At 34.7% G+C, this 144,179-nt stretch overlaps 1 protein-coding gene across 1 annotated transcript; it reads left to right on the top strand.

The window, feature by feature from the left end:
• The first annotated feature begins 39,791 nt into the window (after window positions 1-39,791).
• LOC139875004 (uncharacterized mitochondrial protein AtMg01250-like) lies at window positions 39,792-40,103 on the top strand. The gene has a single exon (XM_071862391.1). The coding sequence runs from the start codon at window positions 39,792-39,794 to the stop codon at window positions 40,101-40,103; it is 312 nt and encodes a 103-aa protein (XP_071718492.1).
• The last annotated feature ends 104,076 nt before the right edge of the window (window positions 40,104-144,179 follow it).

Here is a 144,179-nt window from a genome sequence, read left to right as displayed (position 1 = left end):
ACATCGGCTTTCATACCCGGCCACCAAAAATGTTTCTTGAGATCCTTGTACATCTTCCCCGTTCCAGGATGTATTGAGTATCTGGTTTTATGAGCTTCTCTAAGTACCATTTCTCTCATATCTCCAAATCTTGGTACCCAAATCCTTTCAGCCCTATACCGGGTTCCGTCTTCCCGAATATTAAGATGCTTCTCCGATCCTTTAGGTATTTCATCCTTTAAATTTCCCTCTTTTAAAATTCCTTGTTGCGCCTCCTTTATTTGAGTAGTAATGTTATTATGAATCATTATATTCATAGATTTTACTCGAATGGGTTCTCTGTCCTTCCTGCTCAAGGCATCGGCTACCACATTTGCCTTCCCCGGGTGGTAACGAATCTCAAAGTCGTAATCATTCAACAATTCAATCCACCTACGCTGCCTCATATTCAGTTGTTTCTGATTAAATATGTGTTGAAGACTTTTGTGGTCGGTATATATAATACTTTTGACCCCATATAAGTAGTGCCTCCAAGTCTTTAATGCAAAAACAACCGCGCCTAATTCCAAATCATGCGTCGTATAATTTTGTTCGTGAATCTTCAATTGTCTAGACGCATAAGCAATCACCTTCGTTCGTTGCATTAATACACAACCGAGACCTTGCTTTGATGCATCACAATAAATCACAAAATCATCATTCCCTTCAGGCAATGACAATATAGGTGCCGTAGTTAGCTTTTTCTTCAATAACTGAAACGCTTTCTCTTGTTCATCATTCCATTCAAATTTCTTCCCTTTATGCGTTAATGCAGTCAAGGGTTTTGCTATTCTGGAAAAGTCTTGGATGAACCTTCTGTAGTAACCAGCTAGTCCTAAAAACTGGCGTATGTGTTTCGGAGTTTTCGGGGTTTCCCACTTTTCAACAGTTTCTATCTTTGCCGGATCCACCTTAATACCTTCTTTGTTCACTATGTGACCGAGGAATTGAACTTCTTCCAACCAAAATGCACACTTTGAAAACTTAGCGTACAATTCTTCCTTCCTCAATACTTCTAACACCTTTCTCAAATGTTCACCGTGTTCTTGGTCATTCTTTGAGTAAATAAGTATGTCATCAATGAAAACAATGACAAACTTGTCAAGGTATGGTCCACACACTCGGTTCATAAGGTCCATGAACACAGCTGGTGCATTAGTTAAACCAAACGGCATGACCATAAACTCGTAATGACCGTAACGTGTTCTGAAAGCAGTCTTTGGAATATCATCTTCTTTCACCCGCATTTGATGATACCCGGAACGTAAGTCAATCTTTGAATAAACAGACGAGCCTTGTAGTTGATCAAATAAGTCGTCGATTCTCGGTAGTGGGTAGCGGTTCTTGATGGTAAGTTTGTTCAACTCTCGGTAGTCGATACACAACCTGAATGTACCATCTTTCTTCTTAACAAACAAAACAGGAGCTCCCCACGGTGATGTGCTTGGTCGAATGAAACCACGCTCTAAAAGTTCTTGTAATTGGCTTTGCAGTTCTTTCATCTCGCTGGGTGCGAGTCTGTAAGGAGCACGAGCTATTGGTGCAGCTCCTGGTACAAGATCTATTTGAAATTCAACGGATCGCTGTGGGGGTAATCCCGGTAATTCTTTCGGAAATACATCGGGAAATTCTTTTGCAATGGGAACATCATTGATGTTCTTTTCTTCAGTTTGTACTTTCTCGACGTGTGCTAGAACAGCATAGCAACCTTTTCTTATTAGTTTTTGTGCCTTCAAATTACTAATAAGATGTAGCTTCGTGTTGCCCTTTTCTCCGTACACCATTAAGGGTTTTCCTTTTTCTCGTATAATGCGAATTGCATTTTTGTAACAAACGATCTCTGCTTTCACTTCTTTCAACCAGTCCATACCGATTATCACATCAAAACTCCCTAACTCTACTGGTATCAAATCAATCTTAAATGTTTCGCTAACCAGTTTAATTTCTCGATTCCGACATATATTATCTGCTGAAATTAATTTACCATTTGCTAATTCGAGTAAAAATTTACTATCCAAAGGCGTCAATGGACAACTTAATTTAGCACAAAAATCTCTACTCATATAGCTTCTATCCGCACCCGAATCAAATAAAACGTAAGCAGATTTATTGTCAATAAGAAACGTACCCGTAACAAGCTCCGGGTCTTCCTGTGCCTCTGCCGCATTAATATTGAAAACTCTTCCGCGGCCTTGTCCATTCGTGTTCTCCTGGTTCGGGCAATTTCTAATAATGTGGCCCGGTTTTCCACATTTATAACAAACTACATTGGCATAGCTTGCTCCGACACTACTTGCTCCGCCATTACTCGTTCCGACACCATTTGTTCCTTTTGTTCTATTAACCCCTGGTCCGTAGACCTCACACTTCGCCGCGCTATGACCATTTCTTTTACACTTGTTGCAAAATTTGGTGCAGAACCCCGAGTGATACTTTTCACACCTTTGGCATAGCTGTTTCTGATTGTTGTTGTTGTTGCGGTTATTATTGTTGTTGGGATGATTGTTGTAGTTGCTGTTGCTGTTGTTGTTGTTGTTGTTGTTGTTGTTGTTGTTGTTGTTGAGCCGTTTGTTGTAGTTGCGATTGATGTTGCGATTGTTGTTGTTGTTGTATTGGTGATTCTTATCACCATTTTCCTCCCACTTTCTTTTGACTTGCTTCACATTAGCCTCTTCAGCAGTCTGTTCTTTAATTCTTTCTTCAATCTGGTTCACTAGTTTGTGAGCCATTCTACATGCCTGTTGTATGGAGGCGGGCTCGTGTGAACTTATATCTTCTTGGATTCTTTCTGGTAATCCTTTCACAAACGCGTCGATCTTCTCTTCCTCATCTTCGAATGCTCCCGGACACAATAGGCACAATTCTGTGAATCGTCTTTCATACGTGGTAATATCAAATCCTTGGGTTCGTAACCCTCTAAGTTCTGTCTTGAGCTTATTGACCTCGGTTCTGGGACGGTACTTCTCGTTCATCAAGTGCTTGAATGCTGACCACGGTAGTGCGTACGCATCATCTTGTCCCACTTGCTCTAGATAGGTATTCCACCATGTTAACGCAGAACCTGTAAAGGTATGCGTAGCGTACTTCACTTTGTCCTCTTCAGTACACTTACTTATGGCAAACACCGATTCGACCTTCTCGGTCCACCGTTTCAATCCGATCGGTCCTTCGGTTCCATCAAATTCCAAAGGTTTGCAGGCAGTGAATTCTTTGTAGGTGCATCCTACACGATTTCCTGTACTGCCAGATCCAAGGTTATTGTTGGTATATAGCGCAGCCTGTACTGCGGCTATGTTTGATGCTAGAAAAGTACGGAATTCCTCTTCATTCATATTCACGGTGTGTCGAGTAGTCGGTGCCATTTCCTTCAAAATAGTTAAATGGAACAAGTTAATCATACAGAATATTAAGAGTAGTTAATAGTATTTCGTAGCATAATATGAACTCATTTATAAAAGCTTTTTCTTCATATTAGCGTTTTATAAGTTTAAATTCGGGTAGTACCTACCCGTTAAGTTCATACTTAGTAGCTAATATACAATTCAACTACTACAATTCTATATGAAAAACTGATTGTAATAATATTTCGCGTTCAAACTTTTACACAATATTTTACAAACTTACAATACCGCTTATTTTACATATAGCATGAAATATAGCACACAATAAATTTGATACAAGATGGTTGTGAAGATAATTCTAGCTAGTACACAAGTCGTTCAGCAAAGGCAATAAAGACACGTAATTCATACGTCCAGAAACAAGTCATGCATTCTGGTTTTACTAGGATTACTTCCCATCCTTGGTCTTGTGGAACATAACCGTTATGGCCGTTGATAAGACAGCGTGATGTAACGTCGTCAAAGGGACGAGGGTTACGTAATGACCAACAGTCTCGTAATAACCTAAAAACCTCATTTCTTACCCCAATTACCGACTCCGTCACTTGAGGGAACGTTTTGTTTAATAGTTGTAGCCCGATGTTCTTGTTCTCACTTTGGTGAGAAGCGAACATTACTAACCCGTAAGCATAACATGCTTCTTTATGTTGCATGTTAGCCGCTTTTTCTAAATCACGAAGTCCTATATTTGGATATACTGAGTCAAAATAATTTCTTAACCCGTTGCGTAAAATAGCATTTGGGTTCCCCGCAATATATGTGTCAAAGTAAACACATCGTAACTTATGGATTTCCCAATGTGATATCCCCCATCTTCCGAACGAAAGCCTTTTATAAACCAAATCATTCTTGGAACGTTCTTCGAATGTCTTACAAACTGATCTCGCCTTAAATAGTTGTGCCGAGGAATTCTGACCGACTCTAGACAAGATTTCATCAATCATGTCTCCGGGTAGGTCTCTTAAAATATTGGGTTGTCTATCCATTTTGTGTTTTTATACTGTAAAATAGACAAGAGTTAGATTCATAAAAAAAATACTTATTAATACAAGCAATTTTTACATATATCATAAAGCATAAGCACACTATATTACATATATTACACCACACGAATACAACTATCTTATTCCGACTCGCTTGTTTCTTCTTCTTTGGTTTTGGTTCGTTTTCCCAAGTTTCTAGGGATATATGATGTTCCCCTAATACGAGCCGTTATTTTCCACATTGGTTTAGAAAAACCTGGTGGTTTAGAGGTTCCCGGGTCATTGTTACAACTTAAGGACTTCGGGGGTTGACGATACATATAAAGTTCATCGGGGTTGGAATTAGATTTCTCTATTTTTATGCCCTTTCCCTTATTATTTTCTTTTGCCTTTTTAAATTCAGTTGGGGTAATTTCTATAACATCATCGGAATTCTCGTCGGAATCCGATTCATCGGAGAATTGGTAATCCTCCCAATATTTTGCTTCCTTAGCGGAAACACCATTGACCATAATTAACCTTGGTCGGTTGGTTGAGGATTTTCTTTTACTTAACCGTTTTATTATTTCCCCCACCGGTTCTATTTCTTCATCCGGTTCCGATTCTTCTTCCGATTCCGATTCTTCTTCTGGTTCCGACTCTTCTTCCGGTTCCTCTTCGGGAACTTGTGAATCAGTCCACGAATCATTCCAATTTACATTTGACTCTTCATTATTATTAGGTGAGTCAATGAGACTTGTTCTAGAGGTAGACATCTATCACATAATATCAAACGCGTTAAGAGATTAATATATCACATAATATTCACATGTTAAAAAATATATAGTTTCCAACAAAATTTGTTAAGCAATCATTTTTCAAGTAAACACGGTCGAAGTCCAGACTCACTAATGCATCCTAACAAACTAGATAAGACACACTAATGCAAAATTCTGGTTCTCTAAGACCATCGCTCGGATACCAACTGAAATGTCCCGTTCTTATTGATTAAAAACGTTCCATATTAATTGATTTCGTTGCGAGGTTTTGACCTCTATATGAGACATTTTTCAAAGACTGCATTCATTTTTAAACAAACCATAACCTTTATTTCATCAATAAAGGTTTAAAAAGCTTTACGTAGATTATCAAATAATGATAATCTAAAATATCCTGTTTACACACGACCATTACATAATGGTTTACAATACAAATATGTTACAAAAAAATAAGTTTCTTGAATGCAGTTTTTACACAATATCATACAAGCATGGACTCCAAATCTTGTCCTTATTTAAGTATGCAACAGCGGAAGCTCTTAATAATCACCTGAGAATAAACATGCTTAAAACGTCAACAAAAATGTTGGTGAGTTATAGGTTTAACCTATATATATCAAATCATAATAATAGACCACAAGATTTCATATTTCAATACACATCCCATACATAGAGATAAAAATCATTCATATGGTGAACACCTGGTAACCGACATTAACAAGATGCATATATAAGAATATCCCCATCATTCCGGGACACCCTTCGGATATGATATAAATTTCGAAGTACTAAAGCATCCGGTACTTTGGATGGGGTTTGTTAAGCCCAATAGATCTATCTTTAGGATTCGCGTCAATTAGGGTGTCTGTTCCCTAATTCTTAGATTACCAGACTTAATAACAAGGGGCATATTCGATTTCGATAATTCAACCATAGAATGTAGTTTCACGTACTTGTGTCTATTTTGTAAATCATTTATAAAACCTGCATGTATTCTCATCCCAAAAATATTAGATTTTAAAAGTGGGACTATAACTCACTTTCACAGATTTTTACTTCGTCGAGAAGTAAGACTTGGCCACTGTTGATTCACGAACCTATAACAATATATACATATATATTAAAGTATGTTCAAAATATATTTACAACACTTTTAATATATTTTGATGTTTTAAGTTTATTAAGTCAGCTGTCCTCGTTAGTAACCTACAACTAGTTGTCCACAGTTAGATGTACAGAAATAAATCAATAAATATTATCTTGAATCAATCCACGACCCAGTGTATACGTATCTCAGTATTGATCACAACTCAAACTATATATATTTTGGAATCAACCTCAACCCTGTATAGCTAACTCCAACATTCACATATAGAGTGTCTATGGTTGTTCCGAAATATATATAGATGTGTCGACATGATAGGTCGAAACATTGTATACGTGTCTATGGTATCTCAAGATTACATAATATACAATACAAGTTGATTAAGTTATGGTTGGAATAGATTTGTTACCAATTTTCACGTAGCTAAAATGAGAAAAATTATCCAATCTTGTTTTACCCATAACTTCTTCATTTTAAATCCGTTTTGAATGAATCAAATTGCTATGGTTTCATATTGAACTGTATTTTATGAATCTAAACAGAAAAAGTATAGGTTTATAGTCGGAAAAATAAGTTACAAGTCGTTTTTGTAAAGGTAGTCATTTCAGTCGAAAGAACGACGTCTAGATGACCATTTTAGAAAACATACTTCCACTTTGAGTTTAACCATAATTTTTGGATATAGTTTCATGTTCATAATAAAAATCATTTTCTCAGAATAACAACTTTTAAATCAAAGTTTATCATAGTTTTTAATTAACTAACCCAAAACAGCCCGCGGTGTTACTACGACGGCGTAAATCCGGTTTTACGGTGTTTTTCGTGTTTCCAGGTTTTAAATCATTAAGTTAGCATATCATATAGATATAGAACATGTGTTTAGTTAATTTTAAAAGTCAAGTTAGAAGGATTAACTTTTGTTTGCGAACAAGTTTAGAATTAACTAAACTATGTTCTAGTGATTACGAGTTTAAACCTTCGAATAAGATAGTTTTATATATATGAATCGAATGATGTTATGAACATCATTACTACCTCAAGTTTAGTATGTAAACCTACTGGAAGTGACAAGAAATGATCTAGCTTCAAAGGATCTTGGATGGCTTGAAAGTTCTTGAAGTAGGATCATGACACAAAAACAAGTTCAAGTAAGATTTTTGCTCGAATTAAGATAGTTTATAGTTATAGAAATTGAATCAAAGTTTGAATATGAATATTACCTTGAATAAGAAAGATAACCTACTGTATATAACAAAGGTTTCTTGATCTTAGATGATTACTTGGAATGGATTAGGAAGCTTGGAAGTAAATTAGTAAACTTGAAGGGATTTTTGAAGTATTCTTGAAGTGTTCTTCCTATGATGATTATAGCTTGATTCTTGAAGTGATTTTTGATGAAGATGATGATTAACTACTGGAAAAATACGTTCATAATAGTGTGGGTGTGTTGAGAGAGAATTAGAAAGAGATTTGGAAGTGAAATGGAGTGAATGATGAGTGTTAATTGGTGAGTGGTGAGTGGGGTTAAAAGGAGTTCTAGTTAGTTGACTAGCTCATGGTAGAAGTTAAAATTGATTAGTCATACATGACATAATCAAGAGTGGAATCCCATGCTAGTTCCTATTGGTATATACCCATAGTAAGTACGTTTTGAAGCTGTGTATAATACGGGTAAGAATACGACTAGAATTCTTGATGAAAGAAAAGAATGGGAAAGTAACTGTAACCATTTTCGTTAAGTATGAGTGTTTTGATATATGTCTTGAAGTCTTCCAAAAGTATTTTAATACATATAAATACACTACATGTATATATATTTTAACGGAGTCGTTAAGTCATCGTTAGTCGTTACATGTAAGTGTTGTTTTGAAACCTTTAAGTTAACGATCTCAATTAATGTTGTTAACCCATTGTTTATTATATCTAATGAGATGTTAAATTATTATATTATCATGATATTATGATATATTAATATATCTTAATATGATATATATATACATTTAAATGTCGTTACAACGATAATCGTTACATATATGTCTCGTTTCGAAATCCTTAAGTTAGTAGTCTTGTTTATATGTATATAACTCATTGTTAATATACTTATGGAGATACTTACTTATCATAATCTCATGTTAACCATATGTATATCCATATATATATCGTCAAGTCGTTTTTACAAGTTTTAACGTTCGTGAATCGCCGGTCAACTTGGGTGGTCAATTTTCTATATGAAACATATTTCAATTAATCAAGTCTTAACAAGTTTGATTGCTTAACATGTTGGAAACATTTAATCATGTAAATATCAATCTCAATTAATATATATAAACATGGAAAAGTTCGGGTCACTACACATGTAGTGTTTTAATATGTATTTATACACTTTTGAAAGACTTCAATACACTTATCAAAATACTTCTACTTAACAAAAATGCTTACAATTACATCCTCGTTCAGTTTCATCAACAATTCTACTCGTATGCACCCGTATTCGTACTCGTACAATACACAGCTTTTAGATGTATGTACTATTGGTATATACACTCCAATGATCAGCTCTTAGCAGCTCATGTGAGTCACCTAACACATGTGGGAACCATTATTTGGTAACTAGCATGAAATATCTCATAAGATTACAAAAATATGAGTAATCATTCATGACTTATTTACATGAAAACAAAATTACATATCCTTTATATCTAATCCATACACCAACGACCAAAAACACCTACAAACACTTTCATTCTTCAATTTTCTTCATCTAATTGATCTCTCTCAAGTTCTATCTTCAAGTTCTAAGTGTTCTTCATATATTCTACAAGTTCTAGTTACATAAAATCAAGAATACTTTCAAGTTTGCTAGCTCACTTCCAATCTTGTAAGGTGATCATTCAACCTCAAGAAATCTTTGTTTCTTACAGTAGGTTATCATTCTAATACAAGGTAATAATCATATTCAAACTTTGGTTCAATTTCTATAACTATAACAATCTTATTTCAAGTGATGATCTTACTTGAACTTGTTTTCGTGTCATGATTCTGCTTCAAGAACTTCGAGCCATCCAAGGATCCATTGAAGCTAGATCCATTTTTCTCTTTTCCAGTAGGTTTATCCAAGGAACTTAAGGTAGTAATGATGTTCATAACATCATTCGATTCATACATATAAAGCTATCTTATTCGAAGGTTTAAACTTGTAATCACAAGAACATAGTTTAGTTAATTTTAAATTTGTTCGCAAACAAAAGTTAATCCTTCTAACTTGACTTTTAAAATCAACTAAACACATGTTCTATATCTATATGATATGCTAACTTAATGATTTAAAACCTGGAAACACGAAAACCACCGTAAAACCGGATTTACGCCGTCGTAGTAACACCGCGGGCTGTTTTGGGTTAGTTAATTAAAAACTATGATAAACTTTGATTTAAAAGTTGTTATTTTGAGAAAATGATTTTTATTATGAACATGAAACTATATCCAAAAATTATGGTTAAACTCAAAGTGAAAGTATGTTTTCTAAAATGGTCATCTAGACGTCGTTCTTTCGACTGAAATGACTACCTTTACAAAAACAACTTGTAACTTATTTTTCTGACTATAAACCTATACTTTTTCTGTTTAGATTCATAAAATAGAGTTCAATATGAAACCATAGCAATTTGATTCACTCAAAACGGATTTAAAATGAAGAAGTTATGGGTAAAACAAGATTGGATAATTTTTCTCATTTTAGCTACGTGAAAATTGGTAACAAATCTATTCCAACCATAACTTAATCAACTTGTATTGTATATTATATAATCTTGAGATACCATAGACACGTATACAATGTTTCGACCTATCATGTCGACACATCTATATATATTTCGGAACAACCATAGACACTCTATATGTGAATGTTGGAGTTAGCTATACAGGGTTGAGGTTGATTCCAAAATATATATAGTTTGAGTTGTGATCAATACTGAGATATGTATACACTGGGTCGTGGATTGATTCAAGATAATATTTATCGATTTATTTCTGTACATCTAACTGTGGACAACTAGTTGTAGGTTACTAACGAGGACAGCTGACTTAATAAACTTAAAACATCAAAATATATTAAAAGTGTTGTAAATATATTTTGAACATACTTTGATATATATGTATATATTGTTATAGGTTCGTGAATCAACCAGTGGCCAAGTCTTACTTCTCGACGAATTAAAAATCTGTGAAAGTGAGTTATAGTCCCACTTTTAAAATCTAATATTTTTGGGATGAGAATACATGCAGGTTTTATAAATGAAATACAAAATAGACACAAGTACGTGAAACTACATTCTATGGTTGAATTATCAAAATCGAATATGCCCCTTTTTATTAAGTCTGGTAATCTAAGAATTAGGGAACAGACACCCTAATTGACGTGAATCCTAAAGATAGATCTATTGGGCTTAACAAACCCCATCCAAAGTACCGGATGCTTTAGTACTTCGAAATTTATATCATATCCGAAGGGTGTCCCGGAATGATGGGGATATTCTTATATATGCATCTTGTTAATGTCGGTTACCAGGTGTTCACCATATGAATGATTTTTATCTCTATGTATGGGATGTGTATTGAAATATGAAATCTTGTGGTCTATTGTTACGATTTGATATATATAGGTTAAACCTATAACTCACCAACATTTTTGTTGACGTTTTAAGCATATTTATTCTCAGGTGATTATTAAGAGCTTCCGCTGTCGCATACTTAAATAAGGACGAGATTTGGAGTCCATGCTTGTATGATATTATGTAAAAACTGCATTCAAGAAACTTATTTTGTTGTAACATATTTGTATTGTAAACCATTATGTAATGGTCGTGTGTAAACAGGATATTTTAGATTATCATTATTTGATAATCTACGTTAAGCTTTTTAAACCTTTATTGATGAAATAAAGGTTATGGTTTGTTTTAAAATGAATGCAGTCTTTGAAAAACGTCTCATATAGAGGTCAAAACCTCGCAACGAAATCAATTAATATGGAACGTTTTTAATCAATAAGAACGGGACATTTCATAATAAACATTTGTAACGGATAGATAAGCATGTAAGATGAAATAAACTTAAAGTAACAAGATAACTTCATTAAATTAAGGAAAGCGTTCACCATTTACAGATGAGATTCGGACCATTACAAGTGCTGACATCCTCTAGACCGCTCCTATTACAATCTTCAGCGTTCGCCTCCGGGTACTTAATTTCCCGCTCTGAGGTGAGAAGGCCTTGAAAGCTCTAGTGATAGAAAGTGTATTATAGTGAGAGAGTGAAGAGAGGTGTGTTGAAAATGGATGACAAAAAGCCTTTAAATAGAAGTGAAAATGGCCTGCAAATGGCTGGCAGGCCGTTTGGCAGGCAGTTTGGCAAGCCGTTTGCAAGGCCCGTTTGACCAGGTGGCCCGTTTGCTATGCTCGTTTGCCTTGGCCATGTGGCAGCCCATTTACCATTATGGCAGGCCGTTTGGCCTGCCTGACTTGCTGATTTCACTGGGTCGTAACTTGGTTTCTTGTCTTTCACCGTTTTCGCTCTAGAATCTTCGTTTTAGCTTCGATTTTCTTGATTCTTCTTGCATTGTCTTCGTAATTTCTTTATCTATAAATTTAACCGAAAAAGCGATTATATTGACGATAAAGCTTGGAACTTTATGCTTTTGGGACTTAATATCGGGGGTATAAACGTGACTTTTTAGCCGATATCAGCACTCAATCCTTAACTCTCAGTTTAGGTTTGATCAGTTTGTATGGCTTCAAGTTTGAATAATATCTATTTAATATTTTATATGTTATGTTAAAAATACTAGGTGGAGATTTTAATGAGGTGCGAAACGAGGAAGAAAGAAGAAATTGTGTCTTTTACGATCATCGGGCTAGAATGTTCAATGAAATCATAAGTAAGAACGGTCTAATAGATGTGCTATTAGGGGGTAAGTGTTTCACTCAAATAAGTGACGATGGGTTAAAAGTTAGTAAGGGTGCGTTTGATAAAACTGAATGATTTAGTGCTGAATGATTCGGAATCTGAATGGTCCAGAGCCTCTGAATAAGGTTTGCTCTGAATGAAAACAAGCTGTTTGATAATTATTTAGAATGAACGATATGAACTAACTAAAACTACCTTATTAACGTGTGACATGAATAAAAAATTCAATATACTTGTTAGTTAGATGATCAGGATATGATTTGAGGAGCATAATATAGATAATTTAGGCTCTTAATGGTTAAGAGAGTGTTTCATCTCTGAATGGTTCAGAGCTGAATTCTGAACCATTCAGTACCATATGTCATTCAGAGGTCAGAAACAAATACACTGAATGTTGAATGGTTTCAGCATTCAGTGCTGAATCATTCCATTAAGAGGCAAACAAACGCACCCTAAGATTGATAGATTCTTTGTCTCTGAAAGTTTCTGTAATAATTGGAGCAATATTTCGGCTTGTGTATTGGAAAGGATGAATACTGATCATAGCCCTCCTATTTTAAAAGATTCAAATTTGGACTTTAGACCTAAACTAACTAGGATTTTCGATAACTGGTTGGAGGAAAAAGATGTGATGGAGGTGATTTCGTCATCTTGGAATGAAAGGGTATTCGGATTTAGACCGGATTGCACTTTTCGAGATAAATTAAAGAAAGTTAAAGAGTGCCCGAAGAAAAAATATGGGGTTAAAAATGGAATTTTAGATGAGGAAATAAGTAAATTACATGAAGAAGTATCAAAGTGGGAAAGTAAAGCTGATATGGGGGATCATGATGTCAATGAAACATGTATATGGTTAGAAGCGAGGAGGAGATGGATTCAAAAAGATAAGGAGAAGGCAGAAATGCTTAAACAAAAGGCGAGAGTCAAATGGGGTTGAGGGTGATGAAAAAGGGCAAGTACTTTCACGCTTTAATTAAAAGAAGAACTAATAAAAATAATTTGAGGGGGTTAAATATTAACGGGGCATGGTGTGAGAAACCAGATATAAAGGAAGAAGTGTCCAATTACTTCTCAAGTATTTTTGCGAAAAAGAATCAAAGGGAGGCGGTATTTGAGAATGTTCATTTTAAAAGGCTGTATGAAGCTGATGCCGAGAGTCTAGAAGTTCAGTTTTCATAATCCGAAATTATAAAAGCCATCAGAAGTTGTAGCGGATCGAAAGCCCCGAGAGCAGATGGGTTTAATCTCAAGTTTTATACTTTATGTTGGGATATTATCAAGAATGATTTGGTGAAAACTTTCCAATGGTTTGGGAAAAGGGTGAGATCTCAAGAGGATGCAATGCATCCTTCATGTCTGTAATTTCGAAAAAGAAGGACCCACTCACTCTTGCTGATTTTCGGTCGATTAGTCTACTTGGCAGCTTCTATAAAATTTTATCCAAAGTTCTTTCCATAAGGCTACGGAAGATGGTGGATAAAATAATTGGCGAAGAATAATGTGCGTACATAAAAGGCCGTCATATTCTCGATGGCATTCTAGTGGCAAATGAGTCACTTAATGACTTAATTGGGAATCGTAAGAAATGCTTTCTATTTAAAGCAGACTTTCAAAAAGCATTCGATAGCATCAATTGGGAGTATCTATTTGATATCTTGAAGGCAATGGGTTTTGGAAATAAATGGATAACTGATGGTGCGTGGATATACCAAACAGGAGTGACGCTTTTGGCTACTGATCTTTTTAACACATGTTTTAGCACATAGGAGCGCCGCTTTTGACCTTGTGAGCGGCGCTTTTGACCCTGGAACTTCATTTTCACTCCAAAACTTCACTAGGTTCATTTCCTTGACCCAAGGGTTGATTCCTTAGCATAAATATGAACTTTTAGACCACTTTTGTTTCGAGACGACTAAACACCACAAACCGCTCACTAATCATCACAACCCGTATCGAAATGCCACGAAAATAGGAAAGATATTGCGAAGATAAATATGTATATTTTGAGCAATATCAAATCTCCTACACTTGAACATTGCTTGTCCTCAAGCAATATAGGATCAAGCACTCTAAACTCAACCATCAATACCCAAACTAGTAGTCTCAAGCTCAAATGCAATAAAGATCAAACCAAACTTGCATTTCAAATAAATAAGACCAAAATGCAAAGTATTACCTCAAAGCACTTGCCCTTCTTTAAATCATCACTTGAACTTGAGACTTGGGAAAAGTCTTCAATCAACAATCAAAAACGATCTTCAATCTTCTCAAACTCAAACCTTCGAGCAATAACATCATCAACTTCAAACAATCTCTTCAACTAGAACATCATCAAGTCTTCAATCCTCAAACACTAACATAATCACATTTCAAGCCTAAGTCTACCCGAATCAATCATGTGCCCGGTCAAAGTCAACTTCATCTATGGGAAGGTCATCAAACAACAATCACAAAATATCAAATCTTCACAAACTCGATCTAGACCTCCTTAACCTTGACCAAATATGTAGGATTCTGGGAAAGCCATAAACTCATCAAACAAATCAATCTCAATCTAGTATCAACCTACTCAAACAAGCTCAAAGTGTACTCAAAAATATGTAAAATGCATCCCGAAATGAACAAGGGCCATGTACCACTAATCATGAAATAATTCATCGTGCAAAGAATATGCTTCCCAAAAAGAATGCTCACCTCATCAAACCGCGTTGGCTATCCCTCTTTCACCTCCATGCCCCCAAAACGCCTATTTTTTGTCAATTCCAAGAATGATCGTCAATTCCATATATAAACCGTTAATTCCAAGTATAGGGTTAAGGTGGGTGTGCCAAAGGTAAGGGACTGGATACCCCACCTTTATTTGGTTACCCGGGCACGGGGTAACCGGCAGTCATCAAGCTTTCTATCACAACTCTATGGTTTCTCTCATAGTATTGCGAAAGCATTGACGGAGGTTCGTGGAATTAGAGCTCCACGTGGCTAAATAAGAGAGTCCGACAATTCCAAGTTTTTTGAAGCATTAGGAGGACTTTAACCTCCTTTCAAGTGGTTGAGCTTGACTTGGGAGACTTTACTCCCAAGCTTGGAACAAAAACTTTGACTTGAAAGACTTTACTTTCAAGTTTGGTACACGAGAATACTTGGACGACTTTACTTCCAAGTGTTGTTCTACTTCCCACATAACAAGCTTTTATGCTTATTTTAATAAAAGGTAGGAAGTAGTTACTACCTTTTCGTTAATTGCATGCGCAAGGGTGCCATAGCTTTTGGCTATGGGTTGTGTTGTCTAGCAATACTAGCACGAAGCCATTGCTCCTAAAAAGGATAGCACTTTGTGAAGCTCAAGGCTCCTCTTCCTACGGCACTTAGCATAGCTAAATGTAAAATGGTGTAGATTAGGAAGTCTCCTACACCAAGTGAATTAACCATTCAAGTTTATTTTTGAGACATAAGAAGGTGGACTTTAACCACCGAATTTTTGAAACCGGGAGGACTTTACTTCCCCCACACTTGAACGGAACTTTAACCATTCAAGTTGAAACTTGGAACCAAAAATGAATGGAACTTTAACCATTCAAAACAAGGTAAGTTATGGCTTAATTTGACCAAAATTTTTCACTTAATTCAACAAGTTACTTGGGAAAATTTTAAAATTTTTTTGAAAATTTTATAAAAATAAGTCCACGAGAATTTATCTCTCCCCCCACACTTGAGATCATGTAATGCCCTCATTACATGAATCGAAATAACTTATAAATTCGAGAGGACAAAATGAAAAGTGGAAGAGAAATAGGGATACCCGAGAACAAAAGCCATTTCCACAAGTGATTATCAAATTGCATGAAGTTATCTTATCAAAACCGCATCGCCATACTTCCTTTAGCTTTGATTTTGATTAACGAGTCTTTATCTTGACTCGTCCCCGTCTTCTTAACATTCCTTATCGGGGTAGTTCTCCCCCACACTTTATCGGACGACATGTGAAATCGGTGGAAAAAGTTCCACGAATCAAGAGAGTGAGTCAATCATTAACCCCTCGGGTGACGTATAAGAAGAGAATAATCTTCTTCATTTGCATGAAGAAGATTGAACCAACCCAAGAGTCAACAATTGACTCTCTCCCAAATACGGTTTTGAACACGAGGTTCGCTTTCTTAATCGGCTCACACAAACACGAATCATCAACCTCGGGTTGCAAAACCTCCTTAAAATCGTCAATATCATACCTGAGAGGATTGTTATACACTTTGAAAGTTTCGGGTATGATATTCTCAACCTCATCTCCTTCATCATTATCATCTTCACTATCGTCATCACTATCATACTTTCCATAACCAAGTGGATTATCATGGATTGTAAAAGTGTTGGGTTTTGGCAAAGTTTCACTCACTTCATCATCATCATCACTCTCACTAACTTCTTCATTATACTCCTTAGCATCATCTTCACCTTCATCATTATCCTTATCATCATCTTCATCACTAACATCTTCATCAACCCCAAGTGGATTATCAAAGACTTTAAAAACATTGGGCGTTGATAAAGCTTCAATCAATTCGTCATCTTCCTCATCACTTTCATCATCTTCATCGAATTCATCATCCTCACTATCTTCATCCTCTTCATCCTCATCTTCATCATTGGTTATCAAAGATTCGGGTACTTGTGCAATCTTTACTACTTTGGTCCTGGCATAAAAGCTTACATCATCATCATCATCATCATCATCATCATCATAAAAAACCCAATTTCTTAACTGAGAAGTAGAGACTACGTGTGAGGTGGGTGGTGAAATGGTAGGGGATACAAAATCTTCAACAAAAGGGAGCATGGAACACACGGTTTTCTCTAAGCTTTGAAATGAAGCGTGTTGAATTTCTAACATTTCTCTCAAATCTCTTGTTTCATGAATTAGAGCCTCCATACGATTAAGGTGGGTTCTCACAACGTTTAAGAATAATTCTAATAAATTCGGATCGATCTCCTCTTGTTGTTGATCTTGGAATTGATGTTGAGAAGAATCCAATGCCGAGTCATCCCCCTCATAACAATAGTCCATTGGTTGACTTATTAAGTCAAAATTGGAAATATGACCATTATTACAAGATTGATCAATGGGGGCGAAATCATTCATGTAACTATCATCATAACCCCCGTCATGATAATATCCATCATAAGTACCACAATAACCATCCGGCTCACCATTAGCTTGACCCAAATCCATATACCCATTATCATTCATACCCATGTAACCATCATTCATACCCAAATAATCACCATTGTTGCCCAAATAACCATTATCATCATTATAACCCAAATAACCACCATGCATATCCATGTGACTTGAGTCTTCCATCAATTGTTGATCATAATTCGCGATTTTTGACATCAAGTAGTCACACAAAGCATCATACTCCGCCATCTAGCTTGATCACTGTAACGACCCGGAAATTTCCGACCAAATTTAAACTATAATCTTTATAGAATTCCGACACGATAAGCAAAAATCTATAATGTTGAGTCAAGAAAGTTTGAAATCTCTATATCCGGATAGTCAGATACCCTTTGACCATGCTTGACGATTCACGAACAACTATTTGAAAATAGATAAATATATATGTAGATATATATATGATTATGTATATAAATATTACTTGAAAATTTATAAAGTTATATTAAATTTATTTGTTTAAAAATATATAGTATATTTGTGTTAGTAATTAAACTTTCTATTTTAAAACTATTCATATATAGAAAGAGAATATATTAAAAATAAATAATTTCGAGCATATCTAGTAAACGTCAGTAACACTCGGTTGACGTTTTGAAATTCTTAATATAGATATAGTACATGTTCATGAAAGATTAAAATAAAAGATGGAGTGGAAATTGATTACGAAGATTTTAGGTTTGATAAAAATATTTTTACCTCTTTAAGTTTAGATATTAGTACTCCGTACATATAAATTGGAACAGAAAATACATAATTATCGACTCTTTTTGATCAGGTTTCAAACAATTAATGAGTGGAATAATTAAATATATGTAATCTAAAAATTTGGGATTTTTAGGAACACTTTTTATTCCGTAACTGTTTAGCAATGGACACGTTATAGTCGTTCGGAAAAAAAAAAAACTGTCGGCAGCATAGTTTTCGATGGCTTTCCTGTTTACAATTTTAATCTTCCATGTGAGTAAAGAATTTTTATTTTATTATTATTATTATTAATTAATTATTATTAATGTTTGTGTCTTTTTTTTCACAACCAAAGTTACGGTATAATATATATATATATTTATACAACTCATATAATGATCACCATAACCATTCTTCTTATTTGTAAACTACCATTGCCATTTCCACCATTCACAAACCATCCACTGCCATATGAATGATCAATCACCAAACACCCTCGTCACCCTTATTTCCTTTTCATTTACGTTTCGAACAATCTATAGTCGTCTTCTTATTAGAACAAGAACACCCAACAACCCAGTTCTTCATATATTTTTCTCTGATCATGTTACCAATCCATCAACCACCACACTAATTTTATTCATTTTATTTCATTTCGGGTCTAATATTCCTCTTCCGGCATGAACAAAGATAACTAACCATTATCATACCCACACTTTCTGTCTTGGGTTTTTGCAAACGATACAAACCATCATCACTATCAAGCTATACAAACCTGCTGCTTCTACTTCAAGCTTTCTATTATCTCGAATATCCGTAGCCACCATCAACAACTATCTCACTCCCTCTCTTCTCTTTCTCTACAACTAGTGTTATTTTGCATCTGCTACAATTCCTATGTCTTTCTTATTTTCCCTGCATAGGATCACCAAAACAACACGATCACAGTTCCATTATTAATACTATACCGCTTGTCTCTGCTGCTACGAGGGTGTCTCCTGTTTTCGTTCATCAACCAACACTATATATAGCTCTTATATTTTTTTTTTCATTAAACATCTTACCACATCCACCAACACCGACAAACACCAAGAACACCCAAGAAAATTTCTGCTGTAGCAGTTTTTCCGTTCAATAATATGGCTGCCGTGCTTTTGCTAAACAGCGACTGAGATGATGTACGAGTGTGATATTAATAATGATAAGGGTGACATGATTATGATAAGGGTGAAATGATTAAAATGAATACATGTGGAAGATGACACACTGATGATGTAATAGATGATGGCATTCGAAAAACTAACAGACCAAACAAACATGTCTACCTTGGTATCGGGCCTTGATTAAATTATTTTGTGTTGTGGGCTGTGTTGATATGCTGTTGGGTCTAAATTCCCATGTTATGAATATGGTTGGGCTTTGATATTGTTGTTGGGCCGAATTAAAACAGAAACAAAAACGGTTTAAATATAGTTCGGGTATCACATATTCAGAAAGAAAACAAACAGTTCAATGGTTAGGTGTCTTTATGTGGAACGAGTGGTCACGGGTTCGAGTCCCGTCTCTGACATATTTTTTTTTTAGATAGCTTATTCTCTAAGGTATACCTTACTACTAATATCACAATTATTATTATTATCATTATTATTGTTAATATGATTAGCATTAATAAGTGTTGTTATTGTTACGAGTTAATACCATTTATTATCACTTTTACAAAAATTATTATTATTATTATTATTATTATTATTATTATTATTATTATTATTATTATTATTATTATTATTATTATTATTATTATTATTATTATTATTATTATTATTGTTATTAAAATTATTAACATACAACATTTCTATTATTTTATTTTTAGTAATATCATTATTATTAAAAGTATTATCATTTTTATTATTATCATTATTGTTAATATTATTAGTATTATTATTTTGAGAATCATAATTATAATTATTATCATTATTATAAAAAAATACAATTTTTTTTTTTTACATTACTTTATCAAATAATTTTTTTTAGTTATATAACATTATAGTTAATACATATAACAAAGCTATATTAACATTTTAATTATAAATACTAATTATTTATCTAAAGTATATAACATAAAAATATTTAAATTAGTTAAATATATAATTTACTAAAATAACAATGATATCACTAATAATATGTAAGTTTGTTCGAATACGATTACGTGTATTAATGAATATACAAATAATATAGGTTCGTGAATCCGAGGCCAACCTTATACTTGATCAATGATGTTATATGTATTTTTACTACAAAATACATTAGGTGAGTATATAGTCCCTTTTAACTCTAAATATTTTTGGGCTGAGAATACATGCGCTGTTTTTATAAATGATTTACGTTATGGACACAAGTGATCAAAAATAAATTTTTCGTTGAGTTGTACCATTGCATATTCTTTATACTTGGTAGCTAATAGTTACGTGAGGAGCGTAAACGCGAATCCTGTTGATAGATCTATCGGGCCTGACAACCCCAACCGGGCTGGACGACCAGCTTTTAACGGTTGCACAGTACTTCGTTTCGTTACTACACTTGGTACGGTGTAGGGTTTATTTAAGAATATGCTGCTGTGATTTAAATGTTAAGTATGGTTACCAAGTGCTCAACGAATTTTCATACACCAGGAGTGTATTATGTATAAACATGAAATCTTGTGGTCCATAGTTATAACTGATAATGCTAAAAACGAACATATATTTCATAGCATTATTCCTCAAGAAAGACAAGCTTTTAGTTGCAATTGTTCTATTTACAAGTGATATTCGTTTAAATAATAAAAGGTGAAGACAAAAGACAGATTCGACGATTTGAAGACGCAAACAACCAAAAAGCTCAAAAGAACAAAAGACAATCAAAAAGGTTCCAATTATTGATAAGAAACGTCTCGAAATCACAAGAGTACAAGATTCAAAACGCAAAGTACAAGATATTAAATTGTACGCAAGGACGTTCAAAAAACCGGAACCGGGACCAGAGTCAACTCTTAACGCTCGACGCAACGGACTAAAAATTACAAGTTAACTATGTACATAAATATAATATAATATATAATTAATTATATTAATTATATATATATTATATATATATATTATTAAAACCGTCGGCAGCCAGAAACTCCAAGGGTGTGAAATGAAAATACCTCTCCGCGACTCGCGGAGTTTGAAGGGCTTTTTGCCGCGAGTCGCGGAGCCCCAAAATTCATTTCTGGCTATAAAATCAACCCGAATTCTGATCAAAATAATATCATATTTTCATCTCTCTCTCAATATATACGAGTAATATATATTTATATTTATAATTTATATTTTAATTTTAATTATAATTCTAATAATAAGGGTATGTTAGTGAATGTTGTAAGGGTGTAAGTCGAAATTCTGTCCGTGTAACGCTACGCTATTTTTAATCATTGTAAGTTATGTTCAACCTTTTTACATTAATGTCTCGTAGCTAAGTTATTATTATGCTTGTTTAAAACGAAGTAATCATGATGTTGGGCTAATTACTAAAATTGGGTAATTGGGCTTTGTACCATAATTGGGGTTTGGACAAAAGAACGACACTTGTGGAAACTAGACTATGGGCTATTAATGGGCTTTATATTTGTTTAACTAAATGAAAGTTTGTTAATGTTAATATAAAGATTTACAATTGGGCGTCCCTATAAATTACCATATACACTCGATCGGACACGATGGGCGGGGTATTTATATGTACGAATAATCGTTCATTTAACCGGACACGGGAATGGATTAATAGCCACTAGAATAATCAAAACAGGGGTGAAATTACATTCAAGGGTAATTGGTGTAATTGTTAACAAAGTAGTAAAACCTTGGTTTACACGCAGTCGATAACCTGGTGTATTCATTAAACAAAGTATTAAAACCTTGTTACAATTCGAATCCCCAATTAGTTGGAATATTTATCTTCGGGTATAATAATAATTTGACAAGGACACTTGCAATTTATATTTATGACTGATGGACTGTTATGGACAAAAACCAGACGGATATATTGAATAATCCAGGACAAAGGACAATTAACCCATGGGCATAAAACTAAAATCAACACGTCAAACATCATGATTACGGAAGTTTAAATAAGCATAATTCTTTTATTTCATATTTAATTTCCTTTATTTTATATTTAATTGCACTTCTAATTATCGCACTTTTATTTATTGTTATTTCATTTTATCGCACTTTTAATTATCGTACTTTTTAATTATCGCAATTTAATTTTTATCGCATTTTTATTATTCACAATTTCATTATCGTTATTTACTTTACGCTTTAATTTAAAGTCTTGTATTTATTTTATATTTTACATTAGGTTTTAACTGCGACTAAAGTTTTAAAATCGACAAACCGGTCATTAAACGGTAAAAACCCCCCTTTATAATAATAATATTACTTATATTTGTATTTTTATAAAAGTAAACTAATATAGCGTTGAGCTTTGCTTAAAGATCTCCCTGTGGAACGAACCGGACTTACTAAAAACTACACTACTGTACGATTAGGTACACTGCCTATAAGTGTTGTAGCAAGGTTTAAGTATATCCATTCTATAAATAAATAAATATCTTGTGTAAAATTGTATCGTATTTAATAGTGTTTTCTGCTAAAATTATAAACTATTTTATATACACCTCGCGAAACATCAAGTATTTTTGGCGCCGCTGCCGGGGACCTATCTTAAAAGCCGGAAGCGCAACGCTAATATAAAAAAAAAAAAAAAGATTTTTATTTACTTTTATTAAAAGTCGTTTTTGTAAAAATTACGTTTTAAAAATTCGAAAAATATAAAAAGAAAAACAAAAATATAAGTATTTTTAGGATTTTGTTAAATATTTAAGTTTTATAAGTTTCTTTATCTTTATTTTAATTTATAAAAATATAAATTTTATTAAAAATCGTTTATTTAAACTAAAAACAGAAAAAAGAAAAAAAAAAAAAAAAAAAAATAAATAAAGAAAACGCGTAAAAACAAAACCTGTCAACTGAATTCCTGAACCCCGCGACTCGCGGGGTTTTCCTCTTTATTCACTGCAACTCGCGGAGGCCTTCTGACACACGGACAAAAACCCTAAAACCGCATTAATCACGGGTTATTATTTATTATTATTATTTAAACATTATTATTATTATTATTATTATTAGTTTTAAGTTTTATTTTTATTTTATTTATGTATTTAGTTTAAATAAGTTTTTATTAAATTGTAAAATTAATAGTTTTATTAAATAAATAATATAAAAATAATATTTTTTATAAAAATTGTACTTTTTACAACTTTTTGTATATTTTTATATTTTGTACCTTTTTAATCGTTGTAGCATAATATTTGTATTTTTTAGCTCATAATTAATTTTAAACTTAGTTTTTGCTATAGTTATTTTTACTCCTAGATTTTTAGGCTTTGCCGTAGAATTCCTTAAGTGCTTTTTCTTTAGACTAAGATTTAGGTGTTTTAGAATTTTGCGACGCCTTTTTAAGTTTTAGTTTCTTTTTAAGTTATTTTCATTTGGGATTTAGTTTTTCTTGTAAGCTTTAATATTTTTAGACCTTTTACTATGTATCAATTATCATTCCAATTAGTAATTTCAATTTGTGATTATAATTTTAAGTTAGTTGTAGTAATAAGGTTAAATTAGTTAAGTATTTTTAAGTTTTGATAAGTTTCTTTTATTTTTCCGTCACCTTTTATTTTTCAACCATTTTTTTTCTTTTTCGACATTTTTCGACGCGCAATCTATTTCTTTCTTATTTCTCGCCATTCTAGTTTTTAGGACTTAGAATTTTTTTTCTACTTCTTCTCTAAATTTCTTAAAATTACGAAAATTTATTTTAAGTGGTTAAATTGATAGACATCAAAATTTTCTGGTTCGTAGTAATAGTTGGATTTGTACGTGGACCGGGTTATTGGAGCCAAACAGTCCTCAATTATATTGAGACCAAACGAATCCTGCCCCTCTGCTGCATCTTTTGGCTATTCGAAACGTGGGCAAAATCAGAAAAGTCTATTGATTGGATAACTTATTATAATTTTTCTTTCCTTTTAAAAACTAATAGGATATTCTGTGAATGCACCGAGCAAGACGTTCATCACCTTTTGTACGTTCACCACCTGTAACTCGATCAAGACATCGTTTAACAAATATAACCGCCGTTGATTTTTCTTTAGAATCGTCATCCAGTCGACCAAGTACTTCAGTCCAAATTTCCGATAATCCATTTTTTGAACCCGACCTCACAATTGAGAATCCAGAAAATATTCAGGAACGGTTCATAGATCCTGAACCATTAAACTTTCCTCCGGAACCAACAATCATTCAAACAGAGATTGTTGAGGAACGAACTATTAAATCAGAACCATCTAGTGATACCGAGTCAACAAATTCAATTATGGAGAATCTGGAACCTTTAAGTATGGAAGACCGAATGAGAGCTAAACGCACTGGCCAAGGTCACGCAATTACTCATCCAGACATTAATGCGCCAGATTATGAAATCAAAGGACAAATTTTACACATGGTGACTAATCAATGCCAATTTAGTGGTACGCCGAAGGAAGATCCAAATAAACATCTACGTACCTTTAATAGGATCTGCACACTATTTAAAATACGAGAAGTGGAGGATGAACAGATATATCTCATGTTATTTCCCTGGACTTTAAAGGGAGAAGCCAAAGATTGGTTGGAATCGTTACCTGAAGGGGCGATCGATACATGGGACGTTTTAATTGATAAATTTCTTAAACAATTCTTTCCTGCATCTAAAGCCGTAAGACTTCAAGCAGAAATTGTTACGTTCACACAGAAGCCAAATGAAACTCTATATGAGGCGTGGACAAGATATGGAAAATTGTTAAGAGGATGTCCGCAACATGGTTTAGACACCTGTCAAATAGTACAAATATTCTACCAAGGATGCGACATCACTACAAGAAAAGACATAGATATAGCAGCTGGTGGTTCTATTATGAAGAAAACCGAAACTGATGCTTACAAAATTATTGATAACACTGCTTCCCACTCACATGAGTGGCACCAAGAAAAAGATATCATTAGATCATCTAAAGCAGCTAGAGCCGATTCTAGCCATGACTTAGATTCCATTTCCGCAAAGATAGATGCTTTCGAGAGACGAATGGAAAAGATGACTAAGGATATTCACTCTATACGAATTAGTTGTGAGCAGTGTGGAGGACCACATTTGACAAAAGATTGTCTCAGTATTGAATTAACAATGGAACAAAGAGAGAATATTTCATACATAAACCAAAGGCCTGGAAATAATTATCAGAATAATTATCAACCGCCAAGACCGATTTACAATCAAAACCAGAATTATAACCGAAATATTCCATACAACAACCAACAAGGTCCTAGCAATCAACAAGTATCCAATAATACTTACAATCAGCAAAGACCAAATTTTCAAAACAAACCACCACAACAAACCGATGATAAAAAGCCAAATTTAGAAGATATGATGACGAAGCTAGTTGAAACTCAAACGCAGTTTTTCACATCTCAAAAACAAACCAATGAACAAAATGCTCAAGCATTTAGAAATCAACAAGCTTCTATTCAAAATCTAGAACAAGAAGTAAGTAACCTAGCAAGGTTAATAGGTGAAAGAAAACCGGGAAGTCTACCAAGCGATACAAATGCTAACCCCCGGAATGAAACAGCTAAAGCTATTACCACAAGAAGTGGTACAACACTTAAACCACCTGAAATACCAGTAACTTCTGATGAAACTATTCCTACTCCACAAGAACCACAACCTGATCAAGATAAGGAAAAAGAACCGGTAGTTGAAAAGGTTAATGAAGATAACACAGTTAAAGATAAACCTTATGTTAAACCATACCAACCACCACTTCCTTATCCGAGTAAAATGAAGAAAGAAAAACTTGAAGCCGAGCAATCCAAATTCCTGGATATGTTTAAACAGATAAATGTAAATCTTCCTTTCATTGATGTGATTTCAGGAATGCCAAGGTATGCTAAATTCTTGAAAGATCTAATCACGAATAGAAAGAAAATGGAAGAACTCTCGGCTGTTACTATGAATGCTAATTGTTCAGCAGTACTGTTGAATAAGATACCAGAAAAACTATCTGATCCAGGAAGTTTCACAATTCCATGTTTTCTGGGTAGTCTTAGTTCAATAGAAGCATTGGCAGACTTAGGTGCTAGTATAAATCTAATGCCGTATTCACTATACGCTAAACTAGACCTTGGAGAATTGAAACCAACCAGAATAAGCATACAACTAGCCGATAGATCAATAAAATATCCTAGAGGGATAATGGAGAACATGCTAGTTAAAGTTGGTACTTTAGTATTCCCAGTAGATTTTGTTGTTTTGGACATGGAAGAAGATTCTCAAGTTCCTCTCATATTAGGAAGACCATTCTTAAACACGGCTAAAGCAATGATAGACGTGTTCGGTAAGAAACTGACCCTAAGTATAGAGGATGAGAGTGTTACCTTTTCAGTTGATAGAGCAATGCAACAACCACAATCTGCAGATGATACATGTTATTATATTAAAACTATAGATGCACATGCAGAATTATTAGAAGAATTTCCAGAATTACAAGGAACAGGAGAATGTTCTTTAGGAGAAGGAAATGAACCAATTGATGAAGCTGAAATGTTAGCTACACTTATAGCTAATGGATATGAACCAACAACAGAAGAAATTCAAATGCTAAAAGAAGAAGACAGATATCGATATAAATCATCGATAGAAGAACCTCCGAAATTAGAGTTAAAGCCACTTCCAAACCATTTGGAATACGCTTATTTACATGGTGAATCTGAATTACCTGTAATAATATCGTCTTCTCTTACTGAAAATGAGAAATCACAACTCATTTCTGTGTTGAAAGCTCATAAACCAGCCATTGCATGGAAGATTCATGATATTAAAGGAATAAGTCCTTCGTATTGCACACATAAAATCCTTATGGAAGAAGGTCATAAAACGTATGTGCAACGCCAACGAAGACTAAATCCTAATATGCAAGATGTAGTTAAGAAAGAGATTATTAAACTGCTAGATGCAGGTTTGATATATCCAATTTCTGATAGTCCATGGGTAAGCCCAGTTCAATGCGTGCCTAAGAAGGGTGGCATGACTGTCATTACAAATGAGAAAAATGAGCTTATTCCTACTAGGACTGTAACAGGATGGCGTGTATGTATTGATTATAGAAAATTAAATGACGCCACCAGAAAAGATCACTTTCCCTTACCTTTCATAGATCAAATGTTGGAAAGATTAGCCGGAAATAGTTACTACTGTTTTCTAGATGGATTTTCCGGATATTTTCAAATTCCAATAGCACCCGAAGACCAAGAGAAAACCACATTCACGTGCCCTTATGGTACTTTTGCTTACAAACGCATGCCATTTGGACTTTGCAACGCCCCTGCAACCTTTCAAAGGTGTATGATGGCGATTTTTCATGACATGATAGAAGAATGCATGGAAGTATTCATGGATGACTTTTCAGTCTTCGGTGATACATTTAAATCATGTCTAGTTAATCTGGAACGAATGCTAATTAGATGCGAAAAATCAAATCTAGTACTTAATTGGGAGAAATGCCATTTCATGGTTAAAGAAGGCATCGTTCTTGGACATAAAATTTCAAAAGAAGGAATTGAAGTGGATAGAGCTAAAGTAGATGTAATTGCTAAACTTCCACATCCCACCAATGTTAGAGGAGTTAGGAGTTTTCTAGGGCATGCCGGTTTTTACCGACGTTTCATAAAAGATTTTTCTAAAATTGCCACTCCTATGAATAAACTCCTAGAAAAGGATGCGCCATTCATCTTTACAGATGAGTGTATCAAATCTTTTAATATTCTAAAAGAGAAACTCACTAATGCGCCGATCATGATAACACCAAATTGGAATCTACCATTTGAACTAATGTGCGATGCAAGTGATTTTGCAATGGGAGCCGTTTTAGGACAAAGGATTGAAAAACGATTTCAACCTATATATTATGCTAGTAAGACATTACAAGGAGCACAAACGAACTATACAACTACTGAAAAAGAACTCCTTGCTATTGTCTTTGCTTTTGACAAATTTCGATCATATCTCGTTCTAGCAAAAACGGTGGTCTATACCGACCATTCTGCTCTTAGATACCTATTTTCAAAACAAGATGCTAAACCAAGATTAATCCGTTGGATCTTACTCTTACAAGAGTTTGATATTGAAATCCGAGATAAAAAAGGAGCAGAAAATCTCGCCGCTGATCATCTTTCTCGTCTTGAAAATCCCGAATTAGAAGTTCTGAATGAATCGGCCATACAAGACAACTTTCCTGATGAATATCTATTGAAGATAGATTATAAAGAAATCCCATGGTTTGCAGACTATGCAAACTACTTAGTTTGTGGATTCCTTGAAAAAGGATTATCGTACCAAAGACGAAAGAAATTCTTCAGTGATATAAAACACTATTTCTGGGAAGATCCACATCTGTTTAAAAGTTGTCCCGATGGAATAATACGCCGATGTGTATTTGGAGATGAAGCTAGTAAAATTTTAAACCATTGTCACACAGGACCAACAGGAGGGCATTATGGGCCTCAACTAACAGCAAGAAAAGTTTATGAAGCTGGATTCTATTGGCCTACAATTTACAAAGACGCACACCTTCTTTGCAAATCCTGTGATGCATGTCAAAGGGCCGGAAGAATAAGTCAACGTGATGAAATGCCACAAAATGTAATCCAAGTATGTGAAGTATTTGACATTTGGGGTATTGACTTTATGGGTCCATTTCCAAAATCTCATAATAATCTATATATACTCGTAGCCATTGATTATGTATCTAAATGGGCGGAAGCACAAGCTCTCCCAACTAACGATGCACGAGTTGTAGTCAACTTTTTAAAACGTCTTTTTGCAAGGTTTGGAACACCGAAAGCTTTAATAAGTGATCGGGGTACTCATTTCTGTAATAATCAACTTGAGAAAGTTCTTAAAAGATATGGAGTAACTCATAATATCTCCACCGCATATCATCCACAAACAAGTGGACAAGTTGAAAATACCAACCGAGCTTTAAAACGTATTCTAGAGAAAACCGTAGGATCAAATCCGAAGGAATGGTCCATTAAATTGGAGGATGCACTCTGGGCTTTTAGAACAGCCTACAAAACTCCAATTGGAACCACACCTTTTAGACTTGTTTATGGAAAAGCATGTCATCTTCCAGTAGAAATTGAACACAAAGCATTTTGGGCTTTAAAGACATGTAATCTTGATTTACATGAAGCTGGACGTCTACGATTAAGTCAACTAAACGAATTAGAAGAATTAAGACATGAAGCATACGAAAATTCGTTAATCTATAAAGAAAGAACGAAGAAATGGCATGATAAAAGAATCAGAAGTTCAAAAGAATTCAAAGAAGGAGACAGAGTTCTTCTTTTCAATTCACGATTCAAGCTATTTCCTGGAAAATTGAAATCAAGATGGTCTGGACCATTCATAGTCAAAAGAGTTTTCCCATACGGAACGATAGAATTAATAAATTCAAATGGGATTGAATTTAAAGTTAATGGTCACAGAGTTAAACATTACATACATGGTCCGATGGAAGTCGACAACGAAGTTAATCACAATTTCGACACCACAGCTAACTAAGTGTGGGGAGAATCAAGTCTTTAAAGGATAATATGAATTTCTGTTAGAGTTAGATTGTCTGTTTTCGTGTAGTTCTCGAAAATGGAACACGTATGGTCTTTCCCTAGCAGACCCTAAAGAACTAGTCTTCTCCCCCCATTCTGAATTTTTATTTTTTTTAGGTTTTTACAAAATGAAGACTGCCTGTGAACTAAACCATGGTCTAATGCTACACGCTTTGATCGCTAAACGTAATAATGACATACTACCGAGTGAATTAGTATCAGTAATCAGAGAAAGAATGGACGGAGTTAGAAAAGGATCCAGATGCGAAGATAATAAGTTACAATTTGGTAAAGGAAAATCAAAATCCGCAGCGAAAAGAAGAGCACGACACCTAGAAAAATGTCACAAATGCGGAAAATGGTCACATGGAGGTAAATGTTCAAATAATCAAACCTATTCAAATACCGAATTTGTTACTTTATGCAGAGACGGACCGTTCATATGTTTAGAAGAAAAGACAATGAATGCTCGAGGTTACGCCTATGCAGCCATGGAAGACCAATTAAACCGACTATCTTATGAATATAATAGATCATATAACTAAGAAATCTATTTCACAGGTATGTCTGTACAGTTTTTATTTTTATTTTTATTTTTAACCTTTTGATAATAAACGCTAATTTGTTCGCTAAAAAGTATTAAATTGGTATTAAATAAAATTAGGTTTGGCGACCGAAATTATTGATATCGTTCAAAAATTTATTACATCACTGCGAAATTTAACGTTTATTCTTAAGGTATAAATATCTTTAATCAATCAACGCAAAATATTTCAAAAATTCGTCATGAGTTAAATTAGGTCTTGGAACCGAAATTACTTTACCGAAAAGAGGGGCGCATATTTTTGATAATATTTGATTGATTAAAGTGGGATAAAAAGACAAAAAGATTTTTTAATTTTATTTTTTACCATGTTTTTTTTAAAATTAATATTTAAATCTTAAATTAATATTGTAAACTTTGTAAAAACAATATATTTAAAATTATAAATATTTGAAAAATTAATATAAGTTTGGTATGAATTTATGAATTTTTAAATTAAGTTTGGTGTGAATTTTTAATTTTTAAAATATTAATTTTTAATTTTATGCATTTTAAATTTTGAGTTTGGTGTAAATTTTTAATTTTAATTTTGAATTTTATATTTAAGTTGTGTGAATTTAAAAACAAAAATTTACTTTATCTCATTAAGTTAAAAATATGATTTTTAAATTTCGTCGTAAGTTGAAGACTAGGTCTTTGAACCGAAATTGCTTTACCCGAGGGAGGGACGAGAACTTTTATTATCATTATTTTTAATCTTATTGATTTAAAGTATGCCAAAAACATTAAAAAACCCAAAAATCTTAGCTTTTAAAACAATCGCTACAAAAGACAAATTTTAAAATTTTGTCGGAGGACGGACTAGGACATCAATCCGAAACGACCTCGTCCTAAATAACAAGGGAAACAAAATTTTAAAAATTAATTTCTTAATTGTTTTATAAGTTAAAGATTATAAAAAAAAAAAAAAAAAAAAAAAAAAAAAAAAAAAAAAAAGTAACTCCGCGACTCGCGGAGTTTTGAGTGAAAACCTCCGCGACTCGCGGAGGGACAAAATTACAGAAAAAAAAATATAACCAGCTGCACGAACAGAATAACACACACACACATACTGCACTTCGAAAAAACCCGAAAAAACCCACAAAAATCATTCCAAAAACTCAATTTTTCACCGTTAATCTTCAAATTTTTCACTACAATCATGTTGAGAAGGATGATATCTAGGAACTACTCAAGAAAACAGGTACAATTACACCCCAAATCACCTTTAAATCCGAATTTTAGTGTGTTCTTGAGCATATTTTAATAATTTGAATTTTGTTAATTTTTAGTGTAATTAGTGTTAAATTGTTAGTATATTATGCATGTATAACCTAGATTGATGCTTGTTAACATGATTTGAAGCCAAAAACTTCAAAATCTTTAGAATCTAGGGTTTGTGTTCTTGAGCAATTTGGGGCTTTTTGATATAAACAGGTTATGGCCGATTTTTGTCATGAATTATTGCTAAATTGAGTAGTGTAACATGTCTAGGTAGTTAAATGATCCAAACTTTGAGCCTAAAACATGATTTTGAGAATTAAAGTGGACTTTTTCAAGTCCAAAATTCATGAACTTGATTTTTGAAAGATAATGCCATTTGAGACTTGTTTATTTGCTAGTAATGATTATTTTGACATGTTATTTGAGTTGAATGCTTATGAACTTGGCGAAAATTTTCGTATATGCTTATTTGAAAAAGTATAGATTTGATAAAAATGTGAAAATAAGTTTAAGTTTGATGTAAATTGATAATGTCATTGTAATTATTTTGATTGATGATTTTGCTGACACTAATGCATATTTGGATGCACAAAATTTGTGTTTGATGTGTTTTGCAGACTGAAAGGGGTGAATCTTCATCCCAAGCCCGCCACGCTCCTGCTGAGAACTTGGAACAACAGGAGGTAGATAACTACTACAAGCAGGATGTACCTCATCCAGTCATGACCTTTTCAGATATGCACTTGGAACAGTTGCACCCGAACTTGCGATTTGACAGACTTTGGATAGATTATCCAAAATATCAACGGGGTTTGCATACTCTTCATTCCAAGGTTGTTGAGGTACCAAGGGTCATAGAATGGGGACCCTTGGAAGCTGTAGAATTGGCCGGGCCAATTAGGGAATTACTGGTACAGAGGTATGGTAATTCTTCTTTTAATGACTGGATATGTTTATTCACCATACGCAGACCTGTATATAAAGTATGGTGTGAAGAGTTGTTATGTAGTATAGAGTTGAATGATCGGGTAGCCAGTTTAACCGATCGTTCTTTTGTTAGATTTTTGTTAGGCGGTTCGATGCGCCACATGTCTTTACTGGACATGGCTCAGGCTTTACGTATATATACGCCTGAGGAATTAGCGTCTGCCGATTGTAGAGGATTGATACTAAACGGTAGGAAAATAGATGAGAATTTTGATACACACGGTGTGTGGAGTCAAATGACAAGCCATCACCGTTTTAAAGGGGGAAACTACTCTTATTTGGATATAGATAGAGCCGAATTAAGAGTAATACATAGATTTTTAGCTAATTCGATTACACAAAGGGGTAAAAACAAAGAAAAGGTAAATGAACAAGATTTGTTTTACCATATGTGTATTCGAGACCCACACAGCGCTGTAAGTATACCATATTGTGTGGGTTATTATTTATCAGCTATGGTTCGAGGGATGCGTCCACATAGCATAATAGGAGGTGGTATTTTTATTACTTTGATTGGTGAATATCTCGGTGTGGATATAAGTCGGGGGGGATTATTAGTAGAAGAGCCGGAACCCCGCGACACTATAGGTTTAAATGTATACCATGGTGCGAAAGTGTTGAAGCGGCGAAATAACGCCGCAGTACGATACAATGGTAGACATCCACAGGTAGAGAGAAACCAGGAACAAGGTAATGTAGGAGGGGGGAACCAGATGCAAGAAATGCAAAGGTTTATAGCTTCTCAGGAATACGAAAATGCTAGACAGAGAGCATTTGAAGATTGGCAAGTTCATCAGAACCAGATCATAGCGCATTGCCAACATATAGGTAGAAACTATATTCCTACTCCGAAACCCGTCTTCCCTCCTTGGTCGATAGAGATGCAGCCACCATATCCTACGTATGACCCTGCCGAGGCATTCTATAGCACTTATGGTTATGCGTGGAACCCCTATTGGTACCAATATCATCCTTAGTTTTATTATTTTTTTTTTTTTTTTTTTTTTTATTATTTTGTAATTTGTAATTATTGATATATTTAATATTTTTGTTAATATTGTAATCATTTTTATAATTATCTAACTTTTATTCTTAGATTTTAATAATTTTTGAATGTGGGGTAATAAACCAAACTTCAAAAATATGTATATATGTTTGCAGTTTATCTTATGTACACAACAGGGTAAAACAACGCATTTTCAAAGACTGGCATTAAGTTCAGCAAAAGCAAGTAATTTTGACGACAATGATGCAAAATATATGTGAAATAACAAACAAGACGGGATGAACAAATGATGTGCACCATTTATCATTCAGCAAACAAACGCCAATATATTTGGAAACTTTGGTAAAAATTTAATCATTTTCACACAAATCACCCTCAATAATTTAAATTGTTACTGATTTCTTGCAAATGAGGGCATTGCAAGATCTTAAGTGTGGGAAGGGGTTAAATTCTTTCGGATTTTAAAATTTTTACATTAAACACTTGGTTACCATTAAAAATACTAGTAAAGCAGTAGTTGTATTAGAATCTAGTGCTCTCTGATAAAAAAGAACAGCCCTAGTCTTATATACTGACTACCCAATTCTAGTAAAATTTTTCAAAATTTTTAATTAAATGAATTCAAATCATGTTTATACATATTTATGAACGATAAAACTAGGTTTTAACACCGAAATTATTGTTACCTCGGAAAGGACATCAATTGAGAAACAAACTAAAATGTTAAAATTCATTTAAAATGGAATAGAGGACGATAAAAAGAAAAATAAAAAGCCAAGTGTGGGAAAATTTACCAAGTTATTTTAAACATATGCCACATATATTTGTAACAAATAACTGAAAATACTTTTGCTTTGAACTAAACTAAACTGTTTTACCCAATGAAAGAAAAGAAGAGATGGATCTACACGATGAATCAATTCCATCATTTGAAGGAAGTAAAGTCTTCCGAAAAAGACACGCGCTTCTTGATTTAGATCATGAAGTTGTCGTCCAGACCAGCTGTAGGTTGACGAAAAATCTAGAAAAGTCATCACTAAAATCAGCAGGAAATCCACGGACCTCAGCATCAAACAGGGTCGCCAAGTGGTCAGATTTATCCTAACCATGAGAAGGATTTATCTCGTACAATGGGGGGGCACCATGCAAATTAGCTTGATAAGACTAATGAATCAGATCCCCAGAAAGGATAATCTCCTTAAAGATTAAAAATCAGCTTTTAAGACTGATATCACTCAATCCTTGAGATTGACCTTAAAGATTGAGAATTACAAACTCATGGAATTCAATGATATCTAAACTCGAGCTTGAACGAGAAAATATTTTGATCAAAAATACAAACCGATTTGTTTTCTGAAAACCCTATTTTCAATGCGTTCATTACCATTGAACGTAAAATCCTAGGAATTCACCTGGAATTCATTAGGTCACCTGAACTAAATCGGGTGTCAACCGTAAGAACGGTGGTTGCATAACATGGTCAAAGACAGAACCTTGTGCCAGACCGAAAAATCATAGGATGAGCTTTACTATTGCTCCTACCAAGGATAGTAATTGCGTCCGACACGTTATAGACCATAATCAAAAGCATGTCACGAGACATTGCCTTAACAGTTGCTTGTTCAACGCTTTCCTTTACAACCGGACGGTAGTTTGCCGAAAGGTAATATACGGAACAAGTAAACTGGACGTGTTGCTTTCCAAATACAAGGTTAGCAAGTGGGTGACACAAAACCGCAAGTTTTGAGCTAAAATTTTCAAATCTGAAACCCACCAAACCCACAAAAATATTTTGCAAACACCGGTAAAGGGTTATTCCGGAAAATTTATCTAGGGTAAAAACTAGATTTAATTTTCAAAAGATCAAATGTTTTCATAAAGATCCAATTTCCTTAATGGATCTAAATTTTTATAGTCATGTGGGACTGTAAACCATATCGTTACTACCATTGTTTATACCGCCGTATAGAAATCACTGATGTACAAAGTGTGAAGAATAAAGAAGTGATTCTAGTATTTCAAGACAATATTGCTTGAGGACAAGCAACGCTCAAGTGTGGGAATATTTGATAATGCTAAAAACGAACATATATTTCATAGCATTATTCCTCAAGAAAGACAAGCTTTTAGTTGCAATTGTTCTATTTACAAGTGATATTCGTTTAAATAATAAAAGGTGAAGACAAAAGACAGATTCGACGATTTGAAGACGCAAACAACCAAAAAGCTCAAAAGAACAAAAGACAATCAAAAAGGTTCCAATTATTGATAAGAAACGTCTCGAAATCACAAGAGTACAAGATTCAAAACGCAAAGTACAAGATATTAAATTGTACGCAAGGACGTTCAAAAAACCGGAACCGGGACCAGAGTCAACTCTTAACGCTCGACGCAACGGACTAAAAATTACAAGTTAACTATGTATATAAATATAATATAATATATAATTAATTATATTAATTATATATATATTATATATATATATTATTAAAACCGTCGGCAGCCAGAAACTCCAAGGGTGTGAAATGAAAATACCTCTCCGCGACTCGCGGAGTTTGAAGGGCTTTTTGCCGCGAGTCGCGGAGCCCCAAAATTCATTTCTGGCTATAAAATCAACCCGAATTCTGATCAAAATAATATCATATTTTCATCTCTCTCTCAATATATACGAGTAATATATATTTATATTTATAATTTATATTTTAATTTTAATTATAATTCTAATAATAAGGGTATGTTAGTGAATGTTGTAAGGGTGTAAGTCGAAATTCTGTCCGTGTAACGCTACGCTATTTTTAATCATTGTAAGTTATGTTCAACCTTTTTACATTAATGTCTCGTAGCTAAGTTATTATTATGCTTGTTTAAAACGAAGTAATCATGATGTTGGGCTAATTACTAAAATTGGGTAATTGGGCTTTGTACCATAATTGGGGTTTGGACAAAAGAACGACACTTGTGGAAACTAGACTATGGGCTATTAATGGGCTTTATATTTGTTTAACTAAATGAAAGTTTGTTAATGTTAATATAAAGATTTACAATTGGGCGTCCCTATAAATTACCATATACACTCGATCGGACACGATGGGCGGGGTATTTATATGTACGAATAATCGTTCATTTAACCGGACACGGGAATGGATTAATAGCCACTAGAATAATCAAAACAGGGGTGAAATTACATTCAAGGGTAATTGGTGTAATTGTTAACAAAGTAGTAAAACCTTGGTTTACACGCAGTCGATAACCTGGTGTATTCATTAAACAAAGTATTAAAACCTTGTTACAATTCGAATCCCCAATTAGTTGGAATATTTATCTTCGGGTATAATAATAATTTGACAAGGACACTTGCAATTTATATTTATGACTGATGGACTGTTATGGACAAAAACCAGACGGACATATTGAATAATCCAGGACAAAGGACAATTAACCCATGGGCATAAAACTAAAATCAACACGTCAAACATCATGATTACGGAAGTTTAAATAAGCATAATTCTTTTATTTCATATTTAATTTCCTTTATTTTATATTTAATTGCACTTCTAATTATCGCACTTTTATTTATTGTTATTTCATTTTATCGCACTTTTAATTATCGTACTTTTTAATTATCGCAATTTAATTTTTATCGCATTTTTATTATTCACAATTTCATTATCGTTATTTACTTTACGCTTTAATTTAAAGTCTTGTATTTATTTTATATTTTACATTAGGTTTTAACTGCGACTAAAGTTTTAAAATCGACAAACCGGTCATTAAACGGTAAAAACCCCCCTTTATAATAATAATATTACTTATATTTGTATTTTTATAAAAGTAAACTAATATAGCGTTGAGCTTTGCTTAAAGATCTCCCTGTGGAACGAACCGGACTTACTAAAAACTACACTACTGTACGATTAGGTACACTGCCTATAAGTGTTGTAGCAAGGTTTAAGTATATCCATTCTATAAATAAATAAATATCTTGTGTAAAATTGTATCGTATTTAATAGTGTTTTCTGCTAAAATTATAAACTATTTTATATACACCTCGCGAAACATCAATAACACTGCTAGCATCAAACCTATATATCTCACCAACTTTATGTTGACATTTTAAAGCATGTTATTCTCAGGTACGAGTTAAGTCTTCCACTGTGCATTAGCTCATTTTAAGGACATTACTTGGAGTCGATCATCGCAATGGAACCAAATGTTGAAGACTTCGTCTGGATGGATAAGGAAGGGTCTTTACAATCACACCACAAACAAACAAATGTTTCTCCGAACACAAGCAAATATAAACAAAAAGTAACTTTTGCAAGAATGAAATTCTTATAAAAGGATCGAACAACTAAAAGTTTAAACCAATTACCCAACTTAGCTAACCGCTCCCCGGCAGCGGCGCCAAGAAAGTGTGATGGTGCGTGGATATACCAAACATAACTCTCTAAATTTATACAAGATGCAAATATTACAAAAAGCACGCACAATCTATCGAGCACTTAGAACCCGGTCATTATAGTACTTTAATGTAAGTATTCGTTTCAAGTTCATCCCAAGAGAGCGGTATGAGTTAGATAATTGAAACTACTAGTTGTCCTATGGTTTGTTTGATTGGGGGGTTTTGATTGATATTAACTAACAACTAAAACTTGCACAATTAAAAAAACTTAAACTTAACAAGTAAACTAGTAGCAAGAAACAAGTAGCAAAGTATTAAGACTTAAATCAAATTAACTAAGACGTGTTCACTTACCTAATCCTCTCTATGCTTGGATTGACCCGTTTTGCCCAAATTGCTATCGCACTAGTTGTTGAACTATTAAATGTTTAGCATCACTACTAAACCTCAAATCAAATAACACTCTGCGAATTCACATAAGCATTGTATCCTAAGATCGAGTTAATCATGATTTGGTCATTGAGATTGAGCTTGGGTTGAAATCACTTAAAACCCCCAACTATCGAAATCAGTTAAGATAATCGGCACTACTATATTGACTAAAGGCCAATTGAAAACCAACCTAGATCAAGAACACAATTACTTGCAATTCCTAATCTAGTTGTCTAGATCACCTAAGGTGTTGAAGCACACATTGATTCACTTCTCAAATCACTAAGAGAGCTACTCAACATATGTAATCAAAGTCAAGCCTAAAACAAACTCATAGCAATGGATCTTTAGCTAACACAACAACATATGATCATGTAATTCATTCAAACAACGTTATTCAATTGATTTGGGGAAAACACTAGCATTAGAGATTCATAGATAAGCAAACACAAGTGATTTAGCCAAACATAGCAAAGATTACACTAGCAATAATCATAAAAGCATCAATAAACATCATCTTGAGTGATTACAAGATAAGATTCAAAGATAAATGAAGGTAAACAAAGATTACAAGTAAAGATTCAAAGCTAAGTGTAGAAAAACAAAGATTACAACTAATTAGTGCAAAATGAGTAAAGTAAAGTGGAGATTACAACCCAAAATGGAGAAGAAACACTAAATTGGAGAATGGATGATGTAGATCTAGCATCTGGCTTAACTAATCTTTGACTTGAAACATGAAATTAGGCCTTTTTCTTGATGGAATCATGATTAGAACCCTTTTAGGGCTCCAAAATGGCCTAAGGAACCAGCTCTCCAACTCAAAAACCCCAAAATTGCTTTCATAGGTCGGCTGAATTTTTGGCTGAATCAGATGCTGGAGCGACGCTTTTGGGGTGCTAGAGCGACGCTTTTAAAATCAGGAGCGACGCTTTTGGCTACTGATCTTTTTAACACATGTTTTAGCACATAGGAGCGCCGCTTTTGACCTTGTGAGCGGCGCTTTTGACCCTGGAACTTCATTTTCACTCCAAAACTTCACTAGGTTCATTTCCTTGACCCAAGGGTTGATTCCTTAGCATAAATATGAACTTTTAGACCACTTTTGTTCCGAGACGACTAAACACCACAAACCGCTCACTAATCATCACAACCCGTATCGAAATGCCACGAAAGTAGGGAGATATTGCGAAGATAAATATGTATATTTTGAGCAATATCAATAACTTGGATTATGGCATGTCTTCATTCTAATTCGATTTCGGTTCTTGTAAATGGCTCCCCGACAAAAGAATTTCGAATGAGAAGGGGTGTAAGGCAAGGAGATCCTTTGTCGCCTTACCTATTTATAATTGTGGCTGAGGGTTTCAATATGTTAATGAAGCGGGCAATCGAAAGTTCGCTTTATAAGGGTCTTGTAATAGGAAAGGATAAGGTCAAGTTAACGCATCTTCAATATGCAGACGACACGGTCTTCTTCGAAGAGTGGAACAAAAGTAATTTAAGGAATTTGATTAAGTTACTTATCTGTTTTGAAGCAATGTAAGGTTTGAGAATTAATCTAAGTAAACTGGTATTCTGGGCACTGGAGTTAATGAGTCTGAATTAGCCAAAATGGCTTCATGGGTAGGACGTAAAGTTGAAAACTTCCCATTTTTATATCTTGGACTTCCCATAGGTGCAACAATGAGAAAAGTAAAAGATTGGGACCTAGCTATTGAAAAGTTCCGAAAGAGGTTATCTGATTGGAAAGCGCGTACGGTGTCATTTGGGGGTCGGTTAACACTTATACAATCGGTTTTGAGCAGTCTTCTACTTTACTACTTCTCACTTTTCCGTGCGCCTTCATGCATTGTGAAGAAACTTGAAGGTATGAGACGTAACTTCTTTTGGTGGGGTTCGAGCGAAACAAATAAAATGTCTTGGGAAAAATGGGATTTTATTGCCCTTCCTTATAACTTGGGCGAGTTAAATGTGGGTTCCTTAATAGCCAAAAACTTAGCTCTTTTAGGAAAGTGGCGGTGGAAATTTAGGAATTCTAGCAACATATTATGGGCCGTATTGTCAAAAGTGTTTTCGGGGCAGAAGGGGGTTTGGGTTCTGATCATTCGAGCTACAATGTAAAAGGAAATAATTCAACTTGGAAACAAATCTTAAAAGTGGGAAATGAAATAAATAAATTGGGTATTCCATTTTCTGAATCATTTTCGAAGAATATAGCAGACCGGAAACATACTTTATTTTGGGAAGAATGTTGGTGCGGTTCACAACCGCTTAAAGACAGGTACAATCGAATTTACAGGCTGGAGGTGGATAAAGGTGCTACAGTTTTCGACAGAGTAAAGAAACAAAATGACTAGTTAGTGTTTAGTTGGAGATGGTCTCGGCAGCTAACAGGAAGATTACGTGGTGAGTTAACGCAACTTGAGAATTCAATTTCAATACAAAATTTTGGCAATGGTACTAAGGATTCATGGAGATGGTCGTTAGCAAGCAATGGTAAGCTCACAACAAAAAAAGTTAACTTCGTTAATTGAAGAGAAAATGTTGGTATATGGGCAAAATTCATCATCGAATCCGGCTACAATTCGTAACTTTCTAATGCCTAAGAAGGTTGGTGTTTTTGTATGGAGATTGAGGAGGAAAAGATTACCGATTCGTGTGGAATTAGACAAACGAGGAATATATTTAGGTTCGGTAAGATGTCCGGTTTGCAATGAAGATGTGGAAACAATTGATCATTCTATCATCAAATGTACTCGAGCTTATGATGTATGGTTTAAGCCTTTAAGGTATTATCATGGTGGAATATAGGCAATCCAATTATTTCTGATGCTTCAGTTTTGTTCGAGGATAATAATTTACATTTTAGTTCGGACTATTATATGGCAGGCTATAGAATGTATTTGTGCATACGTTCTTTGGAAGCATTGAAATAAAGCATATTTCGGTAATGAAAAGGTGAGTAGTGTTGCGATATTAGCGAGTTGCAAGTTCTTAGTCATGTGTGGATTTCGAGTAGATTAAAGATGCATTTTTTGGATTGGCATCGTTGGTACAACAATTCGAAGTCTTTCGATTCGTGTCTACCGTTCAAAACTGGGATAGGCTAATAGTTGTTGCATAGCATTTCTTGTATATAGTGTGCGAGGTTATTTGACATTTTGTAGTAGGCTTAATTGTACATACTGTATCTATATTCTTGTTTTTGATAATAATTTTAGTTGTTGCCTTTAAAAAAATAGTTTGACACTTAGATGTCAGTTTTGATGGGTAACCACCACCTTGTAATGATCACAACAGAAGGTCTTGATGGAGCTCTGTAGGATTAATGTGCAAGGTACAACATATAATTATATGGCTAATTTCATTTGAGCCTTTGGAGTCACACATATATACACCTAAACGTCAAATGAAATATATATATATATATATATATATATATATATATATATATATATATATATATATATATATATATATATATATATATATGGGCAGAATCAATGGGGAAGTAACCAATCGGGAGGAAGCGGGGGAAGCAAAATTTTGTTTTTTTTTCGTTTTTTTTTTTTTGGAATTTTTTTTTCCGGCATCAAGATCACACGAAAATATGAACATTTAGAAAAGACACTTCGTGATGAATGTTATTATTTAGGCGGGAAAACGATCGACAAAAATAACATTCAAGATAATATTGTTCGTGAAGAATATGAACGTTTTTTTCATGTTTTGTGAAGTAAAATTTAGCCCGATTTAGAGTTTATTGTTTAGGGTTTGGTGTTTTGGGTTTATTCCATAAACCCAAAACACCAAACCCTAAACCCTAAACCCTAAACTCTAAACCGTTCATGTTAAAAACTCAATCTAAATCCTAAATCTAAACCCTAAACCCTAAATTTCTAAACCCTAATATCTAAACCCTATAAACCCTAATATCTAAACCCTAATATCTAAACCCCAATAGCTAAAACCTCAACATACGCTCGAAAAATACGATAATTTTCATATATTGCTTCTTCGAGCGTTTTTCCGCCAAAATAAAAACATTTATCACAAAGTGTCTCTACTAAATGTTCATATTTTCATCCCATCTATAATGTTCGTGAACAAAGTTTTTTCAAAAAACGAAAAAAAAAAGTTTTTGCTTCCCCCCGCTTCCCCCCGATTGGTTACTTCCCTCTTGATCCTACCCCTATATATATATATATATATATATATATATATATATATATATATATATATATATGGGCAGGATCAATGGGGAAGTAACCAATCGGGGGGAAGCAAATTTTTTTTTTTCGTTTTTTTTAAATTTTTTTTTCCGGCATCAAGATCGTACGAAAATATGAACATTTAGAAGAGACACTTCGTGATGAATGTTATTATTTAGGCGGGAAAATGATTGACAAAAATAACATTCAAGATAATATTGTTCGTGAAGAATATGAACGTTTTTTTTTCATGTTTTGTGAAGTAAAATTTAGCCCGATTTAGAGTTTAGGATTTAGGGTTTAGGGTTTAGGGTTTAGGGTTTGGTGTTTTTGGTTTATTCCATAAACCCAAAACACCAAACCCTAAACCCTAAACTCTAAACCGTTCGTGTTAAATCCTAAATCTAAACCCTAAATCTAAACCCTAAACCCTAAATTTCTAAACCCTAATATCTAAACCCTATAAACCCTAATATCTAAACCCTAATATCTAAACCCCAATAGCTAAAACCTCAAAATACGCTCGAAAAACACGATAATTGTTATAAATTACTTCTTCGAGCGTTTTCCCGTCAAAATAAAAACATTTATCACAAAGTGTCTCTATTAATGTTCATATTTTCATCTCATCTATAATGTTCGTGAACAAAGTTTTTTCAAAAAACGAAAAAAAAAAAAATTTGCTTCCCCCCGCTTCCCCCCGAATGGTTACTTCCCTCTTGATCCTACCACTATATATATATATATAATGGCAGGATCAAGAGGGAAGTAACAAATTGGGGGGAAGTGGAGGGAAGCAATCTGAGCCACAAGATCAGATCTGACCATATTTTAGGGTGGAGGGGTATATTTGTCACTTCATAAATTTAGGTTAAAGCTACGGAGTAGTTGTCTCGTCTCTTTCATACATTAATTTTTCAGTCATCTGTAACTTTTATCAATAATCCCAATTGATCTTCAGCTTCATCTATTTTTTTCAAAACATAACCTAATCACTCGCTGATACGACTCAAACCTCTACACAACCTTTCAATTCAGCTCGGCCGTTCAAATCATCTCCACCAAATCAACCATCGTACCCACCACATCCACCGCCACATCCACCGCCGTATAAAACCTGAATCAATTGCCGGTACTAATCGATGCTAATCGGCGTTGATTAAACTTTTGCTAATCGACATACATAATCTCAATCTCTCCGGTTTAGGTGGCGCTTTGTTTAATCGATCGTGTTCGTTCGTCATGTGATTGAGATCTTCATCGTTCGTGACGGAAATTGATAAATTAACGCATGATTTGGACTCAATTTGGCTTCAATTTGTTGTTTCTTCTTCAATTTGGTGCTTTGATTATTGGAGACGAAAGTCGTGGTATGTAGTTTATCAATTTGGCCTCAGTGTATTAACATGATATTTTTTAAATGCTAGATACATTCCTAGATGTTTAGTGTAATATTCTTCATTAATGACGTAGAGCTTAGTATTACATATTTGAAGGATTGAAATAATATGCTTTGAAACAATACTTCCATTCCTTTTTTAATCTGTCTTACACATATTTGTATGTACGATTGTTGAAATATGAAGTTGTGTTTTATAGTTTTAATTTGGTTTTTTGTTATAGGGCTTTGATTTGGAAATTATGTGATGACAAGTGTTCATAATTTATTGCAACTGAATGGTTGCTTTTATTTGATAAAGTTTGATTTGGGAATATGCGACTATATTTTGTTGTTTGTATAGTTTGTGTACAAGTAATAATGTTCAGTAATAATAATATCAACTTTCTAGGCATAAATTAGTAATATTCATTGATAAGAATACTATTGTTTGAAAAGAATATTAACTTTCTAGATAAACAATAGTAATATTTTTAGAAATGAATTTTATTCTTTAAAAAGTGATAACAATTTGGTGAATTGGCTAAGAGAATGTTATCAATGGTCATGTTCTTGATGTTAATTAAGTGATAGTCTCAATATGTGATTCATAAAATTACAATATTTGTTTGAAATAATATTATTCTTTTAAAACAATACTAATCATATACTATTTTTAACAACAACTTAAGTAATAAATATAGCAAATGAACGTATTGTTATATGTATATTAGATGTATGTATTGTTTTTGTATTCGTAGATTAACTAATTTAATCGAATATATTAATTATTATTTTGAGAGAATAGTATTGTTACATAAAATTGTGTGCTATAAAGTTAACAGAAAGTGATGGATATGGAGTAATAATTAATTTATTTTATTTTAATATTTTTAGGGCTGAAAAAGAAGAATAGAAAGAAGGTTGAATGCTGGTGAAATTTGAGTCATCAAGAAAGTGTAGATGTGTTTAGTTCAAAAAAATTTGTAGTTGGTTCAAATAAAAAAAAAAGTACGCAAATAAAAAGTTTGTGCAAAAATTAATACATTTCTTTGGTAAGAATCTATTCTTTAAAGAGATTCACTTTCAGGGAAAAGATTGATAATTGATAACAAACAATATAATAGGAAATTAATATCCTTGTCAAAGAATAGTATTCCTTAGAAACAATATATTTCACACTTACGTTTTTTTACCAATTGCAATAAAGGTGTAAATATTTTGCATCTTATGTTTTAATTAGTGTGTATCATTGTGAATAAAGTTAATATTCTTAACTAACAATATTATTTTCTAGACAAAACTTAGCAAAATTTTCTTTAATAAGATTATCATTTTAAAAGAATATCTACCTTTTAGGCAACAATTAGTAATAATTATCAGTAAAAATATTAGTCTTTAAAAATAATATCAGCTTTCTAAGCAAAAATCAGTAATATTCTTTGATAAGATAACTATTGTTTGAAAATAATATTAACTTTATAGGTAAACAACACTAATATTTTTAGAAATGAATTTTATTCTTTCTAAAGTAATAACAATCTGGGCAAATTTGGCTAAGAGAATATTATCTATATCCATGTTATTGTTGTTAATTAAGTGGCAGTCTCAATATGTGAAATATAAAAAATACAATATTGTTTGAAATAATATTATTCTTTTAAGACAATAGTAATTGTATACTATTTTTAACAACAAATTAAGTAACAAATACAACAAATGAATGTATCTCTATATGTATATTAGATATATGTTGTTTTAGTATTAATAAGTTAACTAATTTAATTGAATTTGTTAATTATTCTTTTGAAAGAATAGTATTCTTTCAAAAGAATAGTATTTTTTCAAAAGAATAGTATTCTTTCGAAACAATATTTAACATATACGGAGTATTGTTTTGTAACACTATAATAAGTAATAGATATAACAAATGAATGTAGTGTTATATGTGTATTAGGTGTATGTATTTTTTTTTTTTTTTTTTTGTTCATATATTAACTAAATTTGGTACCAATGTAAATAAAGTTGGTATCCTTAGGTAATATTATTTTCATCAAAAAATGTTAATTTTTTGGAACAAAAAATAGTGAACATTAATCATAAATAATGAGTATTCTTTCGAAAAAATAGTATTCTTTCGAAAGAATAGTATTCTTTTAAAACAATATTTAACATATACTTTGGATTTATGTGGTGGGGTGGTGGTGGTGGTTGGTGGTGATGGTTGGTATTGGTGGTGGGTGAATGGTAGTGGTGGTGGGTGATTATTGGTGGTGGTAGGTGGTGGGTGGTGGAGGTTATGGTGGTAGGTGGTGGTGGTTGTAGGTGGTTGGTGGTAGGTGGTGGTGGTTGTGGGTGGTTGTTGGTGGTTTTTGGCGGTGGTGGTAGGTGGTGGTGGTTGTAGGTGGTTGGTTGGTGGTGGTGGTGGGTGGTGGTAGGTAGTGGTTGGTGGTTGATGGTGGTGGGTGATGTTGGTTGGTGGTAGGGGTGGTGGTTGATGGTGGTGAATGGTGGTGGTTGATGGTGGTAGTGGGTGATGATGGTGTGTAGTGGTTGGTAGTGGTAGGTGGTGGTAAAGGTGGTTGGTTGAGGTGGTGGTGAGTGGTGGTGGTAGATAATGGTGGTTATTGGTGGTGGTGGTAGTTAGTGGCAGTGGTGAGTGGTGGTGGTAATGGTTGGGTGGTGGTGGTGAGTGGTGGTGGTTAGTGGTGGGGTGGTGAGTGGTGGTGGTAGTGGGTAGGTGATTGGTGGTGGTGGTGGTGGTGGTGGTGGTGGCGAAGGGTGGTGGTGGTTGGTGGTGGTGGTTGGTGGTAGTGGGTGGTGGTGATGGTTGGTGGTGGGAGGTGGTGGTGGTTAATGGTGGTGGTAGTAGGTGGTGGTAGGTGGTGGTTGGTGGTGGTGGTGGAGGTTCTGGTAGGTGGTGGTGGTTGTAGGTGGTTGGTGGTGCTGGTTGTGGGTGGTTGGTAGTGGTAGCTCGTTGGTGGTGGTAGTGGGTGGTGGTGGTGGTAGTGGGTGGTGGTGGTAGGTGGTGGTTAGTGGTGGTGGGTGGGTGGTGGTGCTGGTGGTTGATGGTGGTAGTGGGTGATGGTGGTGGTTGGTGGTGGTGGTTAGTAGTGGTGGTTGGTGGTGGTAGTGGTGGTTGGTGGAGGTGGTGGTGAGTGGTGGTGGTGGTTGGTGGTGGTAGGTGGGTGGGTAGTGGTTGGTGGTGGTAGGTGGGTGGGTAGGTGGTGGTGGTTGTAGTTGGTGGTGGGTGGTGGTGGTGGTTGGTGGTGGGTGGTGTTGGTGGTGGGTGGTGGTGGTGGTGGTGGGTGGTGGTGGTTGGTGTTGTGGTGAAGGGTGGTGGTGGTTAGTAGTTGGTGATAGGAGGTGATGGTGGTGGTTGATGGTGGTGGGTGGTGGCGTTAATCGGTGGTGGTGGTTGGTGGTGGTGGTGGTTGGTGGTGGTGGTGGATAGGTGGTGGTGATTGGTAGAGGTTGGTGGTTATGGTGGATAATGGTGGTGGTTGAAGGTGGTGGGTGGGTGGTGGTGGTTGGTGGTAGTGGGTGGGTGGGTGGTGGTTGACGGTGGTGGTTGGTGGTGAAGGGGGTGGTGGTTGGTGTTGTGGTGGTGGTGGTTGGTGTTGTGGTGGTGGTGGGTAGTGGTTAGTGGTTGGTGGTGGGAGGTGGTGGTTGGTGGTGGTGGGTGGTGGCGCTGGTTGATGGTGGTGGTTGATGGTGGTTGGTGGTGGTGGTTGGTGGTGGTTAGTGGTTGTGGTAGGTGATGGTTGGTGGTGGGTGGTGGGTGGTTGGTTGGTGATGGTGGTTGATGGTGGGTGGTGCGTGTTGATGGTGGTGGTTGTGGTTGGTGGTTGGTGGTGGTAGGTGGTGGATGGTGGTGGTGGTTGGTGGTGGTGGGTGGTTGTGGTGGTGGGTGGTAGTGTTGATTGATGGTGGTGGTGGTGGTGGGTGGGTAGTGGTTGTGAAGGTTGATGGTGGTGGTGAGTGGTGGTGGTGGTGGATAATGGTGGTGGTAGGTGGGTGGTGGTTGGTGGTGGTGGGTGAGTGGTGGTGGTTGGTGTTGTGGTGGTGGTGCTTGGTGGTGGTGGTTAGTGGTTGGTGGTGGGAGGTGGTGGTTGATGGTGGTGGGTGGCGGCGCTGGTTGGTGGTGGTGGTTGATGGTGATTGATGGTGGTTGATGGTAGTAGGTGGTGGGTGGTGGAGGTTGTGGTGGTAGGTGGTGGTGGTTGTAGGTGGTTGGTGGTAGGTGGTGGTGGTTGTGGGTGGTTGTTGGTGGTTTTTGGCGGTGGTGGTAGGTGGTGGTGGTTGTGGGTGGTTGGTTGGTGGTGGTGGTGGTGGGTGGTTGTAGGTAGTGGTTGGTGGTTGATGGTGGTGGGTGATGTTGGTTGGTGGTGGGGGTGGTGGTTGATGGTGGTGAATGGTGGTGGTTGGTGGTGGTAGTGGGTGATGATGGTGTGTGGTGGTTGGTAGTGGTAGGTGGTGGTAAAGGTGGTTGGTTGAGGTGGTGGTGGTAGATAATGGTGGTTATTGGTGGTGGTGGTAGTTAGTGGCGGTGGTGAGTGGTGGTGGTAATGGTTGGGTGGTGGTGGTTGGTGGTGGTGGTTAGTGGTGGGGTGGTGAGTGGTGGTGGTAGTGGGTAGGTGATTGGTGGTGGTGGTGGGTGGTGGTGGCGAAGGGTGGTGGTGGTTGGTGGTGGTGGTTGTAGTAGTGGGTGGTGGTGATGGTTGGTGGTGGGAGGTGGTGGTGGTTAATGGTGGTGGTAGTAGGTGGTGGTAGGTAGTGGTTGGTGGTGGTGGTGGAGGTTCTGGTAGGTGGTGGTGGTTGTAGGTGGTTGGTGGTGCTGGTTGTGGGTGGTTGGTAGTGGTAGCTCGTTGGTGGTGGTAGTGGGTGGTGGTGGTAGGTGGTGGTTGGTGGTGGTGGGTGGGTGGTGGTTGATGATGGTAGTGGGTGATGGTGGGGGTTGGTGTTGGTGGTTAGTAGTGGTGGTTGGTGGTGGTAGTGGTGGTTGGTGGAGGTGGTGGTGGTGGATAATGGTGGTGGTTGGTGGTGGTAAGTGGGTGGGTAGTGGTTGGTGGTGGTAGGTGGGTGGGTGGGTGGGTGGTGGTGGTTGTAGTTGGTGGTGGGTGGTGGTGGTGGTGGTTGGTGGTGGTGATGGTGAATAATGGTGGTGGTGGTTGATGTTGTGGTGAAGGGTGGTGGTGGTTAGTAGTTGGTGATAGGAGGTGATGGTGGTGGGTGGTGGCGTTAATCGATGGTGGTGGTTGGTGGTGGTGGTGGTGGATGGGTGGTGGTGATTGGTAGGGGTTGGTGGTTGTGGTGGATAATGGTGGTGGTTGAAGGTGGTGGGTGGGAGGTGGTGGTTGGTGGTAGTGGGTGGGTGGGTGGTGGTTATTGGTGGTGGTTGGTGGTGAAGGTGGGTGGTGGTTGGTGGTGTGGTGGTGGTGGTTGGTGTTGTGGTGGTGGTGGGTGGTGGTTAGTGGCTGGTGGTGGGAGGTGGTGGTTGATGGTGGTGGGTGGTGGCGCTGGTTAGTAGTGGTGGTTGATGGTGGTTGGTGGTGGTTAATGGTGGTGGTTGGTGGTGGTTAGTGGTTGTGGTAGGTGATGGTTTGTGGTGGGTGGTTGGTTGGTGATGGTGGTTGATGGTGGGTGGTGGGTGTTGATGGTGGTGGTTGTGGGTGATTGTGGTTGGTGGTGGTAGGTGGTGGATGGTGGTGGTGGGTGGTTGTGGTGGTGGGTGGTAGTGTTGATTGGTGGTGGTGGTGGTGGTGGGTGGGTGGTGGTTGTGAAGGTTGGTGGTGGTGGTGAGTGGTGGTGGTGGTGGATAATGGTGGTGGTGGGTGGGTGGTGGTTGGTGGTGGTGGGTGAATGGTAGTGGTTGGTGTTGTGGTGGTGGTGCTTGGTGTTGGTGGTTAGTGGTTGGTGGTGGGAGGTGGTGGTTGATGGTGGTGGGTGGCGGCGCTGGTTGGTGGTGGTGGTTGATGGTGATTGATGGAGGTTGATGGTGGTTGATGGCGGCGCTGGTTGTTGGTGGTGGTTGAATGTGGTGGTCAGTGGATGTGGTGGTTAGTGGTGGTGGGTGGTGATGGTGGTGGGTGGTGGTTGGTGGTGGTAGGTGGTGGGTGGTGGTGGTGGTAGGTGGTGGTGGTAGGTGGTGGGTGGTAGTGGTGGTGGTGGTAGGTGGTGGTGGTAGGTGGTGGGTGGTGAGTAGTGGTGGATGGTGGTGTTAAGATATTAAATATGTAAATGTAAATTAATATGTGTAATTTTTATTAAATGTTAAAGGACAATAATACCTTTATTAATTTCCAACAATATAAATCACAGAACATGAGAATATGATGGACTAGCACTTGATTTTTAAGATGAATGGTTGAAATCGCTTCCTCCCGCTTCCCCTAAAGTGTTACTTCCCCATTGATCCTGCCCCTATATATATATATATATATATATATATATATATATATATATATATATAGGGTGAGGATCCATGGAGAACCAAAGGTAGTAGAGAACTCATGGAACTCGTGCAGATTCACTAAATCTGCGTGCAGATTTACACATTTTTTTTTTTTTTTTTTTTGCAGATTTTTTTTTCTGTTCAGATTTTTTTTTTTTTGCAGATTCAGTCAATCTGCGTGCAGATTGACGATTTTTTCCAGCTTTTTTTTTTTACAGATCGACTTTTTTTTTGTTTTTATGCAGATTGAGTCAATCTGCGTTTTTTTTTGCAGTTTTTTTTGCAGATCGACTTTTTTCTGTGCAGGTTTGACTTTTTTTTGTGCAGATTGAGTCAATCTGCGTGCAGATTGACGTTTTTTGCAGTTTTTTTGTTTTTGCAGATTCACTTTTTTTCTGTGCAGATTCACTGTTTTTTTTTTTGCAGATTTTTGTTTTTTTTTTTTTTTTTTTTTGCAGATTGTATTTTTTTTTTCCATAGATTGAAGCTCAATCTCCACATAGATTGAAGTTCAATCTATGAGTTCTATGGGTTTCTCTACATACTCTAGTTCTCTAGGGATCCTTTCACTATATATATATATATATATATATATATATATATATATATATATATATATATATATATATATATATATATATATATATATATATATATATATATGATGTTGATAACGCCTCATTTTAATGATACCGCAACCCGCAGGCGCACCGCGAATGTATGCGGACAATCACTATTGTGCGTATGCGTGTTCTTGTGTGCGGTATGCGGCGTGCGAATGCCTTTGTTCCCGGTACGGCGGTTGCTTAGCTGTCAAGTAAATATCTTTTCCATAATTATATCCGTGATTCGGGGGAGTCAGTTATGGATGAGATTATGATGATCTGGGACGATTCAAGAATTAGGGTTTGCCTATAAATACAAACCCTGATCATCGTTTACCGGACACAGCACATTACGTAACCATCGCATACGATACACATTACGTAAAACAGCATCATTCAGCATCTTTTCGAGGTTAACAGGTTAGTCTTTTGTAAGCTAGTACCTACGACCTTATTTGGGGCCTTCCGATCAGCGACCGCTATCGAAGGTGGACTTAATCACTTGGCCACCCCGCCGACATCATCATGTCGGCCAGGGTTATTCACGGTAGCCGGACCGGAGAGCCACGTTCTAAGATCCTTAAACCCCTCTTTACGTATTGAGCAGGCATATTAAACCCCTCGGTTAAAATATGCATGATCAAGTGGTGCTTTCATTGAGAGTCGAATTAATTCAAGACTGTTTAATTGCTTTTTCTTTTAAGGTTTTGAATTGTATGACTCGTTATTTACAAAATTTTTGAATTTTTTCTTTAACAGTATCATGACTTCCGAGGAATCATCGGAACATACCCAAACAGATGTTCAGAACGCACCGTCTGGTAGTCAACATACACCGGTTATGACTACGGAGGCCGCTACTCAGGCGGGATACACGATATACCCTCCACCTATATACGGCGAACCCTTTCAGAGGTACAAGCCGATATATTCAGACGGGGTCACACCGCCAAGAGCAAACTCACCAGTCACAACCACGCGGCTGGACTTTTCGTCAGTGGATCCAAGGGTCATCTTTTCAGGCGTTGGCGGTGGAACAACGGGGCCGCATGTGGTTTGCTGCGTCCAGGTACCTATTTACAGTACCACTGTTTCAATACCTCTGCATACGCAGAGCATTCAGCAGAATTCGTCATTTACACCGTTGCAACCTTGGCAACCACCGCGCCCAGTTTCACAATTTTTAACTCCTGCGGATGCGCAGGCGATACTTAATAGTTGGGGATTTGGGGTCATCCCAGATGCGAACTCTCATTGGGCGCCGATAACAGCGCAGCAGCAAAGCACAGCGCATACAGTTGGGCTTTTAAGTGTGTATCCTCAAGTTTCGCAGTTCCTTTACATCCACCTGTGTACTCTGCGTCTTCAAGTTATCCCTCTTTTCCAACGCAGCAGCCTTGGTCATATCCGCGGACGCAGGGTCAACCTTGGCAAAATGTTCAAGGGCAGGCAAATCTTGCAAGTCAATTCATGCAGGCCGCACCTCCCGATATGGTTCACTTATTTTCACAACCTGACTTTGTTCAGGACATGATGAAGCGTTTCTTTGCAAATTTGAAAGGGGATCCTGTTAAACCACCCTTCGAGCTACCGACTACCTTTGACAAGTTTCCTCCGCATATATCCGCGTACCCGTTTCCATCAGCACCAAAGATACCTAGCACGTTGGGTACTTACAATGGCCTGACCGATCCAGATGATTTTTTACAGCGCTTCGAAGGCGCAATGCGCACTCAAGGCTGGGTGAATCCGGTTGCGTGTCAGATATTTCCTATGACACTACAGGGTATTGCTCGTGAGTGGTTTAATAAGTTGCCGGCGGGTAGTATTGCCGGGTTTATGGATCTGCGGACGAAGTTTTTACTGCAATATCAGAATCAGAGACCACGCAAGCGCACTCACATTGAATGCCATGACATCGTGCAGAAGCCCAAGGAATCTTTGGGCGAATTTCTCACAAGGTATACTAATGAGTGCCTGCGTATACCAGATCTCAAACCAGAGCAACGGATTTCCGGACTCATACATGGTATAAACTCAGAACGTCATCCAACACTGGTAAGGCGTCTGCGCCATACAGTCCCAACAACTTATGCCGAGGCGCTTAATGAATGCCACGACTATATGCGGAGTGGCGAAGATAATGACATTCCAACAGCTAGCTCACGCAACGAGAGAAAGGACGATGATGATCGTTCGCGCGATCAAGGTCGCGGTAACAACTCTCGTGGAAGGTATCCTAGCGGTGGTCCAATCAGGAATGATAAAGGGAAATCAAGTGGCAATTATCGAAACAATAATCAGCGCGGCATCAATAATCAGAACTATGCGCTACTAAAAAGTTTGTCCAAAACACCCAAGGAAATTTTGGCAACGGAGTCAGTATGCGCGACCTTCGCGGTTCCAACTCCGCTTACAGAATTTGGCAAGCGGGACAAAACAAAGTATTGTGAATTTCATGACGATTATGGTCACGACACCAATCGATGTAAAAATTTGATGGAACGGGTTCTGGAAGCGCTTCGCGCAGGCAAGTTGGATCATCTAAAACCACCTAAAAAGGACAAGGGAAAGGCCGCAGAAGAGGCTCCGAAGTCTAAGACTTTCGCGTGGCAGAAAGTTGACAAAGCGAAAAATGCCGACTTAACCATTAACATGGTTGACGCAGAGAAAATCAGCCAGCGGAGAAAGTACAACGATCATCAGGATTGGGAGCTTCTCCCGATCACTTTCCCTCCTGTAATGTCAATTGATTCTATTAATGAGCCCATTATCATCAAGTGTCGCATCCCCGATTGCGGAATCCAGGTTAAGCGCATGCATGTTGACACTGGCAGCGGTGTCGATATTATGTATGAGCATTGTTATCGTTTCCTTCCGGCAGAAGTCAAAGCGCAGTTACGTCAGCCTGATATTACGCTATCAGGGTTCTCTGGAGAAAACTCGTGGCCGCTAGGCCGAATAGAATTAATGATAGAGCTTGCGGATGACAGGAACCCGCAGATGATCAGGCGTGAATTGGTCGATTTTTATGTGGTTCGTTCAACTTCACGATATAATGCACTGCTAGGGAGAAACTTTATACGGCGTTTTAACATTATCCCATCGGTAGTGCATGGTTTGATTAAGTTTCCCACAGTAGGAGGCGTTGCCACAGTTGCGTCACATCAAGCAACCGAGCTGTGTGGCTCTGTCGCGTCTGTAAGCGCTCCTAGCGTAGGAGAGCAACTTGCAAACTGTGCAGTAATAGCAAATCGCTTGCATCCGGATAAGCGAATTAAAATCGGCGCAGGCTTGTCAGCCGAAACGAAGGGCAAGTTGCATGGAATACTGTCAGCTAATGCAGATATTTTCGCATGGCGCGAGTCAGACATGACAGGGGTTCCGCGAGATATTGCGGAGCATAAGTTAAACGTTAATCCATCATTGACACCCGTTAGGCAAAAGAAGCGGCATATGGCCCTAGACCGCAGTGATTGGTTGTGCGCAGAGGTGGACAACCTTGTCAAAGCAGGCATTTATATATATTTTTAAACGCGTTATCGGTTCTCATTGTTATTATTTTGGGATTATTATTGAAGACTTTGAGTTTGTTTGAGATAAAATGGAGATTTATGTTCGAGAAATGGTTAATGTCACTATATTGAAGATTTTAGGAAGGATTTCAGCTAAAAAAGAAATTAAACAGTTCAGAGTTCAACATACAAAGTTTGTCCGACAAGGAGTTAACGAAAGAAAATATGTGGTTGAATATCTACTTTTGGAGTTGGGCCGTAAATAACAAGAAGGCGGCTAAATAATTAATAGGGCCGTATGTTTTTATAAAAAGAGGAAGTGGGCCGTGGTGAATTTAGAACAAGAAAATAGTCGGTTGATTTGTGGAGTTTATGGGCCAGCACGTATCAATTTCTTGGGGAGGAGTTCACGATTATTTTTACAACATATTATATATACTCCGTACCGTATCACTTTTGGGGGACAAATTAGAATTAGATTTAGTTTTTGTTTGGGGTGCGCAGCAGCAGAAGGAGCCGAACCCCCTTGGGGTTTTTGGTTGTCGACAAGAGAAGGCAATTGAGTTTTGGTGAATTCACATATATACACAACATATCAAAAGGGACACCTTTTGAATTGTTGGTGTACACTTGGCTAGTTCTCTGCAAATATCACCGTCCTCCAATTTATATTCATGATCTTGGTTTGCTTCTTATAATTAATTATTGATTGATGATAATAGTTTGATAATTTCATATTACGATTTATGATTTCTATTTTCAGTGTGTTTAATTATATGTATTCATTCCAAATTATGAATTAATTTTATTAGTATTCACTTAGATAATTAAACTTAAGTGATAGATTGCTTACTCTTTTGTATGTATTAACAATTGCTTTTGATTCATGATTCTTAATTACTCCCATTAATTGATCCCATTAATTAATTACTAGTTTGTTGGTTGATGTAACGAGAGTTACTAGATTAATTAATTTATCTAGGTTATTGAGAAATAAATAGATAAGTTGAATTATATACGGGAGACCGGTGTAATTAGATTAGTAATTAATCCCATCAATTGAGTAGGTAATTCTGAAGCCTAAAGAAGGACATTGATTTACCCTTCAACTGAATCTTAATTGCGAGTAGTTAATATTGATTGATTGTGTTCTTCAGAAGCGTATGAGAGACCAACGTGAAAAATCGACACTTTCATGGTAGAATTAGTAGATAAGTTAGGGACACCAGCTTATCTTATTAATTGATTAATGAACTTGATTAACGAGAGTTATACTTAGGGATTTAATAACATTGTTCTTAATAAAAGCAATCCGGATCCTAGGAAATTGAATCTAAGTGAATATCCCTTTATCTACTGAATTCGTATTTTCTTTCTTCGTTTTAATTAGTTTTAAATCAAAACCCTATTTTACAACTAAAATCTTCAGAATAATTAATAGTCTTCAAATCCTAAACTTTGCTCCATGTGGACGAATTCGTAAGTATATTACAATAAGATTAGGTTATTACAATAAGATTAGGTGTGCTCTAAGCATATCAGATGTATATATATTACTCAAGTAGCAAAATTAAATAATTTATTAATTAATTAATGGTTAATTAATTAGTATTTTAATTAATATAATTTGCATAATAATAAATCTTGTTAGAAAAGTAATTAAATTATTCTCCGTATCTTGTTTCAAAGAAAGAAATATTCATATCTTATTTCTAAATATCTTATTTCTAAACACTAATCGTAGTTAATTACGCTTAATGACATTTTAATGACATATTAACCAAGATTAGGCATAACACATAAGTGTTAAACAACAACTTGTGATCTTAAATCTTATCTAGACATCCTTAGTATGATCATCAAGTACCAACACACTTAAGGCAATGTCACTAGAACAATAATTACTATTAAAGATGACTTAGTGATTAATTAAGACTAAATGAAGAACAATACTTTCAAGTGTAACTAGTAAAGACTTGTAATCCTAAAATATACTTAGATACATTTAGGATGGTCATCAAGTCCCAACTAGAGATTGCTCTTCACTTGTGCATGTGTTGGACATTAATGTGTGCTTACACATTAATCATGCAATATGTTATATTGCAAGTAAGCTTGCTAAAAGCTTAAATTATAAGTTGTGCAAATATCTATATGATTGATCTTAGTATAACTATCTCTTGCTATGTGTGAGTATTACTTGCTACTTGCTAATATGTTTAATACTCATAAATTTGTCAACTTAATTAATATGCTTGCTATGTGCTTGCTAGTTAGAATACTAGGATTCATGTAACTAGCCTACTCCAATAAATTAAGTGTAAAATGATTCACAATGGAATTATGGTCAATTGTCTATTTGGTCTTGTCAAGGTAACAAGTTGTGATTGCTTATTCAAGTATGAGTTAACCTTGATGTCTCTACACACTAAATGATTATCTTAGAAAGACATCATTCAATTAATCTCAACCTAATCTTGAAATACATAACTTGTGATTAATTGAAACTAGAAAGTTAATGACATATTGACTAGTCTTTAGAATTGAACCAAATGCATTAATGTGACTAACTAAGTCTTGACCAAACTGAGATTTCTCAAAATATCAATCAAGACACTTCTTCAAGAATGTTGAGTTTACCACTATTGGAGTGTCATATCACTTTCACTCAATAAGACCAAATCTCACACACTTAATGCATATAGTACTTGTATAGGATGTTGGGTTTCTTTTGCAGGTGCTAGATGGAGTAAAGGTGCCAAAATGTGGTGTTCAAATTTGAGTCAAACGGCTATACAACGGATACACATTTTGGACTGGAGCACACACGGTCGAACCACGCTGGCAAACGTGTATCAACGACTATTTTTTGAATCCTACTATAAAAGGCAAGCATTGAAGAGCATTTGATGTTGACCCTCTTGCATATTTCAAAATCTTATTTCCAGAGATCACAAGGGCTCTAATTACTACTCAAATGTGATCAAGCAAGAGAAGATTCTATGATCTTATAGATATAGAATTTGGTTGTTGCAAACTTACAAATCAAAATCATTAATCTTGTGAGTTTACTTAGTGTAATGTATGTCATAGTATTATCTTAGGATCATCATTGCAAAGTGTATAAGTCTTGTAACTTCAACTAGTAGAAGCATAGGCTAGCTTAGTGATCTACTTCCTTACAGGGACTTAGGAAGTTGATTAATCTTATTTGGAGATTAATACTTGTCCAAGGTGAAGACAAGTTGATCTAGGTTGGAGTTGATCTTTCAAAGGGATAGAAAAATTAGGTTTGTTTTCTATCAAAGAAGTTGAAGACTTGTAAATCGGATCTCCACCGGGTTTGGAGAAAAGTGCTTAGTGAAGCAAGAAATCCCGATTAGTGTAATCGGGGAGTGGATTAAGGTGGATTAGTTAACATCCACCCGAACCACTATAAATCCTTGTGTTTTTTTTTTTTTACATTACCTTATTTATCATTTTGAACATATACATTACACACATCAAGTTTCAGTTGAATTGGTTGATCATAGTTAATCGAATTTGGTGATCAATCGAAAAATTGTTAAAAATGTATTAAGTAACTATTCACCCCCCTCTAGTTACTTACAATTGGTATTAGAGCGGTTGCTCAAATCATTGCTCTATAAATGTTTTTGAAAGTGTCAAAATTCGTTTTGTGCAAAAACTTGAGTCAACGATTCTAGGATCAACTTAAATTATGGGATACTTAGAAGAATTGGTGAAAGAAGCACCAATCTTTAATAAGGTAGATATTGATGTGTGGAAATTGATATTTGAGACGTATCTCAAATCCAAAGATTACTACTTGTGGAGAATAATTAAAGTAGGAGACTTTGTTCCAGAAGCAAGTTCAAGACTAGTGAAGTGAACATTTCAAAACAATGATGTTTTGAAACAATTTGATGCAATTTCACTACTTCATGGAGTTCTTCCTAATGAAGAAAGAATAAAGATAATTTCATGTGAAAGTGCAAAGGAATGTTGGGATTCACTATGCTCTCAAGAAGAAGAAAACTCTATGAGTTTAAAGGGTAAAGAGGTAAGGAAGAATTTGGAGAAGCTTGAAGATTTTCAAAAAAAAAAAAGAGTTTGGATGGAAATGAAGATTTTTTCCTCATGTGTGACGACCCGGAAATTTCCGACCAAATTTAAACTTTAATCTTTATATTATTCCGACACGATAAGCAAAGTTTGTTAAGTTAAATCTCAAGAATTTTAAACTATGTTCATACATTCATTATAACCTCGACCAAATTCTGACGATTCACGAACCGTTATATATAAATAGATATGTATATATATATATATATATATATATATATATATATATATATATATATATATATATATATATATATATATATATATATATATTATAACTTGAGAATATTAATAAAGTATTAAACGTATAATACTTTACACGAACGTATTTGTTTCAATATGATTTTCGACGAAATTAAAAAAAAAAATATATTAAATGATTGAATTATCAGAAACATTGAATTATGATTACAAGTCTCTGTTGAGAGGTCCACTATGATTTGAGAAAATCTATTCCTCTTAACGATATTCAGAATAATTTGTAAAACTATTTATAAATAAAAACAAAAAGTGTCATTTACGAAAGTTAGACAAAAGTTAGTGGAGAATTGGTTTCCATAATATTCTATTAATCTATTTTCAAACGTACAAAGACGTTTTCAGTTTAAAAAGAACTTTATTATTAAAACGTATATAACTTTTATAAATATCTAGAATCACTTTTGATAACTCATTACTTAACCAGTATAATAAATATAACGATATTTATATTTTATTTCATTAAATATATATAACGATTTAAATTAATATTATATATATTTATACGCGTATTATACATACATAGTTTTTATACTTTTACTATACTTTAACTTTACCTTTACTTTACTTTTACTTTACTTTAACTTTAATAATTCACTTTAATAATTCATACTTTAATAATTCACTTTAATAATTCAAACTTTAATAATTCATACTTTAATAATTCAATTTAATAATTCATACTTTAATAATTCACTTTAATAATTCATACTTTAATAATTTACTTTAATAATTCATACTTTAATAATTCACTTTAATAATTCATACTTTAATAATTCACTTTAATAATTCAAAAATCTATTATAAATAGAATTCAATAGGTTTCATTATTTCATAGAAACTTGAAAATATATTTCTCTAAACTCTCTCAATCGATTTATATATACATATATATATTTGCTCTGTATTATTTCAAGATATTATTAGTATACATAAAATATTACGACGGAGTGTTGTCCGAGTGATTTCAAAATAGTTTTTTTTTTTGAATGAGTCGAAGCTAAGGAAATTATGGGTTATAGCTATGGAGGTGATGGGTATGGTTCATGGGTATGCTCGTGAGGTCAATCTAGTGTTTATCATCTCCGTTGCGTCTACGTACTTTCCTGCAATATTGAATCTCAATATTGATACGTTCGTGAATCCGAGGCCAACCTTGCACTTGTTAAATGACGTTATATGTATTTTTACTACGAAATACAGTATTGTGAGTTTCATTTGCTCCCTTTTTAATTGCTTTTGCAATATATATTTTTGGGCTGAGAATACATGCGCTGTTTTATAAATGTTTTACGAAGTAGGCACAAGTACTAAAACTAATTCTATGTGGGTTTAAACCAGAAATATACCCTTAGCTTGGTAACATTAAACTACTTGTCTATGTACGGTAGGCGCGAATCCTAAAGATAGATCTATTGGGCCTGACAAACCCCATCCTGACTATGGGATGCTTTAGTACTTCGAGGTTATTTTAAACACACCTGATCTGGTATACTTCAGAGGGTAAAACATGAACGTTAAGGCTTGTTACCGGGTGCCTACAACTTATAGAATACTTTTATACACTTGCGAGTATACATATATTTATAAACGGAAATCTTGTGGTCTATTAATATATTGAAATGATTGTTATGATAAACCTATGAACTCACCAACCTTTTGGTTGACACTTTAAAGCATGTTTATTCTCAGGTATTAAAGAAATCTTCCGCTGTGCATTAGCTCATTTTAAGGATATTACTTGGAGTCATTCATGGCATATTTTGAAAGATGTTGCATTCGAGTCATTGAGTTCATCAAGATTATTATTAAGCCAATTATAGTTGGATGTATTATGAAATGGTGTACATGCCATCAACTTTCGTTGTAAAGAAAGTTTGTCTTTTAAAAACGAATGCAATATTTGTAAAATGTATCATGTAGAGGTCAAATACCTCGCGATGTAATCAACTATTGTGAATCGTTTATAATGTATATGAACGGGTCCTTTCAGTTGGTATCAGAGCGGTGGCCTTAGCGAACCAGGTCTGCATTAGTGTGTCTAATAGTCGTTAGTATGCATTAGTGAGTCTGGACTTCGACCGTGTCTGCATTTCAAAAGTTTTGCTCACCATTCTTTTCGAAAATTACCTGCTTATCATTCTTAGTCTAGACACATCTTATTGCATTGATTGCATGAATAGTGTATAGACAAAATTCATATCTTAGCGTATCTGCTAATTCATATCTTAGCGTATCTGTTACTGTAAACTTTGCCTGACATATTCCGTAAATTCCTCCTTAATCTACGAAACCTTTTGCTCTATATAATTAGAATACCACCCGATAGCCGAAAAATCATTTCATATCGAAAAATTCTTTATTCAATCGTACGAAATGGAATTCGTCATTAGTTCAAGTCCCTCAGATTCTGAAATGGAATCCCACTCAAGTTCCGAAAGCAGTGTGACCGGAATGGATCAACCAATTAGTCATCATCTATTCTGGATGAATTGGGAATGGGTTCGTAGCCTCCTTAATCCTTGGAGACAAGAAGAAGGTGATCCCTTCCATCCACCACATTGCCCTCTTGGCGAAGAACCTGAAGCACTTACCGGCAAACCTATCCGAAACACCATTTTCTCTCTTATTTCTAGAGTATCTCGTCACGATTACATACTACACCAAATTCTAGATTTTATTTATCCGCTCGTCCGAAGCGACAATCACCCCGGTGTAATAGAAGAAGTCAACGAGCTTCACGCTCGGGTAGTGGCTTTGGAGAATATGGTGCAAAGGTTACAAACACCAGCAGCAGCACCAGCAGCATAAACAATACCACCATCAGCAACACCAACAGTACCATCACCACCACCAACAACAACATCCACATCCCACACCGCAACATCACAATCTGTATCTCAAACATCAACGTCATACGCCCTGTAAATATCCAGGAATATCAACAACAACAAACGATGAAGTATTAATTCATAAACTTCATTGAAGAGATATCTCTGTGGTAGTTATGTAATCTCCAAAAATCTTAGAGATTATTTAATTCTGACCATAAATCGGATGAGTGAACGGAGATGGTTGAGTAGAAACTTTGATCGAAAATGGTGTACGATTTACAAGCTAGAATTGTTTTACCAACAGCATCAACAGGACCGTAGGATCATCAACACGGTCAGTGCCGTCAGTATCGTCAGAATCAATAGCACCTGTAACATCACAAACTCTGTCAGTTCAAGAATCATTGTGGACATCATTACGAATCAACAACAAATATATTGTATCAACGAGTTATGAAGTATTAACTCATTTCCAATCGAAAGATTTATATGTATATTTTATATGTATAAATTTTTAAACCATAATAAATCTTCCCGTACTAAGCTAATATGTGTGAATCTTAACTACTCAGTTAATTCATATTACAAATATGCAATGATGTACGTCCTTCGTCCGCAACTTAACCATCGTTAATTACAATCTCTGTCTCAATTCAATAAAAATCCAATTCATAATAAATCAAGTGTATTATTCGAATATATGTTTGATTTTACACTTTCATCATCGATGTACTCGAAACTTTTCAAATAACATCATTCATACCTTTCGAAGTTCACAAGAATTTCACAAAAACCAATAAATAACAAAGTAATGATTCATAATTTCAATATTATTGAAGAAATACTTATGCAATTTATAAAGTTTTAGGGATTACTCAATTCTAGTTCCAACCATAAAACAAATGAGTTTAATTTAATATTAACTTATTAAATCTATATTACATCTAAAGAAAATATACACATATATTTTCATAAAGACTGTAATAAACTTCTTTTGTACAAAATATTAATTGTGAAAGTTTTTTTAACGGGTAGGTAATACCCGAGAGATATATAAATTCACAATTAATATATTACATTTTTCGAAACTGATTCAACAATCATCAACTATACTCCCTACTTTCACAACAATATCCATTCTTTCATATAAATCAAAACAATCATACTCATTCAAATTCAATTATATATTCTGATTTTGAAATCGCATAATTCAATTCGAAATATATCCAGTATCATCACTCTTAGATTCCTATATCTTTCAAAGCTATACTTTGACTTCAAAACTGTGTTAGAACATCATATGTATTAACGATTACAATATGTGCTCAAACCCTTCGAAATTCCTGAAGACACTTCAACTAAGGAACAATCGAGATGATGATCCAACCACATGTTACCCACAGTTATACACCTGAAAAACTCTCAAAACCCAAGTCATAGTTCGACACGCATCCGTGTTAGACCCTTTGGCATTTACTAGCTAAAATAACTTTTCAATTCCGTTTCAAAATAGATAGTTTTGTCACAGCTCCAGCAAGTCAACTTCGACTTCTCAATCAAAACAGTCTTATTATAACCTCGATAGATACGTTGCCCTTTCACCAACGTTACCGGGGAATCGTTTATATTCACCACATTAGCAATAAACTTACCAACAACTTCACTGATCTTTGACTTTCCAAAAAAAAAATCATTATAATTATCGAAACCCTATCATATACTCATTCGTACCTTATAACAAGAATTGCCATACTAATTATTGAGAATCAGCAATCAGTATTTTGAAACCTCGCAGCATGTCTACATCAACAATTACATATACACACAACGTCTACCTCCAAGACTTACATTCTTTGAATGAGAAATTTCTGAAAAACACCCTAAACTGCGAACCAGTTCTCGAAATTTTGAAAAATGCTGATGAAGCAGCAAAAACTGTAAACGACCTTAACAGTAAAAAGTTGGATGATAAAGGATAGTGTATTGACAAAGCTCAGAAAAAGAGAAGATTTGGAACTGGAAAACGGATTGAGCAAAGTATGAAGGAGGCTGTGGACAAATTACAAAGGCTGAACCTGCCTTCAAAGAATCCAAATGATTCAGTACTTGCTGAAGTCATTAACGAATACCTTGCTCCTGACTCTAAATCCCGGCGGACAATATCCTTCATCATCCTCTGATATTAGACATTCTAAGATATCATCGTATCTTTCATTATAAATATCATCCATACTTCTAAAGATATTTTTATAATTATTCTTATCTGAAATCATTTACCTCTTCGTGCTATCTATATTATATCATAAAAAAAACTATTTTAGTTTCTAAATTCTGAAACATTCGAGTTTAAAATAGGAATATTCTTGAAGAAGCGTTGGGAGTGGAAGCATGAGTTAGTATAATATAATGACACCTGATCAACGTGATTATATTACAGTAATTCATGCCGAGTTTCTAAATGGAACATGATGATTCACAGATCATAAAGTCATCATGTGCTATGTTACACGACTCTTGTATTCTCTTTGTTCTCTAAATATCAAGAAAATATTTCTTGATGATTCGGCCTTTTCCGAGGTATTCTGGTAATTTGACAAGTCAAGATCGTGTCATTACAATTTCCTTCCTAGAACATTAACAATGTTCATTCCGAAATTTATATCTGCGAATTCTGGACCATTACAAGCGGTGCTTAATCGCAAGAAGAAGAAACGAAAGGACAAAGCTCCGAACTAGAAATGGGAGTATAAATCATAGCAAATAGAAGAGAGCATTAACTGTGGATGACAATGATTATAGAATAAGCAAGGACTTTGAAATATAAGGGAAGATATAAAACCCAACAACAACCCAGAAATCACAAACCGTATATATCAATGCATATAGCAATATAAAGACACGGGAGAACTAAAAACACTATAAAACTAAGAGTATAGTAGAAGTAAATATATTCTTCCGGAGGCAGATGAAAAAGAAGAGCGACAGATATGAAAGTGAGGAGTATATCAAGAATCAGCACTGGATGAAGCATATTGACAAATACTTTAAAATATGAGTTGAGAAGGTGTGAGTTGTAAGAAAACAAATGAGGTGGATTTATAGTGAAATATCCGACAGAGAAACCAAAATGGATTATCGCATTAACTCGAAGAGGATCATAATTTCCTTAATCACCGAATAATCAAATCCAATATAGATTACAAAGATTTTCTTTTCGGAGATCAATCGTGATGACGTCAAAAGATACGACGAATCACTATTATCTTATTTCATTCATTTACGATAACTTCACTCACACGCTTCGAGTAATCGAATTATTTTATCCATTCTTCTTGAACATGATAAAACTCTATAATCGTTATAATAACATTCTCATTGTTAGTCATGACGACCTCTATCAAATTTCGGGGACGAAATTTCTTTAACGGGTAGGTACTGTGACGACCCGGAAATTTCCGACCAAATTTAAACTTTAATCTTTATATTATTCCGACACGATAAGCAAAGTTTGTTAAGTTAAATCTCAAGAATTTTAAACTGTGTTCATACATTCATTATAACCTCGACCAAATTCTGACGATTCACGAACCGTTATATATAAATAGATATGTATATGTATATATATATTATAACTTGAGAATATTAATAAAGTATTAAACATATAATACTTTACACGAACGTATTTGTTTCAATATGATTTTCGACGAAATTAAAAAAAATATATATTAAATGATTGAATTATCAGAAACATTGAATTATGATTACAAGTCTCTGTTGAGAGGTCCACTATGATTTGAGAAAATCTATTCCTCTTAACGATATTCAGAATAATTTGTAAAGCTATTTATAAATAAAAACAAAAAGTGTCATTTACGAAAGTTAGACAAAAGTTAGTGGAGAATTGGTTTCCATAATATTCTATTAATCTATTTTCAAACGTACAAAGACGTTTTCAGTTTAAAAAGAACTTTATTATTAAAACGTATATAACTTTTATAAATATCTAGAATCACTTTTGATAACTCATTACTTAACCAGTATAATAAATATAACGATATTTATATTTTATTTCATTAAATATATATAACGATTTAAATTAATATTATATATATTTATACGTGTATTATACATACATAGTTTTTATACTTTTACTATACTTTAACTTTACCTTTACTTTACTTTTACTTTACTTTAACTTTAATAATTCACTTTAATAATTCATACTTTAATAATTCACTTTAATAATTCATACTTTAATAATTCACTTTAATAATTCATACTTTAATAATTCATACTTTAATAATTCACTTTAATAATTCATACTTTAATAATTCATACTTTAATAATTCACTTTAATAATTCATACTTTAATAATTCACTTTAATAATTCATACTTTAATAATTCACTTTAATAATTCAAAAATCTATTATAAATAGAATTCAATAGGTTTCATTATTTCATAGAAACTTGAAAATATATTTCTCTAAACTCTCTCAATCGATTTATATATACATATATATATTTGCTCTGTATTATTTCAAGATATTATTAGTATACATAAAATATTACGACGGAGTGCTGTCCGAGTGATTTCAAAATAGTTTTTTTTAATGAGTCGAAGCTAAGGAAATTATGGGTTATAGCTATGGAGGTGATGGGTATGGTTCATGGGTATGCTCGTGAGGTCAATCTAGTGTTTATCATCTCCGTTGCGTCTACGTACTTTCCTGCAATATTGAATCTCAATATTGATACGTTCGTGAATCCGAGGCCAACCTTGCACTTGTTAAATGACGTTATATGTATTTTTACTACAAAATACAGTATTGTGAGTTTCATTTGCTCCCTTTTTAATTGCTTTTGCAATATATATTTTTGGGCTGAGAATACATGCGCTGTTTTATAAATGTTTTACGAAGTAGGCACAAGTACTAAAACTAATTCTATGTGGGTTTAAACCAGAAATATACCCTTAGCTTGGTAACATTAAACTACTTGTCTATGTACGGTAGGCGCGAATCCTAAAGATAGATCTATTGGGCCTGACAAACCCCATCCTGACTATGGGATGCTTTAGTACTTCGAGGTTATTTTAAACACACCTGATCTGGTGTACTTCAGAGGGTAAAACATGAACGTTAAGGCTTGTTACCGGGTGCCTACAACTTATAGAATACTTTTATACACTTGCGAGTATACATATATTTATAAACGGAAATCTTGTGGTCTATTAATATATTGAAATGATTGTTATGATAAACCTATGAACTCACCAACCTTTTAGTTGACACTTTAAAGCATGTTTATTCTTAGGTATTAAAGAAATCTTACGCTGTGCATTAGCTCATTTTAAGGATATTACTTGGAATCATTCATGGCATATTTTGAAAGACGTTGCATTCGAGTCATTGAGTTCATCAAGATTATTATTAAGCCAATTATAGTTGGATGTATTATGAAATGGTGTACATGCCATCAACTTTCGTTGTAAAGAAAGTTTGTCTTTTAAAAACGAATGCAATATTTGTAAAATGTATCATGTAGAGGTCAAATACCTCGCGATGTAATCAACTATTGTGAATCGTTTATAACGTATATGAACGGGTCCTTTCATCATGAGTTCTTGGAATGATCTATATCAAGATGGTCAAAGTGAATAAGAGGTTGAATCTCCCTTCAAAGAAGATGATGTCTCAAGCATAGATTGCAATGAGGTACATGTATTATATCCTTCTAATTATGAAGAATTGTTAGATGGTTACAAGACTATTAAATTTGTGTATGATAGTAGTCGTGACAAAGTAAGACTCTTGGAAAAGGAATTACATAAAGTTAGACAACATAACGAAGTTTTAATTGCTGAAAACAACACTTTGAAAAGAAAACTTGAAATAATGATCATCTATGATTCATCAAAAGACAAACTTGAAATGAATGTGTATCACGACTCTAGCAAATGCAAATCATGTAATCAAAGTTCGTTGTCTATTATTAGGAAAAATGAGAACATGGGAAAAATGGACCAAGCTAGCAATTCAATGGTAGGGATAAGTCAAAGATTGGGTAATCTTAAAATTAATCAAAACCAATGATCAAAATGCTAATGAGAATAACCATTTCAAAAAGATTTTGAATTAATGAAAATTTTTCTTACAAATGCAAGATTGTTTTTGAAAAAATGATTTAAAAAAGGAGATTATTGAAGGAAGTTTATTTGTATTTGGATTGTGTGTTTATGTGAAACTATGAATTGCATGCTAAATACAAAATTGATGCGTTTTGTGTATACTATATGTATAATTGAATATATATATATATATATATATATATATATATATATATATATATATAATATATAATATATATTTTATATATATATAATATATTATATATATTATATATATATATATTATATATATTATATATATATATATATATATATAATATATTATATATATTATATTATATATATATATATATAATATATATATATATATATATATAATATATTATATATATAATATATATAATATATATATATACATAAAAATATAATATATTACGTGTCATTGATGATTAAACATCGGAAGGATGTGATCATTTAATGTTAGGAAAAGAAAACTTGTCCTCAAGTATTCTATAGAACCTAAGAATTGTCAAAACGCGCTCAAGAGAAGAAAAAGTGAAGATATTGGTGATCAGAAGAATCCACGGATGAATCACGGCTGACTGCATACTCGACCGTAGATTCTTGTTTTATACGTCTGAAAACTCTCTCACGGCTAACACCACGGTCGACCGTGTTGTGATCGTGCGTGGTCTGATTCTGTTTTAAATTAAATATAACCCTCACTCTTATTTCATTCAAACTCACTTTAAAACACACACTTTCCACACGGCTGAGGAGATCGACCGCACGAAGAAGAACACGCATTCCTTCCATCTCAATTCCTACTTTCGGTATGATTAATCCTTGCTTTCCTATCATTCAATTGTGTTTTTATGATGAATTAGGGTTATGAAGAAACCCTAACTAGAATGAATCAAAACTCAAATTGATGCAAATAATCAAAATTGTTCTTGAAGAACAACTTAGAGACGATTGTAGTAATGCCTATCTATGCATTGATTTAAACTTGAACAATTCTAGGGTTCATTATACATCTAGGTTAGATTTTCATATAATCATCGTTGATATGATATAAATGACATTGTTGCAAATTGAGTGTAATAATGTTAGATGTCAAAACATGTTTTGATGATGATCTCAAAAGTCTAGAACACATATGAACTTTGTGAAAATCATAATCTAGTTGCAAACTCATTAACACTAATGAAAGGGGAAATCATTAACATCAAAACACCTATGTATTGATGATAATTAAAGTTTGCAAAACTTGTTGCCTACAATTGAACTATACATACACTTTGAATTAATTTGAAGTATCATTGTTGAGTAAATGGCAAAAGGAAATGGCATAAACGTTGTCGCAAAAAGAAAGGACTTATACGATCCACCATCGAATCCTGAAGAAAGAATTGCTTACAACATTGACTTTCTGATAGGCAGAAAAATTAGTGAAGGAAGAGTAGATGCTCACACTCAAATGCCTGAACTTGTAAGGCAGTTTGAAAAACTCAAATGGAAATCCTTTCTTACTCTGAACGGTCCCATTTATTCTTCACTCATTCGAGAATTCTATGCTAACTTCAACTTCGTGAATGATGAAGTATTCTTCAATCTTCTGGGCATTAATTATCGTTATCCACTTAAGGATTTTAGGATTATGCTGGATGTTCCCACCGATGGTGAAAAATTCTACAATACGCAACATGATCTCTCAAATCTTCCTGACTTCATTTCAGACAAAACTCCTCTGATCGATACGCTTTGCAAGGATGATGCTCCTAGAGCTGAAATTAACAAATCTGGTGTACAAGGAAAGCACCTTCGTCATGAGTATGACATCTGGAACAAAATCACCATCTACAACATCTATTGCAAATCCGGTAATCACTCAAATGTCCATGCCACTCAATTCGCTCTAATGTGGTGCTTAGAAAATGACATCAAAGTAAACATGGCCTATCTCATGGCATCAAGGATGAATGGAATTATCACAGAAACTACTCTTGCATTACCCTACAGATTGCATCTCAATAAAGTGTTTGACTATTTAGGTTTCACAAGTGATAACTTTCGTCAACCCACTCTTGCCACATTCAAAGGACCAAAAATTTCAGAAGTAACCACCCGCAAACGAAAAAGAACGACCAGTGAAGCAGGAACCAGTAGAGAAAATACTGTGATGCCCGACAGCAAAGACGAAGAGGCTGATGAAAAAATCAAGAACCTCATAAAGGAGTCAAAAATTGTGAAGATGATGAAGGGGGTAATAAAGAATTTGACCTGCAAGACAAGTGATACGGAGGATGACAATTCAAGTGCATCAACCTAAGAAATCCTTTAAGTAGGTTAGTTATGTTGTGGAATGTGTAAGGCTATTATGCTATGACTCTATGGTTGAATGTAGACATGATGCATTTCAATATTGTAATGCCTTAATCTGTTCAAAATAACTTTCTCAAAAATATAAGATGTTAAACAACTTGAAAGTATGTTGCAGATAATATGCGATCATAGGCACAGTTGACCGTGATCTTGACCGCAAATTGACTGCAATTCATTCAAGTTTCATTAAATGCACACCAATAGCAAATCAATATCACTATCTTACAAACAATATCCAAATGCAATCAAATTTAACTCCAACTTTAAATTTCTTGAATAAAACAATTACTCAAAATGGATGCAAACCCTTCACTCAAGATTCCTTAAATTGAGAAATCTCAAAGAACATCTTGCACCCCAAAGCAATGAGTTCTTCAAAACCCTTTGTCTTCTCAAACTCCAAACATCACTCAAATCTCAAAATGTCAAAAGTTCTCAACAAACTTCCATGTGATGAAAAGAAGAACTCTCAAGATGATTCAAGACACATCCAAGAAGAACATGAAGTGTTCTATGATTATCCTACTCTTCAAAGAGAGTTTGACAAAATTAGATGGGGATCATTTCTATCACTCAAAACCTACACATTTCCTTCACTTGTCAAACTATTCTATTCAAAATTTGAATTTACCACTGACCGAAAGGTAAAATTCACTCTGTTTGACCAAGAGCATGTGATGACGCTCAAGAGATTTGGCTATATCCTTAGAGTGCCAACAAAATGAGCTGAGTTTTATGATACTGAGAATCATATACAACTCCTTCCCAAGTTCATTCCAAGAAGAGCACTAACCTCACTATTCGTTGATTCTGAACTCAAGCTAAGTACTCTCTGTCAAAAATGTGTCTTTGAGAACGATATTCGAGCGAAATATGGGGCATGTAAAACTATCATAAGTCACAACATTTTCTTCAGAAAAGAATGTGACGATCAAATGTCCATGACTGAACTTGGACTCATGTGGTGCCTAACCAAGTCCATACCAGTAAATCTTTCCTTTATAATGGCTTCAAGGATGCGAGAACTCAAACAAGATCTTACGCAACTTTATCCCTATGGTTGCCGCTTGATGCTCTTGTTCAAGCATCTCAACGTATTGACCTTCACATCCTCTTCAGGAAACAAAAGCATCATCACCCATGTGTAATTCCATAAAGTGTTGCTTTCAAGCATCTTAGAATAAATGACTTGTTGTATTTTCCATGCATATTTTCATATATGCATAGCTATGTTTCGTGTTTGTTTGAATAAAATGTGTGCTTGTTATGTTTTAATACATATTTTCCAACGTGCACAATTTAAGGGAGAGCTTTACTCTAAGGGCGAGCATAGTTCTAGGGGGAGCTAACATTTTTGCTTCGACAAAAGGGGGAGAAATATGAATACAAGTGATTGTTAACACTTGCGTATTTATAGCAAATTGTCCCTCATCACTTGTATGTTTGTCATCATCAAAAAGGGGGAGAATGTTGGTTGAATGTTGTTTAATGAACTAAACGACAAAGTTAAGTATGATGATTAACCAAAGAATATGTTTTGATGATGACACAGACATATGCATAAGTGATGACCGACATCTTAACATAAAATACGCAAGGTCAATAATCCATACTTTATCTTGCAAATGACTAAGTCAAACATAGCTTAAAGAATAGAATTAAAGATCAGCAAAATACACGGTCAAGGTACGGTCGACCGCATAGCCAGCCGTAGAACCTCAAACTGAATTGCAATGCAGTTTTATGAAAACAAGTTGCACGGTCACCACCACGGTCAACCGCAGTGTGATCGCAGTTTTCTCTGTCACCAATTTTGACCAAATTAAGTTTGACTAGTTCCCGACATCTATAATTCATGAAACTTTTCTCAACATGCTTAGAATAGATGCCTTCTTCATACTCAACTGATTTTTGGTCATAAAAACACTAATCGTAGTTAATTACGCCTAATGACATCTTAATGACACATTAACCAAGATTAGGCATAACACATAAGTGTTAAACAACAACTTGTGATCTTAAATCTTATCTTGACATCCTTTGTATGATCATCAAGTACCAACACACTTAAGCCAATGTCACTAGAACAATAATTACTATTAAATATGACTTAGTGATTAATTTAGGCTAAATGAAGAACAATGCTTTCAAGTGTAACTAGTAAAGACTTGTAATCCTAAAATACACTTAGATACATTTAGGATGGTCACCAAGTCCCAACTAGAGATTGCTCTTCCCTTGTGCATGTGTTAGACATTAATGTATGTTTACACATTAATCATGCAATATGTTGTATTGCAAGTAAGCTTGCTAAAAGCTTAAATTATAAGTTGTGTAAATATCTATATGATTGATATTAGTATAACTATCTCTTGCTATGTGTGAGTATTACTTGCTACTTGCTAATATGTTTAATACTCATAAATTTGTCAACTTAATTAATATGCTTGCTATGTGCTTACTAGTTAGAATACTAGGATTCAAGTAACTAGCCTACTCCAATAAATTAAGTGTAAAATGGTTCACAATGGAATTATGGTCAATTGTCTATTTGGTCTTGTCTAATTAATAAGTTGTGATTGCTTATTCAAGTATGAGTTAACCTTGATGTCTCTACACACTTATTGATTATCTTAGAAAGACATCATTCAATTAATCTCTACCTAATCTTGAAATGAACATAACTTGTGATTAATTGAAACTAGGAAGTTAATGACATATTAAATAGTCTTTAGAATTGAACCAAATGCATTAATGTGACTAACTAAGTCTTGACCAAACTGAGATTTCCCAAAAATATCAATCAAGTCACTTCTCCAAGAATGTTGGGTTTACCACTATTGGAGTGTCATGTCACTTTCACTCAATAAGATCAAATCTCATACACTTAATGCATATAGTACTTGTATAGGATGTTGGGTTTCTTTTGTAGGTGCTAGATGGAGTAAAGGTGTCAAAATGTGGTGTTCAAATTTGAGTCAAACGGCTATACAATGGATACACATTTTGGACTGGAGCACGCACGGTCGAACCACGTTCGACCGTGCTGACAACTGTGTGTCAACGACTATTTTTTTATCCTACTATAAAAGGCAAGCATTGAAGAGCATTTGATGTTGACCCTCTTGCATATTTCAAAAGCTTATTTCTAGAGATCACGAGGGCTCTAATTACTACTCAAATGTGATCAAGCAAGAGAAGATTCTATGATCTTATTGATATAGAATTTGGTTGTTGTAAACTTACTAATCAGAATTATTAATCTTGTGAGTTTACTTAGTGTAATGTATGTCCTAGTACTGTATTAGGATCATCATTGCAAAGTGTATAAGTCTTGTTAATGGTGTATCCTAGGAGATACACGCATAAAAACACCATTTTTATACAGAAAAGTTGATCAAAGAGCATAAAAGATACTCCCTCCGTCCCATATTTATTGTCACCAGACAAAAAACACACAGTTTTAGGAAATCCCACTAACTTTATTTCTCCACCAATGAAATTTCTTCTCTCTCCAGATCCACCAATGAAATATCTTCTTTCCTTTCTATTTATGGAAGTGGACAATTAATTTGGGACATCCTAAAATGGAATAGTGGACAATAATATAGGGACGGAGGGAGTAGTTAAGTTTGGCGGTTTTCAGTGTTTGCCGCCCAGCGTACAGCAGGCCGTCCAGCGTCAAGCGTAAGCCCTGCAGGCAGCTTCTATGCTTAAGCCCTTTAACTCAGCGCGTGAACGGCATGCAGCCACGTCAGCACACGCCACCGACATTCCGGATACTTCACATAACAGAACCATTCAGTGATTGACACTTGTATCTCGTGACTTTTGGACATTCTGTGCCTATAAATAGACCCCTGGGTCACCACATTTCACATCATAATCAGATCTGAACTTCAGTAAGAGAGAACTACACTTTCTCTCACACACTTCTTTCTCACTCTAAACATACAATAGTCGCTTAGCAGCAACACGCTATACGGATCAAATACAGTTTGATCCTCAGATTGATTGAGGCCACCCCACGGATCATCCATCCGTGTTCCGGGTCTGCAGAGATAATTTCTCGAGGGCAAACAACAATCAACATTATATGCCACCCGCTGACCAGCTATTGTTTTGTACTGGTACCTTACAGCCGCTATACGAAAAATCGTACCAACAAATGGCGCCGCCCATTTCAAAGACCAACAAAAACACCAAGAACGCAAAAACAACTGAAACAACCTCATTAAAGACAACACTTGAACCAGTCGATGAAAACGTCATTGAAAATATACCAGTGGATCAGTTAACTATTGAAGAGACTTCAATTGAGGAAGAAGATCATTTGCACACTGGTACTGCAGATGATCAAGTTCATGAAACCATACTACGATTAAGAAAACCATTGATGGGAAGTTCTAGTGCAGGAATGTGGAAAGCCGGGCGAGGAACACATAATGTTTCTTTCAAGAAGACATCTGATGTGAATGTTAAGCACAAAGGCAAAGGAAAATCAATTTCCAAGTCATAATTGTTCAAGCTATTCAATCAGTTGAATGCTTTAGTTGATGATACTGAGAATTAACACAATGATGAAGGTTTTCTGGACGATGAGTGGAATTTTGTACAAGAAGATGAGCAGTTCTTTATGACTGAGGAAATGGCAGGCAAGTTATTGGATGGAATTTTGACTAAAATAGCACCATCACGATTTAAGCAGAAATTAGCACAACCAGCCATCCGTGCAACAGCTGTGGATAATTTGTTTACTTTGATTACTGGAGATGAAGCTATCAAACCGCCAGCGATGGCAGAGTCAACACAGTGTTTTGTTCCTAGAATTACAGATTATCCATTGCCAAGAAATTTGGGAATTCCATCTATCGGTGTTTATGATGGTACAACAGATCCAGAGGACTTTCTCACCATGTTTGAAGGCGTCATGAGGTTACAGCATTGGAAAGATGAAACTGCATGCCATATGTTTCCAATGGTACTGCAGAAAATGGTAAGGGAGTGGTTTGCTAGTTTGCCACCAAGGAGTATTACCAGTTTCCTTGATTTGAGGGAAAAGTTTGTGATGAAATATCAAAGCTTACGAAGCTGTACGTTATCACACCTTGATGCACATGAGATAACAATGCACCAGAATGAATCGTTGAGTGATTTCATGAAGCGTTATACCATTGAATGTCAAAAAATACCAGACATACTAGAGTCTCAGCTTGTTTCAAGATTTATATTTTGTCTTGATCAGCGACATTTTGCATGATTAATTCATGCTTTGCATTATGATGTTCCAAAAACATTGCATCAGGCATTGGTTATTGCTCAGAAACACTTGAGAGCAGGAGAAATGGGATATCCAAGAGTGGATAATTATCAGAGAAACTTTAAGCAGCAAGGCGGAGAACGGAACAGGAATGACAACTATCAGAGGCAACGTGGTTATGAGAATAATTACTAGAAATAGCAGCAGGGTTGGAGGGGGAATAATCATCCTAATGACAATTATCACCATCGAAATCCATTAGACATACATCCACTTATCTTGGCATTAACAAAAACTCCAAAAGAAATCTTGTTCACAGAGCCTGTTAAGGAAACCTTTCACCCTCCGCCACCAATGGAAGAGCGTCAGGGACCACAGAGTGACAAGTGGTGTGAATTCCATGAAGCATATAGACATGACACTGATAATTGCAAGTCGTTGATGAGAGAGATCATTGCAAAGATCAAGGCTGGAGAGTTGAATCATCTTTTACCAGGAAAAAAGTATCGGCGAAATGATCCAAACAAGCATTTTGCTTGGCAGGGAAAAGCGTGTCACGGTGGATGGCGAGATTGGAACAGAAGGGAAGAGAGAAATGATGAAAGGGATCCAACTCCTGAAATGCACATCAAAGTTATATGGAATGAGGTGGATGAAAATGAAACAGACGAAGAACGCAGGACGGAGAACTGGATGTATGCTCCAATCATATTTCACACCATTCCAAATTGGCGTCTGTCAGAAGAGCATGTGGTAATCTCAGCAGTAATTGCAAACAGAAACATCACTCGAATCTATACTGACACAGGTACTGAGGCAGATTTTTATATTTGCATTGTTTTAAAGATTATCCGTTCAGCGTAAAGGATAGACTTCGCTACACGAACTTGAAGATTGCTGGCATCACTGGCGAATCAATGAGGGCAGTTGGTAAAGTGAAACTGGATGTAACATTGGGAACACACCCTTTAGTCCGAACAGAAATTGTGGACTTTACAGTTCTTGATGGCAGATCAAGATTCAATGCATTGTTTGGTAGGCGAACTCTTCGCAAATTTGGAGCAATTACTTCTACACCGCATGCAGAATTGCGGTTCCCAATGCCAAATGGTGTAGCAGTGATACACTCTAAATACGTTGGACCAGCAAGGGAAAGATCAGTTATTTATGAAGCTCAGGGGAATTTTGTTAGAGGGGAATCGTCGAGGCAGTTGTTCAGTAGAAATGATGTGAACGGGTATTTCAAACCACCAAAAATGTGGGAACATTAAAATCAAGATACAGCACGCTGCACGGAAGACAGTATAATAATATGAATCGTGCAGAATAGTTTTTATCACGTTTTTAATTTTCAACAGTTCAGACAAAAGCACAATACACTTTTTGTAATTTTCTGTTTGGGACTTGATCACCCCATACGAAGATGTTACACAAAATGCTGTATGTGTGACAAAGTATTATCAATAAAGTTCTATTTTTTCTCACGTAATACGTGTTACGAATGTAAAACATAGCATTTATACCTACCCACATAAGGCAAGGCATTTTTATGCCCCCGATGGTAGAGGCTCTTGTGTCAACATTAAAGACACAGGGGATCAGCTACCGTACAGTGTTTACTTCTCTAGAGGTCACCGAGTCAAAATTAAAGATCTCATAATGTCATGACATACAGAATGGTTTATCACAATGGCATAAATCCATTTATAACTTGTAAACAGAAAAAATTAAGTACAAGTGTATATTGTAAGCCGCACAACACCTGAGCGCAACACGCTAAACGGAATACTACTTATTCCATAAACAGAATTATTTCCAACAGATTTATCAATTTTTATAACATATACATAGCATAACAATATTATGATTCATTCATATGCTACGTCTAAAGTAGTTTGAGAATTCTCAATGTTTCTTTATAAAACAAATGCTCTATTGCAGAATGGAGAACGGATAAATTGTTTGATATATTCATTACACAACAAAGTTATACATGTTTTGCTAAATACAGATACAAAACAAATATACAATTTTAATAGCATAAACACATAATACCATTTAGGTAGCAGTACACCTCTGATTCATAAAGAGGAATTATGCATTACGGACAACGGATGACAGATGACAGTTCAATTCATATACAACATCAAAAATCAGTTCAAGGCAAACATCATTTCATGTGATGTGATATATGAAATTTAAGCTTTCTGAGAGCTTGCAATGTTTAAGCATATATAACAGTGATATGATAGAAATCAACAACACATGATAACATTAAATATCAAAAATGAAATATACATACAAGTTATTAGCATAAAGTATACAGAAGTTAGATTATCAATCAATGGGAAATAGGCACATTTAGTATGTCCTTAACAGACACATCTTCCCTAGCACATATTTCCTCTACAGAGTTAATCTTCAAAGAAGTCACTTCATCCATGGCCACCTGCATTCTGGCACCAGCATCCGGTTTGATGTGTTTTGAAATAGCAGCTGGTAAAGGGTCAGGCCTCATAGGAAGATCATTTTAAAATCTCTTCCATTGCTTCTGAAAGATCATTTTCTGTAGATGCCACCAGATATCTATCAAACGCCTGACCAACAAGTGAAGAGCTCAACACCCTTTGAACTAGAGCAGGGATACCAACCTTTAAATCAATAAAATTCTTTTCAGCAGCAGCAGCAATCTTGTCCTCCAACAACTGATTCTTCTCCTCCAGCAACTTCTTCAACTCTTCATTATTCTTCAATAGCTTATCATTTTCTTCCATGAATTTCTCTTTCTCCACCCTCTCTGACACACATTTTGCTTCCACCACCTGCAACAAGTCATCCTTCTTCTTTACAGCATCCTCTGCAGTCTTCAATTTTGAATTTGCGTCCCCTAAATCAACCTCAAGCCTCTTTACCTTGGCAGTATTATGTACAGCATTGGCAACGATAGTTTCTTGAGCTTTTTGTATTTTCAGATCATGTATCACATGTTGATTCAAAAGCACCAATGCTGCAGCAGTAGATTCATGAATCACATGTTGCCTGCAACGAGTACAACAATTATGATAAGAAAACAATTACCAGAGAAATAGTGTTATTAGTTCATAAATTTTGTAAGGGTTACCTTCAATAACTCAGCAAAACTATCAGATTTATTGATAGGATCATCAAGGAAAGCCTGCAGACCGCCTAGTGGTACAGGTGGTTGGGTAGATGCAGATGATTGTATGGTGTCAGTACCTCTAGGGGGTACGCAGAATGTTGAAAGGAGGAGTCTCAAAAGAATCATCATGATCAGTCTCTTTATCATTGTCATCATCACTATCATCTTCTTCAACCTCAACAAATTTAGTAATATTACCACTAGCAGTGGTTTCATCATCATGCTCCTTCTGAAGATCAATCCTGTGATAAACAAAGACAAATAAGTATGCTGTGAACTTCAAAAGTGAAATAAACAAACAATATAAATATGCAACATACTTCTCTTCTTTGGCTTTTCAGTAGCCTCACTCATTGGGCGCTTCCCAGCGCGTTTTGAACTCTTGCCAGCCTTCTTGGCGCTGGACGGTTCAGGAGTACCTTCAATAATCTCAACATCAGGAGATGGTTGAGCAATACCACCATCTCCACCATCAATAGGCCGCTCAGGGCTTTTTAATTGTCGTTTAAATTCATCATTTTTGGCTTTCTCAGCCTCAAGTTCAGCAGTGGTTTTGGGACGTTCAGCAACAACAAGTGAATCTAGGTTGGTTTTTTTAAACGTCCTGTACACCCTGCATCTCTCCTTCTGCAATAGTACAGAATACAATCATATGAAAAAATATATAAGAATATATACGATTTATGATAGCAAAGTATATGCACAGAATATTAATTAAAATGCCTACCAAGGCCTTCCCAACGCAGCACAAGCATATATCCAATACGCCAGTTTTCACTCATCCTACAGAGAACTAAGATGGATTCATAATCATTATATGACCTTTGGGGAAGCTTCAGTGCTTTCCAATCTTCAACTGTTGCCTTTTCCTCTTCAGATAAAGTGATGGATTTACTAATTCCTATTTTTGTTTTCCTCCATTCACGAACACTAGCCCAAGCATCATTAATGACCCTTTCATTAACAAAAAAGTACGGGTCTTTCCAGTTTTTGAGGGAAGTTTCCTTCACACCAGTAAAAGCCTTATTTGGCTTGCAGTCAAATGTATACCAGCTTTTGCTAACTAAACGATTTCTAAATAGTTCGTGGAATATATTTACATTTGGTACTTCTTCCACACAATTACAATACATTTCAGACAGAATAATTTTTTGTAACCCTAACGGATGAATTTGACTAAGACCTATTTCATAATGGGAAAGAAGTTTTTGAAGAAAAGCATAAAGGGTGTAACAACCCAAACCAACCTTCGACCAAACCACGCGAAAATACAAAATAAAAAAAAAAATTCCTGTGCAGCATACCCGCGCGGCGCGCCAGGTAGGGGCGCGGCGCGCCAAAGTGGACTTTCCTGAAAGTTTAAAAATGCAAAAAAGATCGGCTAGTTCCCGACATTTTTAGACGACACGCTTTTAACCACACATTCAAATATGTAAAACTATCACGATTCAAACATAAAAATGATGTTTTACAAGTGGGGCCCACATCGGCCGTTTTACGAGTTTAATACAATTTTCGAGTTTCGATCACCAAAAGTTTAAGTTCCAAACTACACAATGAGCATGGCGTTTGGGATTAAACTACCCAACTATCGGTCAAACTCCAAGAGCTACTAAAGCCAAAAGCGTCCCCTAGCATCAAGCGGGATCTCTAGTCCAAAACGATGCCCTTACCCTTGTCCAAAACCGAACCTATAAAATGGTAAACAACAAGAGGGTAAGCAAAGCTTAGTGAATGCAATAATTACACATACATATATATAACCCATCTATTTGCAATCACAATTACCGAATACCTTGTACGAACTTGAAACTCAAATTAGCATAACATCATACCCGAAATACTTAACAAGTCGCACATTATCACCAAACCGCATTAACATATACTCAACACAATATATTTAAACAATATGCCAAACAATCAACAATCTCAATATGGTTAACCATAACGCTATGGTGCTACCGGCTCGTGGTTCACACCATACGCAATTGAGTCATACTCTTTTATAGTGCTACCGGCTCGTGGTTCACACTCGATGCTACCGGCTCGTGGTTCACATCTTAGTTTATAGTGCTACCGGCTCGTGGTTCACACTCGATGCTACCGGCTCGTGGTTCACATCTTAGTTTATAGTGCTACCGACTCGTGGTTCACACTCGATCACACACATGTTATGGCACTACCGGCTCGATGGTTCATACCATAACACCCACAAATAAATACGTCATATACACATACGTATAATTACTCCACTCACCTTAGAGTCTTCATGAAAAGATACCCGAGCTTGCAAAACTTCAAAGTAACGTACCTATCACATTATACATATTATCAAACGCAAACTCAAGTCGGTCAACCAATTCTTTCACCATTCCTAAGTCATTTTGACCCAAAGTGCAATCCCGACCCATTTTGCACCATTAACCCTAATAATGGGTCAACTTCACCAAAAACCCTAACTCTAGTCAAATATGGTCTTATTACATTTTTAAATCACCAATTTAACTCATTTTCACACATGCAAGACCACTTAGGTCATTAAAGACCCATTTGGCCCATTTCAAGGTCAACACACCCATTTGGGTCATCCATGCCCAATTAACACCCATTTACATATCATTGAATAGTTCTAGTACTTTAACTAACTAATTAGGTTCATAAACATAAATTAACACTTTGAAAACCCTAATTAGTTACCTTTGAGTCTACATGACCCAAAATCACCCAAATCCCCCAAATTACTAGCAAGTGGGTTTTGTGTGCATCACTAACCCAAACCCTAACCCTTAATGCAATTAAAGTAAGAATCTAGGTTTTAGAACTTACCAACACAATCACTACGTAGCTAGCGACTAGATGAACGACTTTAGAACTCGCACTAAGACCCGATTCAACCTCCTTTACACTTTAATGAAGCTTTCTCACTCAAGAAATGCACTCTCTCACTAGAATTGAATTGGAGAGGATAAGGTGGTTGTGAATGGAGTTAATGAGCTCCCAAAACTGATCTAAGGCATTAAATTCGGACCCCCAAGGTGATTTTACCAAAATGCCCTCAAAATATCTAATTAAAAAGAAAAGGGGAATCTGTCGCAGACAGATGGCGCAGCGCGCCACATAGCCGCGCGGCGCGCGACCTCCCAGTTCAGCATCTTTTGTCCTTTTTAATTATGTGCAACAAAAACCCCAAACTTGAGTAACTCATATACACATATGTACACTACGAATATTCGGGTCTTACAACTCTCCCCCACTTATTCGGATTGCGTCCTCGCAATCCAAGCCGCATGACACGAGGGAAGATAAACTAACACGAAATCTTCGGGCTCCCAAGTGAACTCGGAACCTTTACTTCGTCGCCATTGAACCTTAAAGGTCCTCACCTCTTTATTCCTTAACATTTTCACCTTCTCGTCAAGGATAGCAATCGGTTCTTCGACATATTCTAACTTGTTGTTTAGCTCGATCTCGTCTAGATGCATCCATGAGGAATCATCCGCAAGACACTTACGGAGGTGGGAAACATGAAATGTATTATGGATCCCCGCAAGCTCTTCGGGTAATTCTAATCGATATGCAACTTCACCAACACGAGCTAAAACCTTGAACGGTCGAATAAACCGAGGAGCTAACTTTCCCCGTTTTCGAAATCGAATAATACCTTTCCATGGTGAAACCTTAAGCATCACCATATCGCCTTCTTGGAACTCAATCAATCGCCTACGTCTATCGGCATACGACTTTTGCCTATCTTGAGCCTTCTTCAAATGTTCCCAAATCAAATCGATCTTGCTATTTGTCTCTAAAACCAAATCGGTACTCCCGATCTCTCTTTGACCCACTTCTCCCCAACAAATGGGAGTTCGACACCTACGCCCATAAAGCATTTCGTAAGGTGGCATCCCGATACTAGTATGATAACTATTATTGTACGAGAATTCCACCAAAGGCAAATGCTCATCCCAACTACCACCAAAGTCAATGATGCACGCTCGTAGCATATCTTCCAAAGTTTGATTCGTACGTTCGGTTTGCCCGTCCGTTTGAGGATGATACGCCGTGCTCAACTTCAATTGCGTGCCCATATCTTCATGAAACTTTTCCCAAAACCGCGATGTAAAACGGGTATCTCTATCCAAAATAATAGATATAGGAACCCCATGTTGCGAGACCACTTCCTTGATAAACAACTTAGCCAAGGTCTCCGACGATATCGCTTCTTTAATGGGAAGAAACAAAGCGCTCTTTGTCAATCGGTCAACTATAACCCAAATCGAATCGAATTGGGTTCTCACTGTTTTAGGTAACTTTGTAATGAAATCCATGGTAATGTGCTCCCATTTCCATTTCGAGATTTCTAACGGTTGCAATTTACCATACGGCTTTTGGTGTTCGGCTTTTACTTGCAAACACGTGACGCATTGCTCAACATACTTCACAACATCACGCTTCATGCCCGGCCACCAATAATCTTTCTTCAAGTCAAGATACATTTTCGTCGTGCCCGGATGAATGGAGTATTTTGACTTATGTGCTTCATCAAGTAGCACTCGTCGGTAATCACCCATCTTAGGCACCCACACCCTTCCTTGGAAGGACAACAACCCACGCGGACCCATAGTAATAAACTCCGATTGGCCCACGATTCGCTATGTATGCTTGTTGTGAACATAAGCCTCTATTTGAATCTCACCAAGCTTTTCAAGAAAATCGTTGGTAATAATCAAACGTAACGACCCCACTTTTATCGCCGGATGTTGACTCTTTCGACTCAACGCATCCGCGACCACATTCGCCTTACCCGGATGATAAAGTATTTCACAATCGTAGTCTTTCACCACATCCATCCACCTACGTTGGTGATAATTCAAATCTCGTTGATTAAAGAGATGTTTCAAACTCTTATGATCCGAATAAATCGTAAACCTGACACCATACAAGTAATGGCGCCAAATTTTCAACGCATGTACTACCGCCGCCAACTCAAGATCATGAGTCGGATACCTCGTTTCATGTTCCTTTAATTGTCGAGAGGCATACGCGATGACTTTACCTCTTTGCATTAGAACACACCCGAGACCATTTAAGGAAGCATCACAATAAACCACCATGTCTTCAACACCTTCCGGTAACACTAACATCGGAGCTTGACACAACTTCTCTTTTAACAATTGAAAAGCAATTTCTTACTCGTTCTACCAAACAAACCTCGCATTCTTCCTTGTCAATTTCGTCAACGAAGAAGCGATCTTAGAAAAATCTTGGATAAACCGACGATAATAACCGGCCAATCCGAGAAAACTTCGGATTTCCGTAGGCGTAGTCGGTCGTCCCCAACTCTTCACCGTTTCGATCTTCCCCGGATCTACTTGAATACCATTTTCGTTCACAATATGACCAAGGAATTGAACTTCCCTTAGCCAAAATTCACATTTGGAGAACTTTGCATACAACTTCTCCTTTCGTAGCGCCTTCAATACTTCACGCAAATGACGTTCATGCTCGTTCATACTTTTCGAGTAGACTAGTATGTCGTCAATGAACACTATTACCGACTTGTCCAACATAGGTTGGCACACTCGGTTCATAAGATCCATGAATGCCGCCGGTGCATTCGTAAGACCAAAGGGCATAACTACAAACTCATAATGCCCATAACGCGTTCGAAAAGCCGTTTTCTCTATGTCTTCCTCACGGACCCGCATTTGGTGATAGCCGGACCATAGGTCGATCTTATAGAAATACGTTGCACCTTGAAGTTGATCAAATAAATCGTCAATCCTAGGTAATGGATAACGATTCTTGATCGTCACTTTATTCAACTCACGGTAATCAATGCACATACGCATACTACCATCTTTCTTCTTCACAAATAACACCAGAGCGCCCCATGGCGAAGCACTCGGTCGAATAAAACCCTTCTCGAGCAACTCTTGGGTTTGATTTAACAACTCTTGCATTTCCATTGGTGCTAAACGATAAGGAGTTTTAGCAATGGGAGTAGCTCCCGGAACCAACTCAATACGAAACTCAACTTGTCTTTCCGCCGGAACACCCGGTAATTCGTCCGGAAAAACGTCTTCGAATTCACTAACAACCGGAATTTCACGAATAGGTGGTGGCTCATTTCGAGTATCAACAACGTGAGCAAGGAAAGCCATGCCACTGGTAACAACAAAACGACGTGCCCGTGCAAAAGTGTATATCGGCACCGGTCTCCTTCGCTTATCACCATGAATAATTAACTCTCCCCCACTTAGGGTCTTCATACGAATAAACTTATCATGGCATGCAATATCGGCTCTATAACGATCGAGCCAATCCATACCAATGACAATATCAAAGTCGCCCAAGGTCATTGGAATAAGATCAATTTTAAAGGTTTCGGCACCAAAAACAACCTCACAATTTTCACACACATCAATCACTAGCACCGTCTTGCCATCCGCTATTTCGACTTCTATCGGACGACTTAACTTAGCTAACGGTCTATTAAGTTTAGGCACAAATTTAGGAGACACAAACGACAAATTTTCACCGCTATCGAAAAGAATCCTTGCCGGATTAGAATTAACCATGTAAGTACCTGAGACAACTTCGTGCGATTGTTTGGCTTCATCATTGGTCATCAAGTAGTTGCGACCCCTAGCCGTACCCGCCGCCTTCTCTAACCGCTTTACATTATCATTTCGCAAATCGGGACACTCCGGCTTCTTATGCCCCTCTTTACCACAATTAAAGCAAGTGATTTTGGTCGACGCCTTGGTACAATCACGGGCCATGTGTCCTCTTTGATTAAAATTATAACACGTGGGCCCGAAACCCCCAGAAGCACCCTTCTTCACACTATTAAAGCTTTCGGAGCCTTTCTTGGACTTCTTATTTGAGAAGTTCGAATGACTTGAACCCTCAAACTTCCTCTTTGAAAAAGTAAAATCGCTCCTTCTTGGCACCTCCAGCTCAAAACCCCGAGCAAATTCAAATAATTCGTCAAAAGACTTAGCCATACCCCGACTAATCTTACCCTTGTACTCATCATTTAAAGTGCGGTAGAAATCCTTCATTAGCTTGTGATCATCACCAACATACTCCGGGCAAAAACGAGTCTTTGCCAAGAAGGTAGACTTAAGAGTAACTAAGTCCATTGAACCTTTTTGCAAATGGTGCAACTCGTCCTGGATTCTATCGAGATCGGAAGAAGTTCGGTATTCCTTGAAAAAATCCTTCTTAAATTCTTCCCACGTCAAGCCCATACATTGTTCCTCACCATACAAGTTGATTTTATCATCCCACCATAACATAGCCTCTTCTCGTAGCATGCTAGAGCCATACCTCGCCTTCTTCTCGGGAGGACATTCCGAGGTACGGAAAGCTCCCTCGATGTCGGAGATCCAACATGTACTTTTTAAAGGATATCGTACCCCATTAAACATCGGGGGTTAAGCGTCCTTGAAATTCTTGTAGTGGAAGTCCCGCCTCCCTTCACCTCCTTCACCACGAGGATAAATGTTTCTAGCATCAAGGGCCTCTTCGATAGTGGCCTTCATTCGTTCATTTATCAAATCGGTCACTTGCCCATCGACCGAATCCTGGAAGACTTTTCGGATGTCCGTAAGAAAATCCGCTTTTAACTTTTTAAAGACGGCCTCAACCTTGGCCGAAAACTCGGCGTCCTCACTTGTACTTCCGTTATCATGATCGGGCCCGTTTCTCGTCTTCATTCTATAAAACGAAGTAGGTTAAGCGGCGAAACAAAAGACATAACTCGTATGTATATACATATACACCACACTACCCCATCTTGCTCAACAATCGTCGTACATTGCTTGTTCGACACGATTTGCGCCCGTAACAATGGTAGCTAATCATTGTTACGCTAGCACGTCGCATTGACTTGCTAGTACAACGTCCATCTCGCTCGATGCTCGCTAAACATACATAACAAATAGCGCATGATTAGTTTACATAAACCTATGCACAAACCAATCCCGATCCGATCCAAAGTCCTACAAGTCCCGCATAAACGCGCATACAAGAAGTCTAAGTCTAGGCGCTTATCTCAAGTCACCTAAATCCCTTAGACCATGCTCTGATACCACTTGTAACAACCCAAACCAACCCTCGACCAAACCACGCGAAAATACAAAATAAAAAAAAAATTCCTGTGCAGCATACCCGCGCGGCGCGCTAGGTAGGGCGCGGCGCGCCAAAGTGGACTGTCCGGAAAGTTTAAAAATGCGAAAAAGATCGGCTAGTTCCCGACATTTTTAGACGACACGCTTTTAACCACACATTCAAATATGTAAAACTATCACGATTCAAACATAAAAATGATGTTTTACAAGTGGGGCCCACATCGGCCGTTTTACGAGTTTAATACAATTTTCGAGTTTCGACCACCAAAAGTTTAAGTTTCAAACTACACAATGAGCATGGCGTTTGGGATTAAACTACCCAACTATCGGTCAAACTCCAAGAGCTACTAAAGCCAAAAGTGTCCCCTAGCATCAAGCGGATCTCTAGTCCAAAACGATGCCCTTACCCTTGTCCAAAACCGAACCTATAAAATGGTAAACAACGAGAGGGTAAGCAAAGCTTAGTGAATGCAATAATTACACATACATATATATAACCTATCTATTTGCAATCACAATTACCGAATACCTTGTACGAACTTGAAACTCAAATTAGCATAACATCATACCCGAAATACTTAACAAGTCGCACATTATCACCAAACCGCATTAACATATACTCAACACAATATATTTAAACAATATGCCAAACAATCAACAATCTCAATATGGTTAACCATAACGCTATGGTGCTACCGGCTCGTGGTTCACACCATACGCAATTGAGTCATACTCTTTTATAGTGCTACCGGCTCGTGGTTCACACTCGATGCTACCGGCTCGTGGTTCACATCTTAGTTTATAGTGCTACCGGCTTGTGGTTCACACTCGATGCTACCGGCTCGTGGTTCACATCTTAGTTTATAGTGCTACCGACTCGTGGTTCACACTCGATCACACACATGTTATGGCACTACCGGCTCGATGGTTCATACCATAACACCCACAAATAAATACGTCATATACACATACGTATAATTACTCCACTCACCTTAGAGTCTTCGTGAAAAGATACCCGAGCTTGCGAAACCTCAAAGTAACGTACCTATCACATTATACATATTATCAAATGCAAACTCAAGTCGGTCAACCAATTCTTTCACCATTCCTAAGTCATTTTGACCCAAAGTGCAATCCCGACCCATTTTGCACCATTAACCCTAATAATGGGTCAACTTCACCAAAAACCCTAACTCTAGTCAAATATGGTCTTATTACATTTTTAAATCACCAATTTAACTCATTTTCACACATGCAAGACCACTTAGGTCATTAAAGACCCATTTGACCCATTTCAAGGTCAACACACCCATTTGTGTCATCCATGCCCAATTAACACCCATTTACATATCATTGAAGTGTTCTAGTACTTTAACTAACTAATTAGGTTCATAAACATAAATTAACACTTTGAAAACCCTAATTAGTTACCTTTGAGTCTACATGACCCAAAATCACCCAAATCCCCCAAATTACTAGCAAGTGGGTTTTGTGTGCATCACTAACCCAAACCCTAACCCTAATGCAATTAAAGTAAGAATCTAGGTTTTAGAACTTACCAACACAATCACTACGTAGCTAGCGACTAGATGAACGACTTTAGAACTCGCACTAAGACCCGATTCAACCTCCTTTACCCTTTAATGAAGCTTTCTCACTCAAGAAATGCACTCTCTCACTAGAATTGAATTGTAGAGGATAAGGTGGTTGTGAATGGAGTTAATGAGCTCCCAAAACTGATCTAAGGCATTAAATTCGGACCCCCAAGGTGATTTTACCAAAATGCCCTCAAAATATCTAATTAAAAAGAAAAGGGGAATCTGTCGCAGACAGATGGCGCGGCGCGCCACATAGCCGCGCGGCGCGCGACCTCCCAGTTCAGCATCTTTTGTCCTTTTTAATTATGTGCAACAAAAACCCCAAACTTGAGTAACTCATATACACATATGTACACTACGAATATTCGGGTCTTACAAAGGGGTATACGAAGATTTCCTAAAGTTAATTGAAGTTTATAAAGCGTGATCATCTTCTTAGGAGGTTTATTGGCCCTATCGCTTGAAGAAGGGACTATAGGATTTAACAATCTAAGGTTTTTATGTTCTAGACACAACTGGTCTATTTCAGCCTCCGTAATGCTTGACGGTATAGTGTTAACGTCACGATTGTCCCTTTGAGAGGAAGTGCTGCTGGATTCGGCCATGGTAGTATGCAAAATAAAAGAAATACAAGCAGAAGAGAGAGATAAGTAGTAACTGACCCGGCACTTATCAAATTATTAACGTAAGTAATTGCAGATATCTTCAACACAAATAGTTGATTTTCAGAAAAGAAAAAAGGAAATGGGGCGGATTATTTATAGTCAAGCAAATGGAAAATCAATGGACAAAATTGATACACGTGTATGGATCACATCAATTGAACAAAGCAATTTAAATTTTGAAAATAAATCAAAAATATTTTGGGGGCAAATTCATAATTGAAACTGTGACGTCAGAGCAGAAAATCAGACGGCTACAGCAGTTTTGTGTCTTCGAGGAAAAAGGTATTACTTATTTTTTAGTTTAATGACTTTATTTTTTACAAAAATAAAGACATTAAACTGGGGGACTTAATGGTGTATCCTAGGAGATACACGCATAAAAACACCATTTTTATAAAGAAAAGTTGATCAAAGAGCATAAAAGATAATTAAGTTTGGCGGTTTTCAGTGTTTTCCGCCCAGCGTACAGCAGGCCGTCCAGCGTCAAGCGTAAGCCCTGTAGGCAGCTTCTATGCTTAAGCCCTTTAACTCAGTGTGTGAACGGCACGCAGCTACGTCAGCACACGCCACCGACATTTCGGGTACTTCACGTAACAGAACTATTCAGTGATTGACACTTATATCCCGTGAATTTCTAACATTCTGTGCCTATAAATAAACCCCCTGGGTCACCACATTTCACATCATAATCAGATCTGAACTTCATTCAAAGAGAAATACACTTTCTTTCTCACACAGTTCTTTCTCACTCTAAACATACACTAGCCGCTAAGCAGCAACACGCTATATGGATCAAATACAGTTTGATCCTCAGATTGATTGAGGCCACCCCACGGATCATCCATTCGTGTTCCGGGTCTGCAAAGATAATTTCTCGAGCACAAACAACAATCAACATTATACGCCACACGCTGAGCAGCTATTGTTTTGTACTGGTACCTTACAGCCGCTATACGGAAAATCATACCAACACTTGTAACTTCAATTAGTAGAAGCATAGGCTAGCTTAGTGATCTACTCCTTTAAAAGGGACTTAGAAAGTTGATTAATCTTATTTGGAGATTAATACTTGTCTAAGGTGAAGACAAATTGATCTAGGTTGGAGTTGATATTTAAAAGGGATAGAAAGACTAGGTTTGTTATCTACCAAAAAAGTTGAAGACTTGTAAATTGGATCTCCACCAGGTTTGGAGAAAAGTTCTTAGTGAAGCAAGAAATCCCGATTAGTGTAATCAGGGAGTGGATTAAGGTGGATTAGTTAACACTCACCCGAACCACTATATATCCTTGTGTCTATATTCTTTACATTACCTTATTTATCATTTTGAACATATACACTACACACATCAAGTTTGAGTTGAATTGGTTGATCATAGTTAATCGAATTTAGTGATCAATCGAAAAATTGTAAAAAACGTATTAAGTAACTATTCAACCCCCTCTAATTACTTGGACCATCAAATTTAAGTCTTCCCATCCAATGAGCTTGCAAACACTCCTTGTTATTTTTCTGATCTAGTGAGACTAGGTGAAATTATAGCCATGAGGTGGATTTTTCGATCTAGTGAGACTAGCGTGAATTTCCACTGTTTCCAAATTGGACGACTTAATCGTATTCACGATGAGACCTGAGTTTGAGGCAAGGATGGGACAAACATGTTAGTAGATAATAGTGGTTTGTTGGACTACACATATCCAGGTCCCATAAAGATCTAAAAGTTGCACTTGTAATGCAATTGGTACCCGCTACCTACCAATAGACTCCATAACTGCTAGCTGATCAACAGATGTGGCTATGGAACCTCTATGTGGATCTTAGGCTTTCGTCAATTAATTGGTTTTTAATAATACACAAAAACTTGGGTAGTTAATTTATTAAAGCTCAATATCGAAAATACTAAATTGAATCTTATTTTTATTGTGGACGTTAAATAATCAAAACGTAAACAGAAACACACTTCCTTCTTTGTTGGAGAAGGACAAACTTAATGTTTAAACTTCCAAGAGTAGCATCGCAACTTGAGAACTGTTCTCAAGCATGAATGGAAGTTGAACAAAATTAGAACTGTTATCCGATCATCCTGCTTGAGAAGCTCTGCTCAACAAAATGCTTATCGGAAGTTGTTCGATGAGTAGGAGAAGTAGGATGAAAGGGTGAAAAAGAATAAGCCAATACTTTGTGGAAGGAAAATGACAAATCATTTGCTAGGAAATATATTCCACCTTCCAAAAAGGAAACCCTATAAAAGACACTGAATGTTTCCATTGTGGAAAAGTTGGCCATTTGAGAAGGAATTATCCTATCTTCCAATTTAAGCTGAGAAATGGTATGGCTGGTGAGACTAGCAATCAAGTATATTCATATACAAGTATATATTTCTTCTAACAATTCTTGGACTTTTGTTACCGGTTGTGGTCTTCACATCTGTAACAATATGAAGGAAATGAGAAGAAACACTGAATTTGCGAGTTGGCAATGGGGATTGAGCATCTACTGCAGATATTGATTCCTATAAGCTTACTCTTCCAAGTGACCTCATTGTTTTGTTGGAACAATGGCATTAAACTCATAGTATTACGAGCTACATAGTTTGAAAGATGTTGGTTTTGAACTTGCATTTATGCACTTTTATGTTTCAGTTTCTAAGGATAATATATTTTTATTTTAATACCTATCTACGTGATGGTAATTTTGAAATTGATATGCGTGGTGTGATTTCAAATGAGAATTCTATGTATACTTGTACCACCAAATGATTCAACCAAGACTTGAATAAGACCTATCAATGACATTGTTGTCTTTGTCATATAAACATTGTTGTCTTTGTCATATAAATGGACAACGCACTTCAAAACTCCAATCAAATGGACTTTTGGAATTAACTGGCTATGAGTCATTTGATGTATGCGAGTCGTATTTATATGAAAAGATGACAAATGATCCTTTCTTTGATTTAGGTGAAAGAGCTAAAGATCTTTTAGGACTAATACATACTGATGTATGTGACCCTTTTAGAACAATGTCTAGAATGGTGAATCATACTTCATTACATTAATTGATGGTTATAGCACATATGGTTATGTTTACTTGCTGAAACATAAACATGAAGTTTTTAAAACGTTCAAAAGTCTTCCAAAATGAAGTAGATAATCAGCTTGGAAAGACCATTAAATCACTTCACTCTGATGGAGGAAGTGATTATATGAGTCAAGAGTTTTTGGACCATATGAATTGTGGGATTGTCTCACAATCCACTCCATCTAACACACCATCATATAATGGTGTGTCTGAACGGAGGAATCGAACTTTACTTGATACGGTTCAATCATGATGAGTCTGATTACTCTACCACCATCTTTTGGGGATATGCATTAGATTCTGTTGCAGGCATACTCAATATAGTTCCAACCAAAAAGATAGGAAAGACACCATATGAGCTATGGCATGGAAAGAGTCCGAAGTTGTCTTATTTGAAAGTCTGGGGTTGTGAAGCGTATGTGAAACGTGACACTTCAAACAAACAAGAACCCAGAAGTATCAAATGTCACTTTGTAGGATACCCAAAGGAAATATTGGGTTACTACTTTTACTACCATGCTAAAAACAAAGTGTTTACTGCTTGGCTTGCTAAATTCTTTGAAAGAGATCTTCTCTTACAAGAAGTCAGTGGGAGTAAAGTATATTTTGAAGAAATTCAAGAATCACAAAGTAACATACCTTCTGAAGGCACTAGCCAACCACATGTTGAAGCTGAACACACTGTTGGTGAGCCAGAATGTGTTGTACCTGTAATTCGTAGATCTAGTAGAATTCCTCATCGACCTGAGAGACTAAATCTTCTCATTAATTCAGAAGACTCTCATCTAGGGGATTATGATGAACCCTTTAGCTACCTTGAGGCCATATCAGATCCAGAACCTGGCAAATGGAGAGATGCTATGAAGGCAGAGTTGCAGTCCATGAAAGATAATCAAGTATGGGACTAGATTTATCTTCTATCCAATTGTAAGACAATGGGGTGTAAATGGGTCTTCAAGAAGAAGGCTGACATGGACGATAATGTAAACACTTTTAAGGCTCGATTGGCGGGAAAAGGTTATACTCAGACTCAAGGAATTGATTATGAGGAAAGTTTTTCACCAGTCGCGAGCATTAAATCCATTAGGATAATCATTGCCATAGCTGCTTTTCATGATTATGAAATATGGAAAATAGATATCAAAACCGCTTTCCTAAATGGCGATCTAAGCGAGGACGTATATATGGTTCAGGCGGAAGGGTTTGTGAATCCTAAGCGTCCTAATAAAGTATGCAAGCTTCTAAAATCCATTTATTGATTAACGCAAGCATTCGGGAGCTGGAATCTTAAGTTTGATGAAAAAATTAAAGAGTTTGGTTTTTCTCATAACGGAGATGAACCATGTGTTTACATTAGAGCTAGTGGGAGCAAAGTAGTCTTCTTGATCTTGTATGTTGATGACATACTACTTATTGGAAACGACATTCCAACTTTGCAAGATGTCAAGTCTTGGCTTGGAAATGTTTTGCCATGAAAGATCTTGGAGAAGCTACTTATATTCTTGGAATCAGGATCTTTAGAAATAAAATCAAAAGGCTTATTGGTTTGAGTCAAAGTACATACATTGACAAAATCTTGCATAGATTTAGCATGCAAAACTCTAAACGCGGAGCTTTGCCCGTGCAAAAGGGCATAATCTTGAGCAAGTCTCAAATGCCTATCACACCTGATAAGATAAGACGAATGAAAGGTATCCCATATGCTTCAGCTATAAGATCCATCATGTATGCCATGTTATGTACTAGAGCTGATGTCTCGTTAGCTTTGAGTTTGACGAGTCATTATCAACAGAATCCAGGTGAAGAGCATTGGATGGCTGTTAAGAACATTCTTAAGTATTTGCGGAGAACTAAAGATATGTTCTTGGTTTATGGTGGCTTGGAAGAGGAGCTGAGTATTAAGTGCTATACATATGCTAGTTTTCAAACAGATCGAGATGATTCTCGATCCCAGTCAGGTTATGTCTTTGTCATGAATGGCGAGGCAGTTGATTGGAAGAGCTCAAAGTCGAGCACGTTTTAACAATCTACAACAGAAGCAGAATACATTGCTACCTGAGAAGCTGCTCGGGAAGCTGTTCAGATTATGAAGTTTTGTTGGTGAACTAGGAGTAGTACCCAACAATAAATCTCCTATAATAATGTGCTGTGATAGTTCGAGTGTTGTTATTATACTTACGAAAGAATCACATGTACATAAATGTATCTGACACATTCTTTAAAAGTTTGACTACAATCATGAAGTCGTTACAAAGAATGAAATTTGTATTCTTAAGGTTCATACAAATAATAATGTGGCTGACCAATTCACGAAGCCCATGATGCACAACAAGCATGATGATGATGCTAGTAGTATTGGACTCCGTTATGCTACTAATCTTTTCATTTGTAATTTAATATTTGGATATTTTTAGAACATTAAACAGTTTTATCTTGATGAATTGATATACTGTTGGTATGATCGTTTTCATTTATATCACTATGTTCTATATTAGCATCTTTAATCCGTGAATAATTGCTGATTATTCAAAATCTCCATAATCAGTCATGTTATGGTAATAACATGAATTAAGATTAATGTGAAGTTTTGGTTATATTCGTTGATGATGAATAATTAACTTGTTGAGACCAAAATTCATATGTATTCATTGATGATGAATATTGGAATGACTCAACCATGAGTTGTCACTACATAGATCATAGTTAGTAGTGAATCTTTTAGTTATTATGTCTTTGTGTCCTTAGACTTGAGATGCACGCCCGTCTCGATGAGTGTAGCATTGTACTTTGATATGGTTAAACACTGTTCTGAATAAGGCTATAATAAAGGTCATCATTGGGTACAATGTAAAGCTCGTGAGAGACAAGTGTATGCAATATAGGATTTGTTCCTCCAAAAAGTTTGGAGTTAGATTCTTTTGAGCTCCTCGATGAATGAATAAGATATTTGTGTGGTCGCACCCAGATGTAATTAAGATGATACTTAATTAGTTTGGTGATCTAATTCAGTTCTAAGATTGAGAAATAAAACTGTTAAACAAGGGAGAATGACTGATGATCCATATCTCAAGTTTAACTAAAGTATCTAAAACAAAAGGACGGATGACATTTAACACTTACTATAAGCGGTTCCGAGAAACTACCTTCACGTGAAATTAGGGACAATGGCCTATTGCTAGACGGTATCCATTGTTTGTATAGTTACTTGGTGTTGTGCCATGCACAAGTAGGAGTCTATAAGATTAATGTGCAAGGTACAACATATAACTATATGGCTAAATTCATTTGAGCCTTTTGGGGTCACACATATATACACCTAAACGTCAAATGATATATATATATATATATATATATATATATATATATATATATATATATATATATATATATATATATATATATATATATATTACTCAAGTAGCAAAATTAATTAATTTATTAATTAATTAATGGTTAATTAATTAGTATTTTAATTAATATAATTTTCATAATAATAAATCTTGTTAGACAAGTAATTAAATTATTCTCCGTATCTTGTTTCAAAGAAAGAAATATTCATATCTTGTTTCTAAACTAGTTGTGGAGCTCTCGCTTCGCGCCAGGGGCTCCGTTTTGAATGCGAGTTAAAAAAAAGTCTTTATCTATTTTGTAAAAAAGAATTTTTTTTTTTGACATTTAACATTGAAGGGTTGTTCCTTTTGTGATAGTTGCTTCTTTTAGCGTTCGGGTTTTTTTATTTATTTTAAAGTTAGTTGATCTATTTTGTAAAAAAGAATGTTTTTCGACATCTTTTGGTAGCATTGAAGTGTTGTTCCTTTTACGAAAGTTACTTATTTTATCGTTGGAGACCATAAAAAAAATGTAGCACAGTAGTAGCGTGGTGGGTGTTATTATTCAGTATTTTTAGTGTTAGTGATGGGATAAATAATACCTTAGAATATATGTATAAAATGGGGGGTTCGATTTGTATTTTAATGGAAGTTAGGGGTTAAGTGTGTGAAAAATGAAAAATTAAATAGTACTATTAATAATTAATAAGACAAATTTTGTGTATTAGTTATATTAGTAGCGTGGTGGGTGTTATTATTCAGTATTTTTGGTGTTAGTGATGTGATAAATAATACTTTAGAATATAGGTATAAAATGGGGGGTTCGATTTGTACTTTAATGAAGTTAGGGGATTAAGTGTGTGAAAAATGAAAAATTAAATAGTACTATTCATAACTAATAAGACAAATTTTGTCTATTAGTTATATTGGTAATGGTAATATGTTACACCGACTATGAGTCTCGACTAACATATATATTTATATATATGATTGCCTTGTGATTTAAAAACGTTAGTTGAGAAACAAAAAAAGAATCCATCCGATTCTTCTAATGTTCCACGAATATCAAGACGCAAAAAGTTTTCTTTTTATTACTAGTTTGGTTTTGCAAACAAAGAGGATATCACATTCAGAGTATTATTAGTTTATTATAATATTTAGATTATTGTAATAAATTACTTGAGTTTGGACTAGCATCCATTAGCGTTGTTTGAAAGTGTAGTGGATTATCTAAAGAGACGATCATACCCTTTGATCGTAGGTTTCTCTTCAGCAACGATTTCGTTTCAGCCTACTCATGGACATTAATTCGCAAAGGTATAATTACTAACTCACTTTGTGAATTTATATTTTGATTTTTGAATTTATATTTTGACATTTATTAGTTGTGTAACTGGATCTAATGGGAGGCTTAATCGTTGATGATGTGCGTAGCCCATCATGTTTTTTATTGGGCTTGCACTTGGGCTTGGATAAGGAAAAGCCCATAAAGTCTCCTAGGAACCCTAATTTCCCTCTATAAATAGAGGGGTCATTCTCCCATTTTATCCATCTCATCTTTCTCTCTCTTATCTCCTCTCAACTCATTCTCTCTCACACAGAAGGTTTTTGCCTTCATAGGCTTTTTTCCTCGCGGCCCCGACTACCCGATCTAACCGGACGGCCTTCAACCATTAACCACCCTCTCGAGATCCTCATCTCGATTCGGGTTATCACGGTATTCGGACCGGAGTGTTGATGTCGTTGAACCCCCAAAACCTCTCTTTTTACTGCACTCAAGTATATCCCCGAATTATGCTTGAACAATTGGCGTCATCGGTGGGACTGACAGCTCATGCATCTAACAATTGTCAGTTCGGTTCTATACTAATACGCTCCGCGCAATGGCTCCGCGCCACCATCGCTCTTAAACGGTTTAAGCGAGTCAGACTTGACTCATGGCTGTAAGTTCTTTCATTTAATTCATCAGTTGAACAAATTGGTTGTAGCATGATGTATTTTGTTTATAGACGATATGTGCGCTAATTAAAAGCTAAAATTCACGCGAATGTCTAAAACTATTAAAGATATTTTGGATGCCTTTCCAAGAAAAGAAAAACACAATTGTACCGTAAAATCAAAAAAGGATGTTTGTGTTGTGAGAAAGTCAATTATGGATGACAGTTGTTTTCACCTAACCCTCATAATTCAAACATGTACAGTATATTATTGTATTATAAATACCGATTGAAATGAAAAGATGTATGCACCCATTTTCTTCACTAAGAATTTACTATATTCTCTCTTTTTTCATATTAGAACTATATAGTTGAAAATAGGCCACTAAATGTAGTTATAAGCCTACTGAATTATAACAAAGGTAGTTATAAGCCTACTGAATTATAACAAAGGTAGGTATAAGCCTACTGAATTATAACACGTTATCAGCACGAAGAGCTCCCGTCAGCCACCATCCTCTGCCGCTAAAACCGTCGGAAGATCTAGAAACCTGTGATGTGTCTCCTGATCAAGAATTTATCAGATTGGGTTCTTCCACCAGTGAGTTATACTCATCAGGTATTCCAAAAAGCTGTTGACGTTATAATTTACATTACTTTGACTTAATTAATTAACAAGGAATCCGTACCTCAAAACAATCCTCTTGTTTTCTTTATCAAATTGATATCTATCTACTTGCTTGAAACGAGACCGAAAATTTTTTTGTAACGACCCGAATTTTTCCGATCATTTTATACTTATGAGATTAATATTTTCATAAATTAAACCTTACCAACATGATAAGCAATCTAAATTGTTGAGACTTATGTTTTTGAAAAGAGTTTTACACAACGTTTGGCCATCCAATTTGACCGATGATATCACGAACTATATAACATACGATAATTATACGTTTGTGTATATATATGTATTTATATATATTAAACATGATCTAAGGATGGTTTAACATCTCATTGTGTACTAATAACAATAAGATAAAAGTATACTTTGAAACTACTAACTTAAGTTTTCAAAACGATAACTATACGTAACGTTCTTTGACATAAATACTTATAACTTATAATGCTTATACAAATATCGTATAGATATGTATTTAATCACTTTTAAAGGGCTTTTATACATAAAACAATATAAGTATATTTACAAAAGATAGTTATATTTTAATTCTCGTTCCGTTTTCTCAAGATTTCTATACGTATATCAAGGGTATATGTACCCGTATCATACCCAGCTTCTATACGTATTTACTATTGGTATATACACATCAAATCAACATCTAAATCAGCCATATTACTGCCCTAAATGAGAGGAAAACACTTTTTGACCTCTAGCATACAATAATTATACAAAATTACAAATTAGGATTTTATTTTTACATACATATAGCACATTTCATATTTATTTATATATCATTCCATGTTTTTGATTTCTAACTACAATTTTATATCTCTAAAACACTCTCTAATTATATACTCAAACCATTCAGCAAACCTTCAACACTTAAATCAAAAACTAGATCAAAAACCAATCTATAATCATCATAAGAAAAACCTTTCAAGAACACTTCAATAATCCTTCCAAGAATACAAGTTTACTTCCAATCTTTCAATCCCACTCCACCACTCTTTTGGTTATAGGATTTTTCTTATCTTTTGCAGTAACTTTTTCCAAGTAACTTGAGGTAGTAACCTTATTCATAACCTTATTCGATTCATATTTATATAGCTATCTTATTTTGTGTTGTAAAATTTTAACAACAAGAACATAGTTTGAATGATTTCAAACTTGTTCGCAAACTAAATAGATCCTTCTAACTTAACTTTAAAAAAAACTTCAAAGATATAACTTGGTTTTACAAAGAACATCTTAAAAACTGAATCTATGTCATCGGAGTGCAACCGGGGGCTGTTTTGGGTTGGATAATTAAAAACCATCTTGAACTTTGAATTGGAAGTTTATGTTCTGGAAAAATGATATTTCTTATGAATATGTTAACACATAAAAATTTCATGGTTTAACTCAAAGTGTAACTATTTTTAGAAAAATGATCATTAAATGTTGTTTTTATGATGGAAAATGATCACTTTCATAAGTTTCACTAAAGTTTGAACTATAACCTGTGATTACGAATGTAAACCAAGGTATTTACAGTTCATATTCTTAAAATTTGACTCGATCCAAGGAAGTGGCAAGTTGAACCAACAAAAACGGAGTTGTAATGAAGAAACTACGACTAAAACAAGATTGGGTATCCGAAGCTAGTTTAGCTACGAAAATATTTGGAGAAAAAGTAAATTAATCATATCTTTTCTAATTAATATGATATTTTATATATAATTACTTATGATTTGATTTTATATATTTCAGGACTACCCGTAAACAACACGAGAAGATTAATCATAAGACCTCATGACACGTCATTTGACAACACGGTACTTTATGTACGCAACACGTCATTTGACAACATGGTACCATGGGTCGAGATTAATTCTGATCAATACGAATACGATGGGGTCTCTATTTATTTTATTGAGCAACTAATTGTGGACCACTAACATCGGACTACTAACTACGGACTAAGAAAATATTAAAAGTATTATAAGTGTGTATATATATATATATATATATATATATATATATATATATATATATATATATATATATATATATATATATATATGTAAAGATTACTTGAAAAGAAAATATGTTGATATATTATATATATGGTTAGGTTCGTAATATCTATCGGAGACCAAGTCGAGTTAAATACCTTCAAGGCAAAAGTGAGTATATAGTCCCACCTTTAAACTCTAAATATTTCGGGATGAGAATACATGCATTTTATGATTTACGTTATAGACACAAGTGACTAAAAATATATTCTACGTTGAGTTGTACCATTGGCATATTTCCCTGGAGCTTGGTAACTACTATTTACATGGGGTAGTGTAAACGCGAATCCTGTTGATAGATCTATCGGGCCTGACAACCTCAACCGGACTGGACGACCAGTATTCAACGGTTGCACAGTACTTCGTTTCGGTGACTACACTTGGTACGGTGTAGGGAGATTTCATAATAAAGGGAATATGCGACGTTGATTAAATGTTAAGTATGGTTACCAAGTGCTCAACAACTTAGAATATTTTTATTAAAATGTTTATGAATATGAAATCTTGTGGTCTATAGTTATAACTGATAATGCTAAAAACGAACATATATTTCATAGCATTATTCCTCAAGAAAGACAAGTTTTTAGTTGCAATTGTTCTATTTACAAGTGATATTAGTTTAAATAATAAAAGGTGAAGACAAAAGACAGATTCGACGAATTGAAGACGCAAACGACCAAAAAGCTCAAAAGTACAAAAGATAATCAAAGAGGTTCCAATTATTGATAAGAAACATCTCGAAATTACAAGAGTACAAGATTCAAAACGCAAAGTACAATATATTAAATTGTACGCAAGGACGTTCGAAAATCCGGAACCGGGACCAGAGTCAACTCTCAACGCTCGACGCAACGGACTAAAAATTACAAGTTAACTATGTATATAAATATAATATAATATATAATTAATTATATAAATTATATATATATTATATTTATATAATAAACCGTCGGTAAACAAAGAGCCAAAATGGAGTGAGCTGTAATTACAAACTCCGCGACTCGCGGAGTTTGAAGAAGAAAAGGGCCGCGAGTCGCGGAGCCCCAAATTTAGAAACTGCCTATAAAGCTCGCGCATTCTGATCGTAAAAAAAAACATATATATCCATCCATCTATCTAAACGTAATATTTATATTTATAATTTATATTTTAATTTTAATTTTAATTTTAATCCTAATAATAAGGGTATGTTAGCGAATGTTGTAAGGGTGTAAGTCGAAATTCTGTCCGTGTAACGCTACGCTATTTTTAATTATTGTAAGTTATGTTCAACCTTTTTAATTTAATGTCTCGTAGCTAAGTTATTATTATGCTTATTTAATCCGAAGTAATCATGATGTTGGGCTAATTACTAAAATTGGGTAATTGGGCTTTGTACCATAATTGGGGTTTGGACAAAAGAACGACACTTGTGGAAATTAGACTATGGGCTATTAATGGGCTTTATATTTGTTTAACTAAATGATAGTTTGTTAATGTTAATATAAAGATTTACAATTGGGCGTCCCTATAAATTACCATATACACTCGATCGGACACGATGGGCGGGGTATTTATATGTACGAATAATCGTTCATTTAACCGGACACGGGAATGGATTAATAGCCACTAGAATAATTAAAACAGGGGTGAAATTATGTACAAGGACACTTGGTATAATTGATAACAAAGTATTAAAACCTTGGGTTACACTCAGTCGACATCCTGGTGTAATTATTAAATAAAGTATTAAAATCTTGTTACAGTTTAAGTCCCCAATTAGTTGGAATATTTAACTTCGGGTATAAGAATAATTTGACGAGGACACTCGCACTTTATATTTATGACTGATGGACTGTTATGGACAAAAATCAGACGGACATATTAAATAATCCAGGACAAAGGACAATTAACTCATGGGCATAAAACTAAAATCAACACGTCAAACATCATGATTACGGAAGTTTAAATAAGCATAATTCTTTTATTTCATATTTAATTTCCTTTATTTTATATTTAATTGCACTTCTAATTATCGCATTTTTATTATTGTATTTAATTGCACTTTTAATTATCGCATTTTTATTTAATTGCACTTTTAATTATCGTACTTTTTAATTATCGCAAGTTTATTTTATCGCACTTTTATTATTCGCAATTTCATTATCGTTATTTACTTTACGCTTTAAATTAAGTCTTTTATTTATTTAATATTTTACATTTTGTTTTAACTGCAACTAAAGTTTTTAAAATCGACAAACCGGTCATTAAACGGTAAAAACCCCCCTTTATAATAATAATATTACTTATATATACATTTGTATTTTTATAAAAGTAAACTAATATAGCGTTAAGCTTTGTTTAAAGATTTTCCATGTGGAACGAACCGGACTTACTAAAAACTACACTACTGTACGATTAGGTACACTGCCTATAAGTGTTGTAGCAAGGTTTAAGTATATCCATTCTATAAATAAATAAATATCTTGTGTAAAATTGTATCGTATTTAATAGTATTTCCTTGTAAAATTTAATAGTATTTTATACCCCTTAGCTTTAACTATCAAGTATTTTTGGCGCCGCTGCCGGGGATTCGCTTAAAAGCCGGAAGCGCAATGCTAATATAAAAAAAAAAAGATTTTTATTTTTAGTTTACTTTTATAAAAATACGTTTTTGTAAAAAAATACGTTTTTAATTATTTCAAAAATATAAAAAGAAAACAAAAATATAAATATTTTTAAGACGTCGAATTAAAAATACGTTTTCTTTATTTTTATTTTATAAAACTATAAGTTTTATTTAAATATTTTGTGTTTATTTAGAACATAAAAAAAAAACGTCGAATTAAAAAACTGTACCAGAGTTGAATTTTGGAACCCCGCGACTCTCGGAGTTTGCAGCCTCGAATACCGCGACTCGCGGAGACAGTCTGACACGGGTACACAGAAGCCGTAGCAGCATTAATTACGGGTTTTTATTAATTATATTTAAATTAAACCCTAATTAGGGTATATTTATTATATTATTTAGTTTTTATTAGTTTATTTTGTTTTAATTAGTTTAATAAAATATAAAATTAATAGTTTTAATAAATAATTAATATAAAAATAATATTTTTATAAAAATTGTACTTTTTACAACTTTTTGTATATTTTTATATTTTGTCCCTTTTTAATCGTTTTAGCGTAATATTTGTATTTTTAGCTCATATTTAGTTTTAAACTTAGTTTTTGCCATAGTTATTTTTACTTCTAGATTTTTAGGCTTTGCCGTAGAATTCCTTAAGTGCTTTTTCTTTAGACTAAGATTTAGGTACTTTAGAATTTTGCGACGCCTTTTTAAGTTTTAGTTTCTTTTTAAGTTATTTCCATTTGGGATTTAGTCTTTCCTGTAAGCTTTAATATTTTTAGAAACCTTTTACCTATGTATCAATTATCATTCCAATTAGTAATCTCAATTTGCGATTATAATTTTAAGTTAGTTGTGGTAATAAGGTTAGGTTAGTCAAGTGTTTTTAAGTTTTATAAGTTTCTTTTATTTTTCCGTCACCTTTTATTTTTCAACCATTTTTCTTTTTCGACCTTTTTCGACACGCTCTTTTTCTTTCCTATTTCTCGCTATTCTAGTTTTTAGGACATAGATTTTTATTCTACTTCTGATCTAAATTTCTTAAAATTACGAAAATTTATTTTAAGTGGTTAAATTGATAGACATCAAAATTTTCTGGTTCGTAGTAATAGTTAGATTTGTACGTGGACCGGGTTATTGGAGCCAAACAGTCCTCAATTATATTGAGACCAAACGAATCCTGCCCCTCTGCTGCATCTTTTGGCTATTCGAAACGTGGGCAAAATCAGAAAAGTCTATTAATTGGATAACTTATATAATTTTTCTTTCCTTTTAAAAACTAATAGGATATTCAGTGAATGCACCGAGCAAGACGTTCATTACCTTTTGTACGTTCACCACCTGTAACTAGATCAAGACATTTAGCAAATATTACCGCCGTTGATTTTTCTTTAGAATCGTCATCCAGTCGACCAAGTACTCCAGTTCAAATTTTCGATAATCCATTTTTTGAACCCGACCTCACAATTGAGAATCCGGAGAATATTCAGGGACGATTCGTAGATCCTGAACCACTAAATTTTCCTCCGGAACCACCAATCATTCAAACAGAGATTGTTGAGGAACGAACCATTAAATCAGAATCCTCTAGTGATTCCGATTCAACAAATTCAATTATGGAGAATCTGGAACCTTTAAGTATGGAAGACCGAATGAGAGCTAAACGCACTGGACAAGGTCACGCAATTACTCATCCAGACATTAATGCGCCAGATTATGAAATCAAAGGACAAATTCTACACATGGTGACTAATCAATGCCAATTTAGTGATGCGCCGAAGGAAGATCCAAATGAACATCTACGTACCTTTAATAGGATCTGCACACTATTTAAAATCCGAGAAGTGGAGGATGAACAGATATATCTCATGTTATTTCCCTGGACTTTAAAGGGAGAAGCCAAATATTGGTTGGAATCGTTACCTGAAGGGGCGATTGATACATGGGACGTTTTAGTTGAAAAATTTCTTAAACAATTCTTTCCTGCATCTAAAGCCGTAAGAGTTCAAGCAGAAATTGTTACGTTTACACAGAAGCCAAATGAAACTCTATATGAGGCGTGGACAAGATTTGGAAAGTTATTAAGAGGATGTCCGCAACATGGTTTAGACACCTGTCAAATAGTACAAATATTCTACCAAGGATGCGACATCACTACAAGAAAAGACATAGATATAGCAGCTGGTGGTTCCATTATGAAGAAAACCGAAATTGATGCTTACAAAATTATTGATAACACTGCTTCCCACTCACATGAGTGGCACCAAGAAAAAGATATCGTTAGATCATCTAAAGCAGCTAGAGCCGATTCTAGCCATGACTTAGATTCCATTTCCGCAAAGATAGATGCTGTTGAGAGACGAATGGAAAAGATGACTAAAGATATTCACTCAATACGAATTAGTTGTGAGCAGTGTGGAGGACCACATTTGACAAAAGATTGTCTCATTATTGAATTAACAATGGAACAAAGAGAGAATATTTCATACATAAACCAAAGGCCTGGAAATAATTATCAGAATAATTATCAACCGCCAAGACCGATTTACAATCAAAACCAGAATTATAACCGAAATATTCCATACAACAACCAACAAGGTCCTAGCAATCAACAAGTATCCAATAATAATTACAATCAGCAAAGACCTAATTTTCAAAACAAACCACCCCAACAAACCGATGATAAAAAGCCGAATTTAGAAGATATGATGACGAAGCTAGTTGAAACTCAAACGCAGTTTTTCACATCTCAGAAACAAACTAATGAACAAAATACTCAAGCATTTAGAAATCAACAAGCTTCTATTCAAAATCTGGAACAAGAAGTAAGTAACCTAGCAAGGTTAATAGGTGAAAGAAAACCGGGAAGTCTACCTAGTGATACAAATGCTAACCCCGGAATGAAACAGCTAAAGCCATTACCACAAGAAGTGGTACAACACTTAAACCACCTGAAATACTTGTAACTTCTGATGAAGCTATTCCTACTCCACAAGAACCACAACCTAATAAAGATAAGGAAAAAGAACCGGTAGTTGAAAAGGTTAATGAAGATAACACAATTAAGGATAAACCTTATGTTAAACCATACCAACCACCACTTTCTTACCCGAGTAAAATGAAGAAAGAGAAACTTGAAGCCGAGCAATCCAAATTCTTGGATATGTTTAAACAGATAAATGTAAATCTTCCTTTCATTGATGTGATTTCAGGAATGCCTAGATATGCTAAATTCTTGAAAGATCTAATCTCAAATAGAAAGAAAATGGAAGAACTCTCGGCTGTTACCATGAATGCTAATTGTTCAGCAGTGCTGTTGAATAAGATACCAGAAAAACTATCTGATCCAGGAAGTTTCACAATTCCATGTTTTCTGGGTAGTCTTAGTTCAATAGAAGCATTGGCAGACTTAGGTGCTAGTATAAATCTAATGCCATATTCACTATACGCTAAACTAGACCTTGGAGAATTGATACCAACCAGAATAAGCATACAACTAGCCGATAGATCAATAAAATATCCTAGAGGGATAATGGAGAACATGCTAGTTAAAGTTAGTACTTTAGTATTTCCAGTAGATTTTGTTGTTCTGGACATGAAAGAAGATTCTCAAGTTTCTCTCATATTAGGAAGACCGTTCTTAAACACGGCTAAAGCAATGATAGACGTGTTCGGTAAGAAATTGACCCTAAGTATAGAGGATGAGAGTTTTACCTTTTCAGTTGATAGAGCAATGCAACAACCACAATCTGCAGATGATACATGTTATTATATTAAAACTATAGATGCACATGCAGAATTATTAGAAGAATTTCCAGAATTACAAGGAACAGGAGAATGTTCTTTAGGAGAAGGTAATGAACCAATTGATGAAGTTGAAATGTTAGCTACACTTATAGCTAATGGATATGAACCAACAACAGAAGAAATTCAAATGCTAAAAGAATAAGACAGATATCGATATAAATCATCGATAGAAGAACCACCGAAATTAGAGTTAAAGCCACTTCCAAACCATTTGGAATACGCTTATTTACATGGTGAATCTGAATTACCTGTAATAATATCGTCTTCTCTTACTGAAAATGAGAAATCACAACTCATTTCTGTGTTGAAAGCTCATAAACCAGCCATTGCATGAAAGATTCATAATATTAAAGGAATAAGTCCTTCGTATTGCACACATAAAATCCTTATGGAAGAAGGTCATAAAACGTATGTGCAACGCCAACGAAGACTAAATCCTAATATGCAAGATGTAGTTAAGAAAGAGATTATTAAACTGCTAGATGCAGGTCTAATTTATCCAATCTCTGATAGTCCATGGGTAAGCCCAGTTCAATGCGTGCCTAAGAAGGGTGGCATGACTGTCATTACAAATGAAAAAAATGAGCTTATTCCTACTAGGACTGTAACATGATGGCGTGTGTGTATTGATTATAGAAAATTAAATGACTCCACCAGAAAAGATCACTTTCCCTTACCTTTCATAGATCAAATGTTGGAAAAATTAGCCGGAAATAGTTACTATTGTTTTCTAGATGGATTTTCCGGATATTTTCAAATTCCAGTAGCACCCGAGGACCAAGAGAAAACCACATTCACGTGCCCTTATGGTACTTTTTCTTACAAACGCATGCCATTTGGACTTTGCAACGCCCCTGCAACCTTTCAAAGGTGTATGATGGCGATTTTTCATGACATGATAGAAGAATGCATGGAAGTTTTCATGGATGACTTTTCAGTCTTCGGTGATACATTTGAAACATGTCTAGCTAATCTTGAACGAATGCTTATTAGATGCGAACAATCAAATCTAGTACTTAATTGGGAGAAATGCCATTTCATGGTTAAAGAGGGCATCGTTCTTGAACATAAAATTTCAAAAGAAGGAATTGAAGTGGATAGAGCTAAAGTAGATGTAATTGCTAAACTTCCACATCCCACCAATGTTAGGGGAGTAAGGAGTTTTCTAGGGCATGCCGGTTTTTACCGACGTTTCATAAAAGATTTTTCTAAAATTGCCACTCCTATGAATAAACTCCTAGAAAAGGATGCTCCATTCATCTTTTCAAATGAGTGTATCAAATCTTTTAATATTCTTAAAGAGAAACTCACTAATGCGCCGATCATGATAACACCAAATTGGAATCTACCATTTGAACTAATGTGCGATGCAAGTGATTTTGCAATGGGAGCTGTTTTAGGACAAAGGATTGAAAAACGATTTCAACCTATATATTATGCTAGTAAGACGTTACAAGGAGCACAAACGAACTATACAACTACTGAAAAAGAACTCCTTGCTATTGTCTTTGCTTTTGACAAATTTCGATCATATCTCGTTCTAGCAAAAACGGTGGTCTATACCGACCATTCTGCTCTTAGATACCTATTTTCGAAACAAGATGCTAAACCAAGATTAATCCGTTGGATCTTACTCTTACAAGAGTTTGATATTGAAATATGAGATAAAAGAGGAGCAGAAAATCTCGCCGCTGATCATCTTTCTCGTCTTGAAAATCCTGAATTAGAAGTTCTAAATGAATCGGCCATACAAGACAACTTTCCTGATGAATATCTATTGAAGATAGATTATAATGAAATCCCATGGTTTGCAGACTATGCAAACTACTTAGTTTGTGGATTCCTTGAAAAAGGATTATCGTACCAAAAACGAAAGAAATTCTTCAGTGATATAAAACACTATTTTTGGGAAGATCCACATCTGTTTAAAAGTTGTCCAGATGGAATAATACGTCGATGTGTATTCGGAGATGAAGCCAGTAAAATATTAAACCATTGTCACACAGGACCAACAGGAGGGCATTATGGGCCTCAACTAACAGCAAGAAAAGTTTATGATGCTGGATTCTATTGGCCTACAATTTACAAAGACTCACACCTTCTTTGCAAATCCTGTGATGCTTGTCAAAGGGCCGGAAAAATAAGTCAACGTGATGAAATGCCACAAAATGTCATACAAGTATGTGAAGTATTTGACATTTGGGGTATTGACTTTATGGGTCCATTTCCAAAATCTCATAATAATCTCTATATTCTCGTAGCCATTGATTATGTATCTAAATGGGCGGAAGCACAAGCTCTCCCAACTAACGATGCACGAGTTGTAGTTAACTTTTTAAAACGTCTTTTGTAAGGTTTGGAACACCGAAAGCTTTAATAAGTGATCGGGGTACTCATTTCTGTAATAATCAACTTGAGAAAGTTCTTAAAAGATATGGAGTAACTCATAAAATCTCCACTGCTTATCATCCACAAACTAGTGGACAAGTTGAAAATACAAACCGAGCTTTAAAACGTATTCTAGAGAAAACCGTAGGATCAAATCCGAAGGAATGGTCCATTAAATTGGAGGATGCACTCTGGGCTTTTAGAACAGCCTACAAAACTCCAATTGGAACCACACCTTTTAGACTTGTTTATGGAAAAGCATGTCATCTTCCAGTAGAAATTGAACACAAAGTATTTTGGGCTTTGAAGACATGTAATCTTGATTTACATGAAGCCGGACGTCTGCGATTAAGTCAACTAAACGAATTAGAAGAATTAAGACATGAAGCATACGAAAATTCGTTAATCTATAAAGAAAGAACGAAGAAATGGCATGATAAAAGAATCAGAAGTTTAAAAGAATTTAAAGAAGGAGACAGAGTTCTTCTTTTCAATTCATGATTCAAGCTATTTCCTGGAAAATTGAAATCAAGATGGTCTGGACCATTCATAGTCAAAAGATTTTTCCCATACGGAACGATAGAATTAATAAATTCAAATGGGATTGAATTTAAAGTTAATGGTCACAGAGTTAAATATTACATACATGGTCCGATGGAAGTTGACAACGAAGTTAATCACAATTTCGACACCACAGCTAACTAAGTGTGGGGAGAATCAAGTCTTTAAAGAATAATATGTATTTCTGTTAGAGTTAGATTGTCTGTTTTCGTGTAGTTCTCGAAAATGGAACACGAATGGTCTTTCCCTAGCAGACCCTAAAGAACTAGTCTTCTCCCCCCATTCTGAATTTTTATTTTTTTAGGTTTTTACAAAATGAAGACTGCCTGTGAACTAAACCATGGTCTAATGCTACACGCTTTGATCACTAAACGTAATAATGACACACTTCCGAGTGAAATAGTATCAGTAATCAGAGAAAGATTGGACGGAGTTAGAAAAGAATCCAGATGCGAAGATAATAAGTTACAATTTGGTAAAGAAAAATCAAAATCCGCAGCGAAAAGAAGAGCACGACACCTAGAAAGATGTCACAAATGCGGAAAATGGTCACATGGAGGTAAATGTTCAAATAATCAAACCTATTCAAACACCGAATTTGTTACTTTATGCAGAGACGGACCGTTCATATGTTTAGAAGAAAAAACACTGAATGCTCGAGGTTACGCCTATGTAGCCATGGAAAACCAATTAAACCGACTATCTTATGAATGTGATAGATCATATAACTAAGAAATCTATTTCACAGGTATGTTTGTACAGTTTTTATTTTTTTTTATTTTTATTTTTAACCTTTTGATAATAAACGCTAATTTGTTCGCTATAAAGTATTAAATTGGTATTGAATAAAATTAGGTTTGGCGACCGAAATTATTGATATCATACAAAAATTTATTACATCACTTCGAAATTTAACGTTTATTCTTAAGGTATAAATATCTTTAATCAATCAACCCAAAATATTTCAAAAATTCGTCATGAGTTAAATTAGGTCTTGGAACCGAAATTACTTTACCGAAAAGAGGGGCGCATATTTTTGATAATATTTGATTGATTAAAGTGGGATAAAAAGCCAAAAAGATTTTTAATTTTATTTTTACCATGTTTTTAAAATTAATATATAAATCTTAAATTAATATTGTAAACTTTGTAAAAACAATATATTTAAAATTGTAAATATTTGAAAAATTAATATAAGTTTGGTGAGAATTTATAAGATGAATTTTTAAATTAAGTTTGGTGTGAATTTTTAATTTTTAAAATATGAATTTTATTTTTATGCATTTTAAATTGTAAGTTTGGTGTGAATTTTTAATATTAATTTTGAATTTTATATTTAAATTGTGTGAATTTAAAAACAAAAATTTACTTTATCTCATTAAGTTAAAAATATGATTTTTAAAATTCGTCGTAAGTTGAAGACTAGGTCTTTGAACCGAAATTGCTTTACCCAAGGGAGGGACGAGAACTTTTATTATCATTATTTTTAATCTTATTGAATTAAAGTATGCCAAAAACATTAAAAAAAACCCCAAAAATCTTAGCTTTTAAAACAATTGCTACAAAAAGACAAATTTTAAAATTTTGTCGAAGGACGGACTAGGACATCGATCCGAAACGACCTCGTCCTAAATAACAAGGGAAACAAAATTTTAAAATTAATTACTTAATTGTTTTAATTAGTATAAGATGTTAAAAAAAAAATACAAACTCCGCGACTCGCGGAGTTTGATGGGTCAAACACCGCGACTCGCGGAGGGACCAAAACCCAGAAAAAAAATAAAAACGTAAAGAGCAGTTCATTTGCACACCACAACACAAATAAAACCCGAAAATACTGCGCAAAAACTCGAGAAAACACCCCCAAAATCACAATTTTTAACCGTTAATCATCAAATCTTTTACTAAAATCATGTTGAGAAGGATGCTATCAAGGAATTACTCAAGAAAAACGGTAAATTTCTACACCTAAACACCATTTAATCCGAAAATTAGTGTTCTTGAGCAATTTTTTCCCCAATTTGATTTTGATGCTTTTTAGTGTAATTATGCTTAAATTATTTATGTATTATGCTTGTATAACCTAGATTGATGCTATTTAACATGATTAGAAGCCTTAAACTTTAAATTTTGAGTAATCTAGGGTTTGTGTTCTTGAGCAATTTGGGGCTTTTTGATATAAACAGGTTATGGTCGATTTTTGTCATGAATTGTTGCTAAATTAAGTAGTGTAACATGTTTAGGTAGTTAAATGATCCAAACTTTGAGCCTAAACATGATTTTGAGAATTAAAGTGGACTTTTTCAAGTTTAAAATTCATGAACTTGATTATTGAAAGATAATGCCATTTGAAACTTGTTTAATTGCTAGTAATGATTATTTTGACATGTTATTTGAGTTGAATGCTTATGAACTTGGCGAACATTTTCGTATATGCTTATTTGAAAAAGTGTAGATTTGATGAAAATATGAAAATGAGCTTAAGTTTGATATAAATTGATCATGTCATTGTAATTATTTTGATTGATGATTTTGCTGACACTAATGCATATTTGGATGCACAAAAATTGTGTTTGATGTGTTTTGCAGACTGAAAGGGGTGAATCTTCATCCCAAGCTCGCAATGCTCCTGCTGAAAATGCGGAACAACAGGAGGTGGATAACTACTACAAACAAGATATACCTCATCCATTCATGACATTTTCTGATATGCACTTGGAAGATTTGCACCCGAACCTGAGATTTGACGGACTTTGGATAGATTATCCAAAATACTAAAGGGGTTTGCATACTCTTCATTCTAAAGTTGTTGAGGTACCTAGGGTCATAGAATGGGGACCATTAGAAGTTGTAGAATTGGCCGGGCCAATTAGGGAATTACTTGCACAGAGGTATGGTAATTCTACTTTTAACGACTGGGTACGTTTATTCACCATGCGTAGACATGTATATAAAGTATGGTGTGAAGAATTGTTGTGTAGTATAGAATTAAATGATTGGGTAGCTAGTTTAACCGATCGATCTTTTATTAGATTTTTGTTAGGAGGTTCGATGCACCACATGTCTTTACTAGACATGGCTCAGGCTTTACGTATATATACGCATGAGGAGTTAGCATCTGCCGATTGTAGAGGGTTGATACTAAATGGTAGAAAGATAGATGAAAATTTTGATACACATGGTGTATGGAGTCAAATGACAAGCCATCACCGATTCAAAGGGGAAAATTACTCTTATTTGGATATAGATAGAGCTGAATTAAGAGTAATTCATAGGTTTTTAGCTAATTCGATTACACAAAGAGGTAAGAACAAGGAAAAGGTAAATGAACAGGATTTGTTTTACCATATGTGTATTCGAGACCCACAAAGCACTGTAAGTATACCTTATTGTGTGGGTTATTATTTATCAGCTATGGTTAGGGGGATGAGACCACATAGCATAATAGGAGGTGGTATATTTATTACTTTGATTGCTGAATATCTCGGTGTGGATATAAGTCGGGGGGGATTATTAGTCGAAGAACCAGAACCCCGCGATACAATAGGTTTAAATGTATACCATGGTGCGAAAGTTTTGAAGAGGCGAAATAACGCTGCAGTACAATACCATGGTAGACATCCACAGGTTGAGAGAAACCAACAGCAAGGTAATGTAGGAGGGGGAAATGAAATGGCAGAAATGCAAAGGTTTATAGCTTCACAAGAGTATGAAAATGCTAGACATAGAGCATTTGAAGATTGGCAAGTTCATCAAAACCAAATCATAGCTTATTGCCAACATATAGGTAGAAACTATATTCCTACTCAAAAGCCCATATTCCCTCCCTGGTCTATAGAGATTCAACCACCGTATCCTACGTATAACCCAGCTGAAGCATTTTATAGCACATATGGTTATGCATGGAAACCCTACTGGTATCAGTATCATCCCTAGTCTACTTAGTTTTATTTATTTTGTAATTTGTAATGTTGATATGTTTAATACTTATTTAATATTGTAATAGTTTTTATAATTTTCTAACTTTTATTCTTAGATTTTAATAATTTTTGAATGTGGGGTAATATACCAAACTTCAAAAATATGTATATATGTTTGCAGTTTATCTTATGTACACAACAGGGTAAAACAACGCATTTTCAAAGACTGGCATTAAGTTCAGCAAAAGCAACTAATTTTGACGACAAGATGTAAAATATATGTGAAATAACAACAAGACGGAATGAACAAATGATATGCACCATTTATCATTCAGCAATCAAACACAAATATGTTTGGAACCTTTGGTAAAATTTAATCATTTTCACACAAATCACCCTCAATAATTTAAATTGTTACTGATTTCTTGCAAATGAAGGCATTGCAAGATCTTAAGTGTGGGAAGGGGTTAAATTCTTTCGGATTTTTAAAATTTTTATCTTAAACACTTGGTTACCATTAAAAATACTAGTAACGTAGTAGTTGTATTAGAATCTAGTGCTCTCTGATGATAAAGAACAGCCCTAGTCTTATATACTGACTACCCAATTCTAGTAAAATTTTTCAAAATTTTTAATTAAATGAACTCAAAATCATGTTTATACATATTTATGAACGATAAAACTAGGTGTTAACACCGAAATTATTGTTACCTCAGAAAGGACATAAATTGATATCTAAACTCGAGCCTGAACGAGAAAATATTTTGATCAAAATTATAAACCGATTTGTTTTCTGAAAACCCATTTTCAATGCGTTCATTACCATTGAACGTAAAATCCTAGGAATTCACCGGGAATTCATTAGAACATCTGAACCAAATCGGGTGTCAACCGTAAGAACGGTGGTTGCATAGCATGGTCAAAGACAGGACCTTGTGCCAGACCGACAAATTATAAGGGTGAGCTTTACTATTGCTCCTACAAAGGATAGTAATTGCGTCCGACACGTTATAGACCATAATTAAAAGCATGTCAGGGGACATTGCCTTAACAGTTGCTTGTTCAACGCTTTCCTTTACAACTGGACGGTAGTTTACTGAAAGGTAATATACGGGACAAGTAAACTGGACGTGTTGCTTTCCTAATACAAGGTTAGCAAGTGGGTGACACAAAACCGCAAGTTTTGAGCTAAAATTTTCAAATCTGAAACCCACCAAGCCCACAAAAATAATTTGCAAACACCGGTGAAGGGTTATTCAGGAAAACTTATCTAGGGTAAAAAACTAGATTTAATTTTCAAAAGATCAAATGTTTTCATAAAGATCCAATTTCCTTAATGGATCTAAATTTTTATAGTCATGTGGGACTGTAAACCATATCGTTACTACCATTGTTTATACCGCCGTATAGAAGTCACTGATGTACAAAGTGTGAAGAATAAAGAAGTGATTCTTGTATTTCAAGACGATATTGCTTGAGGACAAGCAACGCTCAAGTGTGGGAATATTTGATAATGCTAAAAACGAACATATATTTCATAGCATTATTCCTCAAGAAAGGCAAGCTTTTAGTTGCAATTGTTCTATTTACAAGTGATATTCGTTTAAATAATAAAAGGTGAAGACAAAAGACAGATTCGACGAATTGAAGATGCAAACGACCAAAAAGCTCAAAAGTACAAAAGACAATCAAAGAGGTTCCAATTATTGATAAGAAACGTCTCGAAATTACAAGAGTACAAGATTCAAAACGCAAAGTACAAGATATTAAATTGTACGCAAGGACGTTCGAAAATTCGGAACCGGGACCAGAGTCAACTCTCAACGCTCGACGCAACGGACTAAAAATTACAAGTTAACTATGTATATAAATATAATATAATATATAATTAATTATATAAATTATATATATATTATATTTATATAATAAACCGTCGGTAAACAAAGAGCCAAATTGGAGTGAGCTGTAATTACAAACTCCGCGACTCGCGGAGTTTGAAGAAGAAAAGGGCCACGAGTCGCGGAGCCCCAAATTTAGAAACTGCCTATAAAGCTCGCGCATTCTGATCGTAAAAAAACATATATATCCATCCATCTATCTAAACGTAATATTTATATTTATAATTTATATTTCAATTTTAATTTTAATTTTAATCCTAATAATAAGGGTATGTTAGCGAATGTTGTAAGGGTGTAAGTCGAAATTCTGTCCGTGTAACGCTACGCTATTTTTAATCATTGTAAGTTATGTTCAACCTTTTTAATTTAATGTCTCGTAGCTAATTTATTATTATGCTTATTTAATCCGAAGTAATCATGATGTTGGGCTAATTACTAAAATTGGATAATTGGGCTTTGTACCATAATTGGGGTTTGGACAAAAGAACGACACTTGTGGAAATTAGACTATGGGCTATTAATGGGCTTTATATTTGTTTAACTAAATGATAGTTTGTTAATGTTAATATAAAGATTTACAATTGGGCGTCCCTATAAATTACCATATACACTCGATCGGACACGATGCGCGGGGTATTTATATGTACGAATAATCGTTCATTTAACCGGACACGGGAATGGATTAATAGCCACTAGAATAATTAAAACAGGGGTGAAATTATGTACAAGGACACTTGGTATAATTGATAACAAAATATTAAAACCTTGGGTTACACTCAGTCGACATCCTGGTGTAATTATTAAACAAAGTATTAAAATCTTGTTACAGTTTAAGTCCCCAATTAGTTGGAATATTTAACTTCGGGTATAAGGATAATTTGATGAGGACACTCGCACTTTATATTTATGACTGATGGACTGTTATGGACAAAAACCAGACGGACATATTAAATAATCCAGGACAAAGGACAATTAACCCATGGGCATAAAACTAAAATCAACACGTCAAACATCATGATTACGGAAGTTTAAATAAGCATAATTCTTTTATTTCATATTTAATTTCCTTTATTTTATATTTAATTGCACTTCTAATTATCGCATTTTTATTATTGTATTTAATTGTACTTTTAATTATCGCATTTTTATTTAATTGCACTTTTAATTATCGTACTTTTTAATTATCGCAAGTTTATTTTATCGCACTTTTATTATTCGCAATTTCATTATCGTTATTTACTTTATGCTTTAAATTAAGTCTTTTATTTATTTAATATTTTACATTTTGTTTTAACTGCAACTAAAGTTTTTAAAATCAACAAACCGGTCATTAAACGGTAAAAACCCCCCTTTATAATAATAATATTACTTATATAAACATTTGTATTTTTATAAAAGTAAACTAATATAGCGTTAAGCTTTGTTTAAAGATTTTTCCTGTGGAACGAACTGGAGTTACTAAAAACTACACTACTGTACGATTAGGTACACTGTCTATAAGTGTTGTAGCAAGGTTTAAGTATATCCATTCTATAAATAAATAAATATCTTGTGTAAAATTGTATCGTATTTAATAGTATTTCCTTGTAAAATTTAATAGTATTTTATACCCCTTAGCTTTAACTATCAATAACGCTACTAGCATTAAACCTATATCTCACCAACTTTATGTTGACGTTTTAAAGCGTGTTATTCTCAGGACTTGAAAGAAATCTTCCGCTGTGCATTTGCTCATATTAAAGATATTACTTGGAGTTATTCATGACATATTTCAAAAGACGTTGCATTCGAGTCACTGAAGTTCATTAGAGATTATTATTAAGTAAATGACAGATTAGGTCATTTATAGTTTGGATATTATGAAATGGTAGGCGTACATGTCAACTTTTGATGAATGAAGGGTTGTCTTTTAAAAATGAATGCAACGTTTGTAAAATGTATCATACAGAGGTCAAGTACCTCGCAATGTAACCAACTATTGTGATTCATTTATAATCGATATGGACTTCATCCGGATGGATTAGGAGCGGTCCTTTCTGTTAGTATCAGAGCATTGGTCCTAGTGAACCAGGTCTTACATTAGTGTGTCTAACTGATAGTTATTAGGATGCACTAATGAGTCTGGACTTCGACCTAGTAGTTGTTAGATTATATTTATGAGTCTAGACTTGAACCTGGTCTGCATGTTAAAAGTTTTTGCTTACCACCATTTGTCGAAAATTATCTATATATCATTTTCAGCCTCGACACGTCTTATTGCAATTATTGCATAGATGATATACAGACAAATTCATATCTCATCACATTAAATCTTGTCTGATACTTTTCCTTAATTCTCTCCGTAATCTACGGGATCTCCTGTACTATATTTAGGTATTCTATGTAATTGGAATATCATCCGATATCCGAAAATCATTCCATACCGAAAACCCTTTTACCTAACCATACCTAATGGAACACACAACTAGTTCAAGTTCATCAGATTCCGATAGCTATGCCGATATGGATTTCCATTCGGGCTCCGAAAGCAGTGTGACCGGAATAGATCAACCGATTAGTCATCATCTATTCTGGATGAATTGGGGATGGTTCGTAGCCTACTTAATCATTGGAGACAAGAAGAAGGTGATCCCTTCCATCCACCACATTGCCCTATAGGCGATGAACCTGAAGCACTTACCGGTGAACCTATTCGAAACACCATTTTCTCTCTCATTTCTAGAGTATCTCATCACGGTTATATACTATCCCATATTACGAATCTTATTCACCCGCTCGCTCCAACCGCCGATCATCCCGGTGTACTAGCAGAAGTTAACGAACTTCGCGCTCGCGTAACGGCTTTGGAGATTATGGTACAAGGATTACAAACACCATCAGTAGCACCAGCAGCATAATTGATACCGCCAGTAACATCTACATCGCAAACTTCAAATACCCTAAGCACCCGCAGCATCACCGGCATCAACGGTATCACCATCATTAACAGTACCATTACCACCACCAACAATCACATCTGTACCACGTGCCTCCATATCTCATTCTGTACCTCGAGCATAATCATCATTCTACGTATCGTTCTATCTATTTTATCTTCGATCTACATATCGTTTTACATCGATTATCTTCACTCGACATGGCAATTATGTAATTTCTAAAGTTTTAGAGATTATGTAATCTAGTACTAACGATAAATCAAATGAGTTTAGTATCTTATTGACTCATTAAATCCATGATTACGTCTGAATAAAATATATATGTAAGTATATTTTCATAAAGATTGTAATTAAAAATTCTTTTGTACAAACTGTTAATGGTGAAAATATTTTAACGGGTAGGTAATACCCGAGGAATATTTAGATTTCACATTAATAAGTTACATTGTACATTCTTCGAATCTGATTCAACAGTCATTTACTATCCTACCTGCAATCACCGATATACGTATCTGTTCACCGCAGAATAAACATATTCATTCAATTTCATATTTGGATTTTGACCTATCAGAATCCAACAAGTGGCATAATGAAGAAAACATTGGACAAAAATAAAAAATAAAAAATTGTAGAAACAAACAATTTAATTATGAGAAGAATTTTGTTAAGGATCCACGCTAACTGTTCCTAGCTAACTGGATAAATTTTATTTATCGCAATTTACATTCTCGCAATTTTATTTATCGTCATTTAATTTCGGTTATTTATTTTACGCACTTTAAATATCGGGACATGTATACAAGGTTTTGACATATCATATCGACCCATATATATATATATATATATATATATATATATATATATATATATATATATATATATATATATATATATATATATATATATATATATATATTCGGAACAACCATAGGCACTCTATATGCAAATGTTGGAGTTAGCTATACAGGGTTGAGGTTGATTCCAAAATATATATATAGTTTGAGTTGTGATCGAGTCTGAGACCGGTACACAGGTCATGATACGTATTAATTAATTCGAATATTATAAAACTATATATGAATTATTGAACTACTAACTGTGGACTATCAACTGTGGACGACAAACATTGGACAATTAAAAATGAATTAAAATATTGATTATAACATATGAAACTAAACATCTCTTCAAGTTTGCCACTTGATTTCATCTTGAACCTCATTTGTATCTTAACGATTACAATCCGCGTTCAAACCTTTCATGATTCTTGAAAATACCTCAATCGAGAGGTTGAACCAGCCGCACTTCATCTACGGAAGAAAAGATTTATGCATATAGTTATGCACCTGAAAAACTCTTGAACTCAAAGTCATAGTTTAACACGTACCGCGTCGAATTCTTTATCATTTATTAGCAAAAATAACCTTACGATTTTTTTTTCAAAGTAGCCAATTTTTGTCACAGCTTCAGCAAGTCAACTCCGACTTTTCATCTGAAACAACCTTATTATAACCTTGATATATATGCGTACGCTTTATTGTTACTGGGAAACCTTTTATATTCCACCGTATTACCATCAGCGTTTAATCATCTAAAAACACAATTATCCTGAAACCACCTCGGTTTGATAACCAATGCCCTAGATCCGTTAACTTTGAAAATGCTGACGAAGCAGCATGTTGTAGATAGTCTTAATGGCCAAAAGTTGATGATAAAGAATGGAGTGTTGGAAACGCTCAATAGAAAAATTTAGTACCAAAAAGCGGATTATGCGAAATTTTGAAGGAGGCTGTGAACAAATCACAATGACTAAACTTGTACATGAAGAATCCCGATGATTCTGATTCTGATGAAATCTTTATCGAATACCTTACTTCTTAATCGCTCTAAATCATCGTGAATGAATTTCTTCATCACAATTTGATTCTGAAATTCTAAGATATCATCAAATCTTTCTTTATTAATATCTTCAATATTTCTGAAGATATCTTCATAAATATTCTTGTCTGATATTATTATCTCTTCATGTTACCTGTGTTACATCATAAAAGAAAATATTTTAGTTTCTAAAGTCTAAAACCTTCGAGTTTAAAATATGAATGTTTTTGAAGTAGTGTTAGGAACTGATGCATAAGTTATTATAATATAATGACACTTGATCAACGCGATTATATTACAGTAAGTCATGTTGAGTTTCTAATGGAATGTGGTGATTCACAGTACCATCATCATGTGACGTGTTACACGACTCTTACATTCTATTCAATTTCTAAAAATATCAAGAAAATATTTCTTGATGATTCGGTCTTTTCCAGGATAATCTGGTAATTTGACAAATCAAGATCGTGCCATTACGATTTCTTTCTTAGAACATTAACTATGTTCCTTTCAAAATCATTACGAATCCTGGACTATTATTCGCTTGAGTGGAAGTCGGGAAGAGGAGACAAAAGTATGGAACCCTTGAATATAAAAGAAAATATAAAGCTCGACAACAACACATAAATTACAAACCGTGCATATCAATACGTATTGCTACGTGATGTTGTAGCGTGGGGTATATGAAATAGCTTTATTTTTACTAGGAAATACTATTAAATACGATACAATTTTACACAAGATATTTATTTATTTACAAATGGGATATACCTAAACCTTGCTACAACACTATAGGCAGTGTACCTAATCGTAGAGTAGTATAGTTTTTAGTAAGTCCGGTTCGTTCCACAGGGAGCGGGCTTATTGCACACTATATTTTTAAACAACTATATTTGTACAAAATATATATAATTATATATAATAATATATAAAAGGGGGTTTACCGTTTAATGACGGGTTTGTCGATTTATATTTTAAGCGAAGCGTATAGTAAATGACGATATTTAAATAACAATATAAAATAAATAACAATAATTAAAATGACAATAAATAAAAGTACGAGGAAAAATGAAATAAAATATATTATGCTTATTTAAACTTCCGTAACCATGATGGTTGACGTGTTGATTTTAGTTTTATGCCCATGGGTTAATTGTCCTTTGTCCTGGATTATTTAATATGTCCGTCTGGTTTTTGTCCATAACAGTCCATCGGTCATAAATTTAAAGTGCGAGTGTCCTCGTCAAATTATGCTTATACCCGAAGTCAAATATTCCAACTAATTGGGGACTTAAACTGTAACAAGGTTTTAATACTTTGTTTAATAATTACACCAGGATGTCGACTGCGTGTAACCCAAGGTTTTAATACTTTGTTATCAATTATGCCAAGTGTCCTTGTACATAATTTCACCCCTGTTTTAATAATTCCATAGACTATTAATCCATTCCCGTGTCCGGTTAAATGAACGATTATTCGTACATATAAATATCCCGCCCATCGTGTCCGATCGAGTGTATATGGTTATTTATAGGTACGTCCAATTGTAAATCTTTATATTAAAATTAACAAACTATCATTTAGTTAAACAAATATAAAGCCCATTAATAGCCCATAGTCTAATTTCCACAAGTGTCGTTCTTTTGTCCAAACCCCAATTATGGTACAAAGCCCAATTACCCAATTTTAGTATTTTAGCCCAACATCATGATTACTTCGTCTTAAATAAGCATAATAATAACTTAGTTACGAGACATTAATTTAAAAAGGAGAACATAACTTACATTGAGTATTTATCGCGTAGTGTTACAAGGACAGAATTTCGACTTCAAAACCCGTAAAATAACCTTTACATAACCCGAACTAATCTAATATAAAACTACCCTATACTATATATATATATATATATATATATATATATATATATATATATATATATATATATATATATATATATATATATATATATATATATATTATATATATATATATATATATATTTATTTATTTATTACAGAGTATTATTATTATTTTTTATATTTTTAAACTCGGCAGAATGCATGGCCTTTTATAGGCATTTCTGATTTTTGCAGCTCCGCGAGTTGCGGCGTTTTAAGCCTGCAAACTCCGCGAGTCGTGGAGTTTGAAAATCTAGCTCACACAATTTTGGAACCTTGCTTGTCGACATAATTAAATAATAATATAATATATAAATAATTTTAAGAATTATTTAAATATTATATTTTATTTATGTGCATAGTTGACTTGTAATTTTTGCACCGTTGCGTCGCGCGTTGAGAGTAGACTCATGTCCCGGTTCCGGATTTTCGAACGTCCTTGCGTATTATTTTATATCGTGTACTTTGCGTTTTGTAATTTGTACTCTTGTAATTTTTAGACGTTTCTCATCAATAAATTGAGCCTCTTGGATTGTACTTTGTACTTTTGAGATTTTTGGCAGTTTGCGTCTTCAATTCGTCGAATCTGCCTTTTGTCTTCACCTTTTATTATTTAAACGAATATCACTTGTAAATAGAACAATTGCAACTGAAAACTTTACATATTGGAAGGATATTGATACTAAATATATGTTCATTTGGAGCACTATCACTACGTACAGGCACGGGAAAATTAAAATTTACTACAACCCCAAGGTAATAGTAAAATAAATAAAATCCTCCGGTGATAAATGAAGAAGAAGAATGACAGATATGAAAGTTATGAGTATATCAGGAATCAGTACTGGATGGAGTATATTAATGAATGCTTTAAAGTATGAGTTGAGGGAGGAAGAATAGAAGGTGTGAGTTTTTAAGGAAACGACGGGGGTGGATTTATAGTAAAATATCCGACAGAGCAATCAAAACAGATGATCGCATTTAAAGCGGATCCTAATTTTCTTGATTACCGAAGAATCAAATCTTATTACAAAGATTTTCTCCAAATCTCTTGAACTTGGAAATCAATCCTATGTACGTCAAAAGATATGACGAATCTATACCTACTCATTTCACTCTTTGGTACAAAATCAAATGGTTTTATTCATATTACTCAATGATGATAAAACCCTATTTATCAACTCATATTTGTCATGAAAACATTCTTATTGTTATCCATGACGACCTCTATCAAATTTCGGGACGAAATTTCTTTAACGGGTAGGTACTGTAACGACCCGGATTTTTCCGATCATTTTATACTTATGAGATTAATATTTATATAAATTAAACCTTACCAACATGATAAGCAATCTAAATTGTTGAGACTTATGTTTTTGAAAAGAGTTTTACACAACGTTTGACCGTCCAATTTGACCGATGATATCACGAACTATATAACATACGATAATTATACGTTTGTGTATATATATGTATTTATATATATTTAACATGATCTAAGGATGGTTTAACATCTCATTGTGTACTAATAACAATAAGATAAAAGTATACTTTGAAACTACTAACTTAAGTTTTCAAAACGATAACTATACGTAACGTTCTTTGACATAAATACTTATAACTTATAATGCTTATACAAGTATCGTATAGATATGTATTTAATCACTTTTAAAGGGCTTTTATACATAAAACAATATAAGTATATTTAAAAAAGATAGTTATATTTTAATTCTCGTTCCGTTTTCTCAAGATTTCTATACGTATATCAAGGGTATATGTACCCGTATCATACCCAGCTTCTATACGTATTTACTATTGGTATATACACATTAAATCAACATCTAAATCAGCCATATTACTGCCCTAAATGAGAGGGAAACACTTTTTGACCTCTAGCATACAATAATTATACAAAATTACAAATTAGGATTTTGTTTTTACATACATATAGCACATTTCATATTTATTTATATATCATTCCATGTTTTTGATTTCTAACTACAATTTTATATCTCTAAAATACTCTCTAATTATATACTCAAACCATTCAGCAAACCTTCAACACTTAAATCAAAAACTAGATCAAAAACCAACGTATAATCATCATAAGAAAAACCTTTGAAGAACACTTCAATAATCCTTCTAAGAATACAAGTTTACTTCCAATCTTTCAATCCCACTCCACCACTCTTTTAGTTCTAGGATTTTTCTTATCTTTTGCAGTAACTTTTTCCAAGTAACTTGAGGTAGTAACCTTATTCATAACCTTATTAGATTCATATTTATATAGCTATCTTATTTTGTGTTGTAAAATTTTAACAACAAGAACATAGTTTGAATGATTTCAAACTTGTTCGCAAACTAAATAGATCCTTCTAACTTAACTTTTATAACACTTTAAGACCTGTAATATATCATAATGATATGCTAACTTAACAAGATATAACTTAGTTTTACAAAGAACATCTTAAAAACTGAATCTACGTAGTCGGAGTGCAACCGGGGGCTGTTTTGGGTTGGATAATTAAAAACCATCTTGAACTTTGAATTGGAAGTTTATGTTCTGGAAAAATGATATTTCTTATGAATATGTTAACACATAAAAATTTCATGGTTTAACTCAAAGTGTAAGTATTTTTAGAAAAATGATCATTAAATGTTGTTTTTATGATGGAAAATGATCACTTTCATATGTTTCACCAAAGTTTGAACTATAACCTGTGATTCCGAATGTAAACCAAGGTATTTACAGTTCATATTCTTAAAATTTGACTCGATCCAAGGAAGTGGCAAGTTGAACCAACAAAAACGGAGTTGTAATGAAGAAACTACGACTAAAACAAGATTGGGTATCCGAAGCTAGTTTAGCTACGAAAATATTTGGAGAAAAAGTAAATTAATCATATCTTTTCTAATTAATATGATATTTTATATATAATTACTTATGATTTGATTTTATATATTTCAGGACTACCCGTAAACAACACGAGAAGATTAATCATAAGACCTCATGATTGTACGCAACACGTCATTTGACAACACATTATTTTATGTACGCAACACGTCATTTGACAACATGGTACCATGGGTCGAGATTAATTCTGATCAATACGAATACGATGGGGTCTCTATTTATTTTATTGAGCAACTAATTGTGGACCACTAACATCGGACTACTAACTACGGACTAAGAAAATATTAAAAGTATTATAAGTATATATATATATATATATATATATATATATATATATATATATATATATATATATATATATATATATATATATATATATATATATATATATATATATATATATAACGATTACTTGAAAAGAAAATATGTTGATATATTATATATATGGTTAGGTTCGTGATATCTATCGGAGACCAAGTCAATTTAAATTCCTTCAAGGCAAAAGTGAGTATATAGTCCCACCTTTAAACTCTAAATATTTCAGGATGAGAATACATGCATTTTATGATTTACGTTATAGACACAAGTGACTAAAAATATATTCTACGTTGAGTTGTACCACTGGCATATTTCCCTGGAGCTTGGTAACTACTATTTACATGGGGTAGTGTAAATGCGAATCATGTTGATAGATCTATCGGGCCTGACAACCCCAACCGGACTGGATGACCAGTATTCAACGGTTGCACAGTACTTCGTTTCAGTGACTACACTTGGTATGGTGTAGGGAGATTTCATAATAAAGGGAATATGCGACGTTGATTAAATGTTAAGTATGGTTACCAAGTGCTCAACAACTTAGAATATTTTTATTAAAATTTTTATGAATATGAAATCTTGTGGTCTATAGTTATAACGCTACTAGCATTAAACCTATATCTTACCAACTTTATGTTGACCTTTTAAATCATGTTATTCTCATGACTTGAAAGAAATCTTCCGCTGTGCATTAGCTCATATTAAAGATATTACTTGGAGTTATTCATGACATATTTCAAAAGACGTTGCATTCGAGTCACTGAAGTTCATTAGAGATTATTATTATTAAGTAAATGACAGATTAGGTCATTTATAGTTTGGATATTATGAAATGGTAGGCGTACATGTCAACTTTTGATGTAATGAAGGGTTGTCTTTTAAAAATGAATGCAACGTTTGTAAAATGTATCATACAGAGGTCAAGTACCTCGCAATGTAACCAACTATTGTGATTCGTTTATAATCGATATGGACTTCGTCCGGATGACCTTAACTGTAACGACCCGGATTTTTCCGATCATTTTATACTTATGAGATTAATATTTACATAAATTAAACCATACCAATATGATAAGCAATCTAAATTGTTGAGACTTGTGTTTTTGAAAAGAGTTTTACACAACGTTTGACCGTCCAATATGACCGATGATATCATGAACTATATAACATACGATAATTATACGTTTGTGTATATATATGTATTTATATATATTTAACATGATCTAAGGATGGTTTAACATCTCATTGTGTACTAATGACAATGAGTTATAAGTATATTTTGAAACTACTAACTTAAGTTTTCAAAACGATAACTATACGTAACATTCTTTGATATATATACTTATAATCTATAATGCTTATACATGTATCATATATATAATGTATTTAATCACTTTTTAAGGACTTAAATACATAAAACAATATAAGTATATTCACAAAAGATAGCTATATTTGAATTCTCGTTCCGTTTCCTCAAGATTTCTATACGTATATCTAGGGTATATGTACCCGTATCATACCCAGCTTCTACACGTATTTACTATTGGTATATACACATCAAATCAATATCCTAATCAACATTATTACTGCCTTAGATATGAGGTAACTAGGATTTGTCAAGTAGCATGAATTATTAGTAAGAAAACAAAATTAGGAATCCTTTTCTTTCTTTATAAACTAAAAACGTTTTTATGAATGAACACCATTTCTTCACTCCATTTTCTCATACCTACACCCTCATTTCTCTCTCAAAATACTCCTAACTTAATACTTGATCATCTCCAAGCATTTTCCCCATCATTTAACTTCAATTACAAGCCTTAAACACCATAAGAAAACTCTTTCAAGAACATATCAAAATAACCACCCATTTGAAGAAGTTTACTTCCAACCTTTTTATCTAACTCCAGCACTCTTTGATTCCAAGATTATTTCTTATCTTTTGTAGTAACTTTTTCCAAGTAACTTGAGGTAGTAACCTTATTCATAACCTTATTCGATTCATATTTATATAGCTATCTTATTTTGTGTTGTAAAATTTTAACAACAAGAACATAGTTTGAATGATTTCAAACTTGTTCGCAAACTAAATAGATCCTTCTAACTTAACTTTTAAAACACTTCAAGACCTGTAATATATCATAATGATATGCTAACTTAACAAGATATAACTTGGTTTTACAAAGAACATCTTAAAAACTGAATCTACGTCGTCGGAGTGCAACCGGGGGCTGTTTTGGGTTGGATAATTAAAAACCATCTTGATCTTTGAATTGGAAGTTTATGTTCTGGAAAAATGATATCTCTTATGAATATGTTAACACATAAAAATTTCATGGTTTAACTCAAAGTGTAAGTATTTTTAGAAAAATGATCATTAAATGTTGTTTTTAAGATGGAAAATGATCACTTTCATAAGTTTCACCAAAGTTTGACCTATAACCTGTGATTTCGAATACAAACTAAGGTATTTTCAGTTCATATTCTTAAAATTTTACTCGATCCAAGGAAGTGGCAAGTTGAACCAACAAAAACGGAGTTGTAATGAAGAAACTACGACTAAAACAAGATCGGGTATCCGAAGCTAGTTTAGCTACGAAAATATTTGGAGAAAAAGTAAATTAATCATATCTTTTCTAATTAATATGATATTTTATATATAATTACTTATGATTTGATTTTATATATTTCAGGACCACCCGTAAACAACACGAGAAGATTAATCATAAGACCTCATGATTGTACGCAACACGTCATTTGATAACACGGTACTTTATGTACGCAACACATCATTTGACAACATGGTACCATGGGTCGAGATTAATTCTGATCAATACCAATACGATGGGGTCTTTATTTATTTTATTGAGCAACTAATTGTGGATCACTAACATCGGACTGCTAACTACGGACTAAGAAAATATTAAAAGTATTATTTTGAATGTGAACTTTAAGTGGTGTTTGAATGAGTATGTCCTGGTGTTGTTTTCCACCGACAACTTGCTTATGCTTTGTAGACTTGTACTCCATGCCTGTTGCTTGTACCTCTCGCTAAGTCTTATTTGTAGCTTTAAAAATGTTGTACTTTTCACTTCTTCACTTATATTATCTTCCCACGGATTTAAAAACCTTCGATAATTATATTATTATTTATTATTATTATACATATATATTATGGAGTAGTAATCTAAACATCACTAATAGATTTTCGTACATGATCTTCCTCATTTTCAAGTCTTAAAAGTACAACAATTTAGAAAAATACAAAACTCCAAAAGATGCACACCATCAGTGTGCAGTTAAAACCAAACCAAACTACAAAATATAAAACTCCAAAAGACAAATTAAAGATTATTTACATACATCAAATACTTTGTAGCACCAATTTGGAAAAATTGTAACTGCCTTGCTAACCACCAGAACATCTTGGATTATTTCTCCCGTCATCAAAGGTAGGCAGAGAGATTTTACTCCTCTTAGAGATCCAGAGATGTGTAAGAAATATATTGAGGTTTATTAATTTATTATAGTTATAAATTAACTATAGAGAAAGATAAAGATGATCGAAACTTTGAAGTTTTTTTGGGTAAATGAAAGGACAGAATATAAATATATAATTAGTGATGTTAGGTAGGCAGAGAGATTTAACTATTTGGGTAAATGAAAGGACATAATATAAATATATAAAAATTAGATATAAAATGCGCTAGTATAAATTGGATCAAAAAGTACTACATGGGCTGAATTAGATATAAAATGCGCTAGTATAAATTGGATCAAAAAGTACTACATGGGCTGGACAGGTGTGTGGTTGTCATCCATTATTATTATTATAGTAACTAAACATGGTGCACAATTAGTGTGGTAGTTAATTAATGGGACAAAAGTTAGAACGTAACAATCAATGCATGAGACTTTAATAATTATATTGCCTAAAACTAAACAAAACTGAAAATTCATAATCTTGTGTTTTTAGACACATTTAGCATTTTACTTTACATATCTCTAAGGTTTTTTTATGTCTAAATTTACCTTGTTATATTACAAATGTGATTATTTTTTATTTTTATTTTTATTTTACGAGGAACCCCTACTACGAACGGGCACATTGGCCCCCCCGCAGCGGGTAAACCCCGGGTAAACGGCAAGCCAACCCTCCACCGCTACCAGATAAAGCATCCTCAGGCTATTGGTCTCTTAAGTTCGCCCCAAGCGTTTGAAGTACCTTGAAGGGAATCGAACCCGTGACCTCACCTTCATTGAAAGTGTTGGTGGCCATCCAAGCTATGCCTGGATGGTTCAAATGTGATTATTTGAGTAATTGTTTATAGTAACCTTAGGCAATGGCATCAACGTTCACAAATGACCCTACATGTCACGACAGATTACCCTCAAAGATTTTTTTTATCCTTAATGCTAGATCTCATGTTTTATTGAATTATTACGGAGTATTTCACTAAACTTGTAGTGACCCGAACTTTTCCATGTTTATATATATTAATTGAGATTGATATTTACATGACTAAATGTTTCCAACATGTTAAGCAATCAAACTTGTTAAGACTTGATTAAATGAAATAAGTTTCATATAGACAATTGATCACCCAAGTTGACCGGCGATTCACGAACGTTACAAAATTGTAAAAACTATACGTTGTGGTATATATAGACATATATATATGGTTGACATGAGATTATGATGAGTAAGTATCTCACTAGGTATATTAACAGTGTGTGTTATACATAAGAAATGAGATTACTAAGTTAAGAAACTCAAAATGATATATATAACGATTATCGTTATGATAACGTCTACTAAATATATATGTATCATATTAAGATATTTATACACTATATTTAACATGATAAAATGATATTTAAATATATCATTAAGTGTGTTAACAATGAACTACATATGTAAAAACAAGACTACTAACTCAAGAATTACGAAACGAGACTTATATGTAACGATTATCGTTGTAACGAAATTTTAATGTATATATCATATTAAGAGATATTCATACATCATAATATCATGATAATATAATAATTTAACATCTCATTTGATATAATAAACATTGGGTTAACAACATTAATTGAGATCGTTAACTTAAAGGTTTCAAAACAACACTTACATGTAACGCCTAACGAAGACTTAACGACTCCATTAGAATGTATATACATGTTGTGTTTTGATATGTATTCTTACACTTTTGAAAGACTTCAAGACACATATCAAAGTACTTCTACTTAACAAAAATGCTTACAATTACATCCTCGTTCAGTTTCATCAACAATTCTACTCGTATGCACCTGTATTCGTACTCGTACAATACACAGCTTTTAGATGTATGTACTATTGGTATATACACTCCAATGATCAGCTCTTAGCAGCCCATGTGAGTCACCTAACACATGTGGGAACCCTTATTTGGAAACTAGCATGAAATATCTCATAAAATTACAAAAATATTAGTAATCATTCATGACTTATTTACATGAAAACAAAATTACATATCCTTTATATCTAATCCATATACCAATGACCAAAAACACCTACAAACACTTTCATTATTCAATTTTATTCATCTAATTGATCTCTCTCAAGTTCCATCTTCAAGTGCTAAGTGTTCTTCATAAATTCCATAAGTATAGTTTCATAAAAATCAAGAATACTTCCAAGTTTGCAAGTCTACTTCCAAGCTTTCTAATCCATTCCAAGTAATCATCTAAGATCAAGGAACCTTTGTTATTTACAGTAGGTTATCTTTCTAATTCAAGATAATATTCATATTCAAACTTTGATTCAATTTCTACAACTATAACAATCTTATTTCGGGTGAAAATCTTACTTGAACTGTTTTCGTGTCATGATTCTGCTTCAAGAACTTTCAAGCCATCCAAGGATCCTTTGAAGCTAGATCCATTTTTCTCATTTACAGTAGTTTTATCTAGAAAACTTGAGGTAGTAATGATGTTCATAACATCATTCGATTCATACATATAAAGCTATCTTATTCGAAGGTTTAAACTTGTAATCACTATAACATAGTTTAGTTAATTCTAAACTTGTTCGTAAACAAAAGTTAATCCTTCTAACTTGACTTTTAAAATCAACTAAACACATGTTCTATATCTATATGATATGCTAACTTAATGATTTAAAATCTGGAAACACGATGAACACCATAAAATCGGATATACGCCGTCCAAGTGAAACCGGGAGCTGTTTTGGTTTGGATAATTAAAAACTATGATAAACTTTGATTTAAAAGTTGTTCTTCTGTGAAAATAATTTTTCATATGAACATGAAACTATATCCAAAAATCTTGGTTAAACTCAAAGTGAAAGTATGTTTTTCAAAATGGTCATCAAGATGTCGTTCTTTCGACGGAAATGACTACCTCTTTAGTAATTGACATGTAACTTAAATTTCTGACTATAAACCTATATTTTTTATGTTTGGATTCTTAAATTAGAGTTCAATATGAAACCATGGCAATTTGATTCACTCAAAACAGATTTAAAATGAAGAAGTTATGGGTAAAACAAGATTGGATATTTTTGATCTTTTTAGCTACGGGAAATGTTTAACAAATCTATACAAATCATATCCTAGCTAACTTATATTGTATTATACATGTATTCTAATATATTATGTAATCTTGGGATACCATAGACACGTATGCAAATGTTTTGACATATCATATCGACCCATGTATATATATTATTTGGAACAACCATAGACGCTCTATATGTAGTAATGTTGGAGTTAGCTATACAGGGTTGAGGTTGATTCCAAAAATATATATACTTTGAGTTGTGATCTAGGCTGAGACGTTTATACACTGGGTCGTGGATTGATTCAAGATAATATATATCGATTTATTACTGTACATCTAACTGTGGACAACTAGTTGTAGGTTACTAACGAGGACAGCTGACTTAATACACTCAAATCTTTAAAACATAATAAAAATGGTTGTAATTATATTTTGATCATACTTTGATATATATGTACATATTTGTATAGGTTCGTGAATCGATCCGTGGCCAAGTCTTATTTTCGAGGAAGGAAATATCTGTGAAAGTGAGTTATAGTCTCACTTTTAAAATCTAATATTTTTTGGGATGAGAATACATGCAGGTTTTATAAATGATTTACAAAATAGACACAAGTACGTGAAACTACATTCTATGGTTGAATTATTGAAATTGAATATGCCCCTTTTTATTAAGTCTGGTAATCTAAGAATTAGGGAACAGACACCCTAATTGACGTGAATCCTAAAGATAGATCTATTGGGCCTAACAAACCCCATCCAAAGTACCGGATGCTTTAGTACTTCGAAATTTATATCATATCGGAAGGGTGTCCCGGAATGATGGGGATATTCTTATATATGCATCTTGTTAATGTCGGTTACCAGGTGTTCACAATATGAATGATTTTTATCTCTATGTATGGGATGTGTATTGAAATATGAAATCTTGTGGTCTATTGTTACGATTTGATATATATAGGTTAAACCTATAACTCACCAACATTTTTGTTGACTTTTAAAGCATGTTTATTCTCAGGTAAATACTAAGAGCTTCCGCTGTTGCATACTAAAATAAGGACAAGATTTGGAGTCCATGTTTGTATGATATTGTGTAAAAACTGCATTCAAGAAACATATGTCTATGTAATATATTTCTATTGTAAACCATTATGTAATGGCCGTGTGTAAATAGTATATTTTAGATTATCATTATTTGATAATCTACGTAATGTTTTTAAAACCTTTATTGATAAAATAAAATTTATGGTTGTTTTAAAAATGAATGCAGTCTTTGAAAAATGTCTCATATAGAGGTCAAAACCTCGCAACGAAATCAATTAATATTGAACGTTTATAATCAATATGAACGGGACATTTCAGTTGGTATCCGAGCGTTGGTCTTAGAGAACCAGAAAATTTGCATTAGTGTGTCTTATCGAGTTTGTTAGGATGCATTAGTGAGTCTGGACTTCGATCGTGTTTTCTTTAAAAATGATTGCTTAACATTTTTGTTGGAAACTATATATTATTAACATGTAAATATTATGTGATATATTAATCTCTTAACATGTTTGATATTGTGTGATAGATGTCTACCTCTAGCACAAATCTCATTGACTCACTTAATAATAACGAAGAGTCGAATATATATTGGCAAGATTCACAAGTTCCCGAAGAACCGGAAGAAGAGGAAACGGAATCGGAAGAAGAGGAACCAGAAGAAGAGGAATCGGAAGAAGAAGAGGTTCCGGAGGGGGGAATAGTAGGAACCACAAAAACCGGTCAAATAAAATAAAATCCTCAACCAATGGACCAAAGTTAATAATGGTCAATGGTGTTTACGCTAAGGAAGCAAAATATTGGGAAAATTACCAATTTTTCGATGAATCGGATCTTGATGAGGATTCCGATGATGTTATAGAAATTACCCCGACCCAATTTAATGAGGCAGAAGAAAATAATAAGGGAAAAGGCATCAAAATAGAGAAATCTGATTCCGATCCCGATGAACTTTATATGTACCGTCAACACCCATATTTTCAATATCGTGACAATAACCCGGGAACCTCTAAACCACCAGGTTTTTCTAAACCAATGTGGAAAACGATGACTCGTATTAGAGGAACATCATATATCCCTAGAAGATTAGGAAAAAGAACCAAGTCCGAAGAAGAAGAAACCAGTGATTCAGATTAGAGGGGTGTGAGCATGTTGTGTAATAAATGTATTGTAGTGTGCTTGTACTTTTATGTTCTATGTAAAAATTGCTTGTATTGTTTGTTATTACGAATCTAATCCTTGTCTATTTTACAGTATAAAAACAAAATGGACTTTAAGGGTAGACAACCGAATATTTTAGAAGACCTACCAGAGGATATGATTGAGGAAATCTTGTCTAGAGTCGGTCATAATTCATCAGCACATTTAGTTATGGCGAAATTAACTTGTCAAACATTTGAAAGACTTTCCAGAAATGCCTTAGTTTATAAAAGGCTTTCCTTTGATAGGTGGGGTATATCACATTGGGGAGACTTTAAGTTACGCCGTGTTTTCTTTAAAGCGTTAAATGCGGGGAACTCAAATGCAATTTTACGCTACGGGTTAAGAACCTATCTTGACTCAACATATCCCAACATAGGATTTCGTGAATTAGAAAGAGCTTCTAACATGCAACATAAAGAAGCATGTTATGCTTACGGGTTAGTGATGTTCGCTTCTTACCAAAGTGAGAAAAAGAACATCGGATTGCAGCTTTAAAATAAAACTTTCCCACAAGTGACGGATTCAGTAGTTGGGGTGAGAAACAAGGTTTTTAGATTATTACGGGGCTGTTGGACATTACGAAACCCTCGTCCTTTTGACGACATTACAACATGCTGCCTAGCCAATGGTCATAATGGTTATTTTCCACAAGACCAAGGATGGGAAGTCGTCTTAGTAAAACCAGAATGCATGACTTATTTCTGGACTTATGAATTACGTGTCTTTATTTCCTTTGCTGAACAACTTGCGTATTAACTAGATTTATCTTCAAAACTGTCCTATATCATAGTGTACTATATTTTATGTTATATGTAATATAGCAAAGTTGTAAGTTTGAAGAATATTTGTATGTGATATATTATTATAATCAATTTTTCATATGGAATTGTAGTAGTTGAATTGTATATTAGCTACTAAGTATGAACTTAACGGGTAGGTAGTACCCGAATTTAAACTTATAAAACGCTAATATGAAGAAAAAACTTTTATAAATGAGTTCATATTATGCTACGAGATACTATTGACTACTCTTAATATTCTGTATGATTAACTTGTTTCATTTGACCATTTTGAAGGAAATGGCACCGACTACTCGACACACCTTGAATATGAGCGAAGAGGAATTTCGTGCCTTTCTTGCTTCAAACATAGCCGCAGTACAGGCCGCGCTACATACCAACAATAACTCTGAATCTAGCAATACAGCTAACGGTGCAAGAAATCGTGTAGGATGCTCCTACAAGGAATTCACTGCCTGCAAACCTTCAGAATTTGATGGGACCGAAGGACCAATCGGATTGAAACGGTGGACCGAGAAAGTTGAATCGATGTTTGCCATAAGTAAGTGTGCTGAAGTAGACAAAGTGAAGTACGCTACGCATACCTTCACATGTATTGCGTTAACATGGTGGAATACCTATCCAGAGAAAGTGGGACAAGATGCTGCTTACGCGCTACCGTGGTCAGCATTCAAGCACTTGATGAACGAGAAGTACCGTTCCAGAACCGAGGTCAATAAGCTCAAGTCAGAACTTAGAGGGTTACGAACACAGAGATTCGATATTACTTCGTACGAAAGACAATTCACAGAATTGTGCCTATTGTGTCTGATAGCGTTCGAAGATGAGGAAGAGAAGATCGACGCATTTGTGAAAGGGTTACCGGAGAGAATCCAAGAAGATATAAGTTCACACGAGCCTGCCTCCATACAAAAGGCATGTAGAATGGCTCACAAACTAGTGAACTGGATTGAGGGAAGAAATAAAGAACAGGTGAACGAAGAGGCCAATGTGAAGCTAGTTAAAAGAAAGTGGGAGGAAAACGGTGATAAGGGTCATTAAAACAACAACAACTATCCTAACAATCGCAACATCAATCGCAACTACAACAAACGGCACAACAACAACAACAACAACTATAACAATTATCCTAACAATAATAACAACCGCAACAACAACAACAACAACAACAACAATAATCAGAAGCAGCTATGCCAAAGGTGTGAAAAGTATCACTCGAGGTTCTGCACCAAATTTTGCAACAAGTGTAAAAGAAATGGTCATAGTGCGGCGAAGTGGGAGGTCTACGGACCAGGGGTTAACAGAACGAAAGGAACAAATGGTGTCGGAACGAGTAATGGTGGAGCAAGTAGTGTCAGAGCAAGTTATGCCAATGTAGTTTGTTATAAATGTGGAAAACCAGGCCACATTATTAGAAATTGTCCGAACCAGGAGAACACGAATAGACAAGGCCGTGGAAGAGTTTTCAATATTAATGCGGCAGAGGCACAAGAAGACCTGGAGCTTGTTACGGGTACGTTTCTTATTGACAATAAATCTGCTTACGTTTTAATTGATTCGGGTGCGGATAGAAGTTATATGAGTAGAGATTTTTGTGCTAAATTAAGTAGTCCATTGACGCCATTGGATAGTAAATTTTTACTAGAATTAGCAAACGGTAAATTAATTTCAGCAGATTATATATGCCGGAATCGAGAAATTAAACTGGGTAGCGAAATATTTAAGATTGATTTGTTACCAGTAGAGTTAGGGAGTTTTGATGTAATAGTTGGCATGGACTGGCTGAAGGAGATGAAATCAGAGATCGTATGTTACAAAAATGCAATTCGCATTGTACGAGAAGAAGGAGAACCTGTAATGGTGTACGGAGAAAAGGGCAACACGAAGCTACATCTTATTAGTAATTTGAAGGCACAAAAACTAATAAGAAAAGGTTGTTATGCTGTTCTAGCACACGTCGAGAAAGTACAAACTGAAGAAAAGAGCATCAATGATGTTCCCGTCGCAAAAGAATTTCCCGATGTATTTCTGAAAGAATTACCGGGACTACCTCCACATCGATCTGTTGAATTTCAAATAGATCTTGTACCAGAAGATGCACCAATAGCTCGTGCTCCTTACAGACTCGCACCCAGCGAGATGAAAGAACTGCAAAGCCAACTGCAAGAACTATTAGAACGTGGTTTCATTCGACCAAGCACATCACCATGGGGAGCTCCTGTTTTGTTTGTCAAGAAGAAGGATGGTACATTTAGGTTGTGTATTGACTATAGAGAGTTGAATAAACTTACCATCAAAAACCATTATCCACTGCCGAGAATTGACGACTTATTTGATCAACTACAAGGCTCGTCGGTTTATTCGAAAATCAATTTACGTTCTGGATATCATCAAATGCGAGTAAAGGAGGATGATATTCCAAAAACTGCTTTTAGGACGCGTTATGGTCATTACGAGTTTATGGTTATGCCGTTTAGATTGACTAACGCACCAGCTATGTTCATGGACCTTATGAACTGTAGTGACCCGAACTTTTCCATGTTTATATATATTAATTGAGATTGATATTTACATGATTAAATGTTTCCAACATGTTAAGCAATCAAACTTGTTAAGACTTGATTAATTGAAATATGTTTCATATAGACAATTGACCACCCAAGTTGACCGGTGATTCACGAACGTTAAAACTTGTAAAAACTATATGATGACATATATATGGATATATATATATAGTTAACATGATACTATGATAAGTAAACATATCATTAAGTATATTAACAATGAACTACATATGTAAAAACAAGACTACTAACTTAATGATTTTTAAACGAGACATATATGTAACGATTATCGTTGTAAAGACATTTAATGTATATATATCATATTAAGAGATATTCATACATGATAATATCATGATAATATAATAATTTAAAATCTCATTTGATATTATAAACATTGGGTTAACAACATTTAACAATATCGTTAACCTAAAGGATTCAAAACAACACTTACATGTAACGACTAACGATGACTTAACGACTCAGTTAAAATGTATATACATGTAGTGTTTTAATATGTATTTATACACTTTTGAAAGACTTCAATACACTTATCAAAATACTTCTACTTAACAAAAATGCTTACAATTACATCCTCGTTCAGTTTCATCAACAATTCTACTCGTATGCACCCGTATTCGTACTCGTACAATACACAGCTTTTAGATGTATGTACTATTGGTATATACACTCCAATGATCAGCTCTTAGCAGCCCATGTGAGTCACCTAACACATGTGGGAACCATCATTTGGCAACTAGCATGAAATATCTCATAAAATTACAAAAATATGAGTAATCATTCATGACTTATTTATATGAAAACAAAATTACATATCCTTTATATCTAATCCATACACCAACGACCAAAAACACCTACAAACACTTTCATTCTTCAATTTTCTTCATCTAATTGATCTCTCTCAAGTTCTATCTTCAAGTTCTAAGTGTTCTTCATATATTCTACAAGTTCTAGTTACATAAAATCAAGAATACTTTCAAGTTTGCTAGCTCACTTCCAATCTTGTAAGGTGATCATCCAACCTCAAGAAGTCTTTGTTTCTTACAGTAGGTTATCATTCTAATACAAGAACTTCGAGCCATCCAAGGATCCGTTGAAGCTAGATCCATTTTTCTCTTTTCCAGTAGGTATATCCAAGGAACTTAAGGTAGTAATGATGTTCATAACATCATTCGATTCATACATATAAAGCTATCTTATTCGAAGGTTTAAACTTGTAATCACTAGAACATAGTTTAGTTAATTCTAAACTTGTTCGCAAACAAAAGTTAATCCTTCTAACTTGACTTTTAAAATCAACTAAACACATGTTCTATATCTATATGATATGCTAACTTAATGATTTAAAACCTGGAGACACGAAAAACACCGTAAAACCGGATTTACGCCGTCGTAGTAACACCGCGGGCTGTTTTGGGTTAGTTAATTAAAAACTATGATAAACTTTGATTTAAAAGTTGTTATTCTGAGAAAATGATTTTTATTATGAACATGAAACTATATCCAAAAATTATGGTTAAACTCAAAGTGGAAGTATGTTTTCTAAAATGGTCATCTAGACGTCGTTCTTTCGACTGAAATGACTACCTTTACAAAAACGACTTGTAACTTATTTTTCCGACTATAAACCTATACTTTTTCTATTTAGATTCATAAAATAGAGTTCAATATGAAACCATAGCAATTTGATTCACTCAAAACGGATTTAAAATGAAGAAGTTATGGGTAAAACAAGATTGGATAATTTTTCTCATTTTAGCTACGTGAAAATTGGTAACAAATCTATTCCAACCATAACTTAATCAACTTGTATTGTATATTATGTAATCTTGAGATACCATAGACACGTATACAATGTTTCGACCTATCATGTCGACACATCTATATATATTTCGGAACAACCATAGACACTCTATATGTGAATGTTGGAGTTAGCTATACAGGGTTGAGGTTGATTCCAAAATATATATAGTTTGAGTTGTGATCAATACTGAGATACGTATACACTGGGTCGTGGATTGATTCAAGATAATATTTATCGATTTATTTCTGTACATCTAACTGTGGACAACTAGTTGTAGGTTACTAACGAGGACAGCTGACTTAATAAACTTAAAACATCAAAATATATTAAAAGTGTTGTAAATATGTTTTGAACATACTTTGATATATATGTATATATTGTTATAGGTTCGTGAATCAACCAGTGGCCAAGTCTTACTTCCCGACGAAGTAAAAATCTGTGAAACTGAGTTATAGTCCCACTTTTAAAATCTAATATTTTTGGGATGAGAATACGTACAGGTTTTATAAATGATTTACAAAATAGACACAAGTACGTGAAACTACATTCTATGGTTGAATTATTGAAATCGAATATGCCCCTTTTTATTAAGTCTGGTAATCTAAGAATTAGGGAACAGACACCCTAATTGACGTGAATCCTAAAGATAGATCTATTGGGCCTAACAAACCCCATCCAAAGTACCGGATGCTTTAATACTTCGAAATTTATATCATATCCGAAGGGTGTCCCGGAATGATGGGGATATTCTTATATATGCATCTTGTTAATGTCGGTTACCAGGTGTTCACCATATGAATGATTTTTATCTCTATGTATGAGATGTGTATTGAAATATGAAATCTTGTGGTCTATTATTATGATTTGATATATATAGGTTAAACCTATAACTCACCAACATTTTTGTTGACCTTTTAAGCATGTTTATTCTCAGGTGATTATTAAGAGCTTCCGCTGTCGCATACTTAAATAAGGACGAGATTTGGAGTCCATGCTTGTATGATATTGTGTAAAAACTGCATTCAAGAAACTTATTTTGTTGTAACATATTTGTATTGTAAACCATTATGTAATGGTCGTGTGTAAACAGGATATTTTAGATTATCATTATTTGATAATCTACGTAAAGCTTTTTAAACCTTTATTGATGAAATAAAGGTTATGGTTTGTTTTAAAATGAATGCGGTCTTTGAAAAACGTCTCATATAGAGGTCAGAACCTCGCAACGAAATCAATTAATATGGAACGTTTTTAATCAATAAGAACGGGACATTTCAGTTGGTATCCGAGCGTTGGTCTTAGAGAACCAGAATTTTGCATTAGTGTGTCTTATCGAGTTTGTTAGGATGCATTAGTGAGTCTGGGCTTCGACCGTGTTTACTTGAAAAATGATTGCTTAACAAATTTTGTTGGAAACTATATATTTTTAACATGTGAATATTATGTGATATATTAATCTCTTAACGCGTTTGATATTATGTGATAGATGTCTACCTCTAGAACAAGTCCCATTGACTCACCTAATAATAATAAAGAGTCAAATGTAAATTGGAATGATTCGTGGACTGATTCACAAGTTCCCGAAGAGGAACCGGAAGAAGAGTCGGAACCGGAAGAAGAATCGGAACCGGAAGAAGAATCGGAACCTGATGAAGAAATAGAACCGGTGGGGGAAAAAATAAAACGGTTAAATAAAAGAAAATCCTCAACCAACCGACCAAGGTTAATTATGGTCAATGGTGTTTCCGCCAAGGGAGCAAAATATTGGGAGGATTACCAATTCTCCGATGAATCGGATTCCGACGAGAATTCCGATGATGTTATAGAAATTACCCCAACTGAATTTAAAAAGGCAAAAGAAAATAATAAGGGAAAGGGCATAAAAATAGAAAAATCTAATTCCAACCCCGATGAACTTTATATGTATCGTCAACCCCCGAAGTCCTTAAGTTGTAACAATGACCCGGGAACCTCTAAACCACCAGGTTTTTCTAAACCAATGTGGAAAACGACGGCTCGTATTAGGGGAACATCATATATCCCTAGAAACTTGGCAAAACGAACCAAAACCGAAGAAGAAGAAACAAGCGAGTCGGAATAAGATAGTTGTATTCGTGTGGTGTAATATATGTAATATAGTGTGCTTATGCTTTATGATATATGTAAAAATTGCTTGTATTAATAAGTATTTTTTTTTATGAATCTAACTCTTGTCTATTTTACAGTATAAAAACACAAAATGGATAGACAACCCAATATTTTAAGAGACCTACCCGGAGACATGATTGATGAAATCTTGTCTAGAGTCGGTCAGAACTCTTCGGCACAACTATTTAAGGCAAGATCAGTATGTAAGACATTCGAAGAACGTTCCAAGAATGCCTTGGTTTATAAAAGGCTTTCGTTCGAAAGATGGGGGATATCACATTGGGAAATCCATAAGTTACGATGTGTTTACTTTGACGCATATATTGCGGAGAACCCAAATGCTATTTTACGCAATGGGTTAAGAAATTATTTTGACTCAATATATCCGAATATTGGACTTCGTGATTTAGAAAAAGCGGCTAACATGCAACATAAAGAAGCATGTTATGCTTACGGATTAGTAATGTTCGCTTCTCACCAAAGTGAGAACAAGAACATCGGGCTACAACTATTAAACAAAACGTTCCCACAAGTGACGGAGTCGGTAATTGGGGTAAGAAATGAGGTTTTTAGATTGTTACGGGACTGTTGGACATTACGTAACCCTCGTCCCTTTGACGACGTTACAACACGCTGTCTTATCAACGGCCATAACGGTTATGTTCCACAAGACCAAGGATGGGAAGTAATCCTAGTAAAACCAGAATGCATGACTTGTTTCTGGATGTATGAATTACGTGTCTTTATTGCCTTTGCAGAACGACTTGTGTACTAGTTAGAATTATCTACACAACCATCTTGTATCAAATTTATTGTGTGCTATATTTCATGCTATATGTAAAATAAGCGGTATTGTAAGTTTGTAAAATATTGTATAAAAGTTTGAACGCGAAATATTATTATAATCAGTTTTTCATATAGAATTGTAGTAGTTGAATTGTATATTAGCTACTAAGTATGAACTTAACGGGTAGGTACTACCCGAATTTAAACTTATAAAACGCTAATATGAAGAAAAAGCTTTTATAAATGAGTTCATATTATGCTACGAAATACTATTAACTACTCTTAATATTCTGTATGATTAACTTGTTCCATTTGGCTATTTTGAAGGAAATGGCACCGACTACTCGACACACCGTGAATATGAATGAAGAGGAATTCTGTACTTTTCTAGCTTCAAACATAGCCGCAGTACAGGCTGCGCTACATACCAACAATAACCTTGGATCTAGCAGTACATGAAATCGTGTAGGATGCACCTACAAAGAATTCACTGCTTGCAAACCTTTGAAATTTGATGGAACCGAAGGACCGATCGGATTGAAACGGTGGACCGAGAAGGTCGAATCGGTGTTTGCCATAAGTAAGTGTACTGAAGAGGACAAAGTGAAGTACGCTACGCATACCTTCACAGGTTCTGCGTTAACATGGTGGAATACCTATCTAGAGCAAGTGGGACAAGACGATGCGTACGCACTACCGTGGTCAGCATTCAAGCACTTGATGAACGAGAAATACCGTCCCAGAACCGAGGTCAATAAGCTCAAGACAGAACTTAGAGGGTTACGAAACCAAGGATTTGATATTACCACGTACGAAAGACGATTCACAGAATTGTGCCTATTGTGTCCGGGAGCATTCGAAGATGAGGAAGAGAAGATCGACGCGTTTGTGAAAGGATTACCGGAAAGAATCCAAGAAGATATAAGTTCACACGAGCCCGCCTCCATACAACAGGCATGTAGAATGGATCACAAACTAGTGAACCAGATTGAAGATAGAATTAAAGAACTGACTGCTGAAGAGGCCAATGTGAAGCAAGTCAAAAGAAAGTGGGAGGAAAACGGTGATAAGAATCACCAATACAACAACAACAGCAATTACAACAATAATCGCAACAATTATCCCAACAATCGCAACATCAATCGCAACTACAACAAATGGCCCAACAACAACAACAACAGCAACTACAACAATCATCCCAACAATAATAATAATCGCAACAACAACAACAACAATCAGAAGCAGCTATGCCAAAGGTGTGAAAAGTATCACTCGGGGTTCTGCACCAAATTTTGCAACAAGTGTAAAAGAAATGATCATAGCGCAGCGAAGTGTGAGGTCTACGGACCAGGGGTTAATAGAACGAAAGGAACAAATGGTGTCGGAACGAGTAATGGCGGAGCAAGTAGTGTCGGAGCAAGTTATGCCAATGTAGTTTGTTATAAATGTGGAAAACCGGGCCACATTATTAGAAATTGCCCGAACCAGGAGAACACGAATGGACAAGGCCGCGGAAGAGTTTTCAATATTAATGCGGCAGAGGCACAGGAAGACCCGGAGCTTGTTACAGGTACGTTTCTTATTGACAATAAATCTGCTTACGTTTTATTTGATTCGGGTGCGGATAGAAGCTATATGAGTAGAGATTTTTGTGCTAAATTAAGTTGTCCATTGACGCCTTTGGATAGTAAATTTTTACTCGAATTAGCAAATGGTAAATTAATTTCAGCAGATAATATATGTCGGAATCGAGAAATTAAACTGGTTAGCGAAACATTT

Source organism: Rutidosis leptorrhynchoides, chromosome 11, assembly GCF_046630445.1.
Source record: "Rutidosis leptorrhynchoides isolate AG116_Rl617_1_P2 chromosome 11, CSIRO_AGI_Rlap_v1, whole genome shotgun sequence".
Taxonomy (NCBI): domain Eukaryota; kingdom Viridiplantae; phylum Streptophyta; class Magnoliopsida; order Asterales; family Asteraceae; genus Rutidosis; species Rutidosis leptorrhynchoides.
This window is presented reverse-complemented; position numbering and strand designations above follow the sequence as displayed.

Excerpts from the sequence above, each read along its gene's own strand:
- LOC139875004 (XM_071862391.1), top strand. The coding sequence starts at position 39,792 with ATGGCATGTCTTCATTCTAATTCGATTTCGGTTCTTGTAAATGGCTCC.